The following is a 144,179-nucleotide window of genomic DNA, read 5'->3' as shown; positions in this document are numbered from 1 at the left end:
CCTGATCAACCTTATTTCTTTCTTTGCTTTTGTTCTGACACACACACACACACACACACACACACACACACACACACACACACACACACACACACCTCTTTCCTTCTTGTGGTTATTGATGGAACATCAGCCTCCACTCAGAATGTCTTGTGCAAGAATTGTCACGTTATTGCATCTGAATATTCATATCAAGTGAGTCATGCTGGCTTATGTCTTTATATCTGGACTAATAAAGCATATAAGAAGAACCATCTGAGTTATGCAGTAATGTGGCTGCTGCTGAATGAAAGATTATGTGATTAATATTTGGTCCTTGCCACGTGTGCGACTATTTGAAGAAAGCTTACTTGATTCTAACAGTTTCTTACAATGTATATATGTATGGCACAAATGAATATAATGCATGAACATAATAAAAAGGACAGACCTTAACCTTTAACCCTCTGTCTCTCTTGTGTTTGCTCAGGCTTAACAAGCTAGAAGTTGCACAGTACATCATTCAGCCAGTGGTGAAATGGCTGCTTCCTGTGTTTTTGTCACAACACCAAGTCAGTCAAGGTCACCAAGAAATGTAGTATGTTGCTGCCATTCCCCCATCTCTGGCACTTCATGGCTTTAACGTCTCCCCTTGGGTCCGATGTGAGGTGGCACAGTTTAAGCCAGTTTGAGAGCACCCAGAAAGGTGGAATCTCCACTCAGGGACACGTCTGCTGTGGCCCGGGGGATCAGAAGCTCCAAGTAGTCCCCAGCCTCCAGCTTCACAATACCTGAGGGATGTAAATGTCTGCATCAGACCTTGAATTGGTATTTTCCCTTACCACGCACTCCTTAAACTGAAGCACCAACACGCATACAAAAACACACAAACAAATGCTTGACAGCTTGACAAAAGAGGAAGTGGGTTGATTAACCTCCACAAGAACTGTTGTTTAAAGGAAGAACATATCTGGGCAAATACAATAACACAGATTCACCTCCTGTGTAGCAGGTGTTGAACGATTGGACAGGGTTCATGTTTTGGATGCAGCGGAACAGGGACACATACTGAGGCTCGTTTCCAACAACGTTTGTCTTCCACCGGAACACCACGTGACCCATTGCAAAGGTGTTGTCCCTGTAGAAGACCTGTGCACATCAGAACCACCAGGTTAAAACCACGGGGTGTGGTGGGGGCATTGGTGCTACAGCATTTGGTACCTAATTTATTATGCACGCATAATTTATATATTCTCTTCTTTATCTGACCTTTGTTCAAGGTCTCTCAACCAGCTGCATGTTTAGATTCTGCACACCCTTTTTTCTGCACCGTTTGTAAGGGGGGAAATAATATCTGATGATTTGGAAACGGACTGGCAGCACCCCCCTGTGGCAAAATCATGGAATGACAATTTCAAAAAAGGACATACCTGACTGTACACATAATAGAAGCCCTCCTCTCGCACTAAAATGCGGTCACCTTCGGCCTCCAGGGCAGTGCCTCTCTTTAACCCAGGCTGCCAAGGGATGCCTGTGTACGTATCTCTTAAAATTTCTAAACCAAAACATAACATCATTATGGAAAATGCCCCACAGCACATAAAGATACATCTTTTGTAACAGTCACCATATTTGTGAGTCTAAATTCTGACTTTGTAACAATGGCTCTGATTAGTTTGCAAAGACCAAAAGATCTCAATATGAAACAAGAGGTAAATACAAACCAGAGGTAAGTTAAACAAACAGACAAATCAAAACAAAATGTCACAGTTATGGTCTAACATCTTGTACCTTTCACGTAGTTTTTTCTGCTGTCGTTTGCCAGCATCTGCAGGAAAGACTGAGAAACTGCGAGCAAACACAAGAGGAAACTATTTTTAAAAGTTGTTTCTTTTCTGTCTCAACAAAGCTTGTTCCTTAACCGTTACTCTTGTTCGTTCTTATCCATCATTTTTTTTTTCTCCCATTTTTGGGCAAAAGTGCATCATTGGTGCCCAGCAGCTCAATAAATTTGGCCTTATGCTTTGCACATTAATCAACTAACAGCAATATCTGACCACATGAGATTTTTTGGGATTGTTAAGAAAATGTGGTCATTGGTATGTTAAAGTAAACAGTGTGTCTGGGGAACTTAGTGTGGCGGGATTTAACACCCTCCATCCCCCCTGACCAAAAAAAAAAAGAAAAAAAGAAACCTCTATGCACAATTAAACACGGGTTAACAATGGTACAGAAAATTCTACACTACGCATAGTACCAGTAATAAAAGTGTGTGTTATTTTTCTTTTTTCTAATCAGGCAACAGAGTTGAAAAAACAAAACGTACATTTTTGCAAATATCTCATGCGTGAACAATAACTGTAAGTCTCAAGTGCACCCTCTATGTCTTACTTAACACTTCTGCTCCAGACACCGTTCTCCTTCGTCGTGTTTGGATGAAGGCAGGTGGAGACTCGGGCTGGCGAGCAACATCTTTGATGTTGTTTGGAATCTCCACCTGCACAGACATGATATAGCTCTTAGAAAAACAGTAACTGCAATTAAAATACAATATTTTGCACATCTTCGTAACCTTGTGCAGGTGGGGTGCTTGCTGTCGTTCCCATGTGGGGGGTGGACTAGTGTTCTCTCACCTGCAATCTGTCTGCGCTGGGTTGTCCCTCTTCTCTCCCACAAGAGACATCTGATTGAAGTTGCTCTATTTCAGCTCTGAGAGCTACCAGCTGGTACAGAGACAAAGCTGAAAGAAAAGATGAGCTGAGAGCGGCCAGCATCAACAGGAAAACTGGCCAGGACAGCATTCTTTCACTATCCCCTTGTCCAGAGCCAGGCTTAAGACCTGCCAAAACTGCCATTGCAGGACCCATACAATCTCCAGAGCGAGCTCACACTTGCCACATGACCAGTTTCACGCCTGAACTATCCTCTCCCTCTCTTCTTACTGTATTTGGAATGGCGGATGTTTGCTTTTGTTATCAAATGTTCTCTAGAATCTCCAGTAGTACCGTAACTCCCGTCTGCAAGCAAGATTGATTTCCTTAACTCTCACTTTTGTCCTTAAGAAGCCAGATCCAGTGCAGTCTGAGGGACTACGCAGGATAAATACTTTACAAAAAAAAATGGTAAAGAGCTTCCCCTCTATTGTTCCGCTAAGCTAACCACACTCAGCTTCCTGCCTGACCAGAAGCCTTGACAAATCTCTCTCTCACTCCTCGGTTTTCACATCACAAAACACACGTCTTCTTCCACACATTCTAATAAAAATTGACACGCGAGTGGGCACAAGAGGGGAACCTGGCAGCAAAATGGAAAACAGCCAAGGTGCGAAACAGGTAAAGTGATTTAAGACTGAGAAGTGAAAATAATACCGTATAATGCCGCCGTTATTTCAGAATTAGATGCACACTAAAATAAGGAAGTGAATAAATTCATCTGTGAACAGCAACACAAGATGGCAAAACATACAAAACTGTTATTCTCAGAAGTGTGAAGTTACTTGTTTTAGCACCCTGAATAACAAAGCACACACACACAGACACACACAAACTCCAACTCAAACCACAAAAAAGATTTTAATGTATCAATTTATTGCATGTTACAGTACAGAAAATAGAAAGTGAAAATGTGTGCTTACAAAAGAAGTTGTCGACATTGTTTAAAAATCGTAAAGAAACAACCAGAAAATGGAAAAAATTGCTCAAACTGACCGCGCTGTACTCAGAAGTCAAAAGATAACTCATTCAGATGTTTGTCTGTAGTAATAAATCATCAGTTTTTCTTCAGAGTATACAGAAGCGGAGCGGTTGTGGCAGATATACACAAAGTATGTCAAGACTGTGCATGTTCATTTCCATACAAATTTGCCAAGACTCGATGTTATTACATGCCAGCTTTAAAATGCAACGTACCAATTCTGAGTTATGGCAACATTTTCGCCAGCATTTGTTCCGAATAGATTCATATAAAGAAAAAAAAAAGTCCCACAGTGCACTGTCGCATCCGATCGGCCAATGATTTTCTATAAAAACTTAAAAGACATTCAATTTTATTTGTTTTCATCCACAGGGTGTTGGACTGTAAAAGCACATTTGGCTAGGATGAAGACTCAATATCCCATTTATTATTAAATTTGCTTCCTACCAGGCTACAAAATGGTAAATCAAGTGAATGACAACAAGTTCCGCAATCTTCTCTCGAATGATGGGATGGTGCAATTCTAAGTCACAGCAGAAGTGTAAAACAAAGCTAGTGGAGCCAAAAGAGTGTATATTCACATGGTTGTATGCACAATGTGCATTAACTCAGCATATGGATTTGATATAATACAAAAATGTCCCAAAATGTTCAGTGCCGCCAGTAAAATAAGTCAAAGAAAAGACCAGCAATATACGATTTCTATAAAGCATGTTCACTTAAGACCACCATTTACATTCATAGTAGGATTTCGATCATTTGTCAAGTTACAGTGATGCACAAATTTGGTCTTCTGGCATTGTCAGATTTTGTTTAGCATAATTCTCAAACAGTATTAAATATGGCTAAGGAGATCTGTTGAGTTTGTTCAAATGGCTTTGATACCACTGCACTGCCGCGTGCTGCATTTAGAAAGCAAGAGCTGATAATAGCGTTTTAATTGTCGAGCTCCGCTCCATCCCATGGAAGACATGCAGGAAAGGTTAATTAGCTCATTAAAAGCCCTCCAAGTGAGTAAAGCCGTTTTGCAAATAAGCATGGGGTGACAGAATCCTCCAATTAACAATTACAATGCTGATGATAAAAGCTAAGAAAAAAAGCTTACACCTCATTCCTAAATACACCTCTTCTTAAAAAAACAGTTTCAGGGTTTTGGTTTTTTTTTGCTCCCTAAAATGATTTCAATTCAGTATTCAAATGGCCATATGCTGTACAGTAAATTTTTAAGAACTATCTTTCTTGGTAATCATTCGTCATGTCTGTAATGCCTCCCAGAAATCTCACATGGTGTGACTAAAGGGTGAGAGGTATAGGGCAAGTTCACATTCCTCAGTCTTTGTTAAAAAATAATTCTTAGAATTTCATTAATCTTCAAAAGTTAATTTCCGCCCTCAAAATCCCCCTATTAGAATTTGCTGGACTGCAGTTTCTTGTTGATTTGCAGTATTAACTTTGGGAAATTACCCACTAAATTTCTCTTGCTTAGACTTCTGAGGACTCATTATAATATTTGTAAATCTTCTGAATACTTTTTTGCACAAAATGAGAACTATGTAATTTTTCCCTATTGTGTTCCAGCGGTCAGCAGGGGCAAGACCATTACACCAACCGATGACTCCTTCGGTGCACAGATATATATCACACTAATGTAACTTGCTGTAAAAGGTTCTTACCATAAACTATAGAAGCCAATGTTGCATAATAACCCCTAAAGCCCAATTAAAAAACAAAGACCTTTTCTTGTGTGCGCATTGCATTTTAACCAGGGAGAACAGCTTGTAGATTATCTTAATCACAATGAAACAGAAACAGCTAGACAGGAAATAAGAGGTCCATAAGTTATTTTTGATAGGCAGAAGTATCAAACATGTCATTTCATCTTCCTGACCGCTTCATCTCAGCAAACACTTGTGGCTGAATATAATTATTCAACAGGAAGCTTTCTGCTACTTTTAAAAGTAAAGTTCAAAGGGTGTATGTGTATAGACAGTAATCACAACAATATCCTTCTATGCCAATCTGTTGCACATACATCAGATTAACGCTTAAAGAGGGAGAGGGAAAAAAGTACACTGATCAAAGTATTGCTCAGAAGATGTTAGCTCATATAATTAAACACTTGGGTAAGTTTAAAAAGAAAAGTGCAATTTAGAAAATTAAATATATTTACACTGAAGGCCTAGACTGCATTATCAGGCCTAGCTCAGTTTATCAGATGAACTGAAATTTTAACTGCAGTAACAATCAGTTTTCACTGAAACACCATAGGCCCCTATATGGACGCAGTAACAAGAGAAACTGTTTCACTGACTTTAATTCATTCGAGCAGACTTACTAGAGCAAAGTCTTCTGTGTAGTGACATGTATGATCTGGCTTCATTCGTTAAAAAACGTCAAAAATACATGCATACATATCTGCAAACAAACTCAGGAGGACATTCTTACCCTCTCTTAGAACCTTGAAACAGTGAAAATATTTTGACATGTTAAATTTACAGAAAGGTAAAAAGAGTGAAATAAAATAAAACCCCACACAAAAGGATTAAAAAAAAATGTACATTCTTCCCAAGAATCAGTGAAGCTTTTCCAATCAGTCCACTCAAGCCCATGAACAGTCAGTCCCTGACTTTTTTTTTTTCTTTTTTAGATAATGGTGACACTAGCTGAAGGCTGAGCGCTCTCCTCGTGGGCATGGCTCTTCAGCAGGTCTTTAATGAACTGCTCCAAAGCAGCAAAATAGCCCTGACACTGCCACGTGTCGTTGTGCGTGCCCTCTGGAAAGATAGCCAGGCGCTTAGTCCGTGCAGGAGACAGCTCGTACAGTTGTTTCATCATAACTGGTGGGATGAGCTGATCAGACAGACCAGACACAAACAGCGAAGGCATGCGGCACAGCGCCACCTGTCTATAGGACAGGAACTTATTCCTATAGCACCACAAGGGGAGCAGGCGCATGGGCAAGAAGGAGAAGAGCGTTGCTGCCATATGGGGGATGCTGAGGAAGGTGTTTTCAACAATAATGGCTGCTACTCTATGAGGGTTGACTGATGCCAATCGAACAGCCACGGCACCTCCTAGTGAGCGACCAAAGAGTACCACCTTTGTTTTGTCTAGATCAGGGCGGGTCATGACATAGTCCAACGTGGCCTCGGCATCAAGGTAGAGCCCATCCTCGCTGGGCTCACCCTCACTTTTTCCATAACCACGGTAGTCCACCAGCACCACGTTAGCTTTTAGATTGACCAACATTAACAGGGCGTTTGGCACCCTGTGACCAATATTACCTGCATTACCATGGAAATAAAGGATCGTAGGGGGAGCAGAAGAAGTGGGGCAGCTTTGATTTCCAGCAGTGACTCCAGGAGATGTGTCCCCTCCTGTGTAACGAAGCAGGATGAGGTTGAGCTTGACACCGTCCTTAGTACGAATATACACATTTTCATGTGGGATTCCTGTTGGCATGGGAACATAAAGGCGAGAGGAGGAAGGCTGGTCAGGAAAATAGAGGAGAACATCCTGAAATTTGTAGAGGATGCCTGCCACAGATGCTAAGATGAGAGCGAGGAGAAAAAATCCTCCATATAGATGGAAGGTGAGGATAAGGGCCAAAAGGGACACACGACAGGCACCCCAGGACCAGGACACCAGAGTGAGGGTGCAACGCTCCATTGCCCCCCACAACCTCCACGGCTTCTCCATGGCTACACAAGAGCTGAATCACAGGCCACACACTCTGCAGCAAACCAATAAAAACCAAACAAAAACATTAATGACACAATCAAAAAACACAGGGAACCAAAGATGATTTGGCAGGTAATTGCATCAAATACAGAAGTTCTTGCATCAAATACAGAAGTTCTTGCATCAAATACAGAAGTTCTTGTATCAGTATATAATCATGCACAATATCCATAACAGTTATCAGCCTACTTCATAAAAAAAATACTGATGCAAAACTGAACATACTGCTCATGTACCAATACTGGGAAGTAATGAAGACTATGTTATCACACCTAATAAAAGAATTAAACACCAGTTAGTGTTGATTAAATTATTGTAGGCATTCATGAAGCTTTGTTCAAAAACCTATTCTGTACAAAACAATTTTTTGAAATCAGACATTCAATTAAATTAAGCATTAAAAGAAGGGTTACAAATAAAAAAGGACACGTGTCCCTACAACAGCAACCATATATTCCGATATTCTAATCAACATTGTGCGTCTCATGCACAAGGCTAAAATATGTATGAACTACAGTCTTTAGCTTTAGAAATAATGAAGCACAAAACATGATGAAAATATATTTTATCACAATTTTATTTCACTATCATAAGTCAAAGCTCGTGGCATTTGGTTAGTTGACATGGAAGGACCCCTATGTATTCTGTCTAAAAACATTCATATACTTAAACCAGGACTGTATCATTTTTATAATAACAGTAATAGTAAAACATCACTGAATAATGTGTTTGACTGCAGTGGGTCTGTTTTCCGCCTCCTGCTATATCAGCAACCTATAGGAGGAATCAGGTGTGCTCAGCCAACCGAAAGGTGATGGGAACCAAACCCTGGTGAATATACTGGCTTATCAGGTGGCGGTAAGATGTGTGCACTGCTGAGTTTAGTACGGGAAATTAAGGTAATGTATGCTGAAAAGATGAAGATGGAAATCTTACGAAGGGAAAAAAATGTCTCGACCCCACCCACAAGGAAAAGCGTTGACAGCTGCTGTCAGCCTGGTGAAAAGCTCATACGACTGGTGTTAGCAGAGCTTTGGCAGTTGGTATCTAATTTAACTGATCGTCGATCGTTAAGAGCAGCCAGTCATCACTCAGTATTTTTTTGGCCTGTCAAAAGAAGCTGTCAAATCAGTCACGACTGACACACCATGCTTTGAATTTGCTGGCTATACAAACGAGTTTAACCCCATTAAATGACCACTCGCTGCAGCCGAGTTAGCTGAGTAACTGAAATGCTAACTACTAAGCTGTCCTTACCTTGCTAGTGCTGTTAGCAGTCTTATATGTAGCTTTTTAAGTTAGCCACCTAGCTAACTCGTCAATGTTAGCTACGGAGCCATCTACTTACCCTTCTCTCATTTTCAGCGTCTCAGCTCCACGAAATTTTAGTAAAACACTAACGCACAGGCAACACAGCCACTGTCATTCAACTCTGTATCTACTAACAAGATTATAGTTACAGCAGCAAGGTAAGTGACAGGCTGTCAGCGACAACACCGGTGACACTAGCTGCACAGCTGGTTAGCATTACTGGTGTAACCTTTTTCAGTTCCGTGTAGAGCTTAGAATAAGAAAATGGGTTCCTGTAAAGCTGCAGTCCTTGCACATCAATATAAACTGCGTTTCAGCGTGACAAAGCACTAAAGTATTTCAAGTGCTAATTTAGGTATCGATCAGGGGATACTTAAAGCGTGTAATGTATAGCACGCCGCCGTAGTAAGGACGTGCAGAATATTAAATACGATGTATTGGCCGAGCTCACGCCTCTGCGTGTGCTATTTAATTTTCACCCACCAGGTGTTGCTATTAGATAGAATATACAGCATTCCAGGGCCTAAAAGCAAACTGATTAACAAACAAGGATGCTTTACGAGCACATTCAATAACCGATGCAGCGTTGTTTCCTGTTTACTTTATTTCCATTTTTGTTTTTATTATTATTATTATTATGATCACTACTACTGCTAATAATAATAATAACGGTTCTGTATAAGGAAATCAGAAGTGACAGAGAATAAAGTCATGTATGAGAATAGTGAAATAGTTGTAAGGTATGTGGTAGGAGTTAGAGTTGAGTTCAGGGTGGGGGGTGGGACATCAGAGCCTGTTCTTGTTTGCCATGGTATTTACAGGTTGACAGATGAGGACAGGCAGGAGTCTCTGTGGACTATGATGTTTGCTGATGACACTGTGATCAGTAATGAGAGTAGGAAACGTCTGGAAGATTACTTGGAGAAGTGGAGGTATCCTTTGAAGAAAAGATTAATGAAAGTAAGTAGAATCAAGTCAGAATACTTGTGTGTGAATAAGAGGAGATCGCGTAATAGTGATGTTGCAGGGACTAGTGAAGGTGAACAAGTTCAGATGCCTGGGTTCAACCATCCAAAGCAACATACAGTGCACAAGAGCAGTGAAGAAGAGAATCTAGGCAGGGTAGAGCTGACCGAGACCATTACTTGGGGTGATTTGTGTCAGAAGAATAACAGCAAGAATCAGAGGGAAGGTTTACAAGATGGTAGTGAGGCCTGCTATGATATATAATTTGAAGATAGGAGACAGAGATGGACAGTGTTGGTCAAGTTACTTGAAAAAAGTAATCAGTAACTAATTACCGATTACTTCCCCAAAAGTAATCCCGTTACTTTACTGATTACTTATTTTCAAAAGTAATTAATTACTTAGTTACTTAGTTACTTTTAAAAACACGATTTACAACCTGAATAGGTGATAAAGCAATAGATCTTTCAGCCCAATTCTACTTTTCCTGCATAATCCATCATACAAAATGTAATCAAATGGAAAAGTCTCTTTTTTTTTAACTTGTTTTATCAGTTTTAATTTTTTAACTTTATGCATCAAGCAAAAATTAAATTATATGCACCATTCTCTGACTTGAAGAAATTAGTTTAACATTTAAACCTATTTTCTGTACATTCCAGCACATAAAATATTTTTTTTGTGTTTACACTCAGTCTTTCAAATAGATGCAAGAAAAACACAGCAGAAAATAAATAAAATCAAAGACTCAGCGGTCCTGTTGCTCTATTTTCACCTGTAAAGCAGGAGTGGGGTAGACGGAGGTGTGCTCTGGTGCAGGTGTGCCGCAGCGGTCAGTGGAAGGATACGGCAGCTTCTCTGTGAATTTCCCATTACGTCGTTGCGCACTCGGTGCTTGTTTAGGGACTTTTTTTCGCTGTAAAAAGAAGTTTTCTTCCCACGCACAACGGATGTTAATGTTTTTGTCACTTTTTATGGAATCAAACTCAAAATAGGTCAGTACTTCCACGCTTTAAACGCTGCACGCACACACTCTCTCCCGCACTCGATATATGATCCATTGTTGATCTGCACACAGCTGTTGTCACGAACGTCGCACTCGCTTACGTCACTGTCATGAGACATTCTCGCAAAAAAAATCACGGTTTTAGTAACGCAGTAACGCAGCGTTCCTACAGGAAAGTAACGGTAATCTAATTACCGTTTTTGCAATAGTAATCCCTTACTTTACTGGTTACTTGAAAAAAGTAATCAGATTACAGTAACGCGTTACTGCCCATCTCTGGAGATGGAGATGCTAAGATTTTCATTGTTAGCAGTTAGGGATAGATGAGATGGAGGCAGATGATCCACTGTGATGACCACTAAAGGGAGCAGACAAAGAAAAGAAGAAGAAAGAAAAACGATTACTATTGACTGACTTGTTAGATTGAAATAAAATAACCTCATATGCACAAAATGGCAGAGTATTGTGACTTGCTTTTCATTAATGACACAAAACTATTGCAGGAAATTATAATTTCTATGCATATTTTAGACAGTGATATAGGCTATCCACTAACAAGTTACATTCTTTGAAAACATGATCTCAAAGTTACAGATGGTTTTAATCTATTCAGTTCCCAAGAATGAGTCTCTTATAACTTGAAAATGTATGAGAGCCTACTGCTGTGATCTCAACAGCAGACTATAAAGAACAGTTTTTTGTGTGTTGGTGGAGTCAAAACTGACACATCTCAAAGCTTCGAAAAATGGGTCACTTGTAGGTGTGAGAAATATAACACTACTGTGGCTGCTGAAGGGACTGTCCTTGAAAAAAAAATCCCTCAAAGAAAGAACAGCTCAACCTTGCTGCCTTAAGTTGCTTTTTTTTAGTTAAAGCCAACAAAACAACAAAAGTTAAAATAACTGAGAATTTGACTTGGACCTGGATGATGTTGCATGTCGTACGTGCTTGTGACTTTCAAATTTCATGGTGATCTATAAAACTAATTAGAAAATACAAACACAGTGGAAGGGGTTTCTAATTTTAATAGTATATGTTAATATTTCCATTCTGAGTTGCCCATTGGTATTGATTCGTTGGTGATACTCAGTGTGACCTTGGAGGAGACAGATTATGTGCAGACCAGCACAGCTGTTCACCTCTCTCCTTGGGGTTCGCTGATTTGATTCCGTGTTGTTCAAGTCAGCAGCGGCTTCATAAGCTATGCAAATCTTCTCATAAAAGAATACACCAAAAATACAGCCAGCACATGAAAGCTCATTGTCGATTACAGTGTATTAATTATTGCTGGAGTAAGAGGTGCTGACACAAGTTTTTGCTGAAACTTTAAAGCCGCACTGTGGAGGCTGTTGAGGAGAAAATGGTTGTGAAGTAGTGTCCACATGCTGTGTAACTGCCCATGACCTGTTCTGCAAGTCAGCAGTTTCTTTGAATTTATGGATTGATTAGTTGGTTTGTTGCTGTAGTGTTATTTATGTCATAACAATAAGCAACATAAAAATTAAAAACATTTGTGTTTAGTATTTATTTTTATTTCATTTTTTCCTTAGTAAAATGCTGTGCTCATTTTTAAATAAGGATTTACAAAGGAAAGTGCTCTTTGAACTGAATCATCCAGACTTACAAATGAGAAACTGTTTTTTTTTTCCAGCTTGAACAGATTGACTTTAAGATTATGACCATGTTCAAACTCCATTCATTATTCAGACTGAATAATAAAAAGGGAAATCTACTACACCAGAATCTAACTAGTGTAGTAGCCATGTCATTGGCATTGACCCTACCTGCTAGAGGTGCTTATTGTATCTATGCAGCAGAATGCATAGTGGATGAGTGCACACACACACACACACACACGCACGTACACACCTACACCTTGTCTCTTTAGGTGATGGTGAGTGCTGCATTCAGCCTGTAAGAGACTGACAGCTGGCAGCTTCACTCCCTCTTACCTATGACTCAATTACCTTTGACATGTCAGTCAAAACATCTACTACACACACACTCGCTCACTCTGTCTTACTCTGCAGCTCTCGTATCCCACGACTCAATTACTTGAAATATAGCACTCTAAACAGCTGGAGGGCTCAAGCTCAATAACTCGCAGTCAGAGCTGTAAGAAGGACGAAGCAAAACTGTGGCGACCCAGCTGGGAATATCATATCATCAAGCCAAGGGGACATGCTTATCATTCACCTCACACCATGCACCATGTGGCCTTCGCATGAGCCAGAACCATAGAATACATTTCTACAAGGGACCCGTGGTTCCCATTGATAAAATAAAAAACAATAACACAACTTCCACAGCAGATGTCAAGCCATTTAAGCGCAGGGATATTTAGTCAGTCAGCAACTTTTTTTTCACCGGACACTAGGTTTTTAACTTTTTTTGTATAAGAGTTGCCATCATTGTCTTTGTGCCATGCTGCGTTTGGACATAGTTTGGCTTGTTCCATACTAACATGCAACACCTCTTTGATTTGTTGATTTCTCAGCATGCCATGCATAGAATGATAGATGGTTGTGTCCATGACTACAATGTAAAAGTGTCACCTTGGAGACAGAGTATTCCTTTGAGTCAGAGAGGACAGCTACATAATACCAAGTCTTTATTTTACACACACACACACACACACACACACACACACACACACACACACACACACACACACACACACACACACACACACACACACACACACACACACTTGTGCGCCCAATTCTTGTTTTCTTTTGAAGTCATTAAGTCATTCCACCCTGGAAAAACAATAGTTCAAAGAAATCATTAATTAAAAGCCCAAAATTACTGTGACACATGAGTGTATGCAAACTTCTGTTCACATCTGTATATAATTAAGAACACACGAGGTACTGTAGTGCTTATTGTTTTACTGTCAGGCACTAAACAAGATTCAATGAGACTACATTATACAGTTTTATGCTACAGTGACATGAAATAGAGCAGGCTGCTTGGCATTGTGGGCATGCAGCAAAGAGTGCCCTATACACTATGCCTGCCAAAAGTAAATTGGTTGGAAATTGCAGTATGTCTCAGGCAGCAATTAGGAGGTCTCCTGTGGCAAGGATGTAGACTTTTAATAAAGGCTACATTTCCCTCATTTCCCATGCAAATAAACCTTCTGTCATACCTATGATGATATCAATCATTCTAATTAACCTGCTGATATAAGTTTGTGTGTGCATTGTTTATGTGTGTGTGTGCTTAAGTACAGGCAGTGGTGATGAGCTGAGTTTAAAACAGCAGCATGTAGTGAAGTAATAAAGGAGTAACCACAATATTGTGGGTAATTACATGGTAATGGGGAATGATTTACTAATTAGTGTGGCTTTAAGTGTGATCGGTGGGGTTTTGTGCAATGAATTTCACACTTTTTATTCCTCACTCTCTGACTATGACAAGTGAGGCATGAAGTGGTCACCATTTTTACAAAAAAAGGGAAAGTAGTCACAATTTTCCCTAAAAAAGCCCCCTATCAAGATCTTTAGAGTGAGAATGATGTTATCTAAGCCATCATCCCTCTTCTGGTCTTTGCCTAACCTCCTCTGGTGGTAGAAAAAGATAATTAGCACATTTGGCCATTGTGCCAAAAATAAAAATGAAAAGATGACTTTGAGAGAACACGTTCTTCAGCTCTCAAGACACTTGAAAATCCTCTTCAGCCGTAACATTACTTGCCACAGTTTCTAAATCAAGCTGCCTTAAAAGTAATTCAACGCATACAAGTATATTTTTTCACATTTATTAGAGCGAAATGAAAACGGCACCTTTTGTAATTTACTGTGTTTTTTAAAAAAAATTGAACTTAAAGTTATTGCGGCATTAAATAATGCTTTACATTTTTTTGATCTGCTGTCTTGATGAGACCAAATGAGAAGATTGATGCCACTTTAATGGCTGTTTATTTAGCAGGAAACTGAAGTCAGGAGGCCTGGATGCAATTTAACTAATTTAGCAAAAGCAGGAAGGGGCAAAAGCTGGCTTGGCTGTATCCAAGTTCAAAAATATGTCTACTAGCACTATAACTAAGATCTTTGTGGCTTAGTGAGCTCTAAAGTACTAGTCTTTGAGCAAAATTATAGGGTTGAAGTTGCCCCTTGCTTCAAGTCTTTGTGCTAAGTTAATCACAAAAGTTGTGAGAATGCTCTTGACCTTCTTGGTTAAGTCTTAGTAAGAAAGCAATCTTAGTTCATTAAACTAAAAATAAATAAATAAACAATTCCTTTAAGGTAATAACTACACTCATTAAAAAGAGAGCATTTCAATCAGATGGAGGTCTGCACTTGGACTCGGGCACGAACTTGATTCTTTTCTTTTTCAGCCATTCTGTTGTTGAATCGCTGCTCTGCTTGGGATCTTTGTCTTGTTGGATGACCCAGATTTGGTCAGATGGCTTCACGTTTGACTCGAGAATACTTTGGTATACAGACGAGTTTGATTCATTGACTGCAAAGTGCCAATGTCCCGTGTAAAACAAGCACAAATCATCACTCTTCCACCACCATGCTGAGAGTTGGTATGGGGTGTTTGTCCTGATATGCTGTCTAAGGAGCTTGGAAAGAAAAGGGTCTGGACTTCTTTAGGTTGCTTGAAGACATTTCACCTCTCATCCGAGAAGCTTCTTCAGTTCTAGGGTCAAATGGTGGAGAGTCGGCGTGGGAGTATCCCCCCAAAGATGGACAAAAGGACCCCCTGATGATCCTCTACCTAATCACATGAGCCAAGGTGTGAAAACGGGTGTGGGTCACAATCAGCCAGGGTTTCGGGTGAGCTGTTTGCTTTTTGGCAAACATGCCATGTAGCTCCACTTTGGTCTCATCTGTCTAAGCACATTGTTTTCATTTGTTTAGATGCAGCCTTGCAAACATAAATCATGCTTTCATGTTTTTTTAAATTTAAAGAGAAGAGTTTTTTTTATTTTATTTATACTGGCAACCCTTCGAGACAAGCTGTATTTGTTCAGTCTTGAACTTTAACATTTAACGCGTTAAAGTACTAGCTGAGGCCTGTAGTGTCTGAGACATATAATTTTTTTCTGAGCATTGCAGATTCTGGCCTTAGGATGAATTAACTGAAAATGACAGTCCTGGGAAAATTGGCAACTCTCTAAATGTTTTCTACTTGTGAATAAACTCTCATAGATTAGACTTCATATTGTTTGGAAATGCAATTATAACCCTTGATGGGCAGCTTGATGGGCAGCAGCAATTGCTTTAAGATCATTGCAAATGACTTACCACCTTGGCATTGTCTTAACACACACCTGGTTGCTCCAAATGAGCAAACTGCAAAACTTCTACTTTCACAAAGGCACTTACACTTGCTGAGAATCAATTCATCAAGAAAATGTATTTCTTTTGGGATCAGTGAGGGTGTAATTTATTTTTCATGCACTGTTTTTGCATTCTAGCTCAATTTTGATAAAATAATGCCACAGTCTAATGTGCTATGTGTTGTTCATTTGGAGTTTTTACCTAATTTTCTGATCTGCAACAGACATTTAAAAAAGAATTATGTCCTTATATGAAAAACATTGCAATTTACCTTACAGCAGTAATGCTTGTAGTCATTACCGTTCATATTAATCCTAATTACAGTTACTTAAGAGATATCTTGAGCATAGAAACCATTACACTGGGAAAAACCAAAGCATGTTTCTCTGTGAAGGACATTCTCTCTGTGAAGGAAGTGCAACCATGAAATAATGTCAGCAGCAAGGCCATTTTAAAAAAAAGTGCAATATGAAGGGCATGCTGTAATTACAATGTGTTCGATTTAGCCTGTGGAGACTTCAGCCTCTGCTGAGAACCCACTGTCCTTGAAAATGCAGCTACATTGTCTGAGTGAAGTCAAGAGGTTTTTAAAGGTGAGGAAAACTGTAAAAATGTTAGTGTGCATGGGGCCTTGTTGGTAACCACTATCTACTTAAAGACTAAATTCACTTGATTTAGAGAAAGCTCAGTAACTTCAGGAAGAGCAGTCAGACCAGTAATAAGTGATTGGTTGAGTTGTTTTGGGAGAACATTCCCGACTAAGCTGATACCAGAGGACATGTAGAGTCTGGTCGCCAGTAGAAACAGACAGGGTTGTGGTCCAGATTAAAGGTTACTGTTTTATCCTGTGGGGATGGAAAGGCCATCTTTCATTTCTCATTTCTCATTTAATAAGTGTGTGCAGTAGCGGTTTTTGATACGGATGACACGGGCGGTTGCCTGGGGCGGCATCGTGGTCGGGGCGGCATCACGGGCATCGGCAAAAAAATTTTTTTTGCTCGTACTCATGCTGCCCCGACGTCAGCCAACGCATTTTGTGAATGGCATAGGCACCGATCGGCTTTCTATCGCACATTTGCTGGGAGTAAGGGCGCCCTCCGTTTGCGAAGTGCGCCTGCTAGTGATGGGATTTCCGGCTCTTTTTAGAGAATCGGCTCTTTCGGCTCGGCTTACTAAAAAGAGCCGGCTCTTTCGGCTCAGGTTGTTTTGTTGTTTTAATTAATTTATTATTAACAACAATATAAAATTATGCACAAAAGGAATAACTAAGGTTAAAAAAAAGTGGTCTTATTTATATATGTTTATATATAAATATATACGGTGGCCCCTAGAGACAAAGCACCTACAAACTCCAAAAAGCACATACAAACTCCAAAACACATTTCTAGCGTTAACTGAACTTCCAAAACAGAGCTACCTAGATCAGTTAAATTACACAATTGAAAGCATATGTGTATGGTTTGTGTATTTATACACAAACACTCATATATATTTAAATAATAAAAAAAAAGAAAGTTCATTTACCTGTTACTACCACACACCAAATCCGGTCGTTGATACTTCCTGGCTTGTGTAGCCACTAGGTAACAAAAGCTCAACACTGTGCCCTAGCATCCTGGAGCACTTCTGTTGTGTTTTGTACGTGTTTTGTAGTTTTTACATGCTTCTGAGTTTTTATGTGTTTTGGAGTTTGTACGTGCTTTGTCTCTAGGGGCCACCGTAAATATACTTTTATTTATTCACTCCATATAAAATGTAATAAAGAAATCATATAATACAAAAAACAACTATTTACATTTCAACTTTTAACAATTTAAATTTTCAGCTTTTTCCTTTTAAACAAATTTAAAGTGAAACAACACAAAACACTGCAAACCACAACACAATTAAATATAAATTAAAATATGCATATTCTCTGTCATATGGGCCTGCTCGCGGCCCATATGACGGCTCCTTATCGAGGAGCGATAAGGAGCCGGCTCGCATCGTTCACGTCAAAGACCCGGCTCTAAGAGCCATTTCGTTCGCGACCGACACATCACTACCAGACATTATGACACAGAGTTATAATTTGCACCGATGTTTTTTCGAAATTCTGTATGAGAAAAGTGAGCGCGAGAGCCCTCGGTGCGCCAGCTTGCTGCTGTGCTGAAGTCAAAGTAAACTTTATTGTCATCTCCGCTACATACAGTCCAGTATATAGAGAGACAAGACGACGAGGCTCCAGTTACAGCAGTGCAAGTAAACAAACAATAAATACAAGAAGAGTAAGAAAATAAATATACACTTTAGGACCAGGGGTAAAGGGATCAATAACAATTTAAAATTTATAATTTACAGTTTGATCATTTAAAGTCTCACACACAACCTGTCGAAAGGGGAGGGCTGCTTCCAAATAGAGCACATTTCATTCATAATGATGTAAATCCAAGCCCATTATGTATTCATGATTTGAATCCTGGGTTGTGCGAAATCCCAGAAATACACCCTAGACAAAGCGAATCTGTGAACTAAGGTGTAGAGAAAAAGAAGAGGAGGAGAAACGAGCCAAAGATACAGGTAAGCAGATGTGTCATTGGATAATGGCAGGTCATGCATCATGAAACAATCAGAATCATAATCACAATACTTTATTAATCCTTATGGAATTATGTGGGTTACAGATGCTCCAAGAAGAAATGGTAAAAATAGCAACAGTAACAGACTAAACTCCAAACAATCCATTATATTACAGATTTTACACAATTAAGAAATAGCACTAATATATGCAGATCACTCAATTATAAATATCAAGGATTAACAGAGGTGATTATAAATAAATATCAAGAAAATTGACAAGAATATTCCAGAGTAGAAAAGAAGGTGTGTAAAAAGGATGTAACTATTGCAGTGTTCACAGTGTGTTAGATGGAGGAGTTGTACAGGGAGATGGCCACAGGGAGGAATGATTTCCTGTGTCGGTCAGTGGTGCTTCATGGGTAATCTCAGTCTCTCACTGAACGTGCTTCTGTGACTAGTCGGTATGTCATGGAGTGGGTGGGAGGTGTTATCCAACATTGTCTTTATCTTGGACAACATCTGCCTCTCAGACACCACCCTAACGGAGTCCATCTCCATCCCCACAACAAACAGGCTAGGACCGCCACTGAGTGTGTGTGTATGTTTGTGCAAAATGAAACAAAGCAGATAATGATGCTCTCTTTTAAACATTCCCTTCGGTGTGTCGGTTTGGGGAACACTCTCTCACACTCTCTTTGTCCACAGAAGCCTCTATATTATTACTCCAGCCATCACTGGCTGCCAGCATGATGCCTGCTTCAAGGAGGGGCCACCTTCCTCCCTATAAAAGGGTGTGACGCAGCATCACCCATCATTCATATTCCTCTTCTTGCTTCTTAGAAACCTTGAGTCTTCTGACTGCTAATGTGAGTGCTAGCTTAAGCAGGTTGGAGACTGTGAGCTTCCACCACTCACCTAGCATAACAGCTAGCGGACCAAGCTAACTGTCTTAGTTGCACACAGTCACCAAGCCAAGTAGCACAAGCGCTAGCCACCATACTAGCCAGGTCATCCTAGCTCACCATAGCTATCAACTGCGAAGCTGTGATATCTGATTCACTCAAGGCTAATAAGGAGTTAGCAAATCCTCTGAAGGAGGTCGGAACATCTCGTTTTGGACGAGGATGAGGACATTTTCTTTTCCCCCCTCTGGTCAAAGATACCTTTCTCCTTTATTTCAAATGTAATGTTTCCTTGACCCAACATTTATTGTTATGTAGAACTTTTCTACTCTACTTGAACGCTCAAAGAACTATACACAACATGCCTCATTCACACAAGAACTTTATTATATGCTTAAGTGCTTTCTATTTAACATTTGTACTCTAATGAACACATCAGAGTGCCTTGCCCAAGGATAATCCGGTATGCACAACGGAGTCTGGAGGAGCCAGTAATTGAACCACCAACCTGCTCTACGTCTTGAGCTATAGCCACCCCAGCTACACCACCATTATTGCATAAACTACACCAACTAGAGACCAAAACCAATCCCAAAATACTTGCAACACGCAGTGTTGTAACTTGCAGTGTTCACGTTATTCTTACATGGTGATGGTGGTGAGAAGAAAGTTGGATAATGGCTTTGCCAGAGGCACAACTTTTACCCCAATTTTTTATCTGAATAGATTCCACTGACTCGAAAAATGTGTATGGGAAACACAAGAAGTCATTTCTATCACTTACAGACTCCAGGTGGAAGCTCCGCCAGTGCTGAAGCCTAATTGTGTAGCTTAATGCAGTGATATAAATCCAGTTTTTCTTTCTCACTTTAAACTCTCTGTGTGGCTTTCTTGTCTGTAAACAGAGCCAAGGTTCAATTGTTATCTGTTCTGCTATGCAAAGCACAAACCCTTGGCCTGTGCATCACTGTATTGTACTCAGCCTGGGCCCAAACTCTGCGTCATTTATCTCATCACACAGACTGACCGACCTCAGATGACTTTGCAGACATACTCTGCAGTCTACCAGTCACGTGCGATTCCCTCCCTCTCCCCCTGTGGTGGCTTGCTCTACTTCTGATCACTGCACACATCTGTGCTTCTCCTGGCAATCTAAAATCTAAGCCTAAGTGAAACAATCAGGAAAGAATACCACCATTAGTGGCAGTTCACGTCTTTTTTTTTTAACATGCATCACTGTAAACTCATTTAGCCCGGGGTGACGGTAAACACAATGATTATGTCACTGTAAATTATGTTAGTGGCCCATTTGCAGCTCTGCAAACTGCTCCTTAAAAGCGCATTTGTTGTGGAAGAAGCTAGCCATCTCAACAAGAGCAAAATTTCGTACAAAAAAATTATTTTCTCTCTACAACACTTATTCCTCTCCCTCCAGTCATGCTTCTCTCCGTGACACTCTGTAAATATCTGCCACAGACAGAGTAAAGATCAAGAAAAGGTCAAAAATGATAAATTCTGCACTGGTTTGGTCCACCCTGTTTCAATATAAAACCAGAGTTAAGAATGTGGCTACTTTTCTAGCACTACCGCTAAGGTTGTAAGAGAGCGGCAACATGATCTGCCTACATTTTTCTACACCTTTCTGTCAAGCGTTTGAACCATTACAGAAACCATTAAACAGAGTCTCTCAGTGGTGACGTATGAAAGAACATCAATCATCTTCATCTGGTCCTCTAGGCTCACTGGAACGGTGATGGATTGCACCACCGAGATGTTCGATTTGAAGGAAAAGAGCAGGGTAGCATACCTGATATACTGAAATTATATCTGTAGTCAAATCAATCAGCTCAAGTAGATCGGTATCATCTGAGTTTCCTTCATACAGTGGGGCTAATTTATTGGGTCACAGGGGGGTCATGACTGGAGCTGCAGTCATACACTGTAATCAAGCCAGAGTCCACTGAGCTGAGAGCTGGGGACCATAAATCAGCTGGATGAACTGCAGCTATACACTGCTTGTTGGTGAACTAGCACAGTATATATACATAAAAAAGAGCAGTGACTCATTTGACCAAGTATTACATGCTGCCATCGGGATGCACATCTTCACATACAGATACAGAACAGTCTGCTCTCTATTAATTCCTCCCATTAACAGTGACATTCAAAGCTAGTTTTAAGACAGACAGTTGTGAAAATAAAAGGGCAAAGTGAGAAGGGAAGGCAATGTGATATTATTTAGATTCACAGCTTTAAACTCTTATCATTGTATCACAAGGTTGCCCAAACTAAAGATATTGGATATGCTTACTATATAGATCTTCATATAACTGAAAAAAGGAGAGATACAGGATGCTTGGCTCATATGGTACTATCTTTACAAGGGCATGATTGTGGCTTCCCACTTTCAGTCATCCTTGCTTACTTTTGCCCTTCCTCACTCAACCTTCTTGCAACCTTTTCAACATCAAAGATTGACTGTGTATAATTAAATATTTCACCTTCTGAAAATCACATTGTCTACTTAAGTTACTCCCAGATCATTTACTTTTCATCAAAGCCAGTCAGACTGTCCAGTGAATTGGCTGCAAGGTTTTAAGTGGATGCCTTATTGTTAAGCCTGTAGTGACTAAAAAGGAATGTTTGGTGTTAGTAGACTTATTTGCCCCCAAATGGGCTATTAGTCTTTATTTGCAACACAGTGCAGCGGGATTCATTTAGAGCATGACCTGCTCTACCACACACTGATGAATAAGTACCTTCCTACTCCCCTTGCATCAAATAAAACGTTACTTTGAAGGCAATGCCGTACTTTAGTAAATTATAGTGTGAACACAGTTTACAAGAGCCTTCATTGTGCTGCAGTCCATATGCATGTACCAGTTCAAAGCTCTTATATATATGCTGATTTCAGCATTTTTCACTGCAGATCATCTTGGAAATTACAGTGGTGGCTTTAGTGGGACCAGTGAGACCACAGTGGCAGTGGCTGCTTGGTGATGTTCTGAGGCTCAGCACAGTAAATACTCCAAAACAGAAGAGAGTGGAGGAAAGGGAAAGAGAGATGAAGCTGGGGGATTGCAGTAGAGCGAAAACTGGCCTTCCTCCAGATCCATCCAAAGCGCAATCTGGGTATCTGTATGCTTATTCTGTGAACATACAACTCCTACAGGATGAGAGGTGACTGGATCTTGCCACTGGATGCTACTCATCATCCATGTTAGCCAGGATTTGACTTCACTCCCAGTTCTTCAAAGGCTGAAATATGCATTTCCCCCCTACTTTCCTGTTGGATCTAGGGGCAGACATATTCCTTTCATCAGAAGGTGCTTTTCTCTGACAGCCCAGATTAGTGAGAGGCAAAAGCATTTTAAAATGTAAGGCTCATTTCATTGCTCACACACTGAGTCTTTATAACGCTTTGCATTAATAAATGGTTCATCCAAGGTCTTCTAGCACACAGAAATTCAGCATATAAAAAAATGTATGTAAGCTCACGTCACACAAGGTATACTGAATTCAAATGATGCCAGCAGCACTGTGCAGGTGCAGAAAGACAGCCACTTCACATTTGTTTGATCTCTATTAAGAAAGTTTAAATTAAAGTGAAGGGAGAAGACTAGCAAGCAAGGACTGATGGGAGGCATTGAGATGAAATTAGTTACTTTACTTCATGCTCAGGTTGCTTATGACATTAGGGGTACTTGGTGACATAAACACTCTGGGCTTGGCCTCAACTTTCTCAGCTGGAGTGTGGAGCCTCACCGTGGGATTTGGAGTTCCTGTAAACCCTGCCTTCTGTTGTTTACACTTAGGCTAAAGCTGATGTTTCAGGGAGCCATTCTCCCCACCTGGAGATCTCCTCAGCAATCTGTAGGCTGTGTATCTGTACATTATTGAAACACAGCAAACATACTTGTTTAGCTTAATCATTATTTTCTTTGAGTCAAATTTCAAACAAATTTTAAAATGTGACAAAGGTGAGCCCCTGTCAAATAGCCACCATATCTATATCCACAGTAGGAACACTGTAATGCTCTTCTTTGAACTCATATCAGTAGGCTGACCTGCTCACAACAACAATACATGACATTAAGCAAATACAGTATATTTATGACATATTCATGCTCTTATTTAAGCATGGTAAGCACAGACTGTATATAAAAGATGTACAATTTTACATATAGCAAAGCCAACACAGAGGCCACCAGGAGATAATAGGTATGATTATGGAAAGCCTTCCAGTCCTATGGATGTCTATGGGAAAATGGGACCTCTGTAAGCTCACGTCACACAAGATAAACACTGAGTTAACAGGCTTAGTCACTCATTTCAGGTCAAACTAAATAACATGTAAAGTCAATGTTGCTAATTTTAGTCATTCTACGTGCCACTAAACAGGACTATCCAGGACATTTTCACTGGCTAACAATTTCTTACTGATAAATTATTAGCAAGTGATTCGTCACCACACTCAGATTTAAAACATCAAGCTGATGAGGACCTCTGAGCCTTCACTGATGTGACACTGCTATGAGATTTAGCAGCAGTCCAGCATGCTACCTTCCACAGGCAACTGTGGGTACAAGATTCACTATTTCCAGGATGGATGTAAACAGACAGTAAGAGATCTTTTACAAAACAGAGCACATACAGAGAGAGCTCACATTGACTTTTCTAAATAATAAACTGATGCATTGCTTGCCCCGCTTCTCTTCACTGCATGCCCATGGTTTATAGTTTGTGCACTGGCTTCTTGAAGCATTTCAAGCCTTCAACTATTATGACTGCTGACATCACCTAAGTGCCTATGTTTGTACAAAAGGAAGACTGCTAAGTTATTGCGCAAAGTATTCAATCCTGTTTGGAAAGACTTTCATAGACTTTAAGCGTAGATCACACAGACAGCTGCTAATTAGTGTTAATAACAATGCAATAAAATATAAGGATTTTTCTTTTTCTTTGGTGGCAGGCTGTAAACACGTTTCTCTTCTGCTCTGAAGTTAGGCATTTCAAAATTGGAGCATATGGTTGCTGACTCACTTTTGGATTAAGCTGTAAGTGGCTATTCAAGAAACAGCACTGCACTTCTGGAGGGCCTTATTTTTCAGTCCAGTAGATTGTGGCAATGTTAGCATAGCAACATTTGGCAAAAAGAAATATCAGCAAAGTAAATCTGAGGCTGATGTAAATGTTATTACTTTTACTAGAATTGCATCATAAAACCAAAGTAATGGGCAAATTTGAGTTTATGATTAGATTAATAGATTAGATTACTATAAAAAGAGTAGTCTGATGATAACCATAGTTAGACTTAATTATCTGGGAATCATAATCCATCCAGTTTTTATTGACTTACTGCAGTATTTGTCTTGATGGCAAAGTTACTCTGGCAGACTGACTTCATGCTTTTCTTGCAGAAAAGAGGCTAGAATGACCTGAATTAAAACATCTATGTATCAAAATCAAACCTGAATGATAATAAAATGATATTATTCTCCGATGAGTTCTAACCATCATAAACTTAAAGGAATTCTCTGTGTAATTTTATGCAATTAAAAGGTTATTTCACATTATAATATGTACACATCTTACTTGCTCTTTCTCATGGTAGTCTTAGAACTAAAGAAGTGCTGTGGTACCGTACTGTGATCATCCCTGCTACCTTCTTGTCTTTTCCCAGCAAGTGAAATCATTCCCCCTACGAAGGTTTCTGTCAAGACTCTGAGAGCCCCAGGATACAGTTTCAGGCCATCAATGATGCAACATCTGTGTAAGACAGGATGAAGACAAACACACTGTCATACATACAGAAAGGCGTTTAATCTTATAACACACAGTGAATGCACCAAACAATGACTGTATGCATATCACTACTGTACACTGCACAATGCTTAAAATAAGATGTGAAGCATAAAAGGTATTAATGGGGTGTAAATAATCTCTGTGTATTCTTTGTCACAGAATATTGATAATGCACATAAAAATGCAAGATCCAATAAAAACAATCCTTTTGTACTACATATTAGTATTCTGTATGTTTCTTTGTCAGGGTAAAAGCTATCTTCCCTGACAGAAACATTTCCTTTGAAGCTAGAGGCTTCCAGATCCCGATTGCATACTGGGAATATAGACCAGGAATCCAGGAACATGAATATGGGAATGGGCAGTGTCCGTGGGAAAGTGAGCTGTGTTGATAAGCCGCTTAGGGATTCTTGGAATGGAAATGTGGTGAACCAATCGATCACAGGAGTAAAACCCTGAGGCTGAGGAGAGGTGGTGGTGGGTGGGGTGGGAGCTTGTACGGCATGATTGCATCTCCATCAATGCTCTAATCTCCCTCAAGTCCAATGAGGACTTGAGCACTGTAGAGAATGTACATTTGTTTTACCAAAATACCTTTTTTCCCCCACAAAATAGAAGGTGCAAGTTAAACTAAGCATCCCCAAAAGCCCTTATGGTGAACCAGCATACACAGAATTAGGACCTTTCTGGAGTGGAATGGGGCCATAATTATTACAGCTATGCTTTTCATAATAGGATAAGTCAAAATGTAGTAAAACAGACCCATCATCCCCAAACCACAAGGATTATACCATTAAGCCATTTTATAGTCTTAACGACACAAACACTTTGCGTCTTTGTGGGCTATTATGTAAATACTGATGTACTATTTCAGTGTTTTAAATTGATTTTTTCTCACCTTCTAGGCAGATATTGGTTTCCATCCACCTCTGTATGGTTGAAAATCAATCGGTTGACTCTTGAGAATTTCTTTGTACAATCCATCACAGTGTACTGTTATACCACGTATGCATTTTTCCCTTAAAGTCATAGTACTGAAGAACTGCAGATTACTTGAAAAGCATCAGAAGCAGTGATGGAAAATACTAAAAAAAATATAATACTTTAAGTTTTCAGTGTTGTAATTCAAAGGTATAGTGGCTTAATCAAATCTTGAGAATACCTTAATTGATTTTCACTCTTTCTAAATATATGGAGCCTACTGGCTATCAGGAAAATAATAATAATAAATAAAATTCTAGAAAACTGTCAGTATGGCTACATTTTGTCACTCTTATTTGCATTCATGAGGGCATAGAATACTTGAAGCACTCAGTATAATACAGTCAAGTAAAACACCATCACTGACTAAATCATGGTTGCTACACTGGGATGATTTCAGCTTTATGTGTCTAAGTAATAAAATAGCCACTGCATGTATCAGTGCATGTAAGTGTAGCTATAACGTAAATGTGCAAAAACACTGGATTTGTAAGATACTGGAGGCACTCTTTTGCTATACATATCGTGGTCTATAACTTCCCCGGTTTAAACATTTGATATTTTTTTCTGTGATCTATTGTGACAAAAATACAGCTTTAGAGTTGCAAGTCATTGCATTCTCCAATTATTTAAATTTTGCACCGTTGCAAGTTTTTTTTTCCTTTGGAATTGGGGTTGAGCACATATATATGTACTTATATAAAAACACATGAATATGTACATTCTATTGTAGAGGTTAAGGGGGCAGGGATGTAATTCTGGTGATTGTGGAATGTATTTAAGTTCTCAGCATTTCAGTAGCCTCATGGTTTGCAGGTAGAATCTGTCTCTTAAGCTGCTGTTGCAGGTCTGCATCCATCCAGTACCACGTGTCTAACAGCAGGAGTGGGAAGAGTCTAGGATGGCTGGGGTCAGAGAGGATCTGTCTTCCTCCTACAGCACTGTCTCTAATAAAGATTTAAAGGTATTTATGACTAACTATATATTTTTTCTATTCAAATGATAGTTCTTCCATGAAATAAAAAATACAGTTTAAGCATGAACATTATATCATATTTGTAACATCCATTCAGGATGTGAGCCTGGGCTGAGGGCGTTGTCGTCTCTGGCCAATCACAGATGCTGAGCCTGTCTCTTTTTCCTGTCTGACGTCAGGCAGATAAAAGGCAGGAAAGATGGAGAGAGAGGAAAAGAGGAAGAGAGGCTGGTGGTAACTGAGGAATAACAAGGGTGCACATGAGAATAACCCTACGGGGTTTACTAAGTAAAAGAAGGGAGAGAAGGAAGAAGGCAGATGATGGTAGTAGAAAAGAGGATTGAAATGCTGACAGATCACTGAGATCAGGGGGAAAAAAAGAAAGGAAAAGGGACATGCATCTAAAAGCCCACAATAAACAGCAGACAAAGAATACGAAGAGATACAATGAGTGTAGGTTAAGATGTTCATTTCAGTGCTGATATAGTTCACAGAATGTCTGAATGCTCCAAATATGACAACATTTGGCAAACGGCCACATGTACAGTTATCTGATGTAAGCAGCAGTGAACTTCAGGGCGCACACAAAAAAAGGCAATTACTAGACAGACTTCTCGTTAAACGCAGGTTTTTAAAGAACCATCATTCTCAGCATCAGTTATAAAAAGCATCAGATTAATCTCCTTGTATGACTCATGAATACAATATAGGATGTGATTACTTTTTTTGTAGTCGAAATCAAAATAGCTGAAAAAGAATCAAAGACGCCAGTGAAAAGCACTGAACGCTCCGCTTGGGTGGTTTCGATTTGTTTATTAAACAGTTTTAAATAGACATTTATAAATAGATTTTGTTCAGCTTTGTCTGCACGATGCCTTTGACAAACCAGACAAGACAGTAATGTACAAATAGATATAAAAATACTTTTTGATATTGAATGACTTATTGCTTATTGACTACTTTTGATGCCCTAGAAACTTTAATGTAAAAATGGGTAAGGCCCTAAGCTGTGTAAATTACCTTTGATGTAACAAGAGCAGCATCATTATAAGGTGACAGTGCAGTCAATTTTACACATGTATATAGAATACAGTTGTTTCTCAGAAAACATACACACACACTAACACACACATCCCCCAGCATGAATAGTGGATGAGTCATGTCTGCCAGCCCTTACTGTTACTGTGATGGCTCCAGATTTAAGGGCCAGCAATCTGCATTCATTTCACAGACTCTCTCCTTTTCTCTCTCTCTTTCCCCTCTGTCTCTGTTTGTATACTCTGTCTCGCTCTTGCCCTGGCACTATTTCTGTCTCCTTCACACACACACATAAACACACAGGTAGAAAAACACTGGGAGTGGGAAGTAGCTGTCACCTCTCTGCTGTGCCAAACACACACGCCCCATATGTTGTTGATCAGTCTTGTCTTAGGACCTGACATATTCATGGAAATGCTATATACAGTTTATATACTTAGTACTGTGCAAATCTCATCTCTTTATTTTTCCCCTCCAAGGAGCCAGACTTTGTTGTTATTTAAAAACAAAAGGTGTCATAAGCAGTAGTTCTCCAGGCATCTTTCCCACTCATTTTCACTCCTTGTACCCTATTTTCAAATGATTTTTTTTTCTTTCGTTAAGCCTCTTAACACTGACCTATGAATCACTCCAGCATAAAAAGGCACCTAACCAGTGTTGTGTCTGAACATAACAGGCAACTTAGCAAAGAAACAAATTTAAATGCTATCTTTAGCCACTTTTTTGCTTGTAGGCTATTGCAAAAACACAACAGTTGCTCCCATTTCCTTCACTGAATCTACAATCTGCAAAGATAACATGGTGTGACAGGCATGAAATACTATTTTTGCATCAACAAGGTGATTCCCAAAGAGCTACTAGAAAAAACTTGGCATATCTCAGCACGCTCTGCAGTGTGTTATTAAAGAATATGAGGACACTGGACAAGTGGAGGACAGTCAGTCCTTAAATGTCCTTAAGAAACAGGGAAAAAGATGCGACACAGGACCTGAGAGAAGCATCTGACCCTTCAGTTGATCCATCTACAGTTCACTGAAGCCTCATCAGAAATGGTTGCAATGAAAGGGTGGCTGTCAAAAAACAACTTTCAAGAATATACATAGGTGGTCAAAAGAAAGTTACAGTGAGTGTCTACAGTAAAATATGGTGATAGCTCTGCCATGTTTGGCATTGTATTTTAATCACTGGTGTTGAAGATCTTGTCATAAATTACGTTGTTATGAATGCAGAAAAGTACAATCACAATTTGATCCATCTGGAAAGCATCTGATTGGCAACAGCTCCCCCACCCCCGGAGCCTGGACATTAACATTATTTAGGCAGTGTGGGATAATCTTGACAGAGAACTAAACAAAAGGCAGCCAACATCCAAAGTAGAGCTTTGAATGTCCTTCAAGACGCCTGGAGAACTATTCCTGATGACTACTTAAAGAGATTTCAAGAAAGCTTGTCTAACAGAGCTCAGGCTGTGTTGAAGGTGGTCATCAAAAATGGTGACTGTCAAGCTCATTGGAATTGTGCAAACTCTTTTTTTTTTTTGGCTTATATACTGAATTTCCATGTATGTTTGCACATTTCAGTAAATCACTACTCTTGTTTCCCATGTTCATTACAAAATACAGGGTGGGCCATTTATATGGATACACCGTAATAACATGGGAATGGTTGGTGATATTAAAGTCCTGTTTGTGGCACATTAGTATATGTGAGGGGGCAAACTCCTCAAGATGGGTGGTGACCATGGTGGCCATTTAGAAGTCGGCCATCTTGGATACAACTTTTGTTTTTTCAAAAGGAAGAGGGTCATGTGACACATCAAACTTATTGGTAATGTCACAAGAAAAACAATGGTGTGCTTGGTTTCAACGTAACTTTATTCTTTCATGAGTTATTTACAAGTTTCTCTTTGTTCACAGCCATTGACATGTCGAAGAGGTTAACACATGAGGAGCGGATCGAATTTGTGTTGATATCTGGTGAACGCAGTAACCGGGTCATTGCAGCAGATTTCAATGCAAGACACCCTACGAGACCACCCATCTCCCATGCTACAGTTAGCAAACTGCTTGCTAAGTTTCATGAAACTGGTTCAGTGTTGGATTTGCCAAAATGTGGACGCAAGAAAACTGTCACTAATGAAGAAACATCAGTGGCTGTCCTAGCTTCATTCAGCAAGAGCCCACAGCGTAGCACTCGCCGCATGTCACTGGAGAGTGGCATTAGTCGAACATCCCTTCGGCGGATATTAGCTACTCACAAATGGCACCCTTACAAACTCCAGCTACTGCAGCATCTCAACGAGGATGACCCAGATCGGCGCATAGAATTTGCAGAATGGGCAAAACAAAATTGGAACTGGACCCTCAGGTCACGCAGAAGATTTTGTTCAGTGATGAGGCAAACTTTTATGTGAATGGGGAAGTTAACAAACAAAACCACCGCTATTGGTCTGACACTAACCCACATTGGATGGATCCCTCCAAGACTGTTGGACCAACAAAAGTGATGGTTTGGTGTGGTATATGGGGTACAACGATAGTGGGTCCATTATTCATCAATGGAAACCTCAAGGCCACTGGTGTCAGGTTAGGGCTGTGTGCAGGCAGGAGTGGAAGTAGAAGGACCCAATGTGTAGACACTCGGAGGCGGAAAGTAACTCAAAACTCAGCTTTTATTGCTGGATGGCAAAACGTGGCAAAACGTAACAAAAATCCAAATAAACTTACATGAACAGGCAGACGGCGCACACACAGCATAAATGAGAGTAGATCACGACACAGACACAAAGAAACACAGGGCTTAAATACACAGAGGGAGCAATCAGGGAATGGGTAACAGGAGGGAAACACAGCTGGGGCAAATCAGGCCGAACGAGACAAGGGGAAGCAAAACCAGACACATTAACATCAGACATGGACTTTCAAAGTAAAACAGGAAACATAACACAGACTCACAGGCAGGCACTATAACAAAGGGAACAGAGACATGGGACCAGGGCAGACACAGACACTGACTGGACGTGGGGATACAGCAGACAGGGGAGACAGCAACTATGGAACACAGACAGAAAACCAGAACACTAAAACTCTAACCAAACCCCACCCAGAGAACCTAAACTAAGAATAATCCTAAAACCCATAAAGCAAAGCTAGAATATAATGAAATAACAAAATCAAAGAACCAAAAACACAAAACACTGGGTCGACGACCCAGGGACCCTAACAACTGGATATTTGAAATTGCTACATGATGATGTGTTTCCCTCTTTATGCACTGAAGCTGGCACGTTTCCTGAGTTTCTCCAGCAAGATGGTGCATCACCGCATTATGGGTGCCAGGTCCGAGCATTCCTAGATGAACAGTTTCCTGGAAAGTGGATTGGTCGTCGTGGGCCAGTTGAATGGCCCCCAAGGTCTCCCGATCTGACCCCCTTAGACTTTTATCTTTGGGGTCATCTGAAGGCAATTGTCTATGGTGTGAAGATACGAGATGTGCAGCACCTGAAACTACGGATACTGGATGCCTGTGCTGGCATTTCTCCTGCGGTGTTGCTATCAGTGTGTGAAGAGTGGGAGAAGAGGGTTGCATTGACAATCCAACACAATGGGCAGCACATTGAACACATTTTATCAGTGGTCAGAAACTTGTAAATAACTCATGAAAGAATAAAGTTACGTTGAAACCAAGCACACCATTGTTTTTCTTGTGACATTACCAATAAGTTTGATGTGTCACATGGTCCTCTTCCTATTGAAAAAACAAAAGTTGTATCCAAGATGGCCGACTTCTAAATGGCCACCATGGTCAGCACCCATCTTGAGGAGTTTGCCCCCTCACATATACTAATGTGCCACAAACAGGACTTTAATATCACCAACCATTCCCATTTTATTACGGTGTATCCATATAAATGGCCCACCCTGTAGAAAAAAACAAGGGGCCACTCAAGACTTTGCACAGTACTATGGTACTATACACTGTACACAGAGAGACACAGTACACAGTTAGGGTCAAAGACAGAGCATAAAATTATGCAAGGGTAGAGACAATCCCAGCCAAATTAGGACATCTATCCCCCACAATGAACATCACAGGCCCATATGTGAGTGCAGTGAGTGACGAACGGGCATTCAATTAGCTATGATACAACAGATGTTTGGCAAATCACTATGTGTGGTTTAAATTTCTAGCTAATGAGTCAACCAAACTCTGGGCCCAGAAAATTGAACTTTAGCTGGCATTACATCTTAATGTGACTCACACAAACAGGGGTTCAGAAACATAAAGCAAATTGAAACTCAGTGTGTGACATTTTGGTAATAAATCAAATAACTGTGTTACTGACAACATGACAGAAGCAGCTTTTACTACTGCCTTGATCCTCGTGGGGTTGTTGAACAAAAACACCTTGTCAGATACAGTTTTATTATGTGATAAGTTCAGGTGATTTTTTTATAAGCTTAAACCACCACACACACACATACGCACATACACACACAGAGGAATAATCACATCTTGTCATTGTGTTGGTAGCAGTTTTAATGAGCCTATTTAATGGTTCCTATAGAGAAGACAGTGGTGGAGTGGTGAGCTGTCTGTGAGGCTGAATTAAGGTTACTGGAAGTTTTCCAACAATAAGGAAAATTGTGATTTAATTCCCAGAATTATTTCACATTTTCACTTTTTTTTTTTCATATTTTCTGGCAAAGGGAGGCTCGCTGCACTAAAACTAATTGGACTAAAACTAAAACTAATTCCCCTTCAACAACAAATTGTACAATAAGCTGCCTCCCGCCTGGCCTCCGAGCACAAATTAATCAGGTAATCATATCTTGTCTTCTCCACTATATGCAGCCCATTAACATTTAGCAACACTCTCTGTCTCTTTGGTAGCACTCCAAGCCATACACGCTGACAATGATTAGTAGCTTTAAGGATGAGGATAAATACTGTAATTTACTTTCCGCGCCCTAAAGAGCAACTACCATCTATTTCTACATCCCTCTCGCTTTTCCTGTCTGTCACACACGCAGGGCCATTGCATGTAAAGCTGCACTGCAAGCCATGTGCTTGTTGGAAACCCACCGGTCAAACACAACGCAGGACGGGACCCGATAGAAGGGAACAAACAGTATTGTAAATCCTGCAAGCACAGACCTGCTGCTTGTTCAGCTGCTTTCTACCTCAGCGAGTCAAGCATGACTAATTTTCTGAAATCTGCTCAAAGCTTTTCTTTACTTTGACCCTTTTTATTTTCAACTTGTGGTTCGGCTTACAGCACAACTTACCTGGCCTGTGAAACGGACGGGATAAATGAATCTTAATGATTATATGCAAACAGTGAACGCGACCGCTTAAATGCATGCTTCTCAATGTGAAAGAAACGCGTCTATCCTGCACCAAAAGAAAGATGTCGCCACGACTCTTTGTTTTTGCTCCCCGCCGGGACAATATTTGGCGACTGTTACTCACGAAGACCTGAACAGATAGCCAAAACAACACCAACTACCCTTCTGTGCCTGTGGTCTCTCCCTCACCCTCCGCGCGCTTGGGTGTGTGCGTGTGAGCGCGCGAGCTAGCGTATGTGGTGTGCATATAGGTAATAAGCTGCTCCGCCACTGCGCAACGATGGAGCTATCGCAACGATGGAGATGACGCAAACAGACCCAGCTCTCCGAAAAAGTGTTTCAAGACGAACATGGCGGCAACTTAACCGCGGTCCAAGATGACAATGGCCAACAGGAGAAAGGATTCTAGGTTTTTCGCCCAGGTACGGGACAGAGAAACTAGCCTGCCTGCATCAAACGGGCTCGTTGCTCTCCTTTAAGTGAATCTGCAAAGCGAACGGCGGCAGACGCGCAGCATCAGCACCGAGAGGCTCGCAACAGCTGGTCTCCCTGCACCCCCGCCGAAAGAACAAACCCGGGGAGAGACGGTAGGGAGAGGGGGGCATGCGGTCAAAGAGGACGCCGTTTCCCCCCGGAGAGCCATGGAGAACCGGGATGCGGCAGCGCGAGGCTTAATCTGTGCGGGCTCGCTAATTGGATTGGAATAGCTCCGAGTGCTGCGGGCGCGATAGTGGAGCGCCCTGGACCGGCGGAGGCACGGCACCCCACCGATATACAGAGGAGAACCAACCGGAGTCCATCCCCCAACAAGTCAATGAGTATTGTGGCAGAGCAGCCCCCGCGGTGGAGTCGGCCAGGGCAGCACTTTCCTAAAATATGACCAGGGGTGCTTGGATGCGTCGGCAGCATGACGAAGGCTTAAAATACTGGTTTGCACCCCGAGAGAACGAGAAGCCATTTACCGAGTCGGAGAGGGCCCAGAGATGGCGACTGTCGCTGGCCTCTCTGCTCTTCATCACCGTCCTCCTCTCTGATCACTTGTGGTTCTGTGCCGAGGCAAAACTGACGCGAACCCGAGACAAGCGGTCGGGCGAGGGGCTTGCAATTACAGACATGGGCGAGTACCCAAACTACCGACACCACATCCAAACATCACCTGACCCCCAGCGTCTCGCCAGAGAGCAAGATGTTATTTTTCTAGGGAATTCTACCAAACCTCTGTGGCGAATGGACACCTGTCACCCCGACAGCCTGTCCAAAGACTGCTTTACTTTCACGGACGCGGAGACCGTGTGCCGGGGCCTCTCTGGTAGAGGGGAAAACGGGACACAGTTGGCGTACGTGAATCTGAGCGATTTGTACCTTTCTTTTTGTAATTCCTACTCACTTTTGGATTTGTTTTACGGGTTTACGAGTCTGGACGATATGAACTGCACCCTGGATATGGCCACTGGGGTGGATGTGCTGGGATGCCGTGAGTGTGTCCAGGCTTATCAGCGTCTTGACCAGGAGGCGGAGGACAGATACCACGAGTTTGAACTGCTGGTTCAGAAATACGAGACAGATGCATACTCGGTTAGGACGTGCATGGAGGAGTGCAAGGTAGGACTGATGAGGCCCGGCTATCTCTCTCACACACACACACACACACACACACACACACACACACACACACACACAGTGAATTTAAGGGGGTGGGTTCACAGTAGTCATGGCAACCGTTGAGCATATCTGTCAGTATATTGGTATTTATTTTTCAGAGGTCATATTACCGTTAGGTTACCAGTGTCTCCACAGCATCTCTTGGCCTGTCAGCTGTTCATCATGAAACAGCATGGGGGGGAGGGGGGGGGGGGGGGGGACTAGAGCACAGCTCCACAGACACTGCTGCAGTCAATCATTCTCCATCAATCCTCCTAGTTTCTCCTTCTCTACCACTCCTGCCCTGTTAAAGGCTTCCTAAGGCTGGGGCAGTGACGATTTGACATTTGGACAAAGGTTCACACTTGTAACACAGCTCTGTGAATAGAAGGGAGGGCCTCTGAGTGGTGCTCGTTTCAATATTGTTAATAGCACTCCAGTGATTTCTGTACCTAATCCAGGCTTTGCATTGTCCCCAGTTTACTTGTTGTCCCAATAGCACAGCAGCCCCAGAGCACGTATCTCAGGCGTTTGACTTGCATCCGGGTTGTGCAAGTAAACAGCAGAGTATATTGAGGTCTGTATAATCGTCTGCACACACAGACACTTTGCCTTGTGTTAGCTTTGGTATCCAAGGCAGCCGTGTTGAACAATGAAAAACGAGCTGAGGACACATCGGTTAAATTACACTTCAACCTGTTTCATTTGTTGTGCACTGGACTGTTGCAGAGGATTGTCTCTGCATCAGCTGTGCATGAGGCTGTGTTCACTGTCCATGGTGCTGAAACAAAGCAAAGGCCTTTCACAGGATGTATCCATTTTCTTCAGCGATTGTATTTATTTTGACTATGTAGTTAACTGTAATGTCACATAGACCATTGCCAACCTAATTTCTTGGACTCTTGGGATAGGATATATCCAGTCTCTGTCAAGTCAATCCAAAACTGAACACCTTCATGTTCGGCTAACACCCCTGAGAAATATGAATTATTTACTGTTGGGTCTTCCATGAGCTGGATTGAGAACCAGCAGTGTTGAAAGTATAGAATATGGTAAATGACACTGAAGATGTGAGAGGAAGGCTTGACAAGGACAGAAGGGATTTATGATGTTAGCCTTGCTTGTACTGTATCTGGTAGAGGGTACAGTGCATGCACCATTAGCCTACAGGCACTGTATTTGTAGCTTGTTTCTGTGTGTATTTCTGTGTGTGTTTCATGCAGCACAGTCTGAGCAATTTTCTCATACTGAAAACTGAAGTTTTGAAAAATTGTAACAGCAGTCATCGTCAAATGTGTCTAATGCCAGGCAGGCTGCACAATCACTACAACAGAACTATAACAAAGGTGGGGAAACTAACCTTGAAAAGCAGGAAATCTTGCATTCAAACTGCTGTCACAATTCTTCTGCAACCCAAGCTCATTTGTGCAAGATGGATGTTGTACAAGGGCAGATGGCCAGAATGCTGGCTTTGCTTATAATCCATGCGTGTAAACAGGAATAGTTAGTGAAACTATACCAGTGATGAACCACCACAATAAAATCGTACTCTGTAGTATGTAAATAGCATATTGTGAGTAATGTTTGTCAAAGAGTGTGTGGATGCATGGGTACAGTATGTACAGTAAGTGCATGATACTATGTACTTGCTCTGATATCTTCAAGCTTCTTCCTTATTATGTCATCTAATCAGGAGTGTGCCTTTGCACTTCTACTCTTTGCTAATGTAATAAGACTCAGGCAGGGCTACAGCAGCCTTTTAGCCCCTTTATCCCAATTTGAATTGCTAATCTGCTTCAGTGACCTTTGTGAAAGCACAGTACCCCAGGCCTGCATCACAAGCTACAGTTCCTTGAAGAATCACTCTGCTGGACAATAAAAAGACTTTAGGCAGCTTGAAACAATAATTATTACTATTCATACTTATCTGTCTTATTTCTGTCTACCCGGGTCTCCCAATCCTGCAAAGACGTAACACTTAGTGAATTGACATTTTAACACATAGTGTTTGTAAGTGCTTGATGTGTGCGTTGTCAGTGCTGTGCAAGTTAAGTAGATGAAAGAATGGCGATATCATAGAATCAGTGATGTAAGGTTGAAAGGTAAATTTGCAGGAGGTAACAGAAAGATAACTGGCTTGAAGATGGAGAAATATCATAACTGGAACAATATCAATACACATATACGTTCATAACTAGCCGGCTAATCACGAGGAAACTTAACAGTGGCCTGTCATCAATTTAGTTGCAGTATGTACATGTGTAGCAACAGAAAAAAACGTATTATATTTCACAAGGTTAACATTAGAGTATAACTCAACTTTACATGGTGAAGCTAAGAGAGATATTTGCAAAAGAATTTAGAGGTATTTGTGTTAGTTTAGTATCTGTGAGTCAGAACAGACTGGTGCAGGGTCAGTCCTCCAGTGTCAGTGCTAAAAATAAAAAAGAATACAGAGGCAAAAAGTATTTTTCATATGCTGACATTTAGAAATGCCCCTCTTATTGATCCAAGTTATAAATATCTTCTATTAAAAAGACAAGGCTGGTAATACTTTGTCTGGTAAATCTTATAAATACTCCTTAGTGCAACAATTGTGTATGTACCAATTAAAGAGCCAATATTTATTAACATTTGTTTTAAAAATTAAAACCTTCTTTATGTAACATCTTGTTTAAAAAAATACCTTTTTAAAAGGAAAAATGGCCCTGTAGATATTAATAGATAACAGATTGGCATTACAATGTCAGTATGAGATGTTGTCTTTGACTAAGGTAACACTCAGAGTCTGCGTCGTGAACGTCTCTATAAAACCCAACTAATTTGCTAAATTAGCAGCCCCAGGTGAAAGTCATCATTATCCTGCTTTAATGTTATTTAAACCTGAGCGACGTCTGAGGCTGCTTTTTTTCTCCCAAATCTGATGACATGTGACTGTAGCACAGATATAAACAATAAAATCGATGATGGCTGAATCCTCATCAGCAGCTATGGTGGATATATTATGTTCCAACTTTGACAAGTAATTTCTGAGGATTATATGTCAGTCTTAGAAAGTGCTAACGTATTCTTTTCTTTTCTTTTCTTTTCAAATACTCAAACTGAAGTGAAAGACTGTCAGCATGAAATGAAACGTATCAAAGCAGAAAAATTATAGTTAGCTCCATTATTGTTTGGACAAAGACATCATGTTTTTGTAGTTTACTTGTAGTTTTGTACACCACCACATTTGATTTGAAATAAAACAGTCAATATGTGATTGAATGCAGACTTTCAGCTTTAATTCAAGGGGCTTTCGCTGTAAATGGTTTAAAAATTAAAGACATTTGTATAACTAGTTCCCCAATTTTGTGTGCTCAAAAGTAATTGGATAATTAACTGATAAGCAGTTTCACAGTGATTTGAGGCAACCTGTTCCCTTGCTATTTTATGACTGAAGTCGTTTTTGTATTTTAAATCTTTTCACTATAATTTTAAATATGAGACCCAAAGAGGTGTCAGTGGAACTGAAGAGGGCCATCATTAGGAATGGCCAGATTGATTAAAGTGCATGATGACAGAATTTTTTCAATGGTTCAAAAAACAGAAAAAAACAAGCTTCACATCTATTCAAGTGAAGAAGATTCTCAAGGGGGAAGGCATATCATCAAGAGACAATCAATCAAAGGATGTCTTCATGAATGGAGAGTCTACAACAAAATGCAAACCACTGGTTACACTTTACACTTTTTTTTATGTTTTGTTTTTGCCTGTCCTGTTTGGTTCTTTTGCCATCAGAATTGTTGTCTAAAGGCAAAGAAAGATGCCCAACGGATTTACTTTACCAAATGGACCATCCCAGCCTTGCCGTATTGGTCTATTTGATTCACCTTTGCTTTTATTGTTTATTTTATTTTCATTTGCTGAACACGGGACAGACTTGACTGGGGAAAAGAAAAGGGAGAAAGAAAGAGGGAAAGTAAAAGAGCGGGGAAGAGGGACGGTGATAAAGGGCAAAAACCAAAAACCAACAAAACAAACAGACAAAAAATACATATATCAATCACCTGGATCACCTGTTGAGAAAGAAAAAAGAGAAAACAAGCAAAGAAAAAGAGAGCAATACAATAAACAACATCATAGCGATGATCTATGTGAATATAACAGTAAATACTAAATATTAAATATTATTGTGCAGCACGTAAGATCGACAGCGCACAGTGTGCGCTTTGTGTGTAGTTTGTGTGTGTGAGCACCCGTGTGTACACCTGTGAGCGTGAGCGCGCTTGTATTTAAAAGGTTCCTTCATGTAATGATCTGCTAGAGGGTGTGGGGAGCCATAGCCCTGTCCTCCAGGCCATGAAGCAGGTATGGAGAAGATCAAGGCTCCAGACATCCAGAGGCCCCAAGAGCAAAGGAGACCAAGGAAGACCAACAGAGGGGCAACCGTGCCACTATCCCAGAAAGAGCTGAGGAGAGCCCCAGATGAGGGGTCGCTCAGCAGCCGCGGAGCAGAAGCCAGGGGGGGTTGCAGTGACGTGCCCGTGAGCTCCGCCGGCAGCCAGCTGTGCCAGAGTGACCGAGCCCCAGGCCGAGAGGCCGAGGGCACCCCCCCGAAGGAGCCTGAGTGAGCCCCAGGCTCCAGGCCCCAACAAGCAGCCACCAGGAGTTAGCCGGTGGGTACCTGGACGCCAATGCACCGATGTCTGAGGGCGTCTGCCACTGGCAGAGGGAGTGGTGGGGGGAGATAGGCCTCCATACCATGGAGGGCCTGAGATGTCCCTAGAGAGGTGGCGTCTGATACCCAACCTGACATATAGACACAAACAAACAGGCACACACAGATACAAACATCCATTCCCACCCTCATGCTCTCATATGCGATTACTCAGCACTCCCCCAACGTGGAGACAGACATAACTAGACACTGTACACACAATCACACTCCCCAAGCGTACTCTATACCCCAGGTCTAGGTACCCTTGCCCCTGGAGGGGGAAACTGCACCCAGACCCAGGTTGTGTTACCCTTTTCCCTGCGGTGGGGAGAAGCAGACCGCCCGACTCCGCAGCAGCAGGGAGGCCCCACATTCCACTGGTTACACTTGAGAGCAGGAGTGGCAAATTAGATTTTCACAGAAAACAAAAAAGTGGCTGCAAAGGTCTGAAGCAAATTCTTCGGATAGATGAAACCGAGGCGAACTTGCACCAGAAGGATGGGAAAATAAGAGTATGGAGAAGGCGAGAAATGAGCCGAATCATTCCACATCATCTGTCAAACATGGTGGAGGCAATGTTATGGCATGGACATTTACAGTATGGCTAGGGCACTAGAGTTTATTGATGAGAGAAGTAGCAGGATGAATTCATGAAGTGTACAGGGCTATCCTCTCTGCTCAGGTTCAGCAAAAAGCTTCTTTCAGCTTCTTCAGAAAGTTGAACTTCCATATGAATATGCACGAAAAAAAAAACAAACCCAATGACACCACAACACAAGAAAGCAGTTTAAGGCACTTACAATGGAAAAAATCAAGCACTGCAATAAATTCACTCAAAAACTCAATACTTGTGTGTGGGCTGTCTATGTATGATCTTCATCTGAGCATGTAGCATGAAATTATTATTATTTTTTGCTACAGTATCTGTCTGCACAGACAAAAATGAGCATAACCTGCATTTAAAGTGACGAATCGGGATTTCATGTATGACATACAACATAATTGAGGAGGCAGCACAGCTATTTCACTGTGTACATAAATGTTTAATGTATATTTGTGTATGTGTTGTGTGTGTGTCCTTTGCCCACCCGCTGCCTATTCTTGTGTTGCTTTTATTCCTTAACCCATTTATGTTTTTCAAACCTTTTGATGTTGAATGTATCTGGTTACTTAACAATCGTACATGTGCACATGCGCACATGCGCACGTACATAAGCTTTAATCAGGTTGTGTCACTGAGACGCTGAGAATAAGACTTGTTTTTCTAGAGAGACAAAAGAACATGAAACATTCATACACAGCCAAACTCTATTTGTTTACATAAACATGCGCACACACACACACACACACACACACACACACACACACACACACACACACACACACACACACACACACACACACACACAGAAAGAGCCCCATGAGCAGTGTTTCCTGCAGGTCCAGACCTGACTGTCCCTTCCGGTGTAATTTAATTTGCACTCCCATAATTCTCTGCTTCTCTGGTGGCTGTGTCTCCAGGGCTCTGTCTCAACATGTTGATCTCCTTTCTCCCTATATCTGTCACTGTCTCTGTCTTACTTTCACATCCTCTCTCTCTTTGTCTTCCTCCCATCTGTGTCAGAGCTCTGAGGAACCAACATCACACATACATGTCCAGCATCTGTCTCTACGTTAGCTCCACCCCTCTCTCTCTCAACCTCGTAGACTTTTGTCGTCCATCTGGGGGCCTTGTTCTCGCTTTCCCTCTGCCTTTCTGGAAACGTGGGTGTTGAGCTGCTCGAGTGGTAGATACTCATCTAGGCTAAGGTCCTTTCCTCCCTTCAATTACAGGCCTGTCCACATAGATCACTGTGTATGCTCCTCCTCCATGCCTGTCTGGTCCTTTGCTTACTCAATCACCTTTTCTAATCTATTGCTTTCTGTTTCAACAAGACTCTTCAGCTGAGCCCTCATTTCATTTAGTTGTTTAGGTTTATGTGCTTCCACAGAGGCACTAAACACACAAAACAGCCACGGCTTGTGGAAACCGGTGTTGTTAGTTTATCAAGCATGTGGTCATAATGTCTTAGGTAAACTGAAGTAATGAGACAATAAAACTGTATCTGCGAAGTCAGAGAATCACCATCAGCACGAATACAGTTTTTTTTCTGAAGGAAGCATTAATGTTTTTACCAGTTTTCTTGTTAAGACATCCAATATTTGAGTTTTAAAGTTTATTTCTCTCCTTAGGGAGGCAATAACACAACAAATTCCATTAAAAACTGGAATTTCTGCATAGTTTGAGCTTACTTATGGGTGGGAATTGCCCATTTGTGATAGAACTGTGGATATGGGATATTTTTCAGAGAACATCAGACTTTCCCATATTTTGGTTAGTAGTGTCATCTAAACAAAAGCTGCAATAACAGGTATTAATAATGGTTTGAGATTTTATTTGGTATATCCAATAGAGATGGACCGATCCGATATTAGGTATCGGATTGGTCCGACACTGACCTAAATTACTGGATCGGATATCGGAGAGAAATAAAAAATGAAATAGATCCATTAAATATCACGAAAGCGCCTCACAAAACTTGCGACATGGCATAACTCAGCTGATAACCTTAGCATGTCGGAGCAGTGTGCTCACGTGATAGAGCAGCTGTGGTGTGCGAGACCTGTTGGCGGTCTGGTTGAACATTTGGAGCCTTGCTACGTGCTGCCAAATCGGCATTTCATCTCCGACAAAGTTATCCCAGAGAGAAGTAAAGCAAGTGTGTAAGTTCATCTCTGAATGTTTGTAAAGCATTCCCGCGTTAAGCTTAACAGCCGATATATGTTGCGACTGCCTCTTCTCTCTCCCTCCTTCTCCTGTTGCTACTTCAGTCATGAAACTGATCAATGATTGGCTGATCGGCTTTTCTGTCGCGAGTCCGTCTCTCTTGTTTGTTTTTGGCCCACTTTGCACCAGAATGAGGAAACCAGCAGCTGAACAATAGCAGCACGTTTATGCTTGATAAGCTGTTGTTAGAATTTATTTAATATTACTTTCTACACCAGGATCTTTTTCTACGCAGTTGATGGCTGGTAACTGTGCAGGGGCGGATCTAGCAAAGTTTAGCCAGGGGGGCCGATAGGGCATTAACAGGGAAAAGGGGCACAAAGACATATTTTTCTTTCTTATTCTCATTTAAAATGTTTAGCTTTTAATAAATAATTATCTGAATCTTACACCCAAAGTTTTAATCTGATGTAAAATGTATAGAAGTCCATTACTGTATATAGTAACTATTAAGTTGAACATACTCTGGTAAGCTATACTACTTTTTCCTTTGGGAAGGTACCATCTGTGCAGTCTGCAATTCTGTTGAAGAAAGATGTTGAATCTATTTAATTATTGTGGAAAAATAATGGATTTCTGTGCTTTTTTTTTTTTTAACACGTGCATTAAATTAAAGTTGTTTACGTCGATTAAGCATCACGAGACGGAGGGTGGGGGGTAGTTTTGCTGGGAGTTGGCAACCCTATTAGTTAGGTTGCTTAATATTTCCGCTATGTACTCTTTAAAATACGAGAATGGGGAGGATGGTGTAGGTTTAAGTTTATTAGACTGGTCAGTATTGCTGAACTATGAAATATTTTTGTGGACAGTGTATTTTTTGCATACAGGTATAACAGAATAGCTTTAGTGGTTTTTTTTTTAAACTTGAGTATGAATTTATACAAAATGCAGCAAGATAAAAAAAAACAGTTTTATTGATTAAAAAACACACTATATTGGATTCATATCGGTATCGGTAGATATCCAAATTTATGATATCGGTATCGGACATAAAAAAGTGGAATCGTGCCATCTCTAATATCCAAGAACTGGAACTGATCCTACTGAGAACCAAGTAATCAGCATGGGTCATTAGACAACATTTTTGTAACATTTTACAGTAGTCTGTGTAATGATAATCATACCCAACCAAAATGCACCCCACTATTTTGAAAAAATCAAAACAAACTTGGAATTTAAAGAAGGTGATCCAGAGCCACACAAAAATTTAATAGGTCCTTTCTTTTCACGTGCTCCACCTCTCTGCCAAGTTTCATGTAAAGCAGCCGGGCAGTGTTTGCCTAATCCTGCTTTCACACAGACAAACAAACCAACAAATGGCAATGAAAACATTACCTCTGCCAAAGAAAGCTTCAGCCGAACTATATGGAGTCTATTACAAGAGATCTCTGTGTGCATGCAATATACCTTTTGTCCTGATATTTCTCCTCAGCGTGACAGAGCGGATACATATATTTATATATAAAAACTTTAAAGGTGAATATTGTTTGATTTTAGCGGTATGCATAGTGGAACTCTGTAAATAATCACCTTTCAGTTCTTTTTCCTTTGTTGATCCAGAGATAAAGAGTAGTAGAAATCCCCATCAAAGACTGCTGAATAAAGCACCAGCATGTGCTGTATCACAGAGCACATGCTAAGCTAACCTGCATGTTTCTAGTCTTTTACTCTCACCATCACACATCAGAGGTTTTGTACTGTGATCATTTCCGACCATATTTTATGCCCAAGTGTTTGTTCATTTAAAAACTGCAAGTTGTCCTTGATTTGATTATTTCATCTATGTTCCACAGCCCTGATTTAAAGCAAAATGAGTGCAGTCTGCCATTAGGGTGATAGGTTTCAAACGTTTACCATGTTGCCGATCCCATTCATACACTGAGTCTGGGATCTCTGGGCGGTCACTGGTATTGGAGCTTTAAAAAGGCAAACCGATTTAGCATGTGCTTCTGTTAACAGCTTTTATTTTAATAGAGATGTATGCTATGAGATAAGCTGTTGTTTGATGAAATTAACAGCTTTTTATATAAATTAAATGAACGAAGGCTTTGTCAAGGCACATAACGTACAGATGGTTCTGCTATCAACACAGACAGCATGGGCCTAGTGGATGTCCTCCACTTTTGTCTCTCAAATTTAATCAGGGCTCTGTTGCTTTTCTGCACAGCTCAAACAGATGCAGGGAAACTCCCCTTCATATGAGCTGCCAGTGTTTGTTTCTCCCCAGGCAGGAGATAAGGGAATGTGTCTGTTCAAGAAGAACACATCAGCACTCCCATGGAAACGCCTCCTCATCATCCTCAATTCCCTGTCTACACAACACAATGAGACCATACAGTTCCCTCCTTCACTGCCTGGACCCTCAGCTCCAATCAACACATCCACAACTTTTTTTTTTTTCATATATTTTCTTTATTTCCTTCCCTGGACCACTGCTCTGGCAGAGATTTTCTAATTATTCATCCCCTGTTTCAAAAAGTCAAGTGTAGGGCTGTATGCATGCATGTGCAGATGTGTCTCATGGTCTTTTGTGCCTGTTGTGTGCAAACTGTTGTGCGCAAACCACACGTGTTCAGCCAACTGCTTTAGGCGATAGCCTAACTTGACAAATAATGAGATAACAGTTGCAAATTCATTCTTTTACTGTCCTCAATTCAGTGATATGCATGTCATAAACTAATCAGGACTTTTACAAATGCACACTTGGCTATCTGTCTCTCCTCTCCGCTCGTTCACTGGTATGCTTGGTTGAATGAGTTGGCGAGTGGGTGATGTGTTATGTTTGATTTTCTGTGACAAAGTGAAAAGAGAAAAAGGACAAGAGAGAGTGGAAATAAATTGATAACTGCATGAAATGCATTAAACATTGGAGATATAAAGTCTGCAAACATCAAGAACTTATTTGTTCATGATAACAATACTTTTGAGGTGTCTAACATCCCATATCTATCCAAATCATCAGTATAACAGAAAAGATCTGTATGTTTATGGGAAGACTTTGTACTTGTGTCCAGGATTTGTCTGTGTACGTTTTATGAAGGAAGATGACAAATGGATGAACTAAAATCAATGTTACAAGCTTGATTTTAAAACACAAACCCTCTGAGACAGAAACATACTCGGCAGTTTGCCAAACTGTCACTGAATTCGTTCTATTGATTTCTGTTAAAAATGTGTGCAACACAGTCTGATTGCAATTTGTGAAATAGCTTTTGTAGTATTTCCAGATTCAATGAACAGCAGTGGTGTTAGTTGTGTTAGTCACGGGACTTTCACTTAAGAGACTAAAATCTGGTATCATAGACCAAAGTTTCTGTCACACCAAAGGAAGAGATCTTGGTTTTTGGGTTGAAATGTTGCAGTCCCATCAGATAGTCTTAAAAAAATATACCACATGGACAACATTGTAGACAGGGAAGGGATCTCACTATGCTCAAGTGCTACTGTGACCAGTCAGTGACGTTCTTCTTTGTCCTGGGATGTACAGTACATGTGAACTCAGCCCCTGTGCGTAAGCTTGACAATGGTTTATAAACCCAGATTTGTTTGTGTGATAGAAAGTGAAACAGGCTTATCTAACTGAAAAAAATAGAATATATTCAATAATAACTGTATTAATGTTGCTCTGTTGCAGTTAATTGTAAAGCAGGGAGTGGTAGTCTGTTCTACTCTGACATGATTTTAGAGTTATATCAATAAGCTGCAGTGGTGTAATACATAATAGAACAGGACATAAATTATTCTTTACATACAAAAACACATGAATTATGAATAGAATTAAGGTAGAAAGGTGGACTAAATAATTTAGTGGAGGACCGTGGAAGGCTAAAAATGATATACACATAATTATCACAATGCTGCTTTATTTAGGATCGAGGAAAAATCACATTTTTGGTGTCAGCTGAATATGGATAAAATAGACAGATAAATATTGTTTTATTCAGTCTGATACATGTGTATGTGATTCCCTACAGCTGGACAGTATTCAAGCTGACTGCAGCTTTTTGTCACCTCCCCCAGGCTGCAGTCACAGGCTCATTCTCTCTCCAGACAAGAATTCATCTTTAATGATCCAACTTTCTGTCCATGCATGGATAGCATGCTAGTTTACCCTTATTTTTTGAGGTAGCACATAACCTATGAGGAAAAAAACCCAACTTCAACCACCTATCTTTATCCTATCTTTAGCTTCCTTTAGGTTATACCCAAAAGATAAAACCAAACATAACAATTTGAAGGTTGGTAGATATACATGTATGGGCGTTTTTTCAAACTACTGACATGTATCAGATTATCTACATATAACTGGAAGAGGTGATCACGAAATCATTCTAACAAGATGCCAGAAAAAGTGTTAATGGGGTTGTCTTTCCAAAACACTCGAAAGCGTTTGTCCTCCCAAAGTGCATCAGTAAGCGGAACATGGAAGTAGCTAAGGTCTATTCCCTCAGCTGAAATGACACTGAAATTGACCGTTATGGTTACTGTCACAGTGAAAGCAACAAATAGAAAGCAGGATAGTGATTTTCACATATAAGCTCACACAGGAAGCGTAATCCCTAATCCTATACAGGATGCCTTATAAGTGCAGCCACTCAACGATCTGTATTTGGTCTGCATACGTTTAGCCATATTTTTAAAGTCCTGCATTCAAATAGCTTACATTCTCCTTAGACTATCAGCCATTTACATGTAAGGATTGGACCTAAATTACTGTTACGATCTTATTTTAATTATTGACAGATAAGTAGTATTGCTGTAAACTGACTGGTACTCAAATAAGGCTTTTCTACTTATTCATACACACATTCTTAAAAGTGCTTTTTCCCTATACTTACGTCTAACATTTATATACACATGGATGCATTAGGGGCAACGTAAGGTTCAAGGACCAAGGATACTTCAGCATGTGGATTGGAATAGCTGGGGTTTGAACCTGCTGAACTCATGCAAGTTTAGCTTATTGATGGTGACTGACTGACACATTTTCTTACTATACAGCAGCCAAAGGAGCGTAATGAAATAAGAGCATGGAGTGTATTATATGCAACAGGGTACCCGCAATGAGGAGCAAAACTTTTTTCTTGCAAGTTCTTGAATGTGGGTCATCAGTGTGTTTGCACTACTTTAAGCAAAGTCCTTTCTCACCTTTCTAAACTGCTAAAGTTTTAAGCATTCTCAAGTACATAGCTTAGTATTGTTGTGGTGTTCACCTTTAGGTACATTGTATCAGCCTATAGACGTAAGCAGGACTTACTTTAAATTGCATGTAGCTTGGAAAGACTTGGGGCTGGTGTTACCTCTCTATATTGGAAGTAAGCCTGCAGAAATAAAAGGTGGGTAAGTGATAGGAAGGTGTAGCTGTAGGAAGGAGTTAGGATTGAGGATTATGTCCTCCTGATGTTTTAAGCACGTAATACCTGACACACAAAAAGCAATACAAAGAAATTGAGAATTTGTCCATAATTGCTAATGTTGAGTTCAACATGCAAATTAGAGCAGGTTATGTGCTTGTGTGTGTAACGTTTCCACAAGCAGTGGGACTGTGTGTGCACAAGCGAAGGGGTCTGTCTGCTTCATTGCATCATTGAGATTCTTGAAAATGAAAAGTAGGCAGTTTAAGCAGACGTAAGAGCTGCCTATTTAATCAGAGGTTAGAAATGGGACTGACATTTTTTGTTCTATTTGTACATCGTTATGTTCTTATATTGTCAAATGACTGAATTTTGACTGAATGCTTCAGCCAGCCTAGCGGTTAATGGTTAATGGTGGGTTTACAGCTACAGACGCCAGAAGTGGAAAACAGACAGTTCTCCTTCCGAAGCACTCTACTCTCTGTTCCTATCCGCTCTCATTGGAGGAGCAAATACTTCCTCCTAGCTAAACAAACGGTTGAGGCTCTTCATATTATTTACCTGATCTGACCTGAGACAATAGGCCAGAGCCTCAAAACAGAACCCAGAGCAGGTAGAGATTCCAGTTTCCCCTCAGATTACTTGAATTGAGATACATTAAAAGGGTGTTATGGACTTCTTCATTTGTTGCCTATCTGAACTGCCTGAAGTGCAATGAAACTACATCTGTATTGGACAAGTGGGGTCCAAGATAAGAGAGGAGAGGAAGAAAAAATAAACTCATGGCAGCAATAGTAAAGTGAGCTGAGAAATCTACAGTCTGAGCAGAGAGACAGAAAGCAGTCACAGTTCCCAGACTCTGGTGACATTCTCACATTACTGACTCATCACCATCATCAGTAGCTCACAGCATGTCCTGATTCAGAGACAGCATAGCAGAAACAGTGAAGGAGGATAGATACATGTACACGCAGTCTAATGTGTATAAAATTGCACTGTAGTGTGCGCACACAGTACGAGCACGCATATAATGTAGCACAGCGGTCCCCAACCTTTTTTGCGCCACAGACCGGTTTATGCCCGACAATATTTTCACGGACCGGCATTTAAGGTGTCGCGGATAAATACAACAAAATAAAACTAGTACCGGTACCGCAAAAAAGACGATTTATTCATAACACACATGAAAAGACCCAGGAAAACCGAGTTAACGATAAAAACGATAACAAAATAACGCTGAAAACCGATAAAAACCCTGAAAACCATACATTTCACACCTGAGCCTCAACTCTCGCGGCCCGGTACCAAACAACTCACGGACCGGTACCGGTCCGAGGCCCGGGGGTTGGGGACCGCTGATGTAGCACAACCGACAAAACATGCATGGGAGAGAGGCTCACAGCCAGCAGGTGACAGAAGCAAATGTAAGAGGGTTGGACATGGAGACATAATGACAAATGAACGGTTAGATTAAAGGAAACACCAATGATGTATGCAGCTTGATGGGATTGTGTCAGACATCCCTGACATACTGTATTTTCCCTGGGTTTTTGTACAAACAATTGATTTGAGCACCTATTCCCCCATAATCCTTTCCATTTTAATCAGACCAGCATTTCTCTCACTGAATGAGTGTGTTTGGAATTGTGGAGTGTGTTTGCATTAGGGCGTAGTGGCACAGTGGGATGCTGTGCAGTAATTGCTTTCAGAGTCACTGAATGAAAATAGCTTTAGAGGTGAAATTTGAAATGAACTTTCCTTACTTTGAAGAGTTCGGCTGAAGATCGATACTGACCTCAGGACTGTCTGATGAGTAGGAAGCTGCAGCTTGATGATCATTTGCTTATTTTAGTAGTCACATGCGGAAGCAGCGTGTGGGAACCAGCTGTGTTGTGTTATGGGATTACTCCACACTAGAAAATAAAAAGTTGGGAAAACTCAAACTATCAAATCAGCAGGAAATTGTCATCATTTATGACTTGATTGTTGACTTTACAGGAATTCTGGCAACTTGAATTTTCTTGTCCATCTGTTTGCATTATTGTTTTGACAGTAACAATAACATTTTTGGTTTGGCACAGAGTTTTAAACTAGACTACATTCCTAAAGCAACCCTCCCATTCATCTTGGACCAGCAGTGAGAGTACACGAGCTTGTGACCAGTGTTGGGGTCGTTACTCCAACACTTTTTGTGAGAACAAGCAAAGCAAATATAGCTAAAAATAGACATAAATTAAAATGGGCCAAAGTTGAAGCAATCACTCTCCTTTCCTATCAAACAGCATTGTTAAAAAGCTCCTGGCCTGTTTGCATCCAGCCATTTGCATTACTGCCATCTGGTGGCCATTTTGCAGTTGGCTATTGTTGCTAAAAGCTCTGCTTTTTGTAGTCATAGGAAACTGTAGTTGTTTCTATTTCATGGGCTTGTTTGTGTCCTGCAAACAATTACTTAAGCTGGGTAAGATGAGAGTCCAGCAGTGTTTTCCTAGTGGTTTTTATTGTGGATAAACATCTGGTCATTCAGGTTAAGCTGATGGGAGACCAGGTTGTTTCAGGCTCCGTGGAAACTAGCTAGCAAGTAAAGCAGCTTCTGTGATTCATCAATGTAACAGATGAGTTTCTGCTTGCTAACCAACTTGGCCAATATGTGTGATGTAGAGACGATGGAATGTAAAAAATTGTTTTAATAACTCCTTTAGTACATTAGTGAGGAAAGCTCTGATGATGGAGCTCTTACTGTGCGATCTAATAAAACTGAAAAGTTGACCAGGTGCAAGCTCAGCCAGCACTTTCAGATTAGCATCTATGAGAAATGACTTGGTTGAATGAATGTAATAAGTTTAACCAGCTATTCTGCCAACACTCCACCTTCATTTCTCATTAATAGTTTTAATTATTAATAATTATTTTAATATAAATTAAAAGAAATTGAGATACAGGTGTTTCTGAACCCATGAAGAATTCTTTTTATTGGATATGTGGTCCTCACAGGACAGCCATTATGCACATATGGCTTATAGAATATGATACTGGACATTAAACAGAATATAACGTATTTAAAATGAGCTTAAATTTGAATATATACAGCAGTAATATTAATCAATTTAATGTTGATGGAGAACATTTTTCTGCAGAATAAATATTTTTACTTTTGATCTAGTAATACAGTTTTGTTTGTAGGGAGGTTTTTCATAGTGTTTTATTGCTTCTTTTCCCAAGGGAATGGTTTGAAAATCCCTCCACCACTTGTCATTGTCAAGTAATAGTGAGCAATTCTTAGTAAAATGCTACATGTTTATTTAAATGTGGAAGTAAAATTGTCGTAGGCATTTCAGGAAAGAGTGCAGAAAGGTGAAGATGTCTATGTAGAGTGCAGACATGCAGCACAAATGAGATGTTTTAAATTGGGGTGTAATTGTCTCTACCTGCCTTTTTATACAAGTTACCAAGCACCACTCTATTACACGTTACTCATTACATTTCTTAAAAGTAATGCAGCACCGCAGAAGAAAGTAATGCATAATAAAGTAATATATTAAACACATTCTTACTTTCACACAACACCATGATATGATGTCAACGTGATCGCCATACTATTTCTGCTGTTGAAACTTGTACAGGTAGCTTTCTCTTAGCACTTTGTCTGTTTAAATGCTTGCAAAGAGCCAATGTGTTGTGATGGCAGTATAATGCAGTTATTTCTTTTGTGAATGCAAGTTGCGCTTTGTCATTGCCCTTTTGTGCAATGAAAAGAAACCTAATGTCCATATCGCCACGCCTCAAAAGTTATAGACTGCTTCACCACTGTCCTCCTCCCTGCACAGAAACATGAACTGATTGTAGCACAAGTGTCTGCCTGTCGTGCAAACAGAAGAACCTTTGTAACATAAATGACAACATACTTACATACATACAACATAGAGTAACAGGCAATTACTCTAGAGCACGTTTTACCCAACACTGCTTGTGACCCACACCCATGAGGTTGTGGTTGTGTTTCTTCATAGGTATTAACTGTGGATCTTTATTTCATGTGTTAGGGAAACGTGCTAACGCCTACAGTATGGAAATATGTTAACCTTTCAAGGATGTTTATGTAGCTGTATATAGATATAAGGAATGCTGAATAAAAAATGAAGAGGACACAGCTGTAAGTTAGCTGAAACAAAATGTATTTCTATAGCGCAGTGGTTAACACGTTTGCCTAAGAAGTGAAATATCACTGATTTGCAACTGGGAGGAAACACAAAGCCAGTTTTGCAGGTTAGTGTTCAACTTTACTCAGTAGGATTTTTTTAAAGCTAGTAATACATGCCATTACAGCTAGAATTTTATTGTTAAACTCAGAAATATTGTAATTAGCTAAAGTTTTGAGTTTTCTCATCTTAATTATTCATATTTCCTCAAATCTAGATTATTTTTGTTGTTTTTAACTTTGCAACTTTGCTTTAACATATTTTTTGATGGAAAACTTGAAAAGCGAAACACTTTAATTTTCCTAGTTTGCAACTTATTCCTATTCTTTATCATATCCTGTCAGCTGATTGTTTCGCCATTTTACTTGTTTGAAATATCTACACAGCTGGTTTTATTCTTCAAATTCCAAAAAAGAAACAAAAAATATCCAAAATGTCACAGCTTAAATATAGGATTTTTTCCCCTTGAATAAAAAAAAATCTAGTATCTAAAGAGTAGCCAATGATCAAATAACTTGTAGTCAAAGTAAAACGTTTCTAGACATTAACAACAGGTAGGGGGGTCACTGATGCAGCTGTTATTGCTTGTGGAATAAAGAAAAGGACGTTTTGATCTAAATGTTTTCCAGGTGGGTTTGAAAAGCCTCCAAAACAGCATTTAGACCATATTACACTAAACGCCTCCATTAAAACTGATGCAAATGAGTTTGTGTTGTCCTCTGAACAGCCCTCATTGTGAAGCCTAAGAGGCTGATTATTCACATCATTACTCCAGTGGCACCTAGCAACCACCTCGCCACCGAGGAGCCTTTTATGTTGCGTGACAAAAGCTTGAACGCAAGTATGTCAGACCTAAGTTTGGTGGTCCGATTGAGGATTCAGTAAGTGGGCTGAAACTGATCTCCTCCTCCCCACACTTCCTCTGGGTTGACAGAGTGGTTTTGGATGGAGCATGGAAGTGCAGGGAGAGGAGTTATTGATGGTTACAGGCAGAACATGGAAAAGGAACAAAGCAAGACAGAAGAGGGATGGAGTGGAGCTTGACCTGATGATGAGGGGTCGTATCAGCACATCTTCGAAATGCTTTTTTCACCTGCTGTATGTGTATGTGGATGAAGCAGATGGTGGAGCAGTTATGGGGGTGGGGGTCGGGGGGTGAACACCGACTGAAGTTCCCCGTCTTTACCTAACATCTGTTTGTGCATTTGTCCCCAACCCACACCCGCCATTTCTTGACTGCAACCGCGTCACCCCCTCTTCACCTTTTTACTCTACTGTCGCTGTTATGCTTTATTTTTCTTCAGCTTCTCTTTTTTCCTACTTTGGCTGCATGTTTTAGACCATGATGTCTTTTTTGTTGTATTGTATTTTTTACAGTGGCACTGACAGCTCTTCAGTGACTCTGTAAATTATTTATTCATCACTGACTTTTCAAAGGCTTGTAGGAGGAAGTTCAACACTTCTGTACCTCACTTTTCGTATTTGTGTTGCAGACCAAGGTTATACGTGCAGGCAGCTGACTGGCTAAACATTTCCCATGTAAAGCATGCTAGTGCATCCAAACTAAAACACACAAAGTTAGGAAGAAGCATATTTTCAGGTATTCCTTTGGCTCTTTAAGTAGGTGAAACCATTCCAGGAATTCAGAAATCACTTGAAGACAAGGATGGCGTTGTGGTTTGTGGTTAGTGGGTAAATTGACTGTAGGTGTGAATGGTCGGCCATTGATTCATTCATTATGTGTCCTGCATGTAGACTTCTTCTTCTTCTTGCCCTATGACAGGTGAAATAAACTCCATTCACAATTACAAATCAGGACTACTGAAGTGGAAAAAAGAAGTTTGATTTTCAAGACAAACATTGATTATAAGAAACAAAAGAGGTTTTGTTTTTTCTTTCCTGTCCTTCAAAAGCAGTAACTCTTAGAAAATGTCAGGTTTATTCTTACTACTGATTTTTTTCCTCTGACTGCTATGCAGAATCTTGGTTTATGTGATATCAATAATGAGCTTTGAACTAGAATTTAAACGTTATCGATGTTCAAATGACAGTTGTGATGCTCAGAGAAGTGCAGAAATACAAGGCTAAATTTAGAGAAACCTAAGCTCTTTCACTGTGCTTAGATGCTAAAGCAGAGTAAAAAAATCACTGGGGAGATCTCTGCTTTGGAAACAGGCATCATTATCTTTAATCTTCCTTTATACCGCAGAGCGTTTTCTTTTCAGCAACAAAAATCACAGACAATGCAATAAAAGAATTAAACATTACATATCGAACATAGTTGATGCTTTTTTTTCTTTGACTATTCATGTCTGGTCTTAAGCTATTAAGGAAATTGAAGCATACATATGAAGACATATCAGAAATGCACATTTTTGGTGAGCTTGATGAGTCGAAATTCATGTTCCATAAACCAAAGTCTCGTCTTTTTTGCACATAGCCTCATGTCCTGAATCTGACAGAGCACAGCTGAGACTACAGTTGAGGATTTAGCTGGTAGGGATGAGGTTTCCTTAAAATTAAGCTATTTATAGTGACCTGACTGGCACTTTTTGTGTGTGTTAGCTTTATTCTAACCTGGAGGGCATGCATGTGTTTTGGTGAAGATATCGAAGTTCCACTGTAATCTTATACAGTCTGACCTCTACACTGACATTTTGTTCTCCACACTGTCAACCCCCCTCCCCCCACTACATTTCCTTTATACATTTATTCCATTCCTCTTTCCATTTTTATCAAGGTTGCTACCCGTCACACAAATGCTCACATTTTTCACCCCCCCACCCCTCTTCTCTCCGTATCTTGCTCCATGTAGCCCTAATCCTCCTATGCAGGCTCTTAGCTGGATAAAGCTGTCTTCCATCCTTTCTCTTTATGGCAGGATTTACAGCAGTACCCCCTTCACATCCCCCTTTTTAGCGCTCTTATGGTAGCTTCCACTGTTGCCAGGTCATGCTCTTCGGAGAGCATAAAATCCAGTTGCATAGCAGAAAGAAATCCCGCTATATTTCATATAACTACTATATGAAAAGGTTAATTATAATTCTAGTTGGTTAAAAAGACAACAAAATAAATGTTGGGTGTTTGAAAGATGGGAATGGAAAGATTTTGTGGCACACTGGTGTCTCTGTGACTTGGACCAGACATATAGTATACTCTACAATACAGCAGATTCAACCACATTATCGTCTTTCAAGTTTTTTTTTGATATGGACAAAAAAACATATAAAAACATAAAACATTTTTTTTTTTAGATTTTCTGAATTTCTTTATTTCAGGCTTTAATGACTTGTTTATTTTTGAGCTTTTTGGGGTTCAGTTTGTAAGACAAATATTATGAGACTACATGTGTATGTGTCTGTGACTGTGAGTGAGCGAAAAAGTGTCAGTGAGAATGAGGGCGACTTTCATAAACTGACTTATTGATTTTCAATTTTAAGGTAGGGGTATGGTTCGGGGTGGGATAGATTGGGAGGTGGAGTCATTGGAAAAAAAAAAAAAAGAAGAGATGAGGTGGAAAGTAAATAAGAGGTGGGTGGTGGGTAAATTCTAAAGCTTGCATCTGCATGTCGCAGCAGAGATGAATGAATGAGTCTCATCAAACCATCTCAAACCAACAATTTTGGTGAGCCCATGTGAACTGTAGCCTCAGTTCCTCTGCTGATGTATCCCATGTGCTTCAAGGATTGATGTCTTGTGCATTCAGAGATCTTCTTTTGTATTCCACTGTAACAAGTTACTGTTGCTTTTTTATCAGCTCAAAGCAGTCTGGGAATTCTCCTCTGGCATCTGGCATCCACGAGGCATTTTTACCCAGAGAACTGCCGCTCACTGGATATTTTCTCTTTTTTGGACCATTCTCTGTAAACCCTAGAGATGCTTGTGCGGGAAAACCCCAGCACTTTCTGAAATACTCAGATGAGCCTGTCTGGTACCAACAACTATGCCACATTTAAATTCAATTAAATCACCTTTCTTCTCTTTTGTGATGCTCAGTTTGAACTTCAGCAGGTTCTCTTGAGCCTGTCTATGTGCCTAAATGCATTAAGTCCCTGTGATTGGCTGATTAGATAACTGTAAAAAAGGAGTTGAACAGTTATTGCTAATAAAGTGTTTGGTGCGTGTATATTTATATGTATTTTTATGATTGTTACAGCCCACCTTGACAATGGCACACTCCAAAGGCTGAAGAAGCTTCCTCTTGCAACATGCTTTTTCGTTGGTGGACCTACCCTATATTAGACAGGTGGTGTTTATGTGTTGGTGTATGCTTCAGAAACACTGGCTGTTTCAGACAGGACGGGATAAACATCTGATATGATTGTTAATTTGGTGGAATGCTTCAATATTATGTACAAGAAACAGAGTCAAACTAGTGGAGAGCTGGTAGACAAAAGGGTAACGGCCTTGACTTAGCACCCTCCCCTCATCATCTCTGAGTGTGATGCTTTCAGTCAAACGTGCAGATATTAGCAGCACAACTCTAAATGATGGTGACTGATCAGGAAGGGATGATGAGCTTCAAACGATTCACACAGGACGGCAGAACTATTTGGAATAATCTTTCTTTCTTTCTTTGTCTTCACCAGGCCAATCTTCACCTCTTCTAGCTCACCATACCATCATCTCTCTGTCCCCGCATGCTGTATCAACTCAGCCACTTCTGTATTTTTCTTTTAGGAATCCAGTGATCTATACTTTCCAACCAAAAACAAAGATCAAACGCTATTAATAATAGTCTTCATATTCCTTTTGTTTAAAAAAAGGCTGTAAAATAGTGCTATTTAGTGTGTCAACCTTGTGACAAAAGAAACATCATTTTCTTTTCCGACACACAAAGATAGTGCTGTATAGAAGTAGTTGTTGTGACAGACCTGACAAACAGCACTGAGCTGCTGTTTTTCAGCAGTGGGGATTCCCTCCACCATAATTACACGCTTCTATATCTCTTTATGAAACCTCTTCACCTGTGCAGTGCTCTGTCCCCCCCCCCCCGCACGGATTAAAACTGGCATGTTAAGCAGCAAAGCTTCGAAGTAATGTTTCAAACAACAGTTGCTGAATCTGAATATGTACTGACTGCATATCTAAGATTGATGTAGCCCCTGTGACTTCCACTCCCCCATCTTTCTGGGATTAGCATTTTGGCCATCGCCGTTTTGATTTTTTTAAAAGGTGACGTGACCATATTTGGATTTGGAAAGCTATCAGCGAATGCTAGCGCTAGCTGCTTGAGCCACATGTTTTCAATCGTGCATTGAAATCTGAACCTCTGTTTCTACGCATGCTACTTTTGCACTTGACCCCGCAACAGAAGCATCAATAGAAAGAAGAAAATCGCAGGTGGAGAGGCTAGATGAGGCTTGTACTCGTGAAACTTAAACCCCATTTATGTTTGTTTGTTGACATGTGACTGTGGCACGTGCGTTGTGTGCCGTGTGCATGTCTCTATGTGTGTTGTGTTTCTGTGTGTTCTGGGAGCTCGGTAAAAATCACGGCTCTAATCTGTCTGCTAGGATTCTGTGTGTGGGTGACATTAAAGTTCTCATTAGCACTGTAACTCAGCACCAGTGTCACTGTGAAGACACCAACGACACATCCACGGTGTGTGTGTGTGTATGTGTGTGTGTGAGAGAGAGGGAGAGAGAGTGTAAAAGCTTAACAGTTTGAATGATTTCTCGCACCCATTCTCTCATTTTCTTTTCTTAGTCATTGTCAATGTGCTGTTGATCTCATCACGGAGGCAAAATTAGATAAAACAGAGCACGAGTACTTTGTTAAACAGAACGGACTATTAAAAACTTTCACCAAGTGAGAGGAAGCACATCTTGCTGCACCGAATTCTCAATAAATCAACTAAGTTCTCTTTATAGCCATATATAATGTGGCTCATGCTGAAGTAAGGCTGGATGGATGATAACAAGGAGGTGGAAAGAAGGAATAGTACGGGAGAAGGAAGAGAGGTTGCTATGGTAACAGGAAATGGGTTGGAAAAGACTATGAGATGTTTAGATAATTTTACTGAGTGGACATCACATTAAAGTGGCCAGAGGACACAGCAAGTTGTGGGGCTGCTGTTGTAATCACACACGGTTTGAAGTGCTGCGTAAATTTCTTCTCATCACCCGGATATTAGCATTGCTATTTCTATACTCATCCCTTAACCCTCCTCTGCATGCTGTTTAAATAAGCACTCTGCGCTAAGTTTGTGTTATTTGTCGCAGCAAGCACATTAAGCCACATAACCAGAGCGAGTGAAAGAAGTGGGTCAGGGGGGGATATGGGTGTCTGCACTCAGGCCGGTTCTGTCTGATTTCACACATCCCAGCTAATCATCCCCTAACACTTAGCATCCTCACTTCATCTAGCATACTGACAGAAGCGATCTACACTACAAGTTGTTCTGTAGGAGAGGATAATGCCAGAGAAGAAAGAAGAGTGCTCACACTCTCTGAATGTCTGATTTCATATGGAGTGCTCACAAGACAGTCCAGAATGAATGTGGCCCTACAGAGCTGTGACCCAAAAATGTAACGTCCATTTGTTTCGGATAGAAGAGCAAAGGAGCAGCTGCAGGAAATTTCTAGCAGCATCCACCCGTTAGCAGCCACAGTCACAGATGCTCATTTTACTCACATGTAAGTTTACTTTTTGTTTCACTCCTAACATCTGTCAAAGTTATCTTTGGCCAGCCAGTCAGCATGCATCAGCAGTATGCAGCATTTTGTGAGCAACGTTATTATTGTAAGTAATTCATACATTAGATGCAGTGATGTAAATTTCAGCTTTTCTGTTTATAAGCAGATGTAAATAATTACACTGCCTTCCAGCATCCCAAATTAACAGTCCAATATGGCAGCAGCGCACATAAAACGCAGTAAAAGTATAGAACTTTTAATCCAAATGGCTATTGTATATTTGTGACTCACTAAATAGGCCGCACACAGATAACTGACCAGGATCTATCCATGAATGTGCTGCAGTAAATATTTTTAGGTGCAAAAAAATAGGTGTGCTGTATTTCAATAGCAGCCAAACAAATCCTGTTTTTCTTGCTTTTCTTCTAATACTGGGACACTGTCAGCTCCAGAGTGGCATCCAGCTAAGAGCTCGGACTTACAAAGTAGTTGGACACAGCATTAGCAATGTTACTAACACACAGACTTAATTTGTGTGTGCCACTCAGGTAATGTATATTGTGCAACTTTTTGGGGGCTTTTTAATTTCTTTTTATTTATTCAAAAGAATAGCAGCATCTATCGAGTTAATAGTGAAGCTCTTAACAATTCAGTCGCTGACACCCAGCTACTATCAGCTGATCAAACTCATTCTTTCTCAACATCAGTCAGCTCTCTTCCAAAAAAAGAGTTGAACATGTAAAAATGACAAAAAATAATGAAATATAATAACCATAATAATATTTGAATTTCTTAGAGGAACATTGATTCTTTTAATCATTTAACTTGATTGATTTCTATTAATTCAAAGCAAAGCTTCGAAACTGGCTGAATCATAGGCAGTTTCAGTACTTTAATTTAAAGCAAGCAAAAGGGTTTTTTAAATATAGAAATAATTTCTGTGTGCAGAAATGAAATCCTATGGAGCATATTGTGCTCTTCAAATCACCCTTTATGCTACTGTACTAGTAACCAACATTACCATGCAAATCAGGTATTGCCATTTTGCCATTAACAACTGTATTAATAACTAACTTAAAGCACATCTTGTGGTTGAGGACAGTTTTCTCTGCTTTTTTTCTTGAAAAGGGCAGGTTTGGTGAAAAAAGGCAGAAAACCTGAACGCTTGGAAAGGAGTGGAGAGAGTGATAACAGATCCATCAGACGTGTCTCTTGTGTCCTTGGTGACGCAGGTCTGCAGTTTTTCTGCAGCAGGAACAACAGCGAGTGAGCGACAGAAACAGATAGAGAGAATACATTTCGAGGGTCAGGGGCTGAGACAAACACTGTGGCTCAGGGAGCGAACGTTCGGCACCTGCAGTGGGACTTAGCTGCTGAAGTAGTTTTTCTTTTCTGGAGGAAATGGGGTCTCTCATTTATATTATGCAGCATGCTAGCTGCAGTGGTAGCACTGCTGCTGCAAAGTGCAAAGTTAAAAACTCGCAGCTTCACATTTGTTTCATTATAAAACGAGCTTGACTTGGTATAAGTTTTAAGTTTAAGTTTTAGAGTTTCAGAGAGTTTTAGCTGAGATCAAAGGATGATATTGAAACCAGTCAGTAATTATGGGAAAGGAGTGAAGACTTTATGGCTACACAAAAGACACGTTGGCCATTCTGTGAAACAGACAGATCTTGTCGACTAGCAGGTAGTTATAAAAAGCTTAATGATATGAAATAATGTTCTCCTGTTGTAGTCGTAAATGAGGGAGCTGACAGGTTTACTCAGTCATGCAGAGCTAATATGACGGCAGCCGCAGTGTTTATATTACTGTTCCCGCTTGCTGAGCGGTGCTCTCGTCACAGCAGTGTATTACACTTAAGCTTTACCATTTAAGTTAAGCGTGCACACACTCACATTTACTGACAACATCATTTCCTGTACCTTACAATAAAATTTAACGAAACTTGGTAAATTTGCCTCGGCACATTTACTGCACAACTGAGCTTAAATGACCTTATTTATAAAAACAGAAACTTTGGGATTTCTACAATAACATATTTAATGAAGGCGTACTTAATGTGTTCCTCAAAGACAATGTTTTATACAAGAAGCGTGTCGTGATATTACCATACAAAGAAAAATGCTTTCGATAAAATACATAGAGTTCATTAAATCCCTGCTTTTTCTATGGCTTTTTGAATTTTTAACCAGCAATTTTTAAGCGAATCCAGTCACAGTGGGTCTATAAATGGACCCCCGAAAAACGTTTGCTTAATTAATAAACGTTAATGCAGTCAAGACGGGAACACTTAATCCCACAATACAAGAGCATTTGGTTGAACGTTCACTATGGCTGGTATCAGCTTCATCAATATTTCATGCAGAAAATGTAGTAAAATTGTAAATGGTCTTTCTGTGCTTTAGCAAATCTGATCTTTGAAGAAGTAAAACATTTTATTCTTATTCCCCCACCACTTTATTATTACAAGCAGACACGCAGAGAGAGAACTAGCTTCTAAATTTCCTGTCGTTGATGGATAAATCCAGTGGGTAAAGTGGGAAATGGACATGATCTAAGTCACTAGTAACAAGCATTATTTCTCCTGTTGTGTCAGATTAACATCCTAAGAAAATATTTGATCAAGTAAGATCAGTGTAAGTTCGGGAAGAAAATAACCATCCTAATTTCCAGCTTACACCAGGTCTGAGTTTTTCATTATCTGCCCAACAGAGGCACCTGGAATAAACCAGTGATCATCCTAGCTGAAGGGTATTGAAACTACATGACTGGTAATGCCTTTTTGCTGTAACTGCAGTGAATGTGGCTTTCCTTTCCATCTGATTCCAGTGTCGAAACTCCATCCATTCTCCCCCAGTGGATTTCTGAAAAGGCTGTGGGCCATGTCAGGAGTGGTAAAATTGATTTCATTGACAAGACACCCCATGATTTTCCAGTCGAAGTGGAACCTTATTTGAAATATATAAAAGTCAAGCTTTGCTGAAAATTTAGAATGAACGTATGCTTTGTGTTTGTGTAGAATTGTACAAAATATCATCCCATATACAGTATGTTGTGCAGCCAGTGTAATATTTTTCAGGGTAGATTGTGAGTCTGCAAAGCACTCTTACATTTCAGACCAAGGTGTGCAGGCAGGCTCCCAACTATGGTTAGGTTTAGGTTAGCAATCAAAACTATTTGACTAAGATTAAAAAAAGACAATGGTTAGATATAAATAAATGTATTGTTTATAAGACCTAACACAGTGCTGCATTTTCCTTAAGACTTCTATAAATGTTTAGATCCGTTCACCTGTACAGCATCAGCGAAATATCCGACGTTGGTCGACAACAATTTGTGTTCTACATTGTTTTCTGTAATATCCACAGAGAGAGGGGACGTGAGTGTGAATCTATTACTGCAGATACAGGAATTAGATAAACACTCAACAACAACTTTCTGAGCTTTTCAAGCAAAATCAATTTAAGGAAACTTTATTTCCCAGATGTCCCGGATGATTGTTAAACAGTACCATCTGTTAAGTCATTCTCGGAAACGGTTTGCAAGCGGGCAGGTACATTCACAAAATACTTCGCAGGCCATTAGATAAACCATCTATTGTAAAATACACCAATAGTTGCAGTCTAACTGCTATTCGATCCAAAATGAAAGGGTTGGGCTACTGGCACATACCTTAAAGCCTGACAAGCTGGAATCTCTAGTTTAGGGATGGGAATTGATAAGACTTTAGCGATACCGATTCCATTATCAATATCACGTATTGATTCAGTTCCTTATCGATTCTCTAATCTATTCTCATTGAGTTAGGGAATTAAATATACAAATGTATGATGTATATCATTAGGCGGGAACTGAACAACTGGGAACTGGTTCTTGATTCCCATTCCTACTCTTCTTATTGTGATCTTGCAAATGTTGTTATTATTTAGCTGCTTCCCTTTATAATCTTGAACGATGTTTTTCCTTTACAAATTGCATAAGGCAACAAGACAACACTTTTGTTCTCTAGTTTTTTAAACTCGTTTTTTAAACTCAGAAATTGCTATATGACTTCATCGTGGACACAGTTTAATACATACAGTATGCCTTTTATCCTGATTATGTTATATAGTGTTGACTTAGGGTTAATTATAGTGCACTGTTTACAGGGAGTATAACTAACCTAGTTATGTATCTGTGATACAAATTAACCACTGGGGTTGCAACAATTGCAGACAGGAGCTGACAGTGAGTCAACCTCCAACAATTTGTCTGCAGTGTGAACAGTTCTCTATTGTTACCTTTAAAATGTATTACCTGTGACAAAATTTGTTATTTGTGGAAAGATCATTTCTGTGAGACAGAGCTGCAATGATGATCCACGCAGTAATCTGCTGCTTGACACTATCAGCAGACTTTGACTAATGCACACTGTGCATTATTCAGTGTGCGATGTGCTGTTGAAGTCAAAGTGGGTGAACCTGTTGCTGTGAATTTCGTTGCTATAACTAAAAACTCAGTCCGTCTGGATGAATCTAAAGCTAGGATTCCCAAGGATTCATCCGAAGCTCATTTCATACTGTTTGCAAAGCACCACAGAATCAAACTGAAGGAGGCACGAAGCAACTAAAACATCACTAACTGGAAAAGAAACTGTATAAACTAGTGAAAAGATTACCATCATAAAACAACATTGTGAACACCAAAAGGGCATTTTCTTGTGGTTTTCTAAATTGACACTCAGCCAGTAAAACCTTAAGAACCAGTGACCCAAAAATAAGACAGGCACAGCTTTCATTAACACATAATGTGCCCTTTGTGAGTGTGCAAATAGCATAAATAGTCTTTTAACAGGTTTGCGTAACTCACTTCTACCTTCTGCATAGAAGGTAGAATGTTGTAAAGACTAAGTAAATCACATATCAGACTAATTCTATATATTTAATGTTCTGTGTAGTGTATTTGGATTTAAACTTTAAAGGACCCTAAAAATGTGTTACTTAACTAAACCTCTGCAGCTATTCTCTTTAAAGTCTGCAGACAGCAGGAATCTGGAATAATTTCCGTGGACGAATAAGCTAAAAGGCTGGAGGACAACTGTTTGACTGTGGTACATGAAGAATACTGAGGAGCCTTAGCAGTGAGCACACCTGGCAAGTCTGTACAGTAAGTCCAAAAGGGAACCATCCAAAACTCTCAGTTTAAAAACCTTTTATATGCCTTTGGTTCAACGTCTCTATTGTTTTTTCTAAATTGGAAATATTATATTTGGTCTATTTTACTCAAAAGTTAAGCTACAATAATAACTGTAGCTTCCACCTGCTGCTACCAGGCAGTCTCATTCCCAGCACGTGACATACTGCACATAGTCAGAATCCCATGGCATCACAATTTAACACACTGGGTATCCCTTTAGTGTCAGTTTTCAATTTGCAAGTAATTCCATTAGAATTCCTGAATGTTTAAAATAGGCCACATGAGTTGGTAACCATATGTTTTCTGCTGTTGTGGTTGCAATAGTGATTTGGTAATGAAGAGGAAGAAGCTTTGTGTAGATGGGTGCATTTTAGCTTCTGCTGATCTTCAGTCCAAACGATGAGCTTGTTAATCCCAGCCAAGCAGTTAGTTTGCACCTAACCAACAGCTACTGAAAACGAAATTGCAGAAACAGTTGCTCTATTTGGGACCTAAACGCCTGTCTTTGTAAATCCTTTGATAAAATCTTACTCTAACATGACATAACTGCCTTTTGTCTAGGTTATGCAGGAACACTTCAGTTTGTGATATGTGTGCAAGGTTTTGTTGAACTTTGCAGCTGCCATATGTTATTCATTACGTTGGCTTTGTGTGTCCACACAACACTGAGTCCACCAAATCATACAAGTTAAGGCCTTAAGGCCGAGTTCAAGTGTAAATCTAAGAGCACTGTTATAGTTGAGATTTCTATGAGTATGAAGTTGAATTTCTAAAGTCAACTAAATGACTTTAACTCAACTCAGTTTTGCATATAGCATGAATAATTTTCAGTGTGAAACATTGTCAGGTTTTTGAATGTGTCTTTAATTTAGTTTACATTATGACCCCATACTTACCTTAGAGTGTACATACTACTGTTCCACAGGATTATGACAGCTGTGCATATCACACCTGCTGCTCCCTGTCCGAGGTTTGCCCCTGTAGGTGCCCGTGTGTGGGTTTTGTGCATTGTGTTCTTGTGTTTGTTGCTTTGCAAGTTTCCAAGGCAGACAGAGAGGGAACCTGTGTCAGCTGTGCACCTGTATATGTTTTGTCCCGTGTCAGTGTGGCCTCTGTGAAGCCTGATGTTATCAACCTCTTGTGATGAAAGGTAGATTTTGTACTTTCCAGGTGTGTGCATGGTAGAGCTAGATAGAGAGAGAGAGAGAAAGGGTGTGAGAGAGAGAGTAAAAGGTTTGACTATTTCTCCACGGACCTTGCTGAACATTGGTGACTGGCCTGTTAAAAAGCTATTTCATGCAAATTTGACTTGGAGTGTAGGCATGTATTTGAATCAAATTTGAAATCCCTCTAGATTTATTACCAGGCTTTTGTATAATCTCTCACAGGACTAAGTGCCTTCAATGGCCACCATGATAATGAGGCACCTTGTGGCTAAAGATTGACTAATGTAATCTTAATTAGCCTAATTTTTTGGTTACTGATTAATTATAGCTCATATGAGAGAATATAAACTCACACATATGCATTTAAACATAATTATACTGCTCGTTGTTGAGGTTTAGGTACAAAACAGCCTGATGTGGTTTTGTGAAGGATCTGGTTTTGGGATAAAATTAGTACCTTGTTTCAGAGGACCTTTGTAGCTATGGTTACAATGATAAAAACATGGTAGGGGTTATGGAAGTCGCGGTCAAAGAGAGTATGCTGATTGTCTGAAAGTGGAAGCAGCACCCGTATCCCAAGTGCAATGATTCACTTTGTCATCACCTTACTTTCCTCTTTGCTTGTGTCATAATTGCTATGGCCGCTGGAGAGCTTTCGCACGTGAATGTAAACATATTTGTTCTGGGACATTTACTGAACTTAATAAAACACAACTTATTACACTTGTACATATATGGATTGCTTAAACTACTGGTTGTTGTTTTTTAATGGGAAAATTGCCTCCTTTTGATTTTAAATTACTAAGTGCTAGATGTTATAAGATGCCCTCTGCGACACCCTAACAGTAGAAAATTTCCCGTTAAAGTGAAAACAGCTGTATACTTTTTTTTTCTATTTAAGACTTGGTTAATATTGAAATAAAAGGGTAAACGGCGCTATAACCAGTATATCTACATGAAAATTACCAGTTATGTTTGTTCACAAACAGTATGTTCCAGCACTACAGTGGCATATGGTCCTTTTCTTCCTTACAGCTTTCTCATTTCAAGTATAATCCCTCACAGTGGCATGGGAGTATCACTGAATATTCAGCAGGGGGGGTTTCACCTAATATAAACCCGGTGTCCTGAGAGGTGGCAGAGAGCCTTTGTATTGTGCTGCTCACCGGCCTGCCCAGTTGTTTATAGCATCACCCAGTGACGGTGTGTAAAAAAAAAAAAAAAATGCACGGTTTTCTGAGGATAAAGAGCGAAATTATAATGAGGAGGATGAATCATTTGAGGATAAGTAGAGGAAACACTACATGTTGGTGCTTTCACTCTTTCACTGTTTGAAGTGATTGATTCAGTAAGAACCATGACCACTGCTAATTAATTTTACCTTGAAGACACCAGATGTTTGGGTGTGCAATTAAGTGCCTGTTTTCCTGAGTATTTACAGACATCTTTTATATAGAATTATAGTAAATTGCATGCATGTACTGTGTGAGTTAATGTACTTATTAGCACTTAAAAATTGAACAAAACCAATTCTGCAGCTCCCAAAGGGAATTATAGACACGGGACACATTTTGTGTTTAAGGCAAATCACAATAATGGTTAAATTCTGCTTTTAAACAAACATTAACTGAGGGATTTTTATTTATTTATTTATTTATTTTTTGGTTTTTCCTTAATACTAAATTAGTGAGAACATTTAGAGTCTGCTTTATGGTTCACAAGTACAACGGGTAAATCTGGGATTGTTATTGCCTTTCCAGTTTTTGTTCCACAAAGATAGCTATCAGTAAATGTCATGTTGTTTGACAATATGGTAATGTCAATATTTGTATTTTTATTTAATCAAACTGTTTCTCATTCATAAACCAAATCCAACTAAGATATAGTGCTCTCAGTATTTAATGAAAAGCAAGCACAAGCTTTGCTACCTGATATGAAGTGGTTGTCCTACATATAACAGGAATTGCATTGCGTTGGCCTTTCTGGAAGTACAGAGCCGTATCCTGTGGAAGCACAAAAACCCCCGCTGTGAAAACACCTCATTACTGTACATGTATTACCAAAAAATGGAATAAAATATCAAAAGTGAAAATAATTACTCTCCCATCACCGTTGAACAAATTAATACTAGTGCTGCATATGTTTAAGATTGAGCTCATTTTAAATACTTTATTTTATAAATAAAGTATTTAAAATGAGCTATTTAAATACTTTAATATGATATTCTTTTTCATGTCTAGCAACATATTCTGTAAATTATAGTGAGTGTCCTTTGAGGACCACATATCTCTGAATAAAATAACTGTTAATGCTGTTAATGTGTTCAGAAATACAGGTCTATATTTGGATTTTTTAAAAGTAAATTACAATAACCAAAACATCAGTTGAATTAAAAGGCTTGAACAGTATGCGTCACGGTTAACTGTCAGTATCTACAGGGGGTATTAAAAATATTATTGAAAAATGTAGTTGCAGTGTCGTCAAATTGGCTGGTTGAATTTATTACATTGAGGCTCAGCCAGCGTTTTCAGTCACGAACGTGCTGGCTGAGCCTGCACCTGGTCAACTTGCCTGTTTCATTAGACCGGACACAGTAAGAATTGTGTCCCCCCTCATCTATCATCATCCTTTATCATCAGACCTTTCCTTCTAATGTATTAAATGAGTTAAAAACTTTTTCACTCTCCATCTTCTCTATGTCACGCATTAGCCACGGTGGTTAGTATGGTGGTTATGATGATAAATCACTGAAGCTAATGTACTTGCCAATGCTAGCTGTGTTTCCACCCAAAGTGCAGATGTGTGATATCAGACTCTGAAGGCATCGGCAAGCACTGCTTGCCTTGCTTGTCCTGAAGGAATGCCACTAGTATACAGTCATGTGATTAGGAGCATGCATGATAAGGACAAATATAAAGAAAAGATAAAGGAAAGCAGAATATTAGGAAATAGAATATATAACATACATATGACCTCGAGCTCCTCTGATGCTGCTTGTTTACCAGCAGGAATTAGTCTGCATTTAATCAAATCCTGATGATGTTAAAAGTGAAAAGTCCCTGGACAGTACTCTGCAGCTGATAGTGATTTTTCCAGAAAAAGGTGCAATGGGCAGAGAGAGGGAGACCTTTAAATGCAAGGTGATACAGGATAATAAAGGTTAAAATAGCATTACATAACCTCCTAAGACCCGAACTCTTCCACGACATGCATTTTTAATTTTTCTTTGATATTTGGGCTGATTGGGACCCGATGAATGTAAAAACAAAGAATTACCAGATTTTTTTTTTACCTTATTTTTGTTTTTAAGAAAAATAAGAGCCGCATATGAGGATATTTGTTTAAAATTTTGATAGAACAGTAGCAGTATAATGTCCTCATAAGTGGATATCAGGCGTTTGTAGAGCAAAATTGAGTATTTTGGTCTAAATAACCCAAAATGTGATGTCCACATATGTGGACGCCAGGTCCTAGGAGGTTAAATATAGCCATGAGCACATCTCAAGAAAAAAACATGGGTACATGGGTAAGAACTCAAAATAACAAATAATTCAATAATGGTGGATGGCAACATCAAGGATATATTGGATGGCAAGTAAACAGTCTTGTTGTAAGCATGTTAGACGTGGGAGAAATGGGCAGGTGTAAAGAACTAAGTGAATCTGATGAGGTCCAAATTTTTATGACCAGATGGGTCAGAGCATCTTTCTGAAATGGAACAGTGGCAAGTACACTGAAATAGACAATCAAAGAACTGGTGACAGGGTGTTAGGAGGCTATGATGTGCTTGAACAAGTTTGATCTCCACCTTGCCACTTACACAACTCAAAGGATCTGCATGCTTGCCAAACCACTGTCACAAGAAGTGACATTTTCAGACTGTATCTGTTAACCCACTTGCTCTTTTGTGTCTGTGTGGCTAATAAGTGCTTTCCTTTGAGAGAGTCATGGCAGGAGGTAGCCAACTACTGTTCAGGCTGCCTTATCTCCACTCGCTGTGCACCCCCTGCTGGCTTAGCTGGTCTGGAAACCCACCTTAATATAGATCGGGCACCTGGGAGACCAGCATGGGATCTTGGCCCTCTGGCCTGTTCCGGAGCTTTATTGATAGGCACCGAGCCGAGTTGCCAATATCACAGCAGCACACAGACCTAGAAGCTGTCGTGTAGTGTGTGTTGTGTATGTGTGGGATTCTTAGTGCACTGGGAAAAGTCTCTGTATTGTGGCACCTTTACGTTTTTCTTGGTGTGTATTTGTTTTCCATCTTTGTTAAAAAGTGCCTCATGGGGTTTAACTGTGAGAAATACATACAGACACTCCATGTTTGGATCACATCCACGAGCCTAACATGGGATAGTCAGATAGTATTGTCAATGAACAACAGTCTATGTCAATTCGTTTTTCATTTTCCATCTGTTTTCTTCTTGCTTCTGCCTCGCATTTGTAAATGTCATGATTTATTCCTTCTAAATAATGACATTGAGATGTTAAGTCAATATCATGGAAAATGAGAGCAGGGAATACACCATTATCTTTGATCTTTTCCTCGTTTTGCAGTGGTATGACTTCATCTATACGGCATGAACGGACATGAGACAGTTATGAAAAATGGGGGTAAAGAGGATGGGTAATAAGAAACACAGAGAAATGTGTGGAAGGAGGCAGACAGAATAGAAGGAAAATGAAGAGGTGGTTAATATTTCATTAGTTAATTAGAGACTGTGCTATGTTCTGAGCGTGTGCTGTAGCTCTAGGCTTCTGGGTGTCATTGTGGCTGGCATAGTCATCACTTACTGTACCAGCCTATTTCCGATAGCCTCTGCTTCACAACAAATACAGTACTGAGACTAGAGCAAAACTTTTGCAGTCAGACAAACAAAATGAGGGCAAAAGCCTAAAGTATTGCTTGTAATTCATGGTGCGCTATTAGTATCTTTGTTCTACAAATGGCTTAAGTTGGAAAGCGTGTGAAATGTGGTGCATGTATTTTTATGGACTGTCAGAAAGCATGCAAAAAGCCATGCTGTCATTTCAGGTCTTTTAGAAGAAGTGTTGTCCCAATCCTAATCAACACAAATTTCCATTTAAGAAAATTGGGAATTTGCTGTGTAGGAGATTCAAAACCACAGTAAATGTACAGCACCAATATTAACTGCATCTTAAGGAGGAGATTATGTCACTTTTTAATTAGAGATGCACTGATTTCACACTGGCGACTCACATTACCGCTGTCTGCTTAACACCAAAATTATGCTACTTTCTGTGTTATTGCCAAATGCCCTGTACTAGTAGAATCAGAATATTTATTGGAATTATACCAGAATTTGCAGAGTTTGCATGCATACAATGAGGTATGCTATCTATCTATCCATCTATCCATCTTCTTAACTGATTATCCAGCTTAGGGTTTTGTAAGTGCTAGACAGCAGCCCAGTTGACACTGGGCAAAAGATAAGGCCACCTGGCATCCCTGTTTGAGAATAATTGATGGTTATCTAGACCTCTGTATAGGCCTGTCATAGACTGGTTACCTGTCAAGTTCTGAATAAGCAGTTTAGGAAATGGATGGATTTGTTGAGGATGTATGATTTATTTATTTATTTTTAATTCTTGACCTTGCCAGAGCACCCTGAGTGAAAGAGTCACTCAGGAACACTGGACAGTAGCTTACAGCAATACATTACCCATTAAAACCTGAATATATTTGCATAAAATTCAATTTTAACTTAGGATATAACTATAGAAAAAAGCACTTCCTTCAAATTGTAGTAACTTCAGGATACTGTTTTATAGTATTATGTAGTTTGTCACAGACAAGGTCCTATTGAAACCTCTGGTGATACTCCAAGTCACATGAGAGAATGATTACCTGTTTTGAGAATGTGGTTGAAGCACAATTGTACATTATGCTAGAAGTGCAGTGTGCCACTGGAAGTGATCCATTCCTTGCTACAAAGCATCTGAAATGAAGAAAAAAAGAAAAGAAATACATTGCCTGGTAAAGCAAACACGCAGCCTAGAGATCCAAGCAGGGAGAAAGTGAGGACATGTGGTACGGGTAATCAAGGACAGAAGGGCAGCACAGAGGAAAGCAGTGGGAGGCGTTGGCTTCCTCTGAGAGAAACCATTGAAATACCACAAGTTACCTCAGGCCTCTGGGGAAGAGCACTGAAAGAGAGAAGACAGTGAAATTGTGTGAGACAGACAGACGGGCAGAGAGAAACATGTGGAGGAGACGTAGATGCTAAAAAAGACAATAAAAAAAAGCTTTTTTTAAATGTTTAACATTTACTTGTTCTTAATTAAGTCTCATTGCTATTTCAGGAATAGATCTTAAACAGAGGTGAGAATTTGTCTTTCTAACAGGTGTTTTATGATGTGAGAATGTCACTCTGCATCCAAAAAAAGATACAGAGATCTCAATCTCTCAATGACTCATAGATATCACAACAGAGGGTACATGTGCAGTTTCAAAATACTTTGCTTTAAATAGGAAGTCCTGGCTGTGTGGACACTGTACACACAAATCTTCGTCTTCACTTGCAAGTCCACTCTGTAAAAACATCTTGAAAGTTATTGACTAAAGTTTTCCATGTTCCATGTTAGCGGATGTGAGAGAGACTGATGAGCTTTTAGAATTTATTGAGCCTGTCAACCTAGATGGGAAACTGGAAACTGAATCTCATACTCTTCTCTTCTCAGTGCAAGAATAGAGGGCAGCATCAGGGATCTTACAATACAAAGATTTAATAGAATTACACTGTTATATAAAAACATGTATACGTACTTAAACATAAAGTTCTTTTTAAAAAAATGTTTCAAAACATAATTTCTGTAAATAAAAGCAACAACAGTGCAAACAGAAACTGTTAACCTCATTTTACTGATAGGCCACGTTTGGTTGTCTACCAATGTTTATGCGAGTAATAGTGTTAGTTACATTACAATAGCTTAAGCATTTAACATTAGCTAAGTTCTAACATTGCAGTCTATGGAATTACAGAAGGATGAATGTTGGTAATATAAATTGAAACTTATTTAACTTGCATTTTTTTAATAGACGTGTATGCTGGTCTTTTAGGTGCTTTGCTAAATTGCTAAAATTGGCTAATTTTGCTAAAATGTCCTAATGAAGTCTGAAGACTGAAAAGCACAATAGTACATTGTCTTTTACAAACTGTGTAATAAGTAGTTAGAAAGTAAGTAAAGTGTATTTATAAAGTGGTTTTAACAGACATTGTTACAAAGAGTGGTACAATAAAAACCATGATTAATCATCATCATAATAAAGATATATTAGAAAGAAGAGGTAAACGAGGCAATGCAAAACCACATTAGAAAACAAATTTTAAAAAGCGCCCTGCGACAGACTGGCGACCTGTCCAGGGTGTACCCCGCCTCTCGCCCTTTGACAGCTGGGATAGGCTCCAGCGCCCCCCACGACCCTGGAAAGGATAAGCGGAAGCGAATGGATGGATGGATTTTAAAATGCAATAAAAAATAACCATTTAAAAAATTAAAGACTCTGTTATCGTCAAGTTAGTGCCAAATTATTGTAGCAGTTGCACAGGTTGCCATCTTCCATTTAAAGTTTTTTTTTTTTTTGATCTTTTTGTGGATGTCTTTATCTTCTTCACCATGTAAGTCTAGACTGGGCAACCCATGTTTTAGGCAAAACATGCAAAACCTGAAATGGACTCGTATGTAGAAGTTGCAGCAAACTGCAGTACCAGCAGAGTGAGATATTTCATTTCAAGCCAACATAATCACGGGAAAGCGTTTAAACAGACATTACTACCAAATGTACATGTAAATCCTGCAGAAGAGGATTAGGGCCACTGGGGGAAAAAAAGTGGGCATGTCTTTTTTTTTCTTCTTTTCCAGAATTCTGAGATTAAATTCAGAATTCTGGGATTAAACTTGACAGACAGCTAACGGCTTCAATGAACATTGGAGGCGGAAGTAAGTTTAAGTCTTTTTACTTTGTCAATAGTTCAATGATTGACATCCTTTTCTTCCCGTAAAAAAGCAATAACTCTCCAAGGCAGAAATGTTTTAAAGAGCATCTAAGGCGACAAACAGCATATTCTGCAGGCTAACAAGCGACCAGCTTCCTGTTTCCTCTACCCACAGGAACACAAACCCCCCCACCAAAATATAAGCTTGTGAGTATTCTCACTATGACCAGCAGACGGTGCTGAAGAGAAAGAACCTATGCATGTCATAACAGTCAGAATTCTGACTTTAATCTCAGAAGACTTCTGATGAAAAAGTCAGAATTCTGAGAAAAAAGTCGGAATTCTGAGAAAAGTCATTTTTCTCAGAATTCTGGAAAAGAAGAAGAAAAAAAAGACCTGCCCACTTTTCTTTTTTTTTTCAGTGGCCCTAATCCTCTTCCGTAAAATCCATATTAGCAGCATAGCTTTAATGTTTCTGGTGACTAAGGACCCTGGACTGAGTTTATGGTACTCCAGCTTCTTCCTACACATATGGGCATTAAAGAAAACAGAAAGGAAAAAAAAGGCAATGAGAACAACAAACACTGATGCACTTTTGCTTAAACACACTTTGTGTGCATATAGGTAGTTAGCCCCAGAATAAACCAACTTGAGGTTAAAAGCTGAAGGTTGTCAGCACTTCAAGACATGGGCTTAGGTGGGCTAAAATATAGTTATAGTACTAAAGAATAAACCCTGCTTGTTTGATACTTATCTGACTTCTGTTTTGTTCAGGAAATAAGTGTCTGTTTTTCTTATAGTGATGTTTAACTTCTCTTTCGTGATTGAACACTATTAGCAGTTTTTCATTCCCGTTTTTCATCTGCATGAAATAGTATCATTACAAAGCTGTGTTTCCCCACTTAGCCAATGTGCAAGTCAATTTTTAAATCATCGCTGTTAAAAAAATAAATCAGATTTTAATATTTCATTGTTTAACTAAATCCAGCGATGACTTTAAAACATTTGGTGTGGCTGGGTGGCAGACTGAGTTATTCTCTAAGCTTCTGTGTTGTTCTGATGTGAGCCTCAAGTGCATACAGTGGCTGCGCTCAAAGAAAATTCATTGCATGGTTTCTGTGAGACGTTTTAGTGCATTATGCAACCCAGTCACCATACTGTTACAGTATCCCAGGCAACACTTTCATATGCATCATACTTTCAGCGTTTTAAATGGCTGCAACTGCATAAACTTTAGCCCGGTTTACACTTGAAATACATTTCCACCCAGATCTAGGCAGGCAAGTTCTCGTTTTCTACCTGCAGTGTTTCGCTGAGCACAATGTGTTTCACATAAAAAAAAATAAATTAACATTCTACAGTAGCTTTCACTCTCACAGCAGGGTGTTGTTGCTACTGTTTTTAGCAGCTTTCACTCCTACACTCCTGGTTCTAGCCAGCGATGACTCAGGACTTCTAATTGTCTTCATGGCATAAAGGGACCCTCAAGGGTATCAGAAAATAACCTTAAGTGGAAGATCACGTTTATACTTTATTTATAGATCATACCTTGCTGCTCTCAGGTGTATCATGTGATCCACAGTATGCGATTAAAATCTAGGAGTCTGTGAATACACATTTCTCTAGAAAGCATAGAGTGATGAGCTGAAGAATGACATTATGTCCTCTTGGTCTTAAAGTCACAAGACATTGCATCTGACTTGAAAGAACTTTGGCCTGCACTGCTGCAACAGAATATAATCAATATGTGATACTTACATATATATATTTAAATGTAAACGTGCCCCAGTATATGGCTAACATAAGATATTTGCATAACACAATCTTACCGTGTATGCGTGTGCGTTCATACTTGTGTGCACTGGTGTAAATGGGATGATTTCTGCTGTTGGACTACACAGTGATGACCTGGCAGTAGGATTATTTGGCTGAGAAAAGGCTGTGGCCCTCTCAAACTCTCCACTCTAGTGATTATTGACTCCTGGCAGACGCAAGGCAGCTATAGGCCGATGCAGCACCACCCCATAATCACTATTGATTACTGATAATTTAGTTAGGAGAAGGAAAACTGACCTTGTTTTTGCAACAAATTGGACAAGCTGATTTCTTTCAGTACTGCTGATACAGGAAGCAAAGAAAGCATATTACATCTTAAAGCTAAGCTAAGTAATGTGTGACAAACTGGCTTGTAAAAACATGAGAAAAGAGGAGGACACAACATTATTCAAAAGTTCTAAAGATAATAAAATAAAATGGTAACTCATATAAGAAAACACCCAAAATAATGTGTGTGTGAGAATAAAGATGTATCTGTTAGGTCAGAAAAACAACATGAAGCTATTAAAGAGAAACTAAAACCTCACTGCAGGTTAGCTATTTGCAGTTCAGTAGCCTATAGAATATATGATTCATCAGCAGATTAATCAAAGCATTTAAGCATTTAATCAAATTTGAGTGTTGTTTAAGACGGTCAAAAATAAATTAAAAGCAAGGGGAGAGGAGGATGAGAGAGGATGGCTAAGTTAATCTGCAGTGTGGGAGCTAAGGAGAAATAGAGAGAAGCTCTATACTGTAGGTGTATGAGGCGAAACTAAGAAAGGCATGAATGCACAGATGTTTTGCTTTGTATTGTTCTGAAAGTTACCAACTGTAAAAAAAAAAAAAGACCAAAAAGCTAAACGAGACTGAACAAGGTTGCATCCAAAAAAAAGCAATATTATCAGACAAAAATAGTAAATGCATATTAAAAATCTTATATCGGTGGCTTTCCAATAATTTCATTTTGCAGATAAATATAGATAAATCTGTTTGTTACTGTTATCTCCGTTTGTGTTTTAAATCACAAATTAAAACGATAATATGTAAAGGAAATACATTTTGCTGCACACAGAATTCTTTGAGATTCATTCCCAATAATGGTTAAATGTGAGAAATCAGGCATCTACTGCGCTGTTTGGCATAATCCTGGCCATCAACTCCTACGCTCTCTGCATCTCCACAGCATGGAGCATCCACTGTCTGTCAACACTAATGGGCGGCAAACTAAACATCACAGAGGGAATGGGACGAGAATATACACAAGCAAGAGATAAATGCATATTGGGCCATTTTGGGGCATACGGGGGTAATGTGAGTTGCGCTCAAATAAATCCAGTTTTACATGATCTGCGCTAGACAGCTAGAATGGACTTCTCCTTTTTGACACATTTCAGCATTGTTGCTTTAGTGTAGAGAGGCTGTGCCGGCTGTAATGCGATTATGAACACTAAAGCTTGATCTCCGGGGGAGGGCAGGACTCAGAGTGTCATTACAGCAGAAATGGTTAAACGCAATTAAACAAAATAAAGAAGAAAGTGATTTGTCAGGAGGATAAGTTGATAAAAAATCCTGTGCCAACATTTTGAGAGAAATACTGGGCATAGTCATGTTTTTTCCTTCCTTTTTTTTTGTTTTACCCTTGTCACAGCATAGTAGATTTGATAGTGCTTGCATAAAACTGAAGGGTGATTAAGGGAGTGAACACAAGATAATTGTATTTACTGCAATGCACACATGGGGTCAATAATGAGAATGAATTATGCCGCTGCATAGTACCGTTTGTGGTATACAGGGCTGCAGGGCCAGATCATGTCCTTCCTCTTCTCTCGATATGAGCTCCCATTGGAGTCCGAAGGCAGAGATGGCAGCTAAGTGGGCTCTGGATTGATGTTCTCCCACAGCAAACCACTGCAGAGGCCCGACTTTTGCTCCTCTCGCACACACCTCCCCCCCCACCCCCACACTACCTCCCGTTAAACCACGTCTACACTCACCTGCATTGCACCAGTTATTTCTCACCTCCAACTTAACATCTCCTCCTGTCCTATAGATTCGCTACTCTAGAGTCCTCCCACCTCCCTCCCTCTGTCCCTCAATCTCTCTCCCTCTCTGTAAACACTGCAGGGTTGATTCACGTGTGCTCAAGTGTGGGCTTACAGATGAAGGATGATGGTCCTCCCGTTAGCAACAATTCTAAAACATACTGCTCCACTGGAAAAGGGGAAAGGGAGGTTTAATAGGACAGTCTGAAACAGGGCAGCTCAACAAGTTCATGTTGTTAAAAAAAGTAGTCAAGTATAGATGGAGGAGTGTGACCTGTTGCTTATTCCAATATTTAAAAGTGAGGCGCTGTTAAAATACATGTACTTGACAGCTGCTTTGCTTTGTAAATAGATTTTAATGAACGATCACAGATAACACCAATCTCAGTGACAAATAAGCCATTTTCAAATATTCGCTGCACAGTTGTAAGCAATGTAAGAACACAATTGTCACGTTGAATAGTCTTTAACCTTCCCAGTTCCATATTAGGCAGATCATGTAATGCCCCTTTTAACGCAGTTGTAAATAGATTTGGTGAATTCAGAGCAAGCAAATTGATGTCCTCTGTACTGCTGCATGCTCTAACCAGGCAGCACTTGTATTTCAAGCAGTTAGAGTGATCTGAAACAGATCTCATGTTGTTTGCTGCCTTTGAGACAGCACAACTGTCCACATTCTTCTGACATAGTCCAAAGCAAAAATGGATATAGACTGCATTTTCTATGATCCATGTATCTCTATTGACAGCATACCATATTAGATACATTAGTTTTTGAGACCTCTACATCATCAGTGTTATTGTCTTTCCCTGGAAAACCTGATGTACAGTACAGTCAGACACACGCAGCGCTACTGTGAGTAATAAATTGCACAAAAATGCTGAATGTAGCAATGTAGCTTAAAAAATGTGACATTTCTAGCAATTCTTTCATGGTTTCGGCTTTAAAAGCTTAATGTGAACTGGCTACAGTGATATACTAAAGCTGGCATCAGTTTGATAGACCTGCAGATAACGCTTCGTTGTTCAAGTTCCTGAAGTTTCACTGTGGTAAGGGCATAAAGCATAAGGGATGGCCATTCCAGAAAAAACATGCTGTTGGTAACTAAAACAAAACAAAGAGATAATAACAGTAAAATGATTTGTGGTACTGTTTTTTGGTCACTTTGAGATGCCTTTTAACATCAGCAAATTAATCTGTTATGCTGCTTACAGTAGTGGAAAAAGAAATGTTGCATAACCTCAGAGAAAACACTACTAAGAATTTAATTATAGAACAACCCCAATGCTAAGCACACAGTCTTGATGGAAGCAAGACATCTAAAATTGGAATATGACCTGTATATTGACACAGACCTCCATGCAGGGCTTCTTTTATTCAATCTTAAGAAACCCGAGTAGATTATAATAGATTTTTTGTAATATGCATTGAGTAATATAAGCTGTTTTCTGGATCATTAAGACGATCAAAAGATCAAACTGGTGGACCTTCTTCTTTAAACTGCTGAAATTACTGACATGTCCTAGCCCCTCTTAGCACCAGTGATACCATGAAATATACAATGTTGTTCAGCCTGCTCTGTAACAGAAGGTCTTGGCCTGCTTATGGAAGTAAGTAGACATCACTCCCCTCAGCTGCTGAAGCGTGACAGGGTACTGACTGCTGCTCAAGAGCTTTGAACAGAACAGAACCCAGCTTCACCGTCAACCCCAGGGTTTAAATGGCCAAGTGGAGAAAGAGCAAAAAGACCCAGATGTGTATCTGTGTGTCATGATTGGTCATGATTTGTTTATAGCATTTAGCGGGACCTCGATAAATCAGACCCCGTCTCTATGGCAATGACTTCCTGATCCACTCTAGGCTGATTTAATAGTCCTGGGGGACCGCTAAACACACGCCATGGATGCTCTCTCAGCTCCGCTCACCAGGCTTAGGCTGCTGTAAATTCAATCATTTACCGGTTAGAGCACCTGTGTGCACTTGGGTGAATTTGTGTTTGTCCGTGTGTAGTTTATCCGCATGTGTTTTTTTTTCTTCTCTTTTTTCTATTCAACAAATTGAATTTCTAAAGCAAATGAACGAGGCAGTTAGGGTGAAAACAAAATCTGCTTTTGGTTGGAGATGATGAGCTTTCATTGGGCGTCAGTGCGACTTTTCTTGTTTTTAATTGCTCACTTCCAACAGACACGTGGAATTATTCCATCCCTCTAATTGAAATGCTACATTTTCTTTTGATTTAATTTAAAGTTCGATTCAGCCCTTGTTTTACATAAACACTGCAGGAAATAGCTCGCCTTAATTTGACAGTCCTGCTCGTACTCTCGCCGAGCCTTTTCCTCCCTCGGTCTGCAACTGTGTGCGGCTTTTAGCAGTGGAGGAAGTAAATGACTGACAAAACAGGCAAAAACCTGGGGAGCAAAAGACTCGCAGAAACGGCAACAGGTGAAAGCTTCCCAGCAGAACTCACCGCAGACCTGTGTGTGTCAGAGAGGACGAGGAGATGAGGATGGTGATAAAGGCTTAACGACTTTAGGTACGGTCAGGTCCATAGGTATTTAGATAATCAAACAACTTCCGGAACTTTTGCCTGAGTACAGATCTTTTATCTGTTTACTTTCTAATGGAATAACAAGGGAACAGGCCTCACCTGGACATGATGCTATTTTCAGAGACTCATCTGGTTTTGAGCCTCTGGAAATCAGGATCTTTATGTGCAAAAATGGCTTTAAGTCTTAAACAGTAACACAATCATTTTTCTTATCTCCTAAATTAAAGCTATAAGTCTGCTCTAGAATCCCATCTAGCATATTTAAAATCAACTCTGGTTGAAATGACAGAAACTGCATCACCAAACACTTATGTACCTGACCGTATATGCAATTAGCACAGCAATGACATAGCTGTTTCTGGTTTTTGCTAACTCTTAATTAACACTAGGTACAGTAACATGCTGCTTCATGTTTGCCATGCAGTCGTTGACTCTGCTGTTTGGTTACTGTAGCTGAGAGGAGAGAGCAGAGAGAGTAAAACCAAAACGCCACGAGGCTCCAGCTGAGGGGTTCATTCACTACAAATGATCCCTTTTCTAATTGCAGTGTTAATAAGTATTTTCAGAGCACTTCTGAGGAGTTGTGTCCTCAAGTATAAGATGAAACGTTAAATACTGTAACCACAGGCTTGTCAGTGTTTTAGAAAAGCTTTTCACATAACATGCAAAAATGTTTCTGTGGTGAAATCGCTGAATTTCTAGGTGCTCAGTTTAAGTTTGATTCCAGTAACTTTTTTCTTTTATTTGTTTTTCCTTATTTTCCACTACCATGTGTCCTCTCTCAGTATTAGTCATCGGTCATGCTACATGTAAAAGTAAGCTTGTCCCTAACAAACAAATCCCCATTACTTTTCATTAGTGTGGCAGGATGCTAACATGGCGACCGTGGCTCAGGGGGTTGGGAAGCCGATGGCGTGATATGGCAGCCTCGCTTCTGTCAGTCTGCCCCAGGGCAGCTGTGGCTACAACTGTAGCTTGCCTCCACCAGTGTGTGAATGCGAGAGTGAATGAATAGTGGCATTGTAAAGCGCTTTGGGTGCCTTGAAAAGTGCTATATAAATCCAATCCATTATTATTATTAACATTATTGGCATTATCTTTTTAATTCTGACGTGCAAGGGAATCAGGCTCATTAACAGACATGCACATAACTGTATAAATGTTGCTAAGTTTGCTATAGAAAGCCTTAAGTAGCAATAAAATGTATAACATTTCATCAAATGAATAAAAGATAAAGTTTTATCATGCACAGACCTCCACCCAATGTAAGCTGCTCTAAATTAACAGCATTGATAATTACCAAAATATTTTTTTTATGTTTCTGTAATGGTTATTCTACCAGAATGTATACGCAATTTAATCAAAATAACATTTTTCAATGCCAAATTCTAAGTACTGTTTCAAATGTACTATTTCACAAAATAATAATAATAATAATAATAAAACACATTATTATTTTTTCATTAAAATGCCAAATTTATTATTTACTTCCATTCCTAAACACAACAAATACTGGTCTAATGTTATCCTTGATTAATTTGGGACTTCTCAGAGAAGCCCAGTGTGTCAGCCCAAGTTGGGGTATAAAAACGGGAATTTAGTTTAGTTCAGTTAACCTATGAGGACAAAAATGCATTTTGCTCTCTCACAACAGAAATACACACTGAGCCTTCATCAGACCCACTTTAGACTATTTGAGCTGTACAAGTTCAGTTGTACAGCAGGGTGTGCTTGTGTGTTTGTATGCGTTTACCTCTCCGTGTATTCTTGTGTTTCAAAATAACAATAGTGTCTGATAAACTGATTGCTCACATCATCCTAGATTTCCCTTTGCTCCAATCCCTGTGGAGATTTGTGTCATGTGCTCATGGAAAACATTCCTTATCTCTAGTGAGGTGAACAGATCCGCCACTGCCCTTTTAAATTTGTCCGTCAACATCTGCAAGAGCATGGGACTCAGCTTCCACTGAGTTGGACCCCCGTGAGACATCAATTCCGCTGCAAGGTTCTGTGCTCCTGGGATGTACCCCCGCTCTGATGGAGAGGCTGTGTTTGTGAGACCACAGCAGGAGGCTCCTGGCTATTACCATTGTATTGACCATACAATGTACTACCTCCTTCATAATGTTTAATATAGTCAGATTTTACTATGTCTGTGAAAACCAGAGCAAAGTGTTTAAAAACCATCAAAATCATGGACGACTACAGTTTGTGTAGATTTCTTTTTTTTTTAAACCTCCCTCCAACAACTTTGGATTGGCACATTCCTTCACAGCTGGAGAGAGATGTGTCTATGCGCACAGTGAAATGTGCGATGTAGCTCTCCCAAGGGGGACCTCTGATAACAGAACATGCCGTATGCACAAGGGGATAAACCCAACAGCTACAGCTCTTAGAGGATGTAGCCTGAACAAAATAGAAATTTCACGTTTATCCAGGCAAGTGGTCTTCTTCTCTAATTCTGTTTTTGTACCCTCCTTGAAGCCTAACAGTCATTTGATCAGTAGAATAGTGTAAAAAGGGACATTAGATAGCACACTCCTCATACTATAATAACAAAAGAAAACGAGAGAAGCAATCTTGATGAAAGCTTGTATTAACATTGCCTATAGCACTGTGACTGCCAACATCTATATGTTATATACAAATAGTTCATACAAATCACACAATCATATATATATATATGTTTACATTTCAGAGTTCAGTTGAGCGCTGAATGCAAAGTATTGAATGGGATGTCATATGAAAGTAGTGCATCGTAATATAATGTGTCATACAATAGCAACATAGCAATATAGTATAATGTATGTTCCCCATATTCTGCATGTAGTGGAGGGGTTTGGTAGTAAGAATAATGGTCAGGGTTTGATTACCCAATACTCTGGTTATTTGAGTCCAGCCAGCAGCTGATATTTGCACCTATACACCCTTTCCTTGGAGATATTTCAAGTTTGTCTTCTTATCTATCTATCTATCTATCTATCTATCTATCTATCTATCTATCTATCTATCTATCTATCTATCTATCTATCTATCTATCTATCTATCTATCTATCTATGTAGATAGATGTATCTATCTATGTAGATAGATACATCTATCTACATCTACATATATCTACATATATATTGCAATGGCAGTGAGCAGTGCTTACCCAGTAATCACCAGTAATCACCTGACAACGTCTCCCCATTTCAGTAAAGAAAGCTTTCAGACCGTGGCACATGGTTGACTGCACAAAGAAAGAATACATTCTGTGAATCTGTTAGAAAATCTGTCATAATATAGTTGTTTGTTTTTAGAACTGAGCCAAGCGAAACATCTCTTTCAGTGATCTTTTCCAAACTTTATTCAGATTGCAGGAAGCTCCGGTTGTATGACTGCCACAGAGTATTTGCGCACATATTCACTTTTTGGTGATTGAAATGGTTTGTATTTTTCTTGGCAGATGAAATCACTGCATTCTGTGCTCACAATGTGTGGGAAGTTGGTATAAGTCGGTATCCCAAGTATGAAAGAAAAAATAATAAAGCGGTGTGCCATACACAGAGCAAATGCTGAGTTTGCGCAGTGCAAGAAAACAACTGGGAGGGAGTTTTTATAGCTCTACACTTCTAAAAGTCTTAAAAGATATATAATGTATTCTACATATTTGATTTCTTTCGTCTCACACTGTTCTGAGCAACGTGCTGCCTTTTCGTTATTGTTAATTTTGAATTTGTTTCTCACTGCAAGAGAAAATAGATGTGCTGTGTGAAAGCGTGTGAAAAGTGTCAATCGTGTGAAAGCTGGAAGTCTTGAGCTCAATGGATGAAAGTTCACAGAGCATCATAATGAAACCAAAAATATCTCTTTTGCTATATCCACATCTATATTTAGAAATTTAGCACGTAACCATGGAGAATGTGGTTACACTCAGACTTAACAAGCACTGTTGGTGGAAATGGGTCTGCGGTTGCCATAGGAACCACTCTATTCATGCCGGGTGATGTATGACTGCTTCCTGTTTGCTCTCCCCTCGGACATTTCAGCTCAATCGACTGGAAATGGGCCAAATATGAAATATGAGACTAAATCGACAGTGAATTTTAAACACACACGAATTTGGATGAGCTCTAGCTGCATGGCTCTGACTCTGTTGGTTATTGTAGAAGCTTTTTCTCCTGTCTCGAGCTGGCTCGCTTTCTTTAATAGAGGTAGACATGATGTCTGTCTTCAGTGCTCACAGTATCTGACCAGCAGCTGTCAGCTCTTAGTTCTGAAGGTGAAGATCTGTCTGTCTAAGCTCTAAGCTATACCCTCAGGGCTTTCGCTTTGAGCTTTACAAAGTGGTTAGAAAGGCCTTTCAGGCTGCCTTCAGCCTCTCCATGGCCAACATGTCAGTGTGATTCCATTGGCTAAAACATGAGAATATAAATGGTTTGAAATGGATGCCTCAATTTTACGATTGTAACGCTGGCAACAACAACAAAAAAAAGCCACTGAATGATGTTGTTTGCTGGATTCTCTTTCATAACAGGCAGAAGTGCAGAGTGATAACATAACACTTTGAGGAAACTGTTCTACAGCACAGTACAGTGTGCTGTGGCATGAAAGACAATAGGAAAATGATATGAAAAGACACTGGAAGACAACATTACAGCACAAAAAAGACAGAAACTTCACATTTGTAGCTGATTTTATTGTTTTCAAAGAAATGCTGCAGTTAATCATAAGAGCAGCTTAAAGATGTTACATTTCCAAAGAAGACTGACATCAGAGAAATAATGCTAATACGCTGTCTTTAATTTAGACGTTATTTAATGTTTTTAGGCAGCATGATAACCCACTTGTTTGTAGGTAATATGTTACAATCTGTTTTCCTGGTTTAATTAGGTAACAGAGTATTGAGATGTTCTTTTCCAGGTTTAATAATTGGAAACAGTTTAAGAATAAAAGTCAGAAGTTTGTCACTGTTGCTGTTTTTCTTTGTTTTGCACGATTGATTTCAGTCACAAAATCCAAATTGGAGTTTTTTTAAAGCAGCAAAATAGTTCCAGTCTAATCGCTCCCCAAATATGTTACATATAAAAATTGATGCGTGACACTGAGGTGGTGTAGGAGTTAAAACATAAAGCAGAAATGCAGGGCAGCGGAAGCACTGACAAGGAGTAATGGGAGATTCTGCAGCATAATTAGACTGCCAAATTGGAAGGGTGTGTTTGGTATATGACATAAGGAGAGAGAGGCATGTGCCCAGCTCACGTCTGCCTGAAACCAGCTTGCAGACTTCGCTGCATGTCTTTAACTGTCAATGTGACAGGAAGTGCAGAACGAAATATACCCAGCAGTTCATTTTGCAGTGGTAAACATCATTATCTGGTGACCAACATTAAAATATTGTTACGATTTCAGTTCACAAGTAGATCCAAATTAAGGCAAGCTTTATTACAAAAGCAACAACATAACAATAATCCACAACTGCCAAAACTAACAAAAGATGGGAACCAGGGATGCGAGGGAAACCAGAGGCAGAAGAGCAGACAGTCTGACAAAGTCACAAAGGGAGGCAGGACTATAAATATACTGAGAACTTATTGGGGAAGATAAACAGATGAGGAACAAGATGCAGGTGAAAGCAATTTACAGGTGAAAAAAAATCAGGGAATCAAGGGAGAACAGACAGGAAGCCAAACTGACACAGGAGACAGCAGAAAATTAACCTTCAAAGTAAAATGGGAAAAACCAGCAAGAAGTCAGGGACAGGGGAACACAGACAGGAACAGTGGGGAAAGTAATAATAATATGGATGAAAAAAACAAACAAAAAGGTCATTGCTAAAATACAGAAAACATAGGAAACAAAGACTTTGGTAATAATGCAAAGGATCAAACTCAAAACAGATAACTAAGACTTCAAGAACTCAACAGGGACAAATTCATCATGAATAAGGACGTGATCCTGAGCTATCCTTTGACAGCTTTGTTGAAGGGCATCTTAAAATGATTTACCCATGACCCATGACCTTTGCTTTTCTGGACAAATATTCTAATTAAGATCTAAGGCTTATCCTATTTATGTATGTATTTATGAAAAGAATACAATTGCTAAGTAGTTATAAATGTCTGATTTCTTAACAAAAAGTGTATCTAAAGCAGATCAAATTCACAGTTAAACACATCAAGTGCAGCAATCTTTCTTTAGAAGTTAATGAAAATCATTCTTAGAAATGCCGACAGTAAAAATACAGCAGATTATTAAGTCTGAAACATCATCTGGACCCCAGAGAACACAGGAAGCTGATGCTATTTGTAATCTTCTTCTGTGACGTATTGCTTCTGGTCACCCTCTTTAGCTCTGACATCTGACCTTTCCCCATGAGGCTGCACTCCAATCACAGAAAAACAGGAAGAACATTGCCTCTGACAGCAGGCGTTACGAGTGGCCTCATGGGAAATGTAGTGCTGGCAATCTAAAGTGGGGTATGAGTCACCATCTGTCTCCCTCACTCAGTTATTACACAAGCGCTGCACATGCGTGTTTCGATTTGAGTGTGTGTGTGTGTGTGTGTTTATCAGCATAAACTCTTTTTGTTCAGCACTTCTTTAATACAGTTTGTCCTGCAGTTTGAATCTGTTACAACTTGGTGACGACAAAATTGATAGTTGACCTTGCGAGCTTCTCTGAGAGTCCTGGATGTTCCTCCATCTTTGTGCACGTACAGGTGACTTCTGAGAGTCCAGGAATTGCTTCTAGTAGCTCTTGACATATACAGAGAGAAAACACACTACTGCAACACACCCTCCAACACAAACACACTACTGCAACACACCCTCCAACACAAACACACTACTGCAACACACCCTCCAACACAAACACACTACCTCAAGGCAGAGACTGTCCTACTGTGTCTCTACAGTGGCAGCACGTTTAGGTATTCCAGGCAGTGCTTACAGGGTATATTGACATTCCTGTCTCATTGCTTGCTCCATTGTGCATTCTGTGAGAGCTAACCCTCAATCCCTCTCTCTCTTCCTCTCTCTCAGCCTCTGTATGTCTCTCTGTCTCTCTCTCACTCTTCAGAGCATCAGACTTATTATCCCCACTCATACTCCGCTTTGGTACACAGCAAGGCAATGCATAAAACAAGCCCAAGCACACAGGGAAGCACACAAAGTGATTACTGAGCAGAGACAATATTTGAAAGATTCATTGTTTCAATACCCTTATTTTTGTGAATATTATTATAACTGATTTGTCAGTATGTCAGCTAATCATGATGCCAATCTCTCTTTCGACAACAGTAGTGCCAATGTTTGGTATCACTTTTTAAACTAAGTATACAGCAGGGATGTGAAACTCATTTTACACTTTGGGCCACATATAGCTCGCTGTGATCTTAAGGGGTCGGACCAGTGAAGAGCCTTTTTTTTTGGTGGTGTAAAGAAGTTCAACTATACATGTACTACCTGAGATATTTAGTATAAGGAAAATACATGCAATTTCAACGATGCATCTTAGTTTTTCTATATGATAAAGAAATGCTCCTTTGGTTTTTTTTTATTTTTACTATTTTTCCATTATAGGTAATTTAATTGCTTATTTATTTTTTAATTACTTTGGTCAGTATGAATGGCCATGGAGGAAATCTTTAACATTAGGAAAAGGAATTGTGAAAATACAGTTAAAAGTCTAAAATTTGTGTCCTCCACAGACTTATCAAAACTGTCTAATAAGCCTTGGACCCCAATTTTTGACACCCCTGGTTTACATCCTTATTACCTCCCCAGCTGGGTTCTGTGTCCATCATGCTAATTTGCCCATGACGCAGTACTTTTAAGCTGGTTAAGAGCAGGTATATTAATTTACAAGTGTCACTGTCTTAGCATGTGGCAGGGTAATAACTAGTCGTTAACCCCAAAATTGTTGCAAATGTCATGTGTAGTCATGTGAAAAAAGAAAGTTTGACAAGACAAGAAATATGTGTGAAAAACTGAGTGCACCCTTACTGTTTCCATAGGAATTGAGAGGACAAGAAGCATTCAGGTGCAACAATTCACCCCAAGGTCAAACTGTGCAATGCTCAAAAAAATAAAAAACCTCAAGGCATAGCATGTTAGAAAGATAAATGTTAAAAGTTCATGACAGTAAAATTAGAAAAATACTGAAAAAGTATGGCTTGTTTGTTAGGGGTGCAAGGAGAAAGCCTTTTATTCTCCAAAAAATATGGCAGGATGGATTAGGTTTGGAAAGCTTCATCAGAGCAAACCACAAGACGTCTGGAACGACATCCTTAGGACAGATGAGACGAAAGTGGAAATATTTGACCATAATACACAGTGCCATGTGTGGAGAAAACCAAACACAGCATATCAGCACACACACCTCATACCAGCTGTCAGGCACAGTAGTGGAAGGGTGATGATTTGGGCTTGTTTTATAGCCACAGGACCTCGTTTGTATACCAAAGTATTCTCGCGTCAGTGCGAGGCCATCTGTCTGACAGCTAAAGTTTTGCCAAAATTGGGCCATGTAACAGGGTAATGATCCCAAGCACAGCAGCAAATATACAATGGAGAGGAAAATAATCAAGGTGTTGCAAAGATTCAGTCAAAGTCCAAAAACTCAACCAAAAATGGCATGCTTAACAGAGCTGTGCATGAATGAATGCCTGCAAAACTCAAAGTTGTGAAGAAGAGTGGGCCAGAATTCCTCCAACAATGTTATATAGAAAATTATCACTCAAGTTAGTGCCACTAAAGTTGGTTCTACCAGATATTCAATTATGGGTTGTACCTAGTTTTTCACATGACCAAACAGTCTTGTGAAAACTTTCTTTTTTCAAATGATTATATGCATTAGAACTGGAACTTTGATCTGATGATTGTGCTATTGCAAGGACAACTTTTAAGTTTTAAGTGACTTTTATGGAAACGTGTCAAATTAGATATTTTAGTCACCATTCCTAGAGCCACATTGTTAGCTTGGGTAAACCTGCCAAATACCAAATGTTTCTCTTTTTCTTGCATATCAATTTTTAGGATAGCTAAGCAAAATGTGGCTTAGACAAAACCTGCCGTAGTGTGGCTGTCATAAACGCTGTTCTGTGTAAGTAATTTTGTTAAGCAGGAAAAAACAAACAAACACCTTTTTGTGTCTTCACGGTTGTCAGTAATGTTCTGGAAAAGAGGAAAAACCTCTTACTCTTGAGATACATGTCTACAAAAACAATCTGTCCCGGGATTTTGTTTCTTTATTTATTCACCTTATGAAAATGCCATAAAACAACAAACATCTTACAGTCATGAAGAATCTTTTTATTTAGAAGAATCTGATGCTTTACATGACCAACATACACAGAATTACTGTGCTACAAAGTGTGGCAATGCGGTCTTCCATTAAGCACAAATGAAGGGAAACACCTTTTTGTATTATTTTGAGAAGAAGAAGCGGGTATTTGAAGAAACTTTACCAGGTTCAAGCTAAATTTGACCTTTTATTTGAGATATTTTGGATTCTGGACATCAGCTGAGGAGCTGCTGTGGTAAGCAAATGTTTTACCAACCAAGGTAAACCCAAAGTGAGACTGTAGTGTAGTCATAGTAGCTTTGACCAACAATGACACGAGAGAACTGGGACACAGAAAGTCACAAAATAACGGAAAAAACACACTTGTACAAATATTGTTCCAGGAACCATGATCTGTATTTGTTTGCTTGTTTTCATCTCAGCTCCGAGACAAACAGGCAGCAGATGAGCAACTGCTGCCTGTTTTTCCTTTTTCTTTCTTTTTTTTCAGGGCTATAAATGCTGTTTGAAAATTCACACAAGTAAACATAAAAAATTAATTTTCTTTCATAACACAGTGATAATTTCAAACTGTTTTTTAACTATTTTTTTCCTAGAAGTGAACTCGTAAATATATAAAATAAATATCACAATAAATTGGCGAAGAATTTTATAAGATGGATCAAGAAACTGGGATTCAAAGCATCCAAACAGACCTAGTTTGCTAATACACAAACACACATTTGCACACCTTCAGGAGCTGGAAGCAATGTAGCTTACTCGTATCATGCTGGCCTGTGATGTTGGTTTGTTTATTTGTGCCAAGGGAGCGATAACCTGCTGGCAACATTTCTAAAACAGCTCCAGCTGCAGCTTACACTGAGAAAATGACTGGTCAAATTTCACCTGAGGTGGGTTTTTTTTGGCGAAAAGACGTCTTCGCAGCAGCTGGTCTCTTTGTCAGCTAAACACACCTGTGGGTTTATTTACCTCCACCGTGCTGGTTCTTTAGTCTCTTCTCATCCACATCACACCGCTGTCTACTTCTCAAAAGTTGTTATCTTTAGTGTAGTAGTGGTTAAGAGACATATAGCCTTTTCTTTTGAATAGGTGTAACTTAACACGCCTTAAAAATTCTTTTTTTTTTTTTGTTTTTGCTAAATTAAAAATCTGGAAGTATAAAAAATCAGCTTCAGTTAACATCCTTTATGAAAACATTGTTGCCTTGTTGTTTATGATCACGATTTTCCTTCCCAGCGTGAATAAAGCGAAACAAGCCAAAAATAACAGCCATGAGTTAAAAAAACAGAACCTTGGGATGTTTGTTAGAAGAAATTGGAAAATAAATGATAAAGCACTTTATTAAGAAACACAAAGGAGTAGACTGCTCCAAAGCAAACTGTGTAATCTGTTTTACAAAGAGGTTAACAAAATCCGATCCATGTATAAAAAAAATTCTAAAACACACAATACACATATTTTTACTGAGAAGAAAGAATAAAAACAACTTTATTGTTTACAGTGTATTTGTGGAAGCACAACCAGTATTTATGCGCCATAATAACTAGGGATGGGTATTGAAAACAGGTTCTTGTTGAGAACCGGTTCCCACTGTTTCAATTCCTTGGAATTGTTTGCCATTTTTGCAAACGATTCCCTTATCGATTCCAGTCGCCCCGAATGACGTCACCGCGTTGCGGAGCGTCATTTACCTGGCAGGAAACATGGCGGCTCAAACGCTCAAAAGTTTGGTTATACTTTACGAGAACGGATGACAACAGGGCAACTTGCAATACTTGAAAAGTAGATATTTCATTTAAGGGAGGAAACACTACGAATATGCAAAAGCATTTGCTCACAAAACACGCGATGACCTTAAATGAATGTCGTGTTTTTAATTCCGCTCCGGACTCGTGAATCTCAACCCAGCAGCAGCGGTAACGTTTGCACGTCCTCTCCCGTTAATGCGGCAGGTAAATAATCAACTAACAGTGCATATTATGTTAGCGCGATCTGCCTTATTACAAAACCTGCCATTACTGTGCGTTTTATTTAGGTGACCATGATGAGAGAGACAGAGTCTGGCTGGCTCAGATGCTGGCAGTTGTCACTGCAGTCTACCGGTAGCGTCTCCTTTCAGGCCAGGATAGACGAATGTCACCGAGCAGTGACTAAGTTTATGGTAAAAGGCTTGCACCCATTTGCCACAGCAGATGCCCCGATTTTCAGGGCAGGGACATTACTGGATATTCTTGTGTAATTGCTACAGAATAATTTATGTTATACTTTGTTATTGCTACAGAAGAATATTTATTTTATTTTGTTATTTTACATTTACAATTTTTTTTCCTGGGGACCCTGTGACACCCCATTGAAGAGCCATAGGCTGGATCTCTTAAGATCTCACTGCTGGGTTTGTAAGGCCATGCTACTCCTAAATTTCTATCTTGTTCAAAGAGAAGATATAAAACAAAGTTCTAAGCTAATCGACCTTAGTGTTCTCCTTTTTAAAAAAGAATCGATAAGAGAATCGATAAAGAATCGAATCGTTAAACAGAATCGAAAATGGAATCGGAATCGTGAAAATCTTATCAATACCCATCCCTAATAATAACTGACAGTACCAAAGAGAAAGTTAGGACATGCTATCAGTGATGTGATGGGGTTAAGGAAATAACAGACTTCCTATAACAACCCTCATTATTGCAATGCTTTAAACAAGATTTAAGTGTGGAGATTAAACCCAAAATAACCTTTTTGGTAGCAAATTAATGCAGCTTGACTGACACAGGATACCGACATTCTGTGATTTTAATTGTGCCTCCAAAGGTGTAGTAGTTAACTTGGCAAATGACTGCTGTGGCAGTGAGGAAGCAGCCAAAAATAGCTTCAACCACATTTGCTGATTTAGATTAGATATCCCTTTATGTACATTTATGGTGTTGTACATACATGAGTTTTGTCAACAGGGAATTTGCAAAGTGCCCTTTGGTGTACACACTCTACAAAATCAATACAAAATCAATGCTCATAACAGGGCTGAAGGTTGTCTCATCTTTACTTTCTAAATGTTCACTGGTACTGATGAATCAGTATCGGCCCTGTATGTGTGTGTCTGCGTGCGCATACATATAGACAGTGGTTTAAGTGGGCTCTAACAATCACGAACAGAGTTCCAGCACCTTTAATAAATGAGTAATTAAATCTGACAGAGAGATTAGAGTGTTGAGTGAAATATTTTTTCATGTACGCAGCCTGGTATTACTTCCAGCATATATGCACGCTTTACAGCATAGGTATAGTTGGTCCGTAATGAGAAAATGACATCCCACGGTCTTGCTTACACCTTCAGCGTGCATCATTTCTTTGATGCATTTCTCCCCCTTTGAATCCATATTGCAAAACAAAGTCAGGTATAATAATTTTGTTCTTTTTAAATGTGGCATGAAAATACTGTACTAGACAGTTCAGTGCACGGTAAACTTGTTAGTTTGCAGTACTGTGGTGAAGTTACACTATGGCATTGTATTAGACTGGTCATTGTTTGTATCAGACATCAACTTATATCTTTCTATTTCTGTAATATATTTATATTTTATATATATTTATATTTGAACCAGTAAGCATAAACATACAGCCCACAGATATTCATATACAGACATGAACAACCACAGGCTAAGGACATGAACAACCACAGGCATACTAAAGCACATTAAGCGATTCAGCATTGACCAATACCTCAGAGAGTTGACCTCTTAGCTGCTTTATTAATAAGTGATACAGGCTGGGGCGCTCATCTTTACTAAGAATATTAAGGCTGGAAACCTTTTCCTTCAAAGTTTAGAGGCAGAAGCCACTTATGGGCGGTTTGCGGTTAGTTGCAATCGCATGGTGATGACATTTAGCTGAGGAGGGAGTCAGGGGACCTTATTTAGATGATGGAGACATTAGGACATGTTTGTAAGCTGGCAGAAAAAAAATGTCATAATATCCACCTGACTAATGTAGTGAAGTAGAGGGGATCCTCAAGAGACATGTTTGTTTTCTCTATTATTATACAGTCAGCACTGGGTGCTGTAAAAAAAGAAGCTCAATTATGGATAAAAAAATAATTCAGTGTTGTTGTTTTTTTGTTTTGTTTTAAGTTACTGTCGGCTTTCGCATCCTACTTAAATCATATACATCTGTTCAGTATGTGTTTTGTCAGACTGGTGGAAATACATTGAGTCTGAAGGGATCTCAGATATCTCAGGCATCTCTCGCACATATGCTGTATAATATGATGGTAAGTCAGAGGATAAGATGCAGCGTGGTTGTGCCATTAAACAATAGGGGAGCACAGCCTGTTGGTGTTTATTCTCCAGTATGCTGATCAGTAGGCCTGCAGGTCGGACAGTGATAGTGAATCACATACAGATGACACAACCTGCCATACCACTAAGCTAGCACTGGTAAAGACCAGCAGGCATGGAGTGGGTTTATTTATATGTTAAGTAACTCCCTGTAAACTGTGGAAGATTTAAGGCCATGCGACACCTGAGGCAGCCAATATGCATGCTTTCAAACATGTTCTTCAAATTTTTGGTGTCCCAGTGAGCATTAAAAGAATCATGTCACAAGCCCACTCCACTCAAAACTGACCCTTCAGTCACAGATCCATATAATAATGTGTGTTTTATCCATGTGACAGCTTCGAGCTCAGCATTCAGTACAAATCCATGAAACTTGATGGTGAACTTTGGATGGGAGTACAACACTCTGCAGCTTCATATTAGACTATCAACCAAGCAAAGCTCAGACAGTTCAGGTTGGCAGTCACACCTCCTCCTCTCCACTGCTCCTGTGTGCTAATCCCCCCCGTTACACGTGGTACACCCATGATTCTGTTCCCAGACATGGTTAGACCTCTGTTGTGAACTTTGTGACTACATCACCATTATCTGCAGGATTACAAATAATGGTGAGTGTTAATGTCAGGAGGAAATCACCGGTGTGGTGCTCAGGGAACGGCCCAGCATAAACAAATGAGGAGCTGATTTTAGAGTTTAGAAGGTAAACAAGATTAGGGTGTCTGGAATAAATATCACAGAAAACATTTGTGGCAAGCGCACATTTCAACTTAGCTCAAGGCAACTCAGAAATTATTGTACTTTTTAAGGAAACTCAAAATTATTTTATAGAATCTGAATACTTTATCATTACCAGAGGAAATTATGGTGGTAACAGTTGCTCCAAGACACTAAGAACAAAAAGGACTAAAGAAAACATCCTGGGTATCGTATGTGCCTCATATAAACTGAAAAGCTATGCAGTTGGTGACTGAAATTGACGTCAACATCACCACCACCCATTTATACCCAGCATCAGGGATATTGGTCTTTCCAAAGGATACTAAAGAAAAATACTCCACCACAGCCACAGCATGTTCACCCTGCTGCCATCTGGCATGTGATACAGAAGTATCTGCTGCTGCACCACCAGACTTCAGAGCAGTTTATTTCCTCAGGCTGTGAGACTGCTGAACTCATCCTTCACACTTCACCACAAATAATAGCTTTACTTCTCTTTAATGACTAAGTTATTTGTCCATTCATTTGTATTTTCTCCTTCTCCTTTCCTTAAAGTGACTACATGTGAAATATATCGTTACGAGTTTAAATTGCATGAAGATTGATTGAAACTCAGGTGACAGGTGACGACCTATCTAAAGTGCACCATATTTAATGCCTGACTCAAAAGGCACATTGCTTTGAGTGGTCCTATGTATCAGTTTACCAGGTAACATATCAAAAACATTTAATATCTCAGTTAATGATGCTTTCACATAATTTCCCTGGCTGATGAAATTCAGGGACAAAGGTAGTGCTCAGACCCTCTGCCCACATAACAATGCCATGACCAGGAAAGAAAAGACCATACAGTACTCCAGGAGTCCTTGCGTTCCCCCTAAGAACAGCACAGATCCTCCCCTGACATGGCTTTGCTTTTGTGAACCAGTGTGTCCAGTCTGTTTGTGTTCTTGCATGTGCACACGTATGTGCACCCTTTTGTGAATTGCATGTGGGGGAGGAAGAGGAGGTGTCAAGCGAACAGTGGTATTCAGGAAAAGATTGTTCTGTTCTTGTAGATGTGTGTGTGGGAGGACACTGTGGAGTGGGCGGGTCGCTGGGACTGTGATTACTCAGGGAAATAAGGAATTACTTAGTCTGTTTTCAATTTAAATGCAAATTTTGTAAACGCGAGCATCTAAACATGTGCAGAGATACTAAGAACAGAGGGAAGTGGATTGTGCGCATAGCAACATTAAGAGCCCCAGTGTATTACCTATTATTGGCTATCGCTAGTAATATCTTAAGGGCAAGATGTGGTGGGATCATTACATCTGCAAGAGAATGACCTCAATAAGGTCAGCATTGTTTTAGTGGTAATAGCAATATGTGCGGCATTTTTAAACACTGCTGGCTATTGTTCATTCATAATGTCATGGCAACTCTATCATTGCGTACAGCTTCTAAACCCAGTGTGGGTTACAGAATAGGTGTATGTATGGTATTTATAAACATATCTCACTCTTTCATAAACTCCCAGTGGTAACTCTCACAGACTCATTTACATGATGAAATAAAATAGCACTGGGGATTGTGACAATGAAGAACCTTCCCCCATATTTTGAGTTTCATAAAACACGTTGTGACTAAGCACGCCATATCTCTATACTCAAATGCTCCTCAGCCCCACAGAATTTGTCATACTTATGCCTACTTTTATTTGTAGAACTGAATGAAGTTGCAGCTTATGGGAGTGAGCGAGAAAAGGAAACACAGGGAAACAAGAAGGAGATGATACACGGTCAGAGTAACAAACCCAGAAAAGTCATCAGTACACACACACTCAGACATCTAATTGCAATTTGCTGAATGTACATTACAGCGTATTTGGCTTGCTTCTGCGCCATTCGGCCCAGCATTGTGCGTTTGTGAGGTTTTCCTGATTTCTTTGAAAAATGTCATTTAGTTTAGTCCTTGGTTTTCATGTTCAGTTAATATTACTCTTAGCCTTTGTTTACTTATCTCTGTGTCATTTTCTGAGTCTGTCTTCCGTGTTCATGCATGCTCTCTCATGTCTGCCTTTCCTCCTGTGTCAAGTTCATGTACCAGTCCACGTCTCACAGTGTTTTTATTTTGATAGTCTCGTGTCCATGTTCTGTGCGTTAAGTTTTGCTTCCCCTGTGCCGTTGCGTTCATTTCCTCCCCGGGTGTTGCCACTCCCCTCGTCTCCTCTCTGTGTATTTAGTGTGTGAGTTTTCTATCATTCGTTGTCGAGTCGTCTGTTGTATTCATGTCAAGTTCCCTAGCTTCCATGTTTCCTGGTCTCAGCGTTCTGGAAATCTTTCGATGTTCTATGTTCCTTGAGTTCAGCATTTAGTTTTTCCCAGTGTATCTCTAGTTATGTTTTGCCTTGGCGTTTTCCTACTTGTCTTAGTTATTTTCTCCAGCCTAATAAACGGCTCGCCTTTTGTTTAAACCCTGTCCCTGACTTGCGTGTCTGCATTTGGGTCTGTTAAAAAAATATAAGGTCTGCCGCCACAGCACGTTTGACAGTATCAGGCCCAGATGGCTAATTTTTAACCGATTGTCTGGAGTCAGAACATTAGCCTTACAGGTAGCATAGCATCGTGCCTACCACAGTTCCTACAAGGATTATTAAAGGTCTTAATAACTAATCAAACCCTTACAGTCTAAGTAACTGATCAGATTTTGTGTAATTCTTAAAGGCAGCAACTGTGGCAGAGGATGTTAACTTGTTTGCCTCAAACCCACAACTCAAAATTGTGACAAACTATAAGCTATTTACTATCTATTAACACATTCTCACTTCCAGAATGACTTTTTAGATTTTTGTCATTACCACAAAATATAGCAGTTTTTTAAAGCTTCTCTGTGCAGTGTGTTGCACGAATATGGGTATGCATTATTTTTCACCTCTTCATGTGCAGGGTCAGTGTTGTGAACCAAAGCTCAGTATTTACCTAAACTCTGCCTGGCACTACCAGAGATGGGCAGTAACGCGTTACAAGTAACGCGTTACTGTAATCAGATTACTTTTTTCAAGTAACAAGTAAAGTAAGGGATTACTATTGCAAAAACGGTAAAAAAAAAAACCCTAAACTTCCAAGCAAGCACCGAGTGCGCTATGACGTAATGGGAAATTCACAGAGAAACTCACGGATTCTTCCACTGACCGCTGCGGCACACCTGCACCAGGGTAAACCTCCGCCTACCCTACTCCTGCTTTACACGTGAAAATAGAGCAAAAGGACCACTAGTCTTTGACTTTATTTATTTTCTGCTGTGTTTTACTTGCATCTATTTGAAAGACTGAGTGTAAACACACAAAAAAAATACATTTTATGTCCTGGAATGTGCAGAAAATAGGTTTAAATATTAAACAAATTTCTTCCAGTCAGAGAATGTTGCATATAATTAAATTTTTGCTTGATGCATAAAGTTAAAAGATTAAAACTAATAAAACAAGTTTTAAAAAGAGACTTTTCCATTTGATTACATTTTGTATGATGGATTATGTAGAAAAAGTAGAATTGGGCTGAAAGATCTATCACTTTATCACCTATTCAGGTTGTAAATCGTGTTTTTAAAAAGTAACTAAGTAACTAAGTAATTAATTACTTTTGAAAATAAGTAATCAGTAAAGTAACGGGATTACTTTTTTGGGGAAGTAATCAGTAATTAGTTACTGATTACTTTTTTCAAGTAACTTGACCAACACTGGGCACTACTAAATGTAACCAGTGAGTTCAAGCCAAAAGTAAAAACGCAGTAAATGAAAACAAAGTGCTAAATACAAAGTTGCCCATTGAGACAGTCGCTATAGTGACAAACTCAGTCCGAACTAACAATGTGGACTTTTAGCCACATTTAGAGACTCATTAATTCCGGGTGGCCAATATTTCTGTGGCCATCGCTTCCTGTCGCAGACGCCATGTGACACCTTGTGCATAATTTTGAGCAGTGGTATTTGTCAGAAACACAGTTTTTGACACCCTGTGATGAAAATTGGTTACATTGTCCTTTCATACTGCTCCCAGATATCATTTTGCCTGAGGAGGAGAAGAAAAATGGTGTTAGGAGACAGGTGGGATGGCAGACATTCACTTTTACTTTACTTTTTGACATTTTCTTTTTTTGAGGTACTCCTATGACTCTATTGGATTACCCTACTTAAAAATGAAACAAAAAAGGAGTATCCCTTTAATTACCATGTTCCTCCTGTTTTACAACTTGGGAGTGAGGACACCGGTGGTCATCTCCAGGAGAGATAAATGCCACAGAAAAGTAAGGAAAGATTTTGGTCTTTTCACCATATTTCAGGAACAATAATAGAATATCACAAGACTCATCCTCCAAGGCAAAGTGAAGTCTGAACTGAGTTTGGTCAAATGACTGGAACTATAATCCTACTACAGCCTGGCACTAACCCATTTTCGTAGAAGATTTATGTGAGAGGGCCCTGAGCGCTGAGTGGGCCCTGAACTGCAATGAGATATAGTCTATCAATTATTGAAGTGTGATATGGGTTATCTATTATTGCTGTGTTGTACTTTCGTCATAACAGACAGTTGGTGAAAATGTTCTTCATTAAGCAGGACCACTATGAGTGGGTGACAGTGATTAGCACTGAAGAGAGGACACATATACTTGATGAGGCTGAAGTGTAGTATTAGCATTTGTTAGATGGATAATATGTTTGGGAGTGGAGCCGAGTTCACGAGAAGTTCCTGTGTTCACTCTTTCTCACAATGGACTCAACGGAGAGGAAAATCTCTGGATTACAAAGAGCCTGTGCACATAAGCATACAGCACTACAAACATGCTCCACCCAACCTATTGATGGACAATCTGTTATTCTTATGCACCTGCGTTGCACACTCTAGGTAGTGTTCGTGGGTATTGCAGGTACTGCAGTGTTGCCATAATAGGAAACTGCTGCTGCGCCTGAGGTGCTCTCCTCCCTTCTGCTCTCCTCTCATCCTCTCATATATCAACTTTCGTAAGCAGTGGTGAACTTGGCCCCGAGGCGAGCTCTCGTCTAGCCAATGAAGCTATTAGATGGTCCATTTTGTCATCACAGCCCAATGGAATTTGAACCATGTCAAATTCAGACAAATATTGGTTGTGAATAAGGATGGCTTGAAAAGAAAACAGCTTAGTATGTCTTCTTCTGCCACTCGATTGTCTCTGTTTTGCTCCCGTAAGCACCAAATGTAAGTGTGAGATACATGTTTGGTTTAGTAGATGCAATACCAAAGAAGAGGCCGCTATAAGATGACTGGCAAGATATTTGAGTGGGCCCTTGAGTTGTAATAAGCCAGAAGAGAACGGGACCCGACTATGTTCACAGACAGCCTGTTGTTATGGGATATATAGTATAGATTAATGGACCTGTCACTGAGCATATGTTCCACATTTACAACTGCCTTGAGCCACCAGAACATATTCAGTGTGCTTTGGCAGTGATCCTACAAGTCTGGTAGCTCTGCTGGAGGATTCAAACTCCATTGTTTGAAAGATGTTCTCTCATTTGGGTTTTTAACCCTTTAAAGCCGGTCGGAGCGGGCACGCTCCCTTTTGCGTAACTATTTTTAAATCCCTGTAGAACCGGAACCGCGTAAGTTAGCGCAATCATTTTTTTTGCATATGAAACCGGAGGAGTTGTACTTACATCTTATGCCATCAGCTTGTCCTAGATCATGGTTTCCTTCCACATATAGCTTTGCAAATTGCATAAAAAGCGCTTGCAGGAACAAAAACATAATATTCCAGAAACATGCTTTGCCGATCCGATCAGCTGTTCATAACACTTCCCACATTGAAAAAGACGTCAGCGCGAACGATCGCATGTCCGCCATTTCCTGCCCGAAACCGGAAGTGGCGTCATTTTCGCGGAAAACATAGTTTTTTACTTGTAGGCCTTAAAAGCCTATACTGGTGTTTTTATAAGTCATGTTTGACTCTATACTTTTCTGAATAGTTGCTGGGTTGCTTAGAACTCAAATTGCACTGCTTAAAATAGTTTATTTTGATGCACATGCTGTTTTCTTTGCAAATTTGCATCATAGGATTGTTTTTCGTTTTTCCTGCAGTATATAAAAATTGCTGTATCTCAAAAATAAAACTATGAAGACACTCAAAATAAATTTCCTGTTGTTGTAAACTATTTTTTGCAACTTTTTTGTATTTAAAGTTTTGAGGGATAAGCCTCTTAAATTTCTCCAAGTAGAAATATATGTAAAAAAAACAAAAATGATTTTCAATTTTTTTGTAGTTTATTGCACTTTTTTGCAATTAATGTAGTTACTATGGACTTAATGCATACATATTATTAAAATATGGGCTATAACAGTTGTATTGATGTATAGCAACTTGAAATGCTCCCAAAAATGGCACTACAACATGTAAAAAAATAATATAAGCTCTGGCAGACTTGGTTCTATGGTAGGTCTTAAAGGGTTAATGCAGTAGTGAGCATCTGTATCAAATCAGGATAAAAACAGCATAAAACCGATCTTTAAAAAATGGAAAAGTTATACTGATGAAAAAAAAATCCACACTCACCTCTCTGACATAGTTGGAGCTCAAAAAAGCTGCTAAACAGTTTATGAAGATTAAACTACAACTGGACAATCAACATTCGTGGGTTTAAGCAAAAATATATGTTTAATTTTTTGTAATTTTGTGTCAAACCTGGAATAAATAAAGTGTGTTTTATCTTATTTCAGCTGTTCACACAAATACGCATTTGGGCGCTTCCAGGACCTTGAATGCTTAACTCTTTCATGATGATATTCTCTAAGCTATCATTAGAATTCAGTGTAAACTCAGTGCTTTCCCCTGCAGTAGACCTAAAAGCAATGTGGGGGCTGCTCTGTTCTGCTCTCCTCTGCTTTGCACAAACTCTCATTCTCTCCTTGATACAGGGCTGGAGCTCATTCTGGCAGCAGCAATCAGATTAATAAGTAAACAAGCTAGTAATTGGCCTCAATGAAATATTCAAATGATACGGCTGTTTGCTAAAAGGATACTCATTTTGGAATTTCAAGCATTAACCACCCTTGATGATATGACATGTCATTACAAGAATACAGTCTCTGTCTGTTTTTAATTCATGCCCTGAATCCCTGCTACACACACGGTGTAACACCCCTCTACATTCCCTCAGTTATGCTACAGTTTAGAATCATCTTGGGAGATTTTAACTGATGCATCGCTTAAAATTTATCATGATAATGTATGCTGAGGTGTTCTGAGGTATGCACCGTCATCGCCGCTCTTTCACCGAAACATACATGTGCACATTTGCCAATGCATGCATTAAATTTCAGCGTTAATCCTATCATCTGGCGTGTGTGTGTGCATGAGTACCCATGTATGCTTGTGTGCCTCTGTGATCCTGCTTTCTGTCTAAGCACAGCATTGCAGAGCACAAGCTGCATACTAACCCAATCATTAAGACATAAATGAGAACATCAGAATCTATCTGCAGTCTCGCACACAGTAGTCCTGAGAGAGAGGCAGAGAGAAGGAGGGAGGTGGGGGGAGGGCTGACCAATTTATCTTCACTCTCTCCTTCCTCCTCTTCTAATGTTTGCATCTCCCCATTTCTCTCTTGCTCTCCCACTTCCTTTCTTTCGCTGACAGATAGAAGCACAGGGGTGGAATGTGGCCTGGTTGAATATATCAGACTGACTTTCTCCCCGTACTTTTTAGTCTAATTGGGAGAAGCAAAGCAGCTATGTCTAAGGCTTGGCCCAGACGATGCGACCCCATCTGATTCTGCCTTTCCTTTTCTAATTTTGGCCCGCTTTTCAAATGCTGTCCAAATCCTGGCCCAATTTCTTGTCCATATGTGTGATAAAACAATGCCATCTGAAAGAACATAAAACGATGGAGAGCAGTGATGGAGAGGAAGATGGGTACGAATGTTATAGACAGAGAGCTGCCTACTGTATGTGCGAGCCAATACATGTGTGGAGGCTGCGGATGAGGATAATGTGTGAAAGAGAAAAAAAAGTCAGTGATGTTTTAGCAGATGGCACACTACAGATGAGAATGGTTTGCAAAGGGAATAAGGGTGTTGCAGATCAAGTTCATGAATAACTAAAGTACAAACAGCCACTGTTGAACCTTTGCTCTGTTAAGACCCTCCACCACTAGACGCAAATCCCCAGACGGCAAGAAAAGGTGCAAAAATCTGCTCCACACATGTATGCTTGTGTAACTGTGTGTTCATTCATAAACCTGCACAAATGCAGTAGGGTTTGTTAACAGGGGATTAGTTGTGCACATGTATGTTACTCTGAAACTACAAGCCTACAGAGTCGGGTATGCACTGTATTAAAAACACAAGTACACACAGTGACCCAATTTCCCTGCCTCCACTTTGTTTAGGTTTCATTTTATAAATTACAGTTGGCTGTTTCAATACTGTGTTCATGCATGTAACTATCAATGAATGTGGATACACAAGTAATTAACCTTGTTAGTGTCCAGAGGTTGAGTGTCAGGGTTTTGCCTAGATTTTGAAATGACAGTATAAAAAAACAAACAAACAAAGGCCTCTTGTTACAAGGACATGGGCTTTATATGCTAATTACCATATGCAGTTAGATCCATAACTATTTGGAGAGTGACAAATCCATGTATTGATATGTCACTGCTAATTCATCGTGGTTTGCAAGAGCATGCTGTTTTGCACTGAGAATAAAATATCCAGTTGAATGACGATTGACACTGAAAGGCGTTTTGGTGTTGCTGAGTTGGCCAGGGCATTCCAGACTGTTGATTTGGTCAACCCTAAAGTTTTTGATATCTCTTCGGTAGGTTTGTTTGAGTTGCCTCTTGGATCTTTCATTTGCATCAACATCTCTGCAACTCATATTGAGAGTGGGGAAAAAAAACTAAATGACAAGCAAACTCATGGAATCAACTCCAGATTTTATATCTGTTTGATTTTTCATGAAATAATGACACAACAGGTCTCACTTCACCTGCGATCTCACCAAGGAACTACTTGTCAGCCAATTGTCCAATTACTTTCGTCCCACTGAAAATGGGGTGCTATGTATAAATGGCTGTAACTTCTTAAAGGTTGATGCAATAATTTTTGTTAAATCTCTTGAATTAAAGATGGAAGTAAGTCTACACCCCAACCACATCTGGCGTGTTTAATAAAAATGGGTCAATTTCCTGTAATGAATGTTTTGCCTACATTTACATTTGCCATAACTCAACCACCCACTTGTCCTTTTTATATGAAGCAGATGCAGATGCATAGTTACAATCAGGCCACATGTATCTGAGCTATAAGAGCTCAACGTAGCCAAGGTTTGGTCCGAATGTGTTTGTACTATCAAGTATATAATCAGATATTTGGATCAGTATCAGATGTTATGATTAAATTAATCCTGCGAGGCTAGTGAAAGTCACCAGCACTTACATCATATTTCACTTTAGCTTTGAGCCCTGCTAAAAGCACAAACGTTTAAAGAATTAGTCCGCCTCACTGGTTTGTCCATACGGTTTGTCATGCTGCTAAAGATGCTAGTTTTCCCTGGACTTTCCATCACTGCCATATTTTAGATGTGAACCTGTGTGTGCATGATAACACTTCCATCACATTTTCCATTGCCTGATTTTCTTCTCACTGCATGTGAACAGTGAAAAGCGGTAAGATGCCCACAGAACTGAGCTGATATTTAAATAAGATGTATAAAATGAAATGCAGCAGTGAGTTTTAAAAATCAGTAAAATTTCACTAAATCAACTTTTTTTTTTGTCTTTTTAGACTTTTTGTAAATAAATAAATGTCAGGCTTATCAAATCTAATCATGCAATGATTTGCTAATGAGTTCATTTTAACACTGTGAAATTACATAATTTGGATAAGTGGTTCTATCACATCAGTATTTAGTTTAATTGCATTTTAATTTCATTCAGCGTTCAATATGATAGCATTTTATTTAATTCACCCTTTAGTTTGCTGGCTTTTTTAATAAAAACCTTGTTTAATCTATCATTCTTTTCACCTCTGAGTGTAAAAAGATGTACCTGAATTTGTAAATGTTTACTTCCTCTACTCTGTGTTTGCATGTAAATATTTAAGTACATCTTAAAATTATGTAACAAATCAACAAGAAACATATATATATATCGTTTTTATCTTATAGTGGGGGTTTAAGATTGTTTTTTTGTTTTTTTTTTTGCTTGATTAAAGCTTGATCATATCTAATGCCAAAAGTGGCATTTGCAGACTGAGGTCCTATACAAAGCTGCAACCTCTACTGACTTACCTCAGTGACATTATCAAAAACACTCTAAGCTTTATACTAAAAGAACTGAAAATATGCTAAAAGGGTTGGATTTTATCCTGGACAATTACCTAAACTCTTTGTTTTGTGTCAGCCGCCTTGAATTTGTGTTGTCCTCGGGTCAAAAATGACCCCTAGGTGTATGGCAAACAAGTGTATGGGAATCCCGAGGACAACACAAAGGTTAGCAAACTTAAGGGGCAAACCTGCTGTCAGTGTGGCTGGCCTCAGCACATGGTGTGTTTGTGTCTGTGTGATGTACTTTAACAGCAAGTCTTGGTTTCACAGCAGGTTATGACTAGAGATGGACCGATCCGATATTACGTATCGGTATCGGTCCGATACTGACCCAAATTACTGGATCGGATATCGGCGAGAAATAAAAAATGTAATCCGATCCATTAAATATCAAAAAAGCACCTCACAAAACTTGCTACACGGCGTAACTCGGCTCATAACCTAGCACGTCGCAGCAGTATGCATCACGTCATAGAGCGGCTGTGTGTATTTGTAGCTTCCCTACCAAACCAGCATTTCATCTCCGAGGAAGTTATCCCAGAGAGAAGTAAAGCAAGTGTGTAAGTTCATCTCTGAATGTTTGTAAAGCATTTCAGCGTTAAGCTTAACAACCGATATATGGAGCAACTGCTTCTCTCTCTCTCTCTCTCTCTCTCTCTCTCTCCTGCTGCTACTTCAATCGTGAAACTGCTTAATGATCAGCTGATCGGCTTTTCTGTCGCGAGTCCGTCTCTCTTCTTAGTTTTTGGCCCACTTCTCACCAGAAAGAGGAAACCAGCGGTTGAACAACAGCAGCACTATTAAGTTTGATAAGCTGTTGTTAGAATTTATTTAATATTACTTTCTACACCAGGATCTTTTTCTACGTAGCTGGTAACTGTCCAGGGGCGGATCTAGCAAAGTTTAGCCAGGGGGGCCGATAGGGCATGAACAGGGAAAAGGGGGCACAAAGACATAGTTGTCTTTCTTATTCTCATTTAAAATGTCTAGCTTTTAATAAATAATTATCTGAATCTTACACCCAAAGTTTTAATCTGATGTAAAATATATAGTAGTCCATTACTGTATATAGTAACTGTTAAGTCTAATATACCCTAGTAAGCTATACTACTTTTTCCTTTGGGAAGATACCATCTGTGCAGTCTGCAATTCTGTTGAAGAAAGATGTTGAATCTATTTAATTATTCTTGAAAAATAATTTATTTCTGTGCATTTTCCCCCCTGTATCAAATTAAATTTGATTACATCGATTAAGCATCATGAGGTGGAGGGTGGTTCCCAATTTTTTTTTGCTGGGAGTTTGCAACCCTATTAGTTAGGTTGCTTAATATTTCTGCTAAGTACTCTTTAAAATACCAGAATAGGGAGGATGGAGTAGGTTTAAGTTTATTAGATTGATTGGTTTTGCTGAACTATGAAATATTTTGGGCGCAGTGTATTTTTTACATACAGGTATAACAGAATAGCTTTAGTGTTGTTATTTATTTAAACTTGAGTGTAAACTTATACAAAATGCAGCAAGATATTAAAAAAACGTTTTATTGATTAAAAAATACACTATATCGGATTCATATCGGTATCGGCAGATATCCAAATTTATGATATCGGTATCGGTATCGGACATAAAAAAGTGGTATCGTGCCATCTCTAGTTATGACTGGACCAGCCCAGACAAGACGTCCAATAATAACAGCTTCTCGACTGTGTTAGCTGGTCAGCTGCTAATTAAACAGTGAATGGTTCTGATTATCTGCTGTGTACCAAGAGACGCTGTACATGTGTGTGCTTGTGTATGTGTCTGTGTATGCATATAAGCCCTTCACTTCAAAATTGTCTTCATCAATCTAATCATTCTGACTAATTAAAGATGTTTGCACTATGAACTGCTTTCACCTACTCATGTATATTTATACTTAAGCATCTTATCTGCCTTAATTCCAGAACTATTGCCAATTCAGGGTAAACCAGTTAACATAGCATGGATGTCTCTGGACAGAACCCGGACGACCCACAGAAAACCCACAGTGGCACATGGAGAACCTGCAAACCCCATATAAAAAGGTTGCAGCTAACCTGGAGATCCAAGCTGAGGTCCCAGTGCTAACTACTCCCTATCTGTGCCACTTTTCACTTAGTACCTCCTTATGAGAATGTGAACAAACTACATTACACAAGTGTTTTGCTGTGCAAATAACTATAAAATGTCATTGCTGATTATTGAGTTTGCAAAGTAAAAAGCAAACCTGTCAAGCCTTTATCTGTATAACTTCGTTTTTTATGTTGCTTTACACATCTCAAGCTTGTGCAGAGGACAAAAGTCAACTTCTTTTTCAAACTGACTGTGATAAGAGTTGGGTCTGCCTCTATGACTGAGCAGATCTCAGCTGTTTTCAGTTAAAGACACCACAGTTTCTATGCCTGAAGGCGGCATTCTTAACTTCCATCGAGTTGTGCACCATGAATACTGCTCTACAGTAACATCCTGAGGTAAGGGAGAAAATTCTGTGGAAAATATGTGAACTGTGGTGGGTGCCACTATGCCTTTTTATGCTGGCTCAGAATGCATTACAAGTGCAGGATTTTTGTATTTTTTTATTTTTTGGTCACACAAATGTAATCGCGTCCCATGTGGACCACTCAACAGATTTGGTTCCCTTTAATTTGAAAGTGAAAATGAAAATCAAGTGGAAGGAATGTCATGTTGACACACAGGAGCTGATTCAATCAAGGACGCGCCAGAGAAAGAGGGCATAATGGGACTGCGACTGGAAAATCTAAATAAAAATGCAGTCCAACCCAAAATGGTCCAGAGGTGCACGGGATAGTGATGGACTCTTAATGGACAGATGTAAAATATTATTACTACAGTATACTTAATCACCACATCATTACCTGTGCAGTCAAAACAAAAACAGCAGCACCGTGAAGCAGTACTCCAACGTAATTACTGTAAAATGTTATTTTTTACTGTGTATCCATTGTCTATGCTATAAGTTATCTAGCAATGAGGTGAAAAGCATCTCTTAACTGCTGCTGTGCTCTTCATAATGTCCTCTCTGAAATCATCATCACTAAAGATTTAAAACAAATTCAGTTCCTTTAACTTCAGTCATTATGCAGTAAGGTGACAAGGGAAGAACTTGATTGGTCCTTGTGTGAATTAGGGCTGGGCCATATCATACCGTTCATGGTAATACCGGTATAATGTTGGGCAACGATAAGAAAATGGAATATCGCAATAGAATATGGGTAAAACGCACATGCGCAGTGCCTTTGTTTTCATATGCGCATGACGGCGACTGAGAATGAGAAGGGCAAAAGTGGATCGTTGAATGAAACGGATGAACCAGAACTGGTTTGTAAAAATGCTGCAACTTCAGTGGTGTGGAACTGGTTTAGCTTTTGTCCGTCAGATACACAACAAAGCACTATTTTTGGTAGAGCATGCTAGCGGGCCGTCGTTATTACCGTGTTCTTTGGTAAATACGGCACACTTAAATTCAATCCTTTGATTTTTCTGAAAATCGACAGTGCCCCTTATAATCCCGTGTGCCTTATGTATGAATTCTGGTTGTGTTTACTGACCTCGAAATGATTTTATGTGGTACACGGTGCTCGAAAATCTGTCAAATGTTTTAGTACTACTTTGCTAAGCTATGAACCCGCACCATTGATGGATTGTCGGAGCATTACGGCTATCGTAGGCAGGAGCCTCGCGGAGTGATATGTACTGTGCTTCAACATAATATTACCGTGTTGTGTGTGTATAACCTCTTTTTAAGTTTTGTGGATATTATACATGGTTATGCTGAGGATATGTCGGCCAATTTCCACTGGAAATGCCTTTTGGTTAAACTGCCAGCTAGGAATTTACATTTGCACTGTTAAATTTTTATAACTTTAACGCACATAAAAAACAGCTGCTTGTTTAAGCGAAAATATGGTTTGGGGTTTTTTTTGCACTAATAAAGTTGTGGAGTTGTAAAGTGTTTTGTCTAGTGTCAATTATATCGTCAGTTATATCGTTATCACAAATTTTCACATTTTTGGTCTAGTGTGAATGATGTGCCGCAGGTGGATCTTTCCTCTTCAGGCTTCAGGACCATTATTACACCTTGGTCTAAAAAGCGTGCAACCATAATGCGAGCGGCTAATTTGTGATTTAAAAAAGTGAGATAAAACATATAATTTGGTCATTTCCAAAACTGGGTTTGAACCACTAAGAGTTGTTTTTACTGGCTCTCAGTGGCTCAGTAGCACTAGAAATGGGCACAAGCTTTTTTTCTGCATTCACAGATGTGCTGAGCAGGCGACGTCTTTCTTTCTCTAAATCTCTGTAGGTCTGATGGGAACTGCCTGCTATAACAGAAGGAGCAGGATATCTTAATTTTTAGATATGGTGGGGGTTTTATCCCCTCCAACTCTCTGCTTAGAGTTGTTGTGTCATGTGGCCTCTTCATTTACATTTCTGCAGAGTAATAGCCAGCGTTTCTGATAACTTGTGCGGATGTCTCAACATTTTCCTTTACCTTATTCTTCTTCAGTCAACCCCTACCTTTATAGTTGCATTTAATTAAAAGCTGTATTTTTTTCTCCTTGGTTGCTTTGAAGAAAGCCTTGATTCCCCCTCCCCCAACCAAATGCACAGATAAGATTCAGTACCACTTCTGAAGATTACTCTCTCCTATCTTTATGACTTTATCTCTTAAGTCTGTGACAGATGAACATGGATGAAATAGATTCGTTTTTATGCAAATGCGACTTGCAATACCTCTCATTTAGTTGCTAAAGCTGTGGCTTTGTGTTCAGGTATGCACAGGAAAACACGGAAAACACAAGTGTGCTTTTATATGTGTCAAGTAGGATACTTGCATATACACTGTGTGTGTCTGTCTGATTTCTGTTCATTTAAATCAACAGAGCTTTAGCTGTAAGAGTAGAAGCTTAACCTTGGCTTCATTTTTAGCCAACCCTCTCCAAAAGCCTGACATGGTCTGGTAGGGTCAGTAGCACCTGTAGGTGGGCAGCGCTCTCATAGCAAGCTGCTGACAACTGTAGTTTATTATTTGACACCGCCATTTCTCAATGTCGTTCTCTAAAACTGTTCTCTCATTCATACTTTTTCAACCCTTCTACCTGACTGTGTGTGTCTGATAAGAGCAAGGCAGAGAAATAGCACGGCAAAGCTGGTTATACAGCGTGTGTCTGAAGGTGAGTGTGCATATATCGGCTATGTCTCTGTTGGCAGCCTCGCACCAGCCACCCCTTCCAGGCCATTTTTCATCTGGCTGCTGCAGTACACACTGCAGAGGGAAGCAAGAGGGGTAGAGTTGAATAGGATATGGTAAGAGGTTGCATGGATATCAGCAGGAGAGACTGCGGTGTTGCAACAGGAAAAAAAGTTTTTGCTGTGACACCTTGCTGTTCTGATATTGTTTACTGGGATTATTTAAGAACTCTGCATGGGTGCTGATACAGTAATGGGACACCACAGAGACAGAGAGACTTCATAATTGAGTTACAGGTACATACACAAGCATGTAAGCATGGTCTGCTAGAGCCAACAGCAGGCTGCATAACTGCAGTGGGTGTTGATTCATCACTTTCACTCGCAGTAGGCCCATCTTGTTGATAATTATCTTTGTCAAGTTAATTATCAGTGTAAGTGTCAGCATGACAGTGCCGATGAATTACATCCAGATAACCTTGATTAATCAACAAAATGAGTTTTTGGGCAAATGCTTTTTGCATATGGATGTCCTCCCTGTGGAAAATGTCTGCTCAAATTTCCATCCATCTTTATCTCGTCGCATCCACAATTTCTCATAGCCTACTCCCCTCCACCACTGTCTCAACTTATTTTATTTTCATAGATTTTTGCTCTTACCATCTTTCTAAGACCGCTGCTGTCTGCTCATAGTAGGTACAATTTATGAAAGCTTTTGTCCTGACTGAAATACTTGAGCAGTTACTAGATGAATTCCAGTGAAACTGTGTACAGTACACAGGAACACCGCCTATATATGTCTCACGAGTGGTGATCACTGACATTCCTTCTTTTGTCCAATAGGTGTTTTCACTGTGCCTGATTCAGTTCTCTAAGGGTGCTCTGGTTTCTTCTCACAGTCCAAAGACATACATGTTACATTAATTTGTTAACTGATGATTTTAAAATGGCACAGGTAAACTTGAGTCTTTGTGTTAGCTCTGTGACTGACAGGTGATTTCTGATGGGTGAACTGCCTTCCATCTATTGATGACTGGGTTGAATGAGTACCCTGCTAGCACACTACCACCATCCATCCATTTATTCACCTTTTTCCAGTGCAGGGTGCTTTAAATCCAAACTACTAATCTTGACTTCTAAGTCAAAGCAACTTTGTGCTCAGGCAGACATTAGCAAAATTGTCATTTTCTTTCTGGTGTCGTGAGAAAATCTCTAGAAATATCTACTTATTTGGTCCAAATGATCATTTGAACTCAGTGACAAACTGATTTGGTTCAATAGTCAAAGGCATCTCAAGAACTCAAGAATTCATTTAATTGCTATCGACAATTTTCATACTTTCAACTTTAATAGGGTAAAAAGATGAATTGGTGACATTTTATATTAAAAAGGAAAGCCCAACCTCAATCTGCAATCATAACACTCTGTGAAAGCACTTTCCTGGTAGTCCTTGCATGCCACAACTAATGTCTTTTATATCTTTTTACATCAACTTTGCTCACCCAATTAAATTCCTTCAAAATCTTCACTACTTACATTATACTGCATTCACTGCTGTCCTTTCTTTGCAACCCAATAGAGTTGGCAGCATAAACAGAGAAAGCGGCAATTCTGGTTCTGTTTTAGGTACCTGTATGTAATGAATTAAATCTATGTAAGTGTTTTGTTTGTTGTGTTGATTGTAGGTGGGTCAGAGATCAAGATCAGCATTTGGTAAATAAAAGCAAAGGAATAGTACAAAATGTAGCACACAAAGAAAATAATAGAGAAAGAGTAGCAATAAATTCAGTCTTAATGACGTTTGGATGCAGAGTAGTCAGAAATGTGTACGTGCAAACAATGCAAAAAAAACTAAAACGTTAACTCAAACCTGTGAGCGGAAAGGTTCCAGATGAAAAGAAGAAAGAAAAAATAGCTTGATAGTGAACCTAGTTAAATAGGCTGAGACATAAATTACTCTGATTGCTTTTCTTTCCACTTCCCATTGGGTCACAGCAAGCACAGCTACAGCAGACAGAGAGGGAGACTAGCAAACCTAATGCAGTTATCACCTTAACACACTTACAACGAAAGACTCTTTGCTCAAAAAATTATCACAATTTCTAGCACTGTTCTTATTTACGATGTGTGTGCTGGAAGCTTGGTGATAAATTTATCAAGTTGTCCAGACGCGGCGACACCCTGATAAACTACCTGAACGGGATCAACTGGGACGCTCGGAAGGTGCAGAGCAGCACCTGACACACTCTTGAAGTCAGTGACACCTCCTGCATGGAATAAATTCTGTCATTATTAATTCAGACACTGCCATGACCGTACCTTTCATTCATTCATTTTTCATACAACCCTGTAGTGCTGCTGTTTTATGATTCAGCGCTCATAATGTGTGTTGTAGTTTTCCCTTTTCACTGAGCATTACGCTTGCATTGAAAAATGGCTTATCAAATTTCCTTAGCATAACAGCCTGGTGAACTTTGTACCGTCTGTAGTTTCCTTTTCCTTTTTATTTTTTTTTTTTTACCTCAGCTGCCCTCTCTTTCTCTTTGTTTGAGTGTCTTTATTCTTCCTTTTAAAAACCAAACCTCCCTTAATGTAATACTGTACACCCTTGCTGTGTGGTAATTACGCTAGCACTGCAGTCTTCTAAACGAGCAGCCCATATTTAAAAGATATGAGGTGGTGAATTTTGTGTGTGGATGTGAAAATGTGCTTGTACCATAGTGGGCCCGCCGAAAACAACAAGCAGGTCGTTAAGAAACCAGCCCTTAAGTGTCCGCACAGCCATTCAAATGTAGCATGAACGTAATTGAATAGGCTACTCTCTTTGAGTTGTGTGAGTGCTTTCTACTTGGTTTTAATCAACTGATTGTGATGGGGCTAACGCCTCTAACGCCTTTGCTAACCGTGTCTGTTTATTTAATGTCTTGTCGTTCAGATCATTAGTTACGTTATATTTTCTCTACATAGCTGCAACTGACATAGTTTCTATGCTTGCCAGGTAGAGACGCCGCAGTATGCATGCATGAATTAAATCAGTGCAGATACAAGGAAACGCACATACTGTAGCATAATAGGAATGCAGTCATATTAGACTGATCATAGATGCGCTTTCTTTCTTTGCAGAGACCATTGGTTTGCTTTACACTGTGTTACATGTTGTTTAACAGATTATATTTGGCATAACCTTTGCTGTTTTACCCTTCAGCTCCATGTCATCATGGAAGTCCCATGAGGCATTGCTGCTGCTTCTGCTGCTGCTGCAGGAACTAAGCGAATAGCTTACACGCTAGCTCCTACTAAAGAATATCCTCTATTTGACCCTTTATGGCTCTGACTGCCTCAGTGTCACTTCTTGAATGGACTGCTCATTTCATACAACAATGTGGAAAGCATACTAAAGTAGAAAATGTGCTTGAATTTACAAGATATGGGATTTTTTTGTGTGGTCTGTATGCGGTATATCGTTTTATTCCATTTAAACTTGAGCTCTAGTTTTTCTAACATATCCAAAGGGAATATGGTGCATTTGTGTTTTCTTTCTGCACTCTTTGTACCAAAAACTGGAGACAAAATCTGGATGACAATCAATTAAAGCCAGTGCAAAAGAAAGAGAAAAAGATTGTTTCTATAACAATGAGCCTTCACTTGATCTTCATCATGGCTTTGTGCTATTTACTGTACTCCCGTGCTCCCAGTTTGATCGAACATGAAAATAATCCAATTATAAGCTATTATACTGTCCCCAACTGTTCTATTATTGAAGATGAGGATCATTTAAAGTAAATGAAGCAGAAGAGAGGATAAAATGAGAGAGCCTAAATGGAATGAACCAGTGAAAAGCTGGTAGTTGAGTGACAAAGCTGCTCATGAGACCCCAAATATGTTTGTGTGCGTATCTGCTGCATTGCACTGCTGCTTAAAGAGGAATGTGTTGCAGCAATTTGGTTTGTTGCTACAAGCTCCCTGAGTCTCCCTGTCAGCAGTTCAGCTGCAACCACAAGTCCAGATAAAACATTAAAGACAAGGCACTGACAAGGCAGGGCCATCCGGGGCCACTTAAAACCAATACCACGGGGCAGGCTATAAGGCCTTCCATCAATTACAACCTTATTAGACTAATCGTAATGAAATAATTCAATTCAGGAGACAGCTGAGTCTCAACTCTGCAGATCACCAACAGGCAAGTGAAACAGTGGAGGGGAGGGATCGGCATGGTTCTTTCTCTTTAAAAATAGTTGAGTCGTATTTGCAGAGATGAAGGGCAAAATCACTGAATCTACTATAGTTTCTTTTTCAAATTCTGGAAGCCAATCTTCAGCCTGCTTTGACTAGAAGCAGAATTCACCAAGCGTCGGATTGTTCACCCACTAATAGGGAACATGAGCTGGGTTTAGTGAGACAGGTTAGTTTTACCCTGCTGATGATGTGTTGTTGCAATAGTAAGGAAAGAAACACAGCTAACTTTTGCTGTGACGCCTCAGTTCTCATACTATCGTTTGTAACTCCAGTCCCTTTAATGTTTATTTTTTTAATTACAAAGAAATATTTAGAGTCATATTTTGTCTTATTTTGTTTCATTTTATGATACTTTCTGCCTCTAGGAGGTGGAGTGCTGTTGCCATTAGGCCAGCAGCATTATAATTCATTAGCTGGATTTAGTTTGTTTTGAAAAAGTAGAGCGTGATTACTTACCATTGTTATTAAAAATTGTGGACACTGAGTGTATTTCTTTTCCCTTGCTTCTTCTATTTCTTCATCTACTTGATTTCGACTTTATTCGTTTAAAATATCCTTGGAACCACAAGTAAGCCTGCAGTCTCAGAGCGAAGTGCTGTATTGGGGTGATACGGTGCTATGAGGTCTTTAAGATCAGATTATCTTGATTATTCGAGCCCTTGTATGCGAGGAGAAGAACTTTAAATTTGATTTTAGATTTAACAGGAAACCAATAAGGATAAGTTCATATGGGAAATATGTCCTCTCATTTTAGTCCCTGTCAGTCCTCTTTCTGCAGCATTGAGGATCAACTGAAGGCTTTTCAGAGAACCTTTAGAGCAACCTGATATTCATGAATTGCAATAGTCCAGCTATGTTTTTTGTAAACGTATACCATGACGTGTGTGTTGTGAAACTGTATGTGACACTTGCTCAAAGGGAGATGACGCAGTGAAAACCATTAAAACTTCTTGAATAAGAGATGTAAACCATGTGCAAAGTGATGGAAAAAAAATTTGAGAGCCAGCTGGCTGACCTCTAACTAACAGCCTGTGATTGAAGAGAAGGCTGTATTTTATTCGCTCCCCAAGGGGACTGAGAGAACACAGAAGTTATATAAAGGACAGAAAGAGTCCATCCTACCACCGTCTGTATTAAGACACTGCTCTCCTTATCGCTTTCACTTGCTATGTCTTCCTTCCACTCTGCGATTTGACATGATAAATTACCAGTCACAGCTCCACTGCAGACTCATAGTTGAGGGAGTAGAGCTCTCACATGCAGCAACAGCAGTAGGCTGCTCTAACTGGGACTGAGTGCAAACGGACATAACTGTGTGGCAAAGGGCCAAAGCCTGCTGTAGTCCTTACACCACATTTGTCACATCTCCTGCGTTTCTGGCAGCTGTTCTGCTGACTGATGTGTTTAGAGGTCTCCATGTATGTGTTGGTATCACCTAGATCTAACCTATACTGCTGTCCTTTGTCTTACAAATAAGCTATACTATACTTTATACTATACTTACTATACTTTTCTTCTGAAGGCACTTCAGATGGTGTCGCTCCTTCACTGGTGCTATCCATTCTTTAGTTTTTGATTTCGCTTCATGTTTGGGATGCAGTGCAAATGACCAGACAGACCTTGACTTTAACATTGTTTTTTCAGATTCTACTGAGTAGGGAAAATGTATCATGAATACCAAAAGAGACACTGCTTATCATTCATTGCCTCTTACATTGTTAATGTAATGTGATACATCGCTGAATGAGAGGCAACCTGGCATCCAGTTTATGTTTATCTCTCCACACTGGCAGCTACAGGATGAACAACTAAAGGTTCTTCTAAGGTTGTTCTTTCAATTTAGGCTGTCTCAACTGTTTGTGTCTTCTAATGCCATCCACGACTGGCCTGATGATGTTGACATCAGGTCTCTCCGGGGGCTGTACCATCTGTCACTGGACTCTTTGGTCTTCTTTTCTCTGAAGATAGACCTTCATGACTTTAGTGTGTAAGCAAATCTAAACTGTACAAAAGAATATGCACATTCATTTAAATGCACATAAATTTGCATAAAATGTGTTATTATATTAGAAATATTAGCTTAATGTGTGCAAGATAGGACTCAAGGTCACGTGCCCATATTTTTGCTGCCCTACCAGGTGACAGAGAAGGACAGTGTGTGTGTGTGTGTGTGTGTGTGTGTGTTTAATAGTGTGTGTGGTATCAATGAAAAGCCTCGTGCTGTAAATATAAGTATTAGTGCAGAGAAGTTTACTGCATAGTGTCTATGAATGTGAACATATTCACCAACACTTACATCTCAGTCTGAAATATGCATTGCAAATGGTGGAACCATCCGGGCTTTTTTAATCATGTTATTTATGATTCAACATCATTATATTGCAGATTGTATGTTTTAACTTAAAAGAATATTTGAGCAGCAAACAAAATAATCTCTTCTCACAACAAATGCGACATTCAGACTGACGCTAATCCCCCCACCCCAAGTATGAAATATTTGCTAGCTTTATTTAAACAAGGGCAATGTTGGCGCATGTTTTTCCTTTTGTTGTTTTTTATTTATTTATCTTGAATTGATATTAATATTCACACCAAATTTGTAAAATATTATTCAGGTTTAGCAGTTACCTCAGGCAGCCCCTTAATTGAAGCCAACAGCATGGCCTGTCAGGGCACGAACACTGGACACTCTGAGGATGTCCTTTGCTGTCTGGACACAGGATGTTAGCAGCAGATCCTTTTGGTCCTGTGCACATCAGGCTCTGGGTCTTTGTGAATCTTTCTTCAAATCATTCTGAGTGTGTCATGGTGCACTGTCCTGCTGAGGGAGGATGCTGCTGTCAGGGAGTGCCATTCCCACTGGGGCTGGGCATGCTTGATCTACAATACTGTTATTCAGCTGGGAAACCAGGTCTTTCTGTAAAAACATACAATGTAGTGGAACAAAACGGCAAATGTTTTTCAGCCAGCAGTATTGTTCCTGATTGGACTGAAAAGGACATTTTAATTGACTAGTGTTCATCTGTATATCTAATTAACAGTATATTAGCTAATATCACTTTTTTAAAGCAGATATTAGTCATATTAGGTATATTTTCTTGTTATTCACAACACACTCTTTACTGTTAATCTGGATATATCACAAGCACACATGTATACCTACACCTATACATACAGGCACACACACACACATACATACTGGCAACATGTAAATATTCTGTCTGCATGGACAAGTGATATGATCTGTGCTTTGGTGCACTGCTTTTAGGTGTGATGATTAGTGCACAGCAGGTGCTAGCTTGCCTCATAGTCCCTGGAGTGGTGCTGCAGGAAATACCATCTAATTGCTGCAGGTGATAATACCACACAATGAGGCGACCGACTTATCACATGAAAAAAAAGATAAAATAATGTGCTAGGTAAATCATTTTTCCCCACTTGTGCACTTGTTGAGCAGAGAAAATGGCCGAGAACATTTTTACCAATGCCAATGCAAAAGTATTATGTAATATAAGGCTTTGACCAGATTCCATGTATTTGAGCTAACCCGAGAAGATGACTACTTTACACTGTGGCTCGAAAACAGGAGTGTTTGCGAACTGAATTCTATCGACCGTGTTTACAAATAATACCAGTTTTTAGCTGCAGAACGACTGATCAGAGTCAGTTAAATCAAGCCTGATTCTACTCTCTCTGGGTTAAGTGCGTGCATGGCAAATGAAAAACGCTATTATCAAAGGAGCTCCATCATTACAGTTCGCCATAGCAACAGGTAAATGCAAAGCAGACCCACCATTTTCATCCAGCGTTAGGTGTAACAAAGCAAATTTATCTTTAAAATTTTTTTATATTATTACATTCTTTTTCTGTGCGGTTCACATTTAGCACACTTGAATTTCTTGAACTGTAAAAAAAGGCTTTTATATAGTCAGTGCTATAAACAGACACATGGTGTTTCCAATCCAAATATTGTACAGGTAGTGATAATAGCCATGCTATTTTGTGTTAAAGTTTGCTGTTGATGGTCCTACAGTAATTTGTTGGCACAATATTTGAATTTAAGCATGCATGTTATCTTTTTTGTTTTTAATGGAGCTCAAATATTTTAAAAGGTATTCATTTGTCTGCTGTCCTGTGTTGCTCTACTTAAAGACCGCTCGCATAAGAGCAGTTAAAGGTGCAGTTTCAGTGCAGAGCAATACTCAATTTCAACATAACTGGACAAATCTCAGTATTGACTGACAAAGTGATGACTGCCCAGCAACAACTAAATTCAGCACAAACAGTGGATATCAGGATCGCCAGGATATCTGCTCATTCCCGTGTGGATCAGTAGATGTGGAGGTCATGATGATTCACATCAATGCAAGCGTGTGAGTGTGTGTGTGTGTGTGTGTGTGTGTGTGTGTGTGTGTGTGTGTGTGTGTGTGTGTGTGTGTGTGTGTGTGTGTGATCCAGCAAAAGCCTTACTAACCCATCAATATCCTCTCACCTCTCTGTCTTCCACCTAGATGGTTTATAAGCCTTGGCTGTGTTCTCAGTACTTCCAGACCACCCAGATGCACTGCAGCAATCGAATCCCCTGTGGTCAGTACTGCCTGGAGGTGCAACAGCGGTGCCCCTTTGTCCTGCCCGACAATGATGATCTCATTCATGGAGGCAGCCCCAGTTTTATATGCACAGGTACAAAATAATCATTGTGCATTTGATATATTGTCATGTTTGTAATTTTATCCTGTGTGCTTAAGCTTTAAGGTGCTCAGTGAAAGTTCAGGCTAAGGTATTGCTATTCTGGGATTCAAAGCCACACATCAATTTCCTTTAACCTCCCACCTACTTCATTTACCACAGGCCACGCTCTCAGCTTGATTACAATGAGTAAGCACATGTGCTTAGCGTTTCACTCAGTAATCCTTCAGGCACACAACAGGCAGAAAACACGTATGAATTTACACTTACAGGATGTTCTGACTAATCATCAGACTGACAGGGAGATACACCATAACAACAAATTGCTGCCAATTACTCATAGCTCCACGAGGCAGCTGCACGTTACAGCACTGAGACAATAGGTCCATATGCTCCGTCTGTCCTGCACAATACAAGGCACTTTAAATGCTTCTCAGTGAAAGTTTAAGGTGCTTTCATTTGTGAGACGTGAATGTACCGGAGCCATCCGAAGGGATAAAAGTGATTTGCATTTCCATGTCTTTGGGATTTTAAAGCAAAGCACGCTGCTGTATATCAAAAGTCTGATGTTTCAAAATGTCGTCCACTGGAAAAAATGCCAGATTCTGTTTACTGGTCCTGATCGGTGTTTGCAGCAGCAGGGTTTAAAAAAACAGCAGATGAATGAGAGTGCTTAGTTGACCAATCACCAACAGTCTCTCATCCTTCAGAAACTGCTACCTCCTGAGTAGGCACAGGAACTGTCTCACCAGAAACTGAGAGCCTGTTTATTCTGTTAGAAAGACGGAGTTCCTGAGAAGATTCTAGTGGGGGGAAAAACACATTTATCACTAGTGTGTGTCAATACCGAATGCACTTTTTATTAATGCACTGCTCTAAGTCATAATATAATAGCTAACCATGTCAAAATAGCACTTTCCCCCCACATACTGCTGTTCAACAAAAGTGCATTTTGTAAGAATTTTAAATCGGAACTTTTTATTTCACTAACTTGTGTATATCATGTTAATGCAAATACAAACTGAAGATCTACATGGATATTTAAGGTCAAGCTATCTAAGAGCTAACAGGGATCTTGCAGCCTTGACACACCAATATTGGTTTACATAAAACTAATGACTGAAACGTAACCAGAAGCCCTCGAGTTGCTTCAGTTTAACTAGAAAACCCAATCAAAATTAACCAAGCACAACCTAATTTTTAGTCAAATCACCTCTGGTTCCCATGACAGCAGCATAATGTTGAGGTATTGACAGGAACAAATACTGAAGATAATCAACCAGTAGTCTCTGATTCTTCTCTGTGACGAGTGACAGATGCCCCAAGATGCCAAAAGTTCAGAGGATTAAAGCATGATGCACATGAACACAACTCTATGTGGGTTGAGTCCCCACTGGCATCATATGTTGATGCTGCCCTCTGGTGGTCATGTTGAGCATGAGGTTACTTTACAACAGAGACAAATAAGCTGTGATGAATCAGTTGCCAGTTTGTGCCAGTTTTTACTGAGACATATATGATTATAAAGAACAATCAATATGGCCGTTTTTTTCCACAGTAAATTCAAACCAGTATTTGTTTCTTTTCATTGTCAGTGTGTCTTATAAAAAGCCCAACATAAGTAACATGTAAAGTTTTCTCTCGCTCCATTTTTTCTCGTCTCCTTCTAAAACAATTTATTTGGAGACATTTTTATAAATATACTTTACATATCTGTTAAAAAGAAAATAGTATGCTCCTCAAACAGCTGGGAACTGTATTTATTTATTTATTCATCTATTTATTTTTGCTGTGGCTTAATAAATTAGAAGTTAATAATACACATTCAGTAAATATTTTTGGATACTGGTTAATAACTACATTTTTTGCAATAATGAGTATTTATGGACTTTTTTTCTTACCAGAGGCAGCAAATTAAATATGTGCTCTGCAGGAGTGACTGATTATAGGAGAGGGTTATAGCTTCTGGAGCTCTTTCAGTTTTATCTGCTCTGTCTTTGCATTGTATATGCATATGTGTGTCAACTGTAATCCAAAAATGGGGGCTTTGTCAGAGACAGGCAGTAACTACATTGTTCCTCTTCTTGCAGGTAGGTTGCAGACAGGAAGCAGCAAACATTTTTTTCTTTCTTTTGCTTTAAAAAAAAAAACAAAAAACAAAAACAAGTATGAATTTATTAAAAATGCTACACAGAAAAGTGCATTTCTCACTCTTTTTTTTCTTTACACCCCTCCCACCCCAAAAACAACCTCCAGGGCTGCTGGAAGACTATCCATCAGGTGTGGACCCAGATGCAGAGTGCTGTGACGTACGGTGGTACTTGAAAGCAGACAACCGTTCCCGGGGGACCCTGAAAAGAACTCACCCACCATGCCAGCACCGTACCTCCCTCAGCTCCTCAGCAGCCTGCAGACTGTGTAACAGCCGGCTCAAACTCTGCCTGCTGGTCCTTGTCCTCCTACACACTGTTGCCAGCCTCACAGCATCCCACAATGCAACAGGACTGGGCCTTCCCACCATCACGCCTCTGGAGGAGAGCCCTGCCAACGAGGAGTGATAGAGCTGCCAGGAGAAGGTGAGGTTGTTGGGGTGGGGGATTCCCTCACCATGGCAACCGATGTGGAAAAATACAGCCACAGCTGTGCGAGCGGCTGGAGCTGTACGCCTGTGGACATCCTGCAACGCTTTCTGGCAAATGGAAAATGTGGGACGCTTTGATATTAAAAGACACAGGAATCAATCAAGACAAATGAATAACTAAACAAACAGACATACCGCGGGGTTCAAACAGTCCCTTCTGTAGGGAAAGGGGACAATGCCACAGCCTTTGTTGAGAGGGAAGGTCAGCTTCCTCGTGGCTGAGTTTCTCTCACTACGCTTTTTTACACTGTGTTCCAATTATTGGTTTCTGTTGCACTGGCTAACTATGGAATAACACAATCATATTCACTTTTTAATGTTCATCCTTTGTCTTTGTTTCTGAGTCTCTCATAGAGGAAGGAAATGTTTCTGCCTTGAAATAAGACAGACAACGTGTAAAGAAAAAGAGGAATATCTTGCAAGTTTGTCTGTGTGTGCGTTTTCTAGATTTACTTGTGTGCGTGTGAGCATGTGTGTGTAAGAGAAGGAGTGTGTGTTGCGGACACAAAAGTCTACCTAACAGGCTGGTACAGCAGATGATTTTTATGGAGGCCCCCTCAGATGTCACTTAGCTCTGCCATGGTGTTTTGATGGCCACAATCTCATTAAACACCACTGACTTTTTTGAATGTGGTTCTGATGTCCATAATAAATACAGTGTTTAACGCAGGTTTACAGTTTCCCCTTAATTTGTTTTGTGAGATAACATTGACCCATTAATGTTGCTTTTAAATCCAAAATAGCAAAACCTGGCATTAGAAACCAGGACAGCCCGTTCTGTTTTTCCAATGCTTTAAATCTCAGAGCTCTTTTTAATACAACGTGGGTCTTTTTACTAGCTTTGACCATAATTCCTTATTTTTGACTATTTAGTCTAATAGGTTTGATCAAATATAAAATGTAAAATTTAGGCCATATGCATATGCACGGTTCTTTGCATTTAGGTAACTGTCATGAAGACTTCAGGTGCCAAAGAAATGGATTAGAAAATGTACTTATCTGCTCTCCATTGTCTTTGTTACCTCAACGAATTTTGTAGCATCATTACTACTAAGTGTCATCTTGACGAATAGAACCGACTGTCAAAACTACAAAAATGAAATCCAATTTGTGGTGAGCCAGATGAAAGCTTTAGGTTCCTATTGTGACAGGGCTGAGCCATGTGGACAAAATTTACAAATGATTAGAATTTTAAAAGGTTAAAAGTTTTTTAGGGGTTACTTCCAGGATTTTGGATCACTGGATTTAAAATCATCATGTTTTTAATGCAGGGAAAATATTAAGTAAACATGAGCTGTTTTCACACTTTCACTGCAGCGATGAACTTCTCTGGACATCCAGTTACGGGGCTGCATGCAGAATGCAGATGATCTAATTAAATAGTTTTTAACCTGCCGTAACACTGTCTGGAGTTAATGTGTGAAAATGACAACAGTGATTTAAGTAAAGCAGGGTGGCGAGTGAAAAGTTCATTTTTGTTAGCTTTTTATAGTGGATGTAAACCTGATGAATTATTATACCTGGAAAAATGATCACCTTTGTTAGTGTACACAAAAGTGTAAGATTCAGAGATCGGGCAATTTTATCTCACCAAATGAAATTAAGCCTATACTTGTCTTAATCAAGGATATTATTTCTTATTCTAAACATACTCCTCTTGTCAGCAACATGGCTGAGCAAAGCTGACTGATGCTGGGATAAAAAAACATTAGATCAGTATATTTAGCACTGTTACCCAAGACATAAAAAGATTTGCTCTTTTTTAAGGTACCATCCAGTCAAATAGTGTCTGCAGCATACAAACAGCATTTATTCTGAAGGCCGCTCCTTTCCCCTTAAGCCTTGGATCGGCTTCTTCACCTTGACGTGGGTTCATAATAAAAATGTAACAGAAATATGACTAATAAATCACTCTATGCTATGAATACTACTTGAAAACAAAAACTCAATTTGCTGTTTGCCCCTGAACCAAAACCTAACCTCAGGCTTTTTATTCAAAGGAAACACAGTGACTGGATGTTACCTTTAATGACCTTTCGTAATTTGTAAACTATAATTCCCATGCAATTATAAAAAGGATAAAATGTCAACATCTCATTAGGCATGGTAGCTCACTACCTGCAGCTACTCCGGTTTCTTACACTGTATTCCTGCTCCCCGGCCCCTTGTGCTGAGCTGGTCCCATACGACACACAGACTGACATTCCCCATCTGATAACCACAGCGCAGTTCTGACGTTTCTGTTGAATCCAAATGTGTATTACATGAACTGCATGTGGAGGCGCTGCAAGGTTATGAAAGCCTCTTTTGTTGATTGTCTTCAGCCCCACTCCCTGAATGCACCACATCTTATCCCAAATCGGCTCCTGTAGCATGCCCACTGTCTTGTACTTTTTCTCCTGACACGTCAAACTCCTGTCTCATTAAGTAAAGGGCTTATTAAGATATACAGATCAAACGCCATCAAAACAGACATCAAGCACATTCAAAAAGGTTGCATCCAAATTGTTAGTAGACAAAAGGTAAAAACCTGGCTCATTTATTATTACTGTTATTGTTATTATTTTGAACTCATGGTATTCCGCCGGCTGATACTGGAAAGCAGAAACAGAAACAAACACAGAGAGAGGAGCATGCCATTGTTTGTGTTTGCACCAATCACATTATCTGTGATCATCTAGGTCCGCTGACACTTTGATTTATAAATGTTGACCTGTGTGTGAAAAGAGAGGAATGGTTTGACCTTAAGGGCTGACTTCTTCTTTTGTTTCTGGTTTTATGTTTTGCCTCTTTGATGAACAAGGCTGTGAGATCAGGTACCTGGTAAAGATGAGCAGATAAGCAGCTTTTGCTGGATGAATTTTTTCCCCCCACTCTCGAATATGTTTATTACTTATATGAGATGTCCAGTCTGATATCTGATGTCAACACTTTTATTATTAACCTTATATGAGGATTTAAAATTCATCATTATTCACACAATTTCTATATAATAAGTATATTGGCTTATTTTGGCACTTACTGTTTAGACCCTGCCCCAGTCTCATTACCATTGCTGCTTGCATGAAATGCATACATAACTGTTTCATGGTCATGTGGCACGGCACACCCATGCCCATCATAAATGACTGCTTCCGGTTTCAGAACAATGCTGCTATACCATTGGTCACCACTAGATGGCAATAGATTTATTCGTTTCCACTGACACTTCTGCTAAAGACCTACCACAAAAGGTCTGACAGATACACGGAAACCAGGAAGGCAGAGCTCCATGTGTGCTGCTGCTGTGTGCTCTTCTTTTGTTCTTATACATAGATGTAGGTTAATGTTTCTGAGTCTCTTTGGAGAGCTCATTAGTGTTTAAATGACCTTGTGGCAGTGGGACAGATGTGGCAGACCACAGCTGTCTTTCACCACACAGGGTCTTGCAACATTACCTATCTGATATTAGCTGCAGTCCTGAAGCATGCATTTTAGTGTGAAATCAGTACAGTGATTGCACAGTAGAGTGTGTAATAACTGTGTCATTGCCCCAAAACAGACTCTGTTTTATTTGCATTTTTTCTTTCTCGTCTTAAGGAAATATTTCCCCCAAATTTCCATAACATGAAATGCAGTACAGGATGTGCAGACAAGACCAGACAGCGGTTAATGGTGCCCAAGCATAAATAAATAAAATTTAAAATACAGCATGACATAGTGCTTTTCATAATGACACATAATGGACATAAGAAGGAATACAGGGTCTGCAAGAAATGCTAGCAATACATAGATTGCCCCGCAAGTGTCATGCAAGCCTTGTCACAAGCACACGTAAGAGATGAGTCCACCTTGAAGTGTAATATGTTCAGCAGATTGTGATTTCATCCTGCCGTTAATGGCCGGCGGTCATGCTGCGATCTAGCAGCCACCAAAAGCCAACCGGCGGACACGCCTATTCGATAAACCTGCTTTCAGAAGTCACGCAGAGAACATGTTTGCTTTACACGCAGCAGAGCATCCTGACTGTGGTTGCATGGGTGCGAATGCTGTGCATATGTGTTATCCATCGCACGCCTTCACACATGTTTGCACCAGGTATGGACATTTCTGTGTGCAAGATTACTTCCAAAAACAAACAAAAAAAGAATTAGATTTGACTGATGTAAATCTCTGATTTGACTTTGGTTGGTAATGCAGGCTTGCACGCAACAGTTACTCTGTGATAATTTAATTTTTTTGTATGTATTGGTTCGTCAAATTTTTTACTGCATTATAATGAGAAGAAATTGTGTAGGGTCTTATAGATTCAGACTAGATCCCAGACAATGGTCTGTAGCGATCATAGGTTACGGTCTGTCATGTTCCATTACACACTGACGTACAAAATCGAATTTTGTGTTTTACCCCTGCACATATAGAGTATTTATGCCTCTTGCCCTTACCACCCTGTGCACCCACCACTAAATAATATGTACACAAATATTGCCCTCTTTCACTCTTTCTCAGCCTCTCTCTGTTTTCACAATAGTTCTGTTCTCTATCCTGTGGATCTATGCAGAAGCCCATTCCTTTTTTTAGTTGTAAATATGTTCCCTAGTATGCTGAACAATGTATGTCTCTCCTTGTGTACTTTGAGTTGATGTCATGCTGTTACTTTCTTCTTCTTCTTCTCCTTCTTCTACTTCTGATCCTTTTTTTATTTAAGCGTCTCAGATCATTGATGTTAAAAGAGAGTGTGGTGAGGTTTAACCAATAGACTTGTCCTCAGCTTTGCAACCTTATTGTGAAAGGTTGTGGCTTTGTGTGTGCATAAGTGAATGATTTATGATTATAGAGATGAAAAAGGTTCAAAGGCATATAGAAATATCATTGCGATTATGATTATTATTATTACTATTATACTACCAGTATATTGTAATATTATAGATGCTTTAGTTCAAGTAACTTCTTTAATTTTTCTACAAACAACTTTGATGAAATGATTTATAAAACAGTCTCACAAGTCATGATCTTTTCAAAAAGTATGAAAACTACTGCTACAATGATTAAAATTGTGTTCTGATGAAAATAAATACAGACATATAATCTGTTCCTCTGTGGTGCTTTTGCATGATGTGACTTGCTTCCAATCAATGTACAAAGGTAGTGGTGAACACGACGCACTAACCATACAAAACTGATATTCAGGGTTTTAATAAAGACATAAAGACATGTTTGAAAAAGCAAGGACAGTAGGAGAAGCAAAAAACACGAGTTAACATCTAAAATTATTTCTGAACAGGCAGTTTCTACAACCTTTAAGCTGACAACACTGGCTGCAATAACAGAACTTCACTGGAAAGTAACAGTGCTGACAGCAGCTACCTTGGCAGCACTCAGCTGATGTGTGCAGCAAAGGATATGTACACTGCTTAACAGATTAATTAGACCACCCATTGTAAGTTAATGCTACAGCTGCCCTCAGTGAATAGCATCAGTAATTTTCAAAATTGCTTTTATGTTTCTGTAATGGTTAATCCACCAAAATGCATAAGATCTTTCATTAAAGTTATATTTTAAAGGCTAAAACATAACTATTTTTGTTACCCATGAATTTTCACATTTACAGTTTCACATAAAAGCAGAAAATTACAAAAATATAGCAAAACATATATTGGGACATAAAGTGTGACTATAGTGTGTTATTTTACTAATAAACAACAATCAAATGTTTTGTTTTAAAGAACTTTTTGACAGATTTGTAAAATATTTCTGTTTTCATTTTATCACAAGTGATCTAAGAAATGTATTAAGCTTTTTGTTTTGAGTCTCATAAAAGAAAAAACACAATTATATCATAAATGAAATAAAATCAAATCCAGTATTGTACGAAAACAGAAAAAAAATCATTAGAAAAAAATTGATTATGCCAGGAAAATGTTATGATTCTCTACCATAATTGTTTAGCACATAAGGCCAAAGTAAAACTCATATAAAATCTAAAATAATGAAAATAAGTTAAGTTTTTTGCACAATTTTGTTTTATTAGTCATAATTTTTTATAACCATAATTTTTGGTTATTTTTAGCAGTAGCTGCACATTCCTGTGCCACAGTATTGCTTAAACATGCAGTTCCATTTACAACCTTGAGATGGCAGTGAAAGTACATTAAATGTAGCTTATGCTGTCATATATTAAACCCAAGAACAGAAAAATAGAAAAAAAAATAGAAGGATAACCACAGGGATCATGAATGAATGCTTTATGGAGATTTACTTAGTCATATCAGAGATGAACTGTACATATTATCACTCAGCAGAGAGGTGGGTTTGTGTATTTATCTGATTAGAAATACAGCACATCATTTAAATTCTGTGCATCGAAGGTGAGAGTTATGGCAGAGGAGTGGCTCCATTTTCCTATTACACATTATGAAACTGCTGACCAAGAACCAGTGAGGCCAGTAAGATCAGCTGCATACACACTCACCATTAATAATTAATGTCGCAGCACATGCATTTATTCGGCTGCTTACTGAGCATCAGATACTACAGCTCCCCTGAATTTGAATGATAATGTGCTATACTCTGTAAGGGAACTCAAAGGTGTTTGGATTAATATTTCTTGTGGTCCATGAACTATGTCACATTATGTGAACTGAATTATTGAGGGTCACTGAGAGCCATTGAGATATATTGCCTACAGACAGTCTCAGAACTCGGTGCTATTGTAATGGAGGATTATAAAGCTAAAGAACAATAACAAATGGCATATTCTTGTTTACCTTCCGCTCTGTGCCACAGGCCCTTCCATTTTGGATTAAAGCCCTCATTTCTATTTCAGCTTGTTGGGGGGGATGAAGTGCTCAGCGGACTAATCCTCAACTAACCCGCCAGTAGTCTGCATCCAATATTCCACCTGTCATTCAAACCACAGCCTCTGTGTGTCTGTGTGGTATTAAGAGGCCATGTGGTTTTAAAATAGAGGTTGGTTGCTGGATTTAGTGATAAATGTAAAGTTTAATGGATATCTGATTTTTAAATCCTCAGAAAACATTTCTAGTTTTAGTGTGTGAGACCTGAAAGAATTGTGATACCTGTGTGTTGTGATATATTCACCAACAGAGGTCAGCACAATGCTGCTGTTAGAGGAAATGTAAAGTTCTCCAAAAACGTATAACCAATCAGAATGGCTCATCCAGTCTATCGACCCTCTGAAAACTCCACATGGCCTTGTTTCAGGAATTAGCACTCCAAAGAAGTAGGAGCAAATATTTTTCACCTCTAATTAGTGATTAGTAAGATTTCACGTCCTCTATTCCTGCCAAAGGTACCATAGCCACAAGAGGGCACTGTCACGAAACATAACTACGTACAGTATGGGTCATAATCACTTTTGTGCACAAATGAGAATTAACCAGAGCCGACCAGCTCTAGTTTTGATTTAACATCACTGTATGTATCCTTTATGTAGGTGTGAGAGCCCTCTGTTAAATGCAGACCTTGCATGTGCGTGTTTCACAATATTAAAGCTTATAAAGCGCTTATGTAATTGTCGCTCGTAACAGTTTTAAGCCAAGTCTTGGCGCATCCTGCTGTGTTTTTTTTTTTTTTTAACTTATTTTTAGAACACAGTTTGTGTACTGTCTGAATTCAGGTATTAAAAAGAGGGGATGGGAAGGGAAGCAACATTAGGAATACGAGGATTTAAGAGAGATGATCTGCCTGACAGGAAATTGTAGCAGCTCATTCATATCCGTGCTGACATATGGAAAAGTGAAGCTCTTTATGTTGCTCCACTGATCTGCAATAATTCACTGTTTTGAGGGTTGAGTAAATAGTTTAACTATTAAGTGAACCCTAATTAATTAGCAAAGCAGACCAGCCCTGTGTTATAAATACTGCTTATCTGTGAGTAACATTTTGTTAAGTGTCAGTCACAGTATAAAAAAAAATCTCCTCTGTTTCTCTTGAGGTGCTTCCAACCTCAAGGCCTGTTTGGCTTTTAGTTCCCCTGGTCAGGGACCCCTGGACAACAACTGGTCACCAGTGAAAATGTGTATTCTGTGACCAGTTGGGGAATGGCTGCAAGTTCCATGCATGACATTGGTTGCAACAACCTATAGCGTGTTGCAGTGAAACACCTCCTTGCAATTGCTATGGTCACAACTTGATTGCCACAGTCACCAGTAGTTAGCATGTAATACACTGACATGTCTGCAAATATCTGCTAAAACTAGCACAGTGGTAGTTACACTGTGAAAAGTAGCCTGCAACCGCTTGCTAACTGTGCATGCAGGGTGTATATTTTTTTTCCCCAGGCCTGTGTGACTGAGGCATTACTCAGGAAGTCTTGATGCGTGCTCAATCATCCAGGTAAGGAAATCCCAAAAAGTTGATTCTGTTCACCACAAAACTAACAGCTAAGAGTATTAGCATTATAGAGTTAGTCTAATGGATTGCCAGCATCTTTTCTGCTGTTAAAACAGGCCACATGAGCACAGACAGGAGAGCACGGGAAAGACATTCAGCAAATAGCCTGGGGTGGAACCCAGCCCTGCATTAGCCTTATGGTATAGAGGTTATCTATTCAACCCAGTGAGCTGCTGGCACCCTGACTTATTGCAAACCAGTCCACTGATTCTCACAGGGCTCCACAATAATGTGAAAGGACAGTTACAGTATGGCCATTTTGAAGCATAGCCATCATGGACTCTATTTTATAGTTTTCTATGGCCCCTGACTTTCAAGAGGTAATATACTGAAGAAGATATAGACATGTCTGTGTGAAGCCACAGCAACATCCCACAGTATTATGCAATCTTAACCCAACATCTTTAATCCCCAGTGGAACAGCTGTGCAGAAATTACAAGCAGCGATTTGGGGTAGTCTCAGGACAAATAAGAAGAGGGGGGGAAACATATTTATACAATTGGAATTAAAGTCAAATGCACAGTCCAGAGCTTTCAAAATCAGTGGACTTTTTTTTGCTCTGATTTCATTGAAACATTTTTTTTTAAAAAGACAGATTTTCCAGTTTTTATATAACTGAGCAGTGACATATGTTAAAACTCAATCTTTTCAGTTTTTCTTGTCTGGACTGTGGACATGTTTATTTCTGATATAAGGGTAAGGCAGTTTAAGGGAATTAACCTATTTCAGAGCCTGTCTAAAATTTGAAGAACTGCGTGTTTGTGTTCATTTTTCAGCCTGGTTGGCTTCTGGCAAAATAAGATGTAAATTGAATAAAACACAGTTATGTCATCACATAGTTTTGTATTTTTGGCAAAGCCACACAAAATAAAGCAGGCAAGAAAGGAAGCAGCTTTGCAAGACTCAACACAGCTGTATGAAGTCAAATGAAGAGGCTAAAACTACCATTAAGTAAAACTGTATGAAAAATATAGACATAGTCCATATGTCACCTTCTTAGAGGTTTGAAACAGACTGTGAGCATGTTTATATGGTAGCCCCACCTAAACGTTAACCCTGCTACTGTAATGGGATCATAATTTACAAAATAAAAACAACTTGCATTCAGTGATGTGTGAAACTAACAATTACGACCATAAACTCACCCAAAAAGTCTTTAGTGAAGCCAAAGATCAAGTGGGCAGAAGGGTCAGATTGTACAGACTTGGATAAAATTAAATGTCTTTTTGTAACCACAGTAGTTGTCCCCTGGTGACTGTTTAATAACAGTGTGGGTTTAAGGTATCTGAACATGTCATACACACCTGCACTCACACACACACACACACACACACACACACACACACACACACACACACACACACACACACACACACACACACACACACACACACACAGAGAGAGAGAGAGCACAGTCTGGAAACCATTTCTCATCCCCATCATCATCACCATGGTAGCACTTCAAAGAGCTTGTCTAAAGCTCTAATGTGCAATAAGAGGTTCTTAGAGATGCACCTTGAAGATGGGTCAAACAAACACTTCCTTTCCATTTATGATTCTTTCTCATTTTTGCCACTTCTTGTTCATCAAAATCGGATAAGAGGCTGTGGACCATACCAACGTCATACTGAAAGGATATCTTTATATGTCAAAGCTACTGTGATATGAAGGAGATGCAAAAGAAAGGAGCCAACAAACAAAGTGCAACACTGGACTAGTAATACTGTATGCATTTCAGCTAAACACAGATACATCTGGAAGTTGAGACCTTCAGTGCATCACACAATTACCACTGTGAATCCTTTCTGCTTTACTCAGTGATGTTGATGTCCTTACAAAAGTTTGTTTGAAAGTCCTCAAATTCTTCTCCCCCAATAAGACTGTGCCTCTGTTGAGAGCTAAAAGTCTTCAAAGCCTGGATACAAAAGCTCTATCCAGAGATGACGCACGCTATGAGACACAGTTCCCAATTCAGACTCTAAGAGTGGACACTGGGGTTATGTGGAACAAGCTGTACCCATCTGGCCACCAAGGTGCTTTAGTGAATGAGATACTTTGACAGTGAAGTCTAGCTGCAGTTAATTTTGTGATTAGTGCCACGGCTAAGCAGCAAGATGAGTGACTGGGCACACTACATCCCACTCACTTAAAAGGTCACAGGCCACACAGATGGGATGGACAGAAGATTTACAAGTTAATGGGTAATGGGGTAAAAAGTATTTTCATCTGTTTAGCTATCGGCTTTGGGATGGCTACTTTTAGAACCGGCTAATCCTCAAAACAACACACACACACACATATACACACACAAATATGTATATGCAATGCACATGACTCACATTGCCAGTGTAGTTCTTAGTTGTCTTAATAGAAAACTATCATGCGCTGTCTCACTCACGCACGTGTGTGTGGATACAATTACACATGTACACAAGTACACAGGCCACATAGAGCATCAGTGATTAGACCCAAATGGAGCTGAACCCTGACTGATAGCATCTGCTTCTAAAGCCATCTGTGCAGACATCAGCCACTGAGTGATGATGGACGTATAGTGTCTAAACTAAAAAGAGAGCGCGCTCAGATTCAGATTTCCGTCTCATTATTTCTGCAGTGCAGAATAAAATAAATGCATGTTTGCTTTGCTTTTCTTTAGATGAAGAATAAATTTGATTTATAAATCATGTAAGACACCAAGATATAAGATGGCAAAATAGAAGTATATCATATATACAGTGTTGGGACTAACGCGTTATTAAGTAACGCGTTACAGTAACTACGTTATTATTGTGGTAACGAGCACGGTAACTAGTTAATATGCCAAAATCAGGAACGCGTTAGTCGTTACTGGGATTTAGATAGGGTCGTTACTCGTTACTTCGTGTGGTGGCTATCGCGGAGCTTCCACATATTCAGTAACATTAGCAAGTGGTGGAGGCCAGCAGGTGGATGAGGGAAAGGGGACGCAGAAGGAAAAGAGACCCGAGGCGGCCGCCGGTCCAAGTGTGAACTAAACTTCAGGTAAGAAGTTATGACCTGCAGTCTATCTGGGTCAGATATTACGGAGCCCCGCAGGGGACATGGGAGAAAAAAAAAATTAAGACGGACTTTTGCGAGATCTCGCAAAACTAACTCGGGATCTCGCAAAAGTTTTGCGAGATCTCGCAAAACAAACTCGGGATCTCGCAAAACTTTTGTGAGCTCTCGCAAAACAAACTCGGGATCTCGCAAAACTTTTGCGAGATCTTGCAAAACAAACTCGGGATCTCGCAAAACTTTTGCGAGATCTCGCAAAAGTTTTAGCAGCATTCTTCGGACGCCGGCTCGAAGCCGACCGGGAGGTCGAGGCACGATGTGCCGGGAAAGCGGTGTTCCTCCCGGCTGTAGTAGGTCTCGAATGCGGCTAAAACTTTTGCGAGATCTCGCAAAAGTTTTGCGAGATCCCGAGTTTGTTTTGCGAGAGCTCGCAAAAGTTTTGCGAGATCCCGAGTTTGTTTTGCAAGAGCTCGCAAAAGTTTTGCAAGATCCCGAGTTTGTTTTACGAGATCTCGCAAAACTTTTGCGAGATCCCGAGTTAGTTTTGCGAGATCTCGCAAAAGTCCGTCTTAATTTTTTTTTTCTCCCATGTCCCCTGCGGGGCTCCGTAAGATATAAACCAAGTTTAGGTGGAGTTTATTTTCGTTATTCTGACTTTTTCCATACTGCGTACTAGCTAGCATGACGGAGTTTCTATACAGCTGGGTGGGTGCTATGAAGTTAATGATGTTGAACTTAAATTTGTTCATAAGTTATTAGAGTTGCCAACCGTCCCGTCTGGTATTCAGAGAAAATATTACGCGTTTCTTATTTAGGTGAAAAGGAGCGCAGTTTGTCCCGTAATTCAGCTACAATGAAAAAGACACACAGCTGGAGTTATTCTGTGTCTTTGCTGCACAGCTGCCTCTTCTTCTTTCATTCTCCCCCCTCCCTCTCCCGTTTCTACTTCAATCATGAAAACTGATCAATGATCAGCTGATCGGCTCTCTTGTTTGTTTATTGCCCACTTTGCGCCGAAAGAGGAAACCAGTCGATGTCGCGTTAAACAACAGCAGCACGTTTGATCAGCTGTTGTTAGAATTTATTTAATATTAATTTCTACTATCAGCTGATGTTTGCTGGAGCCACAGCTGCAAAAAAGCTGCTGGTCATGATATCGGTTTGGTTATCTGGTGAGAGGGAAACATGAAGATGAAACCAGGAGACGTCCTTACTGAATCATCAGAGCTGAACAGGTGATGGAGAAACAGGTTTACCTTTTAGGTGACATGAATGAGTTGAAGGGAAGTTATGAACTGTTTCTGAGAGACAAATAACACCAGGATCCTTTTTTAGGTAGCTGACAGCTGGTAACTGTGCAGGTGCGGATCTAGCAAAGTTTTGCCAGGGGGCCAGGTAGGGCATTAACAGGGCGAGGTGGGCACAAAGAAATACTTTTCTTTCTTATTCTCATTTAAAATGTCTAGTTTTTAAAAAATAATTATCTGAGTCTTACAACAAACGATTGATAGATTGATGCATATATACCATCAAAACAGTGTACATCACTGTCACAACAGTGTTTATTTTCATTCAAAGGCTTTATGATTTTTCCTATAATGGTGGGTCGGTCTCTAGTCAAAATGCCCAGGCCAATTTTCTGTCCCAGTCCAGCCCTGTATGCAGCTCATCTGCAGTCTGGTGTTGCCTACATCTTCCTATTCAGAAGGCAGAATTTCAGAGTTCTGAGTACAATCAAAGCACCACGACTGCAGTTTTTGTGTTGGATGTAAAAGGCGCACATGACGCTGTGACGTAGGCTAGAATCATGGCAGCAGTCAACGACGGTCCAGGCGTGGGATTTCTCTCGTGGAAATATGCACATTATCTTTTCCTTTCTATTGGTAGGTGGCACAGTGCACTTGTGGCAAGTAAGCAAGCTAGAAGACTGGCACTCTTGCTGGGTATCCAGTTACGGAAGCAACACATTAACAAGAGAATTCTGAGTAAAACCAAAGTTACTTTCCGTAGTAACTAGTTACTTTGAAAGTAACGAGTAACTTGAAGTAACTGAGTTACTTTTGATAGAAGTAACTAGTAATGTAACTAAGTTACTATTTTAAAGTAACTTACCCAACACTGCATATATATCACTATAGTGAGAGCCTTGAATAAGATGTTGGATGTTTTTGCCTGGAAACTGTTGTATGAGTGAAGTTTGAAGTCAGGCATCTTACTGTATTACTGTTTGGGATCGATTCATTTAATAACAGAGAACATTTTTTTCACTGTTAATTAAACATCCAGAGAAAAGCTTTAAGAGCAGAAGCTAATAGTTTTCTTTGGTTTCTTTCTGTCTTTCTTTCTTTTAAAAAATTTAAAATTGTGAAAATGCTGAAGATCTACACATCTTGCACTGCATCTAATAAAGAAGCCTCTGCTCTGAGACACACAACAGCTGTTCTCAACTAGTTTCCTTCTACGATAGCAACATTGTGACTCACACCTTATTTAGAGCTTCTGTGACAAAATCTCTTGCGTAAAGCAACGTAGATAGTGACATGTTTTCCCTTCAGAGCCTCAAACTCAGATAATGACTGAAAAAAGGAATGAAAATATGATTTCGTAAAATGTGTTACGTGTGTTATTTCCTAACAGTGGAGAGCTTAATCACATGCCTGATTTTCATTATACAAGCCACAGCTTTCATACACCATAGACTACACTCTGTCTGCCCAGCAACACACCGGAGATATGGCTGCCTCCAAATTAATCTGCACCTGTGGCCTCAGAGGGACTGGTTTTAACAAGGAATCACATACTCTAAATAATACCACACCAAGACCTTCGTAATAGGAAATGAAATAGTCAGTCAAGGATCCTATGCTTCCTCATCCATGAACGTTTGTGATTATCTTTCATCTATCACAACCCTAACACTGACACATTTGTATTTTACAGACCTGTAGACCTTACACAGCTGCTAAACAGGGTGTTAATCAAATTGTAGTGGTGGCATGACTGATCTTGATTGACTCATTGGTAGGGTATGAACCTTCACCTTAACCTTAATCTTGAACAGTGTACAGAAAATAGACAGGAAGACGGGGAATATAGCACAATGTGGATGGCAAAATGTTCCCCGAAATGCACACTTAAATCTCCACATATTTCCAAAGAGCTGCACAACACTTAGAAAAGCTGTTATCCAATAACATATTACATGTTTAAGCAATATGGCAGGTCTACAGTCTGATGTCTTTTTTATTGTTTGTTACCATTGTTGGCTGTAATGCATTCCAAAATAAGTCATTACTGTTATCACATTAGGTTTTTCAGTAATGGAACACATTACTGTATTAAATTCAGTAATCACATTACAGCTGCAATTATGTTGTTACATTGTTACAAAGGTTCATCAGTTATTTGCATGCCAGACAGACAAAAAAAAAAAAAAAAATCAAATGTGTCTTTTACATTCTCTGCACTTGCACTACAATCATCTGGACTTTGCATTTATTTTTATATTTATATTCTTATTTGTTATTTTTTATCGTTAAAATATCTATTTTTCTAGAATAAGAAAATTATGAAAATGATGGTGAAGTGCAATTGTGCCAAGAGCAGGAACAACTGCATTAAAAATACCACCACAGTCTCTTTGTAAACATCTGCACAGACTGCATGCTCACATAAACCCAGCCAAGAGCCCAGAATGATTGCATGCCAACCCCCAACACAGCAGCCAGAGCCTGATCCTGATAACACGATATTGCCATGTGTCTCCAGCCTGCATTACTTCTATATGCTTCAGGTTAAAAAAAAGTAATAATAATAATTATTATTAGTTCTAAGGTTATAATGTTTATAATGTTAATAAGAATTTGAATTAATACAATTTTAATAATAATAATATTATCATCAATAACAATAATGAGGAGGGGGAGGAGAAGCAAACCATCAGTTGAGCATGTAATCAACCTATTAATTTAAAGAAACAGATAAACCACCCAAACATTCGTCATGAAGAATCCTGAAAAGAACATGAAAGAAATGTTGATTATTCTTGTAACTATATGGACAAGAGTTAGACTACATGGAATATGATGGATGCTAAATGACCAAAATGATTTGATCCCATAAGGAACCACAGCCTAGTGTGCTGACTGGAGATGGCTACCTGGATTTCCAGCCACATTAAATATTGTACTAGTTACACTCTAGCCGTTGCTGTCATAGCAATATATTTTAAAGAGCGAGCATGCTCATATTCAGACTTCGTGACAATATTTCTGCAGTGCTGAAAAAAATAAATGCATGTTTGCTTTGTTTTTCTTTAGATGATGATGATATAAATTTGGTATATAAATCATGTAAGACACCAAGTTATAAGATGCCAAAAAAGAAGTATATCATATACATCACTAAAGTGAGAGCCCTGAATAAAATGGTGGATGTTTTTGCCTGGAAACTGTTGTATGAGTGAAGTTTGAAGTCATGCATCTTACTGTGTTACTGTTTGGGCTTGATTTAAGCCCACTGTTCCACCTGCTTTTAGATATTAGTCCTGGATTAAGAAAGATGCTGAAGATGCCAGTCCATTGTTATAGCGCTATCATAGCGATACATATTTTTAATTGTGCTGCCATAGATAGCAGCTGATGATCTTAAAGTAGCGTTCATGTCCGCATCCAAATTTTAAATACAACCTGTATCTGAAACATTATAATAAAGGTATCCAAAAACAACATTGTTTCATCATTTTACTCATATTAAACTTCACAAAAGTCTGCTCAAGGTTAGGTTACCAAATGACTTGAATGAATGATCCTGAAATCTGCTTCCAACCATCTTTCATCCCTCCTATGACATAAACAAAGCACAATGTTTAGGAACAAATGGATGCGAGAGGATTTTTTTTTGTATGACAAATAAAGGTGACATTTATAGACTAAATGAAATATGCTGTCTCATTTTTTTCTTATCATAAATTTGAAAGGTTCAGGATCTAACAATGTAGGTTAAGTGCTATAAAGTCTGGGTGTGCAAACTGAGTTATATTGCTTGACTTGTGTCCTGAAAGTCAAGTGGAATGGTTTGAAACATTAGTGTTTTCTTAATGCAAACGAAATCTAATATGGAGAAAGCAAAAGATCTTTGAATTTTAGAGCACAAATAAAGTTTGGTTCAATCAGCTTGATTGTGTTTTTTGTTGCCCGTACATCACCTTGGCAGGCAGCGATGGCTGATATTTTTTCTGATCTGTTTTCATGTTATAGGAATCATCTAAGTGCCACCACATTGAAAATCACAGTAATATTATTTGATTTGACCACAAATGGTCTTATCGAGATTAGTTTACCAATATATTTGTTCTAATTTCCAAATTGTGTTCTATCAGTGTATCAGCGTTTGGTCCCGTCTTGGATGATTAGCCATGGCTCTAAAATATTCCCCACAGTGTGTCCATGTATAACTCAGGCAAACAAGGCAAGACTTGTTTTTTCTTTTTACTTTCTGTACAAGAAAGCAGCTCTGTCCACAGGTGTGGTATAAAATATTGTAAATGTTAAGTCCCAGTGGAGTCAGCAAGACAAGAATCCATGTGTATGAAGACAGATTCTTGAAATACAGTTCAAAGCACAGCACCGAAAGTTGCATCCTGTTTTCCCTGAACGAATTATCAGTTCTGTGGGGATTGGATAAACATCTCTGTGATCTTCTCATAGGAAAACTGAAATCTGATTTTATGAAATACTCATAGGATGTTTAGTAAATGAAAGTAGCAACTAGTATGTTTCCTTTGAGTCGTGCTGCTTCTCTTTTTGCTGTTCGCAGACAAACATTCCTTTGAACATAGCTTAATGTTCAGACCATTACTACAGCGCTACATTTATATTTACCAAATTATTCAAAAGTAGAAGAGTATAATTTGCTTTCTGGCTAAAGTGATGATGGTATTTATTTAAGGAACAGCCCAAAAATTCTGTGTTTCCTTAGTAACAATGTAATCCAAATAAAAGTGATCCCACTAGAGGTGTTCGGTGATAATTAATGGTCAGCAACAGGAACAGATCTTCAAGGGAGGAATAATGAGTGAGAAAGTCATTTATACAGGATGACATGTGTTTAAACTGTGCAACTAAGGCAGTATTTCATCTGATTTTGTATTAAATGTCTGTGCAAGGGAAAAGGCATGTTGTTTTAATAATGTATCCTAAAGTATGGCAGTATCTTGTGTTGGAGTCTTTCTGTAGCTCTTACACTGCGTTTAGCATCCTTATGGAGCAACACCATCACTTAAAATAGGAACCATTAGGTGAAGAGACCATCACGAGTCTACCATTGCTATAGTACGAGATTGCCCTCATCAGTCTCACCAGGCTCCTGATTGATGTCGTTGATAACTGCGGGGGGATTTGATGTGATGGTCCAATGTTGTGACATTCACTCGCAAATAGAAGGATCTGAAATTTTTACCTCCATACAGTAAAGACTGAGAGCAGAAATAGCATGCCTTTCAGACAATCAAAGAGGAGAAACTATGCAGGTTTCTTGCTCAAGGAATCTTTGTTACAGGCAGAGGAGTCTCAAAATAGGAGAAGAGATTTATTTATAAACCCTGGCACATAAAACCACAAATCAGCTAACGTTAGACAATTCTGAGAGCAATTTTTTGTAACTCTCAGACATACTTAAGATTGAATGACAAAAAAAAGGAACAATATGACTGATGCTTATGTTCAAACTGGGGACTGCATATCAATTCCTGTGAGGTTGTGACATAGGACATTATTAAAATTAATTGTAAAAAAAAAAAAGAAATAGCAAGTGCAGATGGCAATTTTGTCAGTGTAGCAGTGGAAAAAGACCTTTGCGAGCTACTTAATCTTTTGAAGCATAAATCGTCATCCACTCCACCCTAGATTTTGGAGACAAACAAAAAGTACTTTATTGGACAGAATCAACATAGATTTTAATGCCTGTCAGTTAGATTTTTTTTCCATGAATGCCAAGATTTGAGAAAATTTTTTTAAAGAACTAAAATAACAAATTAAGATAGCATAGAGTTCGGGTTATAGTTAGGGTCATAACTGATTATAGCTTAGACCTCAGAGGGGTAAAAGCGAGACTATGCTCACTTCATATTCAAAATCTCAAGTCTGTCTGTCCTTTCAAATATGAAAGGCAGAGAACAATAACAGGTTTTTTAAGTCAGATTATCGATCCACAATCAAGAAGTAATATAGGAGGGTAACAAGCATTCTGCTGACCTCAATGTGAGGAACCAGCAGTATCTGTCTCCACAGCAACCTTCTTAAACTATCTTTAGCTCCAATCCAGTAGCAAACATGATTTTCAGCATCACCTCCACGGACACGTGTCTAGTCTTGCTCAAGCAGTCCAAGATAGTAGAGCCATGATTAGGGATGGGTATCGAAACCCGGTTCTTGTTGAGAACCGGTTCCCACTGTTTCAATTCCTTGGAATTGTTTGCCATTTTTGCAAACGATTCCCTTATCGATTCCAGTCGCCCCGAATGACGTCACCACGTTGCGGAGCGTCATTTACCTGGCAGAAAACACGGCGCCTAAGCGGCTCAAACGCTCAAAAGTTTGGTTATACTTTACGAGAACGGATGACAACAGGGCAACTTGCAATACTTGCAAAGTAGATATTTCATTTAAGGGAGGAAACACTACGAATATGCAAAAGCATTTGCTCACAAAACACGTGATAACCTTAAATGAATGTCGTGTTTTTAATTCCGCTCCAGACTCATGAATCTCAACCCAGCAGCAGCGGTAACGTTTGCACGTCCTCTCCCGTTAATGCGGCAGGTAAATAATCAACTAACAGTGCATATTATGTTAGCGCGATCTGCCTTATTACAAAACCTGCCATTACTGTGCATTTAGGTGACCATGATGAGAGAGACAGACAGAGTCTGGCTGGCTCAGATGCTGGCAGTTCTCACTGCAGTCTACTGGTAGCGTCTCCTTTCAGGCCAGGATAGACGAATGTCACCGAGCAGTGACTAAGTTTGTGGTCAAAGGCTTGCACGCATTTGCCACAGCAGATGCCCCCGATTTTTGGTAAGTGAATGTGTTTAATTGTAGGCAGGGACATTACTCGATATTCTGTAATTGCTACAGAATAATTTATGTTATACTTTGTTATTGCTACAGAAGAATATTTATTTTATTATTTTACATTTACAATTTTTTTTCCTGGGGACCCCGTGACCCATTGAAGAGCCATAGGCTGTGGATCTCTTAAGATCTCACTGTTGGGTTTGTAAGGCCATGTTACTCCTAAATTTCTATCTTGTTCAAAGAGAAGATATAAAACAAAGTTCTGAGCTAATCGACCTTAGTGTTCTCCTTTTTAAAAATAAGAATCGATAAGAGAATCGATAAAGAATCGAATCGTTAAACAGAATCGAAAATGGAATCGGAATCGTGACAATCTTATCAATACCCATCCCTAGCCATGATCATGCCCAGAATATGTATGACATCTGTATTTCACTGTTACCCAGTCCTGTTCATTGAATAGAAGGGGGAAGCGCCTGCGTGAGGCAAAAACTAACATAAATAATGATATTCTGTCAATGGATGAATGCAGCTGTTGTCGCATTCATACAGCACAATACTGTTTTGATGTATTATCCATGTGTACAAAACTGTTTGCCTGCATGTTATCTGGTGAAACAGATGTGAAGCTCAGTACAGGACCCACAGCAGTTTCAGATGAAGGTCCACCTTTTTGGAGCTTGATGTGCCAAACCTCTGCAGTCCTATGGTAAAGTACCGTGAGAGCTTGCTTACGAATTGAAGCCTCACGACATCCCCTTCAGTGTTTTAACATAGGAAAGATCCATTTATGCATCGACTCGGGCAGACTCAGTTTTCTTAACTGCTAGAAGTATCAGTGAGAGCCAAAGTGGGATATGTGCTTATTGTTCGTGTTAATAGAACTACACTGCCATATATACTACATTTTGGTGAACCATCAATTTAAAGGGTATGCTATACAAATTTTTTCAATATTAATCGTATAAATGATGACACTGGACGCAGCGTGTTCGGGTGATGTTTTCCCACTTTACTCGTAACCCGGAAGCTCCCCCCCACACACAGCCTTATGGGAACAGTAGTCTACCGCTACACCTCCTCCTTTTAGCTAAAGACATACTTCATAACGTCTCAAACAGCTCACTAGAACAGAAATGGGGAACATCATGAAACGTGAAAATTATACACATCCCTCATTTGTTCACTTACATTTAAACAAAACACATTATTGTAAACATCTCTGACAGCTTAACCCAGCTTTGAATAGGGCATGAATGGATAACTTCAGAGAATTACACATCCAGTCTTTCAGGAGGTCTCACCACTCGACCAGATCTGGTAATAGTTCCTGTTTGTCTGAGGTGGCTCCTATTTCTCCTCAGAAAACCCCTGTCTGTTTCTACCACATAGGATCTGGGAGCACTGGCAGGTCCAACTACTGCTCCGGTAGTTCCTTCTGTGGTAATCCACACTTTCTGTCCTGACGATAGTTCCGGAAGCGGTCTGACTCTATGTCTGCGGTTGTAGTGTTTTGCCTGCTCACGCCTCCCCTCCTCATCTTTTTTGCGAAAAGCCTGTAGGTCAGGCCACTTTGGCACCAGCTTTGCCACAGCTTGTGGCAGCGTGGTCCGCAGGTGTCTCCCCATAAGCAACTGCGCCGGCGAGAGCCCATGTTCCAGTGGGGTGGCCCTGTACGCTAGCAGTGCTCTGGTGTAGTCACGGTCCTTTTTCCACAAGTCTTTAATGGTACGAACAGCACGTTCTGCCTCCCCGTTGGCTTGGGGGTACCTAGGGCTGCTCGTTTCATGTGTGAACTGGTACTCTTTGGCAAAGTGCTTGAACTGTTCTGATGAAAATTGCGGCCCGTTATCCGACACCACAGTCTCGGCAACACCCTGTCTTGCAAAGGCTTCTTTTACAGCATTAATAGTGACCTCTGCAGTTGTGTGTCTCAGTTCAGCTATCTCAATGTACCTTGAGAAAAAATCAATAATCAGCAGGAAGTGTTTCTTTGACCACTCGAACAGATCCATGCCGACTTTTTGCCATGGGCGGTCGGGAACAGGAGTTGCCAGCATTGGTTCACGGCACTGTAACCTATGTTTTTGACATGTTTCGCACCTGTCTACCATTTGACGTATTTGGGTTGAGATGCCCGGCCACCACACCGACTCTTTTGCTCTGGCCCTGCATTTTGAAACGCCTTGGTGGCCTTCATGCAAACGTGACAAAACCTCCGCTCTCATTTGAGGTGGTATCACAAGTCTCTCCCCTTTCATGAGAAGACCATGGACTAGATTGAAGTCCATTCTGTATTGCCAGTACCCCTTTAACTCTGGATCTAGTTTACCTTTTTCTGGCCAGCCTGTCCCACATTGATACACCACCTTTCTACACAGGTCATCCATTTCCTGCGCCAACTTAATCTCCTCCAGCCTTTTATCTGTTGCTGGGAGATGGGAAACTACACCGTCCACGAAAACCTCCACCTCTTTTTCCAGCTGAAGATCCCCAGCAGAAGGAGGCCCCGCCAGCGGTGCTCGAGAGAGCATCAGCAGTGACGAGGTTCTTCCCTGGAACATGGACAATGGTGAAAGTAAAGCGCAGCAGCCTGAGGCGGAATCTCAGGATGCGTGGAGGCAGGTCGTCCAGGCCTCTTGTGCTCAGAAGAGGGACCAGGGGTTTGTGATCTGTGATTAGAGTGAACTGTAGGCCCATGAGGTAAGATGACAGCCGTTCACACGCCCACGTTACAGCTAGCGCCTCCTTTTCTATCTGCGCGTAGCGTTTCTCTGTGTCTGTGAGACCTCTTGAGATATATGTGACCGGTCGCCAGGAGTTGTCAGACTGTTTCTGAGTGAGAACAGCCCCGATACCGTATCGCGATGCATGCGCAGCGACTCGTGTATCTGCTGAGTTGGAGTACTGAGCGAGCACTTCTGGAGTGCTTAATATCCCTTTTAGTCTCCTAAACGCTGTTTCCTGTGGCTCCGCCCATATCCACTCGTTTCTGTCTTTTAGCAGTTCCTTTAATGGTGTGGTGATTGTGGCTAGTTGTGGCATAAACTTGGCAAGATAGTTGGCCATGCCCATGAGACGGCGCACATCTTCCACACTCTGAGGCTGCGGCAGCTGCTGGATTGCTGTTATCTTGTTGGGATCAGCCTCAATGCCTTTTGCTGACACTTTGTGTCCCACAAAGATTATTTGACTTTTAGCAAACTCACACTTCTCATTCAGGGTGAGACCCTCCTTCTGAAACATTTGGAGCACACAGTGCAACCTCTGGTCGTGCTCCTGCCTGTCTCTGCCATATACAAGCACATCATCGGCGTGACAAATCACCCCTTCAAAATCTTCCAGCATCTGTGACATTCGCCTTTGGAAATGTTCCGGCGCCGATGCAATGCTAAAAGGAAGGCGGTTGAACTGAAACCTTCCAAAAGGCGTGATGAAGGTAGTGAGTGGCCTTGACTCTGGCGTGAGCGGAATTTGCCAGAATCCAGACCGGGCGTCGAGCTTTGTGAACACTTTAGCATCTTTCATCATCGCTAGTGTTTGATCTACTGCTAGG

The 144,179-nt window shown here is 39.7% G+C and overlaps 3 protein-coding genes across 3 annotated transcripts in view; 1 reads left to right on the top strand and 2 right to left on the bottom strand.

Moving 5' to 3' along the window:
- tnfsf13b (TNF superfamily member 13b) overlaps positions 1 to 3,347 on the bottom strand; it is a 3,749-nt gene extending 402 nt beyond the window's left edge. Inside the window, exons 1-6 of the mRNA XM_084908315.1 lie at positions 2,610 to 3,347; positions 2,368 to 2,473; positions 1,768 to 1,824; positions 1,407 to 1,531; positions 975 to 1,125; positions 1 to 767 (exon numbers count right to left, since the gene is read on the bottom strand). The exon at positions 1 to 767 is cut by the window's left edge and continues 402 nt beyond it. Of these exons, the coding sequence (XP_084764441.1) occupies positions 655 to 767; positions 975 to 1,125; positions 1,407 to 1,531; positions 1,768 to 1,824; positions 2,368 to 2,473; positions 2,610 to 2,843 (786 nt within the window). The 5' untranslated portion in view covers positions 2,844 to 3,347 and the 3' untranslated portion in view covers positions 1 to 654. The remainder of the gene's footprint in view (positions 768 to 974; positions 1,126 to 1,406; positions 1,532 to 1,767; positions 1,825 to 2,367; positions 2,474 to 2,609) is intronic.
- Positions 3,348 to 3,542: 195 nt separating this feature from the next.
- Positions 3,543 to 9,146, bottom strand: abhd13 (abhydrolase domain containing 13). Its single transcript, XM_084908314.1, has 2 exons — positions 8,759 to 9,146; positions 3,543 to 7,402 (listed from the first exon to the last, which is right to left on the bottom strand). The coding sequence occupies exon 2, from the start codon at positions 7,366 to 7,368 to the stop codon at positions 6,313 to 6,315; it is 1,056 nt and encodes a 351-aa protein (XP_084764440.1). The 5' UTR covers positions 7,369 to 7,402; positions 8,759 to 9,146; the 3' UTR covers positions 3,543 to 6,312.
- A 24,377-nt stretch (positions 9,147 to 33,523) lies between these two features.
- Positions 33,524 to 126,190, top strand: nalf1b (NALCN channel auxiliary factor 1b). Its single transcript, XM_084908506.1, has 3 exons — positions 33,524 to 35,198; positions 118,299 to 118,470; positions 120,733 to 126,190. The coding sequence occupies exons 1-3, from the start codon at positions 34,473 to 34,475 to the stop codon at positions 121,032 to 121,034; spliced, it is 1,200 nt and encodes a 399-aa protein (XP_084764632.1). The 5' UTR covers positions 33,524 to 34,472; the 3' UTR covers positions 121,035 to 126,190.
- The last annotated feature ends 17,989 nt before the right edge of the window (positions 126,191 to 144,179 follow it).

The sequence above is a fragment of the Perissodus microlepis genome, chromosome 16 (genome assembly GCF_051167445.1).
Source record: "Perissodus microlepis isolate ML-2025 ecotype Zambia chromosome 16, ASM5116744v1, whole genome shotgun sequence".
Taxonomy (NCBI): Eukaryota; Metazoa; Chordata; class Actinopteri; order Cichliformes; family Cichlidae; genus Perissodus; species Perissodus microlepis.
Note: the sequence above shows the minus strand (reverse complement) of the source record. Positions and strands in the feature narration are given on the sequence as shown.

What these genes read in the sequence shown, in the direction of transcription:
- nalf1b (XM_084908506.1), top strand. Translation starts at nt 34,473, where the DNA reads ATGACCAGGGGTGCTTGGATGCGTCGGCAGCATGACGAAGGCTTAAAA. An exon ending in CGTGCATGGAGGAGTGCAAG is followed by an intron (nt 35,199 to 118,298) that starts GTAGGACTGATG and finishes TCTTCCACCTAG; the next exon opens with ATGGTTTATAAGCCTTGGCT. An exon ending in CCCCAGTTTTATATGCACAG is followed by an intron (nt 118,471 to 120,732) that starts GTACAAAATAAT and finishes AACAACCTCCAG; the next exon opens with GGCTGCTGGAAGACTATCCA.
- abhd13 (XM_084908314.1), bottom strand. Translation starts at nt 7,368, where the DNA reads ATGGAGAAGCCGTGGAGGTTGTGGGGGGCAATGGAGCGTTGCACCCTC.